The following is a 106,428-nucleotide window of genomic DNA, read 5'->3' as shown; positions in this document are numbered from 1 at the left end:
CTATGTCTCCAGAGGCATCCTAAATCCCTCTGTTCCTGGGAAATCCATTGTCCTTTGATGGCTGAAAGGATATAGGCTGAGATTTATTGTGCCCGTGAAAAAGGGCATGAGTGAAAAGATATTCACTGCCTCTTTCCCCTTAAGGGCGATGGAGGGAATGAGGCTGGGGAGGGACTTGGGAGCATCCACAGCTCCTGTGCCTTGTGCTGCCGTTCAGGGATATCCATTCATTTCTTCGAGGCTCCCAAAGGAACATGTCTTCTGCATCCTTCCAGCCTAACCCATGGGTTGCAGTCAATGTGTCATCTCTCCTAGTCCCAGAGGACCAGCAGATGCAGTGCCTCGCTGCCGAGTTAGCCACCGCGGCCCAGGGACACCCCAGGGACGCCCCAGAAGAGGAGAGCACAAGTTAGTGGGGCCATGCTGAGGCTTCTGGATGCAAACACCGAAGCTCCATGGTGCTGTAGATGCTCTTTGCAGGTGCTGAGACCATGAAAAGCAACTGCCTTCCCTTATGTCAGATCATTTCTGCTGTAATTCCCAGCCAGCTCAACTGCAGCCACACTAGCAAAGCTGCAAGGCTGGACTGACATGCATTTTTATGGGGTCAGCTAAGAGTGGCAGGAAAAGGCATTACCTTTTAGCCATGCTCTTCAGACTGCTATCGATCCACATTATCCATACAGCCCTTTCCATTCATCTCTATACTTCAAAGTGCCTGTGTAGATGAACCACCAGGAAACCAACTCAAGAAATGGGAAGAATTTGCACCTGGCTGCATTTCAGAGTGTACCGGTAAATCAGACCAATAGGAAATTAATACTCCATTTAGAATAAAGGAGGCTTGCAAGATAACAGTAATAATTTTGTCTCTTGTCCAGAGGTTTATTTATGCTATTGAAACCATTGAGCTCTCTTTTACTCAAGGTCTTTGCTGACTCCTGCTACTGTGCCCAAAGGATATGTGACTGTTACGGATGTCATCTCAGTTTACGACTCTCGTATATGTTCCCTCTCTCCCTCAGCACTTCACACACTGAACCTTTGTGATCTTGTGAAGGTCAGTTTATTCTTGACAGAATAAACAAGAAAACCAGAACATCTTTGGGACACCTAGAGAAAATCATCAGGGTGAGCAAGCTGTAAATTACATTTTTGCTGACCCACAGAGAGGTCACAAATTTTCATCACACAACTAAATCATGTTATTTCCCAGAGGAGAAATTCAGGGACCAGATTTCAGCTCTTTTCTAATCATTTGGAGTATCTTGAATGGAAATCTTGATTTTTTTGTGAGCTTTCCCTTTTATTTATAGCTGCCTGTAATATAGTAGAAAACAATGGCTGTAATATAGAAGAAAACAATGGCACTATTGTTGATGATTTTATTATAAATAAGTAAAAATGCAAGCCAAATTTAGACATAAATTTAGCTATTCTGCTTTCATCTCTGCATAAAATTTCTGTCTACTCAAAGGAAAAAAAATACTTTGATGAGGAACATGTATATTTGCACTGAAAGACTGTCACAAATCTTCCCACTACAACAAACCTTCACAGGGACTGCTCCATATATTTCTCTAAAAGATCAGCTAAAAAAAAAAAAAAAGCATACAAGGAATAGAAGGAGCCTTATTTTAAGATTGTTAAAAGACTTAGGCCAATAATTATCTGCTTGTGATTTTTGTCAGCATTCAAATATCAGAGAAATGAAATATGTGCAATATTTGCATTTGTTATATAGTGATCTTTTTATATTTGGATCTTGGTAATATGAGAACTGATAATTTATAATCACCAGAAATTCCCCCTATAAAAATATAACCAGAGAATGTGCCGTTGTTATATATAGTTTAAGTTATATATATATGATATATGACTTACATTGCTGAGACACTGTTGCATGAAGAGATTCAGGATATTCTAGCCTTATTAACAGTGCTCAGATGCCGTAGCGCTGCCTGCCTCTGGCACGGGGTGAGTCAGATCCTGCCTGTACCCATCTCTGCAAAAAGTTCTTACTGAAGTCAGTGGGACATTCACGTGATTCACAGAGGAAGGTCAGGATTTCGATTATCTAGGAATTACACAGACTCAGACTCATTTCCTCCAGGATCCCAACTGCCTGATTAAAAGTATCAGCTGGGAATTTGGAAGTCTGGGCTCTGTTCCCTTATCTATTGCATCCCCTGTGATCAAGGCTTGGAAATACCTATTAGCAGCAGCCTCCGTGCAGCACTCAGAGCAAGGGGCAGTGTATGCAATTCTTCAGCAGGTTTGAAAACCAGGTGTTTAGGTTTCCCGAGGGCAAAGCTGGTGAGAATACTTTTGCACTGGGGTTTCTGCACTTACTCGATAGTTTGCAAGATGGTTTAATGTTGTTGTTATTAAGCTGACTAAAGTGGAGTGCCAAATCTTCCTTTTTCCCAAGCATTTTTCTCCTTCCGATTACTTGAAATGGGGTTGTGAATCTGTGAAAGGAACTGGTATTTTAAGAGCAAACTTCATTAGTCTTAATGAACTTAATGAACTGAGTCTTAACAGTTGAGAACAGCTTTGGCTGACTCAGAACCTTCTGTTTAGCTTTGGTTTTCCACCACCCATGTAGGACAGCGGGAATGCTTGGAAGAGCCGTAGTGCAGCTGTCCTGCCAAAGAGGGAGAAGTGCTGTAAGACGATCAGGTACCAGACATGGGCTCGTCCCAACATGCTGTTTGTGAAATAATATCAAAGCATTCTAGGCTTCTTTTAAAGGGTTGGTCAATGCTGCTAATTTTCCTTCTTTCCTACAGGCAAGTGAACTTCATGGTAGAAGGCTGCATGTGTAGACATACTGAGTCTTTTTAATACTAATTGTACGTGTAAAGCACTGTAGTCCTCCCCACGCTGCCCGCAAATGTGTCCAACACAACAGTGATTATAGTTTATTCTTGTAAGGGAAGGAGAAAAGGTAAAATGGCACAAGGGCTTTTAATAACATCCAATCCATAAAATCACCCAGTAACTCTGGAGAAGAAACTCAACACTGCAAAAGTATAGCCCCGGGCAGTGGCACACCGGGAAGCACTACTGAATGCCTCGAGACATTTACAGCAGCAGGAGGAAAATGAACTTTGTTTTGAAAATCTGCATTCGGTTTGGTTTTCAAGTTTAGAAGCATGCAAGGTGATTAAGGTAAAGAAGATAAAGAATAATCTCGTAAGAGAGTACCCTCTGCCCTGCCATGAAGCAGACCTGCAGAAGGGCACATGGTGGCCATGGGACTGCCACTATCTACAACCCATTTCACACAGTGCAAGAGGAGAAACAACAGCACAGAGTGCTGGCACTTCAGGAATCTGCATTTAGGAGATAAGATTGAAGGTGGGCTGAAAATGACCTAGAAAGGGGAGTTAAAAACCTCTTCAATCACAAGAGAATTCCCCTGTGTGGGCTGCCAGAGCATGCTGAAGAGTGATACAGAAGAAGCCAGGTTTGGATGGGGTGTTCCTATAACTTTCACTCCTGTTGCAGAGAGTACAAAATTGTCTTTAAGAGAGCTCAGCAAAGGGCTGCGTCCAGTGCTGCAGACCTGCAGACAGATCCCATATGAACAATTCAGCTCTAGCTGGAACGGAAGGAGGCATCAGCCCTACATTTTATTTCACATCAATATATCTAAGATGTGTCAACCTTCAGTCTTCTCTTCTTCTGGCCTTTGTGGTATTTAAGCAGAGCAGATTTCCACTGAGGGGTTAACACTGCTTTTCTAAATGAACAGCAAAAGCCCCGTTAGCAGACGAATGCTGTGCAGCAAATGCTGAATCCCTCAATCCACTTAAGTTCACTCAGAGCTACCAGCAGTGGGGTCATAACAAGTACAGGTGACAAGCGAGCAGCTTTGGGGCACCTCCCTTCAAACAGTGCTGAGAACCCCTTACAGGAGGAAGTAAATTTGTATTATCCATGGTAAGCGACTATTCTAGACTCTGATGCACTACGATATGTCTTATATCCTACTCCATAGTGCATAAAAAGAAAAATGGGAGAAGTGGGGTGTTAGAGAATAATCCCACAAACAGCTGTTTTATACCCCGAAACATACTTGTGTAGGAATTAGTACATTTGTCCACATACATTCCTGCAGGCCAGATCAGCTTTCAATGAGAAGATAATTTAGAAACTAACAGACATTTTCTACTATTTATAAAACTTTCCTCTTAAGGATTCATCTGCATTGCAGGTTCAGCTCTTCCCGCATTTCTGTGGTAGCTGGATTTACATAATTATAAATGAACACACATGTACATTAGTACTAGTAGCCCAAATTGTCCATGTTGTTCAGGTGAATTTATTCAAATACAACAACAGCAAAACAACAGGATGACCAGAACAAAATTACCCACTATTCCACAAGATAGAGGAGACAAAAAGTTTAGTAACATAAACTACAAATTTTGGCAAAAAAGTTTGTATTTCATTACTCTTTGAGTTCAGGACAGACTCTTTCTAATAAAAGCCTTTGGTATTCTTCAGAGAGAATTCGGTATTCTCTGGTGAATTCTTTACAGTACTAACTATGCTCAGGGGTCAGGTCAGGTCACAGCCCAGTAATGTGAATCACAGGGCCAGATCCCACCCATCTTCCTTTCTCCGGGTGCTACCATGCCTCACCATACCTTCTGGACAATCCCATTTTTATTAATTCAACAGGTTGCAGACAAGTATTACTGAAACTGATGTTAATTTTCAGTGTTAATACAGCAGTTGTACCATAAATACAGACGACAGTTAAAGATTAACCAAATTAAACTTAAAACTGTCTCATCAAAGGGAAAATATAAAGCACTGCAGAATCATTCTTGACTTTACTCTCCAGGCCTTAGAGAAGTTTACTGCAGCAAGCGTTACACTATGGTCATAAATCAGAATTATTAAAACTCCTAAAGTAATACCTATAAAACTATGTCAAATACCATAAAAATGTCTATTTTGACATTAAAAGGATGTGCTTAAACACACCTCTCCTCAGGAAAGCATATTACCACATGCCTACAGCTGAATGCCCCCATGAGGCAGGTGAAACTCCAGGGGGTTTTGACCTCCCCAGATCTGTATGCAATGTCTCAAAATATAAACAGATCATCAGACTTTTCAAAATGACCTATAAACTCACTCAAGTTACATGGGTTTTCCATTGAATGCACTGACCAAAAAGATAGTATTAAAGAAAACATTTGTTTCTCATTCTATAATATTTCTCTGGATTAATATTTGGTTTAAAAATTACAATCCTTGCAACAACTTTAATTCTTCTTCCCCATCACTGTCAGTTATGTTGATTATTTGGACGCTGGAGGGAGTAGGTGGGGTGTCCAGCAAAATCTCCTCCAGTGCTTTAACGTCCAGATGTGGTAAGGGGCTTACAGATGGCTCCTCATTGCTGCTGTAACAGGGCACTACAAGGCTCTCAGAGCTGAGGCATTCCTCATGTGTACTTTCTTCTGGGTATTCCTTGAAAGGACAGCCTCCACCTGAAGCTGAAAATATCACTCCCTGACTTTGGTATCTGTCTTCATAAAAGCCAATGCGTCCAGATGCTGAGCTGCCAAATGGAGGTTGGCTGAATGGGCACGTGCTGCAGTGAAAGATTGAAAGTTGGCTGTCAGAAATGCAGATAGTCCAGACTTCCATTTAGCAAAGAAAACCAGAATGACACTAATGTTCTGTGCTAGTCAGCTTATGCTGTTGAAATATTAAAAACACACATACTTTAAACCCATGCCTAATTTAAACACTCGGGCCATAACAAGAACCGTGCCCAGGTTCCATATCTGTGCATATGCACCTCTTCGTGCCAGATACATTCATGACGTTGCTTTGAAAACAAACACAAACCCCATTGTTTTTATGAATGAAATAATATCTTGGATAAGCCAGCATCTCATAAGCCTGCAGTACGTTAACTGACGTATCCCAAATAGTAAAACAAAGCATCAAAAGTCAGTTTGTGTTATTCCTGTATGCCAAAATTTGTGACATGGCTGGGGTAAAACACCCTTATTTATTCTTTTGAGTAAATTTTTGCAACTTTTATATTGTTATTAAACAGGAAGACTGATAGAGAATCCTTGTGCCTAATACATAGTTGTTAATATTACTGCTTAAAAACTGTATAGTGATGAATTTTTAAAATGTGACCACATAGTAGACTGCAGGAAGTTCCTCTGTCAAATGTACCTGCATTCCTTCAGTGTCAGAAGGCTCAATGTTTATTCTACAGTGTCAACATTTTAAAGACATTGATACAATGTCTACTGAGGTTTCAAGAAGACTATTTCTCTTTCCAATCTAATATTTACATTTTTAGTGCCTAAATCTGCATACATACATTTGCACTGCCAGTGCTATTCAGAAATTATGATTCTTGTATGCAAGACATGAGTTTATAGGAATATGAACTTATAAAACATTGTATTAGAAAGAACCTGGCATTAGCAAAGCTGGCAGCCTTCAGAATTCCATTGTGTGAACTCAGAACAGTCTTATGGTACAAGAACACTCTTCTCCCTCACAGGCCTCAAAAAGCTAATTTCAGAGACCAAGGGATAAGCAAAGTTAATCTTTCACTATTTTGGGAACATGTGTCCTGTTTTTCTTTAAAGGACCTCAAAATCAGAAATATCTTGTATTGCACTTATCAACTCATAAAGTTCTTTTGAGGTTGATGTGCCATCATCAGCCCTAATGTATCACCAGCTAGTCTTTTTGCCATAGGAACATATTGGTTATTGCTATCAGTAGAAGTGTATAACGGGCAGAATTTAAGTCTAAGTCATAACAATTTGCTATGTTTGATTCTGCACAGTCATCAGAGAAAAATGATGCCCTACAACGAATAAGCATCAGTAGGCCATCAGAGTCTTTGCGTCTGAGCAGCACACCTGCTTCTGGGAGGGCACTGGTGCTTCTTGTGCATGCTTAGCTTAGGAAACACTCATGGGACAGTACATGTATTAGCTTGTAAATTCTTTGATTAGGTGTTCTCTGATTGGCTGCCCAGAGACTAAGAAGGACAAACTATGAATTACTTCTTAAATAAGAATCCTGAAGACATTTCCCACCAGGCTGGATTTCAGAAATATTGGTAGTTATGACAGCTGCAATCACAGTACACAGGAGATATCTCACACATTACTGTAATTTCATACAATCATTTTCAAAATACATTTGCACTATGTCCACCTAATGCTTTTCTGTAGAAAGCAACTGCACTTAGATGCATAAAGTGGACAGAAGATACTTCCTATGTACTGTGGGCTTGAGAGTGCCAATTACTGCAACAGTACTACAGACCCTTCAATAACTGGACACATATTACGAGCAGTCTAGGCCAGCAGGTCCCACCACACGGGAGCAATAGGAAGGAAAAGAGCACCTTTCCTTGTGAATGCTCCATCTTCTTCCTGTAAGTCAAAAGACTCTGCCTTTTAGCATTTGGTTCTTACCGGTATTGAAATGAAGGGTTTAATTACCTTGAGGGGAAAAAGCGAGGTCCAGGTACAAAGTGAGGGCGGTGAAATGAAAATGGAGGAAATACTTCAAACAGATTGAACGGCCGGCAAATGGGAGGAGACTCATAGAGAGGTGTGTGAAGAAAAGGCACAGCTCGGGGAAGAGGTAGTCCTCTACGAAAAATAGAAACCCCTGGGTACACACTTGGGAGCTCACTACTAGGGACAGAAAATATGGTATTAGGAGGTGTTATGTTCTGTGGATTTCTGTTGAAGCTCTCAATGATAACTGGTGTAGGACCCATCAGGGAGCAATTGAAGCCAGATGATATGTTCAGAGCTTCTGTGTGAGCAGGCTCCACAAAGACCTGTGGTGAAATTACATGGCTCAGGGGCAGGGCTGGAGCTGGAACAGCCACTGATGTGTTGCTTGTACTAGAAGTCTGGAAAAGAGTAACTGGACCAGCATGTTGAATGACAGGAGTCGGCAGACAGATGGCAGGAGGAGCTTCACCTTTAGGAAACAGAATCGTTATTTACCAGACATGAACAGTGAAAGAGATTTCATAAACAGCAGTGTAGCAAACCACAGCCAGAGCCAGAACCATCTTCCTCAAAACGCTTTCTAGTATTACCTCCCTGCAACTAACAGTAATATATCACTTGACTTACATGTGTTCTACATATGGGTCTGAAGCCCACACGTTCAAGCTTCCTTCTACAGAAACCCAAGGAAGACAGAAGAAATTGGCTAGCAAGTATTGAGACTGTGAGGGTGGTGAAGACTACGTCTTGTCCTAATATGGCCACAGAATGGGGCTGGAGCACGCATTTAGCACCTGAAGCTCTGAAGACCTCCCAAGTCTACTAGCTGAGTTGGAGTGAGCCAAATTCTTAACAGATCTGTGTGGTGCCAAAGCAGCAGTTATAACACCCTACTCCCCACTAAGTTTTCTCATTTGTTTCACTGAACAAACACACTAGCCAATTTCACTTTGAAATGTTTTGCAGAACACACACTTGAACGTACAGTTTCAAACCACTCTTCATGTCAAAAGAGATGCCTTATACTGAAAGATTTCAAAACACGTTGCATAAGTATTTTAAAACCCAATCACCTAATCTAAGAGTCTAAATTCTGAGACAACAGGACTTAAATGCATGTAGATTTTTTCAGTTTGTATTTAAGACTCATTTCAACCTCAACAGGATGCAAACTCTGGAAAGAAACATAGTAGCATCTGACGACAACATAACATTATAAAATATGCTATGGTAAGAAAACAAAAAATACCTTATTCAGTGAAATTTACAGAAGGATTTGATAAATGATCACATCAGCAACTCAGAACTTCACCAGAACACATCTTAGTGGTCTCTTTTATATCTCTGAGTATTACCACACAGCAGAAACAAGCATTTCATTTTCTTGACTCATTGGAAAGAGAGCAACCCTTATCAATACACTTAAAACAAAAATTCCATTGCCTTGATCTAAGCTACTTGTTGAAATCCACTACCTATGCACTGGCAAAACTCTTTTCAACATAAAATTCACAGGTCAATTATTACAGCTGCCTGTAGGCTCTCATGCTACAACCTATTTCACCGCCCATATTGACTTCTTATCTTTCCAGCTTAGGTGCAACTTTTCAATGCATTCCTTCTGTACCTATATTTTTATTGGTATGGAAACTGAGCTATGTATGCTCAAACTGTGGGCATATGCAAGTTTGTAAGAATTACATACAGAAACTCTTCCAGGTGTGCATTGATACTTAAGGAACTGTTCAAGGAAAATGTGCAAACGAACAATTTGTTTTTCAGATTTCGTGACTGCTTCAATATTGTGACACAGACCTTACTAACACCCTGCTAACTTCCTTTCCGATGACCTTGTTAACAATTCTGTCTGCAGCCTCTTGTAAGCAGTCTAAAGCCGCTGAGCTTTAGAGCAACAGTGCCCTCACTATCAAGGAACACTAACATCTGAATGGAGGTGCCACGCATTAAGCTAATGAGCTTTTCTCGGCTTATTAGAGCAGAGCTGAGCACTAGTACAGTTAGAGCTGGTGAGAAGATATATGTGAGGTGGAGACAGAACAAGAAACAGCTGGAGCTTAACAGGAAGCAAGTGATGAGCACCAGAGACCCAAAAAGACCAAGAAGTAGCAGTAGGTAACCAGAAGCAACAAAGACAATAGCAGGGACCTGTGGACAATGAAGAAGTAACCAGAAGAATTTAAGAGGCTGAAGAAACAGTGTTGAGAAGGACTGACAGAAACAGTGGTGTTAAGAAGGACTGATAAATTGTTTTAACTATATCTACACTACAATGTGTATAACTTTTACTACAATAGGTAAATTAGAAATTTTTAAAACCATTCATTGCTGAAAACTCACAGACTGGAAGTCGATATCCAATACTGTTAAAACTGCAGATGACAAAAGGATAAGCAGGTGACTGGAAGGGAAAAATGCCAGCAGGACTTCTAGTGATGATATTCTGAGAAGCATTAGAAAATACAGGAGAGGCAGGCAGTGGAGAATGCTTCCTTTTGCCTGGTCGCGGCTGATAAACCCAATCTGTCAGAGATAAAAAAGATGCTGACAACCGATTTTTGGTATGGTCTCATTCATTATGTAAAGCTAAGATATCTGTAATTCTGAAGTATCTAAAAAAAGGAGTCCAAAACCTGCTCCCGTAGCCAACAGCAAAACTCCCATTTGCTTCAGGGGGCTAACAAATGGAGCATTTTATCAGTGGTAGAAATAACATGGACATATTTAGGCATTGTTTTTATGTTACCAAATAGGAACTGGTTGTGAGACAAAGGAATATAGAACAGTGTGAGCGACATGGCACAGCTTAGGAACGCAAGTTAAGGAGAGCATGACCCTGTACCACAGGCTTTCAGTTCGGAAGAAAACCATGGCTATATTAAAAATGCAGATCCTTCCCTGATTGTTTCCTTAACCCCTTAGGCTCACAGGTTACAAGAAACAATAGAAAATATGAATTATTAGGAATCCTGGACAGATTTTGAAGGAGTACATTTATCTTTGACTTACAACATTAACCGAACACTAACAGATGGATACACATGTTATGAATTTGTAATAAGCAGCTCAGTTTCTTATACATTCTTAATGCTACTTTAAAGAAGTCTCTGTGTTTGGGTTTGTTTGTCTACCAGGATTAGCCATAATCATGAACTAGCAGCATTACGACAACAGAGACACCTGGTATCTCAACAGCTTTGAAAAAGAGTATTCAAACTATTTACGCTCTGTTTTATGGTATTGCAGGGTTATGGAGAAATGTATTTGTTAAGGGTACAAATTTCTAACCCTTTTGACAAAAGGTGGAGAAAAAAGCACCTTCCACAGCATTATTTGGGAATCCCAAGTCTATATGTTGACGAATCCCAGAGAATACAATGCTGCTTGTGCTTCCTGTGGCATTTCCCTTTCCTGCTTCCAAGGAATGGATGCACGTGTCACCACAGGCCAACTGGGAAACTTATTCAGGAGCCTGTACAAAGATGCAACAGGTCATGTTCACAATAAACTCAGTATCTGGCCACTACACTACTAAAGAATTCAGGAGAGCTGCTGTAGCTGTGGTGGTCTAAGACCATAAGAAACATTAAAGGCTATGAGGGATGAAACATCATTTTGGATGCTTTAAAAATGTATTATAATATACTTTCAGGGACTAGAAAGCTGACAGAAGGACTGCATGCTTGAAATCTTTGTTATTTTTTCTAATTCTATTACTTGCTTTAGTGAAAGAGATCCATTTTTCAAACTATATTGTTCTTCTAAAGCACTCAGCGAAATAACCACGTTTACCAGGAAATTCCTCGCTGTGCTTTTTTTTGATTCTGTAAGCCTCATCATAATAGGGCTGCTTTTGCTCCTCAGTCAGCTTGCTCCACTCCAGTCCAAGCTGAACACTGATGTCTGCATTACTGGCATCTGGGTTAGCTTTTGCTAGGGTGGACCGATGAATCCTAGCCCACACCATAAATGCGTTCATTGGACGCTTTACACGCCCGCTTTTGCTTTTGCTAAATGGAGCGTCTTGCATACCTAGGCAACAAAACAAGGAGAGATGATCATCTTCCAGGCAATATATGCAGTGCAGTTTACATTCAACAGCACATCAAGATGACATTTGGCAACAGTCAAAAGAATCGCTAGAGCTTTGAAACACATGAAGTTCAATGCACATTTGAAGAGTAGTACCTAGAAAAATAACTAAGGCTAAAGGATTATCCTCTACAATCCATCACTAAACCACTGCATAAGGAATCACTGACCTGGCTCCTGCTACGTGTTATTTATTAAAAAACCCTAAACATATGGGACTGCCAACACATTGGTGTGGATTTCATTTGGCTGGATTGTTTTCTTAGGATTTTATAAACTTACAAATTTATAAACTAAACATTGTGAAGCATTGACTGCATCACTGCAAATTTGTCATCACCACCAGAACTATGTATCCAAAGCCGTAACAATGCAGGAAGCAGATCTAATGATAGTATGGCAGTTTAGTGCCACACCTCCAGAGCCCTTGTCTTCTCAGCTGAGGTTGCTGCTGTTCTTGGTGTCTTGCTTGGGTTGGGTTTTTTTTTTTCTCTCTCACTCTTTTCTCAGATTTAGACACTCATTTTGCTGCAAGAACCTGTTACTTCAGGACTGGCTCTTTGTAAGACACAACCACATTTAAATTGAGCTGGTGACATGATGAACCCCTTGATCCCTCATCATTGATCCCTGAGCAAGCAATTTCCTCTCTGGAAAAGGCTTAGAAATGAGCTCTTTCACATTACCATTAAAGGTGAAAGCCTTCTAGATTTTAAGACTTCCAATTAAGTTATTAATTTTTTAAATTTAGTTATTTTTCAAAAAAAAGTTTCTAATTCAGATGTTTAAGTTTCATTTAATGTCTCCTGATTTTCTCAGAGAGGTGTATGGATGCTTCACAGCTTTAAAATTAAAGTAGATTCCTGACCTTAAACTTGCAATCACAATTCAATGCAACTCTGAACACTGTTAAAAGCAGCTTAATGCAGTCAGGGAGCAAGTGGACAAAACTGCATTGATTTTAACAAAGCACTAGAGAAATCTCTGCTCTTGTATGTTTACACCTTAAGCTGAACAAGAGAGTTGTACAAAGTCCAGTCTATCCAAAACAATGGTTCTCTTAATCTGACTTTTCCCCTTGTGTTCTCCTAACTGGCAACCTGTTAGCTTTGTCACACTGAATCCTTGCAAGCCCTCTTAACATAATACCTGAATCGGAGGGCAGTATTGTGAGCGACAGATTTTTAGTTTCAGTATTTACTGAAGGCTTCAGTAAAGACTGTGTTTCAAGCGGCACTGGTTTCACCGTACTAGCCACAGGAATGGGCTCTGGCGGCAGAGGACCTTGGATCTGCATGCAGTTCTGAGGAGGTACAGGCTGAACCACAACTGGGATCTTCTGATCTTGAGGGAGAACCCCAAACCCTTGCGTACTGATCTCAGGAGGTACGGGCTGAAACATAACTGGGATCTTCTGATCTTGAGGGGGAACCCCAAGCCCCCCACCCAGCTGCATGGCGAGGTCACTGGTGCTGGCGGGAGTGGGCTCGTGCTGGCGGCCACCCGGGGCACAATCCTTTTCTGTCTTCAACCAAAAGGTCTCAAAGGCCTCGTCAGGCACCTTAACCTTGATATCACCTCCGCTCCAGGGCTCACTCCCACTCTTGCTCTTCTCCTCCCTCTGGCTTTCTCGGCTGCTCCATTCGAGGTCCTTTACTCTCTTGATGGTCCATTCGAGGTCCTCTTGTCTTTTGATGGGGCCGTGGGTCCCCCACAGCACCGGGAAGCCCCCCGGCTCATCCCGCGGCCCCTGGCTGGCCCCGGCACAGGCCGCAAGGCCTGCCGGCCCCGGCTCGGGCTCCTCCACTTTGATGCACACCGGTCCCAAGGGGCCGCGGCCCTCCGGCGCCGGGGGCGGCGGCTCCGGGGGCGCCCTGGAGCGGCGGGAGCGCCGCTTGGCCGCTCTCTCCATCGCTGCGGCTGTTCGCCGCCCGCGGCCGTTGCGCCAACGGTCCTCGCCGGCCCCGAGGCCCCGTCGCGCCGCGCGAGCCGCTCGCCATGGCCGTTGCGCCCGCGCCGGGCTGCGCCCACCTGCCCCCTGACACCATGGAGGAATCCGCCCGGACGCCTAGAAAGGCCGGCCGACACCATAGAGGAACCCGCCCAGCCGCCTAGAAAGGCCCCACGCCGCGCTATCCGCTCGCTATTGTCGCGGCCGTTCTGCCGTCGCCGCGCTGCGCCCACGTGCCCGCCGACACCATAGAGACACCCGCCCGGCCGCCTAGAAGGGCTCGCAGCTGCGCTCTCGGGGGGCGCCCGCCGCTTCCGGTTCCGCTCCGGCCATGCTGAGGGGTTGGCGGGCCGCCTCAGCCGTGGCGGTGGGGAGCGGGCGCTGGGAGGGTTGGCTGCGCGGCTGCCGGATCCTCGCCATGGCCAAAAGCAAGTTCGAATACGTGCGAGACTTCGAGACTGACGACAGCTGCCTCCCGAACTGCTGGATAGTGGTGCGGCTGGACGGCCGCAACTTCCACAGGTGAGGGCCGGCCGGCTGGTGGCCGGGGCGCTCGTCGCGGGGCGGTCGCTGTGGCGGAAGGACGGAGTTGGGGTACGGCAGGAGCTTCCTCGGCCGAAAGGCGCTGAGGGTGCGAGCTGTGAGTGCTATAAGAGAGAGAGAGGACCCAGGCTGGTCACTGCCCGGCCTGCTTGGGTTCTGCAGGTGCAGGGATTGCAGATCCTCCTTTCCCCTGCGAACCCGTCACTCGGCCTCTTCAGGGCACAGAGTTACCAGGGTTGTTTACCTTGGAGAGCCATGGGCAGCTTCAGAACTCGGCCTTGTGGCAGGGTGGTGAGGAGATGGTGATTGGGTGTGCAGGAGGTGTACAGAGGTATTTTCTTGAGTTTGGAGTTAGTACCCATGTAGTATTTGCCTTTCTTTGAGGTAGAGCACAGTTCCCTGGAGTAGTAGGTGACATGTTCTTGTTGGGGATTTGATCTCTGGCTTGGTCACAGGACGTTCTGGTAAAGTTCTCAAGCCTTGACAGATTCATTGATAAGGTTGCCCTTATTGGACTGAGGATAGAAGGAACCGTAGGAGAAAGTGAGTTTACAGGATGTAATACTTGTCTTTTTTTTTTCCAAGTGAAATACAGAACCCTGTCACTTTAAAGGACTGCCTGGGGTGAGGCGCTGATGGGAGCGAGAATGGGTTATCTGAGGTGCATAAGAAGGCGGGGGGTGTTACTGCTTTTCATACCTGGAGAGAACTCTCTGTCAGTATTGACAGGATACGAGAAATCAATATCCACTGTAAGCGAATACAATGAAAATGAATAGGTTAGCTCTGTAAGGGATTCTTATTTAACTATTTTTGCTTTTAAGGTTTTCAGAGCAGCATGAGTTCAAAAAGCCAAATGACGACCGTGCTCTTCATCTGATGACCAAGTGTGCCCAGACAGTGATGCAAGAATTGGAGGATATTACTATCGCTTATGGACAGAGTGATGAATATAGTTTTGTTTTCAAAAAGAAGAGCAGATGGTTTAAGAGAAGGGCAAGGTAACAGCTGCTTTGATACTTCAGTGTGAACTTGTTTTTATCCTTTCTCTAAATGGTGGTTCTTTAGATTTGTCTCTCCACACAGAGGTGAGGAGTGGGGATGTGTTTGGGTCCTTACACTACAGTTAGTTCAGGTTCTTCTTGTGAACTCTTTGCATGTGGTCTTTCAGGAAAAGAGATGATGCAGGGTTTTTAAAAGAAAGTTTTGATAAAACAAAGATTAGAAACAAACATTGTTAGAACAAGCATTCATTTAACAAAATGTTACCTTTTTCACACCCTTACTTGAGTCCGAGTATTTCCTTTTCTTCAAGAGACTCTGTGCCATAGCTGATATGTTGGGCCACTATTTAAGAAATGCAGAGAATTCTCACTAGTGATACCTCACATAATGATAGATACATAATCATATTGATGTATTTCTTTCTTTTTACCTTTTACTTTGTGTTTGCAAGTAAGTTCATGACTCACGTGGTCTCCCAGTTTGCCTCAAGTTACGTTTTCTATTGGAAGGATTATTTTAAGGACCAGCAACTTCTGTACCCACCGGGGTTTGATGGACGAATTGTGTTGTATCCCAGTGACCAAAATTTAAAGGACTACCTCAGCTGGAGACAAGCAGATTGTAAGCATTTCTAGAAAACAGAGATTTGTGCAGTTGAGTTGTCTTCCTTGAATAGAAATGCCTATATTTCCTTATATATTTTCAGTGAAAGAACAGCAGGTAGGGTGGTAGTTTTAAATAGTATTAGAATTGTTTTGGGCTTTGCATGGATGTAGAAATAATGGCTGAAATTCTGAGTCTGAAGGCTACAACTATGTTTGTTGCATCCTGAGAGTGAGTTCAGCCCAGGAAATATTAGCATTTTTTATGTAACGAGTTAGTTTAGCCAAGGTAATCTTTTATGAAGAGACCTGGATGTTAAAATTCACATTACATAGCAAAATTGTAGCAGTCAAAAGTGCTGTTTATTCCATGCTAGGACAGAGCATTGGATTTACTTTCTAGATTTTCGTTAGTACATAGTCCCTGTTGTTTAAATGAAGATAACGTATGTTGCACATAAACACCCTTCACTCTCTGCTCTCCCTTTTCAGAATTTTGTAATAAATATATCTTCTAATCATTCTTAAGACATGGGGTACCTTAAAAATGAATCCGAAAGGCTGTAGTTTCCCTAGCAACTGGTATTATTAATTCACCTTTATTGATGGCTGTTTGTTGGATATGACTCTGGAAATAAAGGGTTTTTCTTTGCGTAGTCACTCGGATTTGGTAAGTACTCTTTCTCTCACTCTTTTCTGTAGGCCATATTAATAATCTTTATAACACTGTGTTTTGGATGCTTGTGCAGCGAAGTGGTTTGACACCAGTGCAAGCACAGGATAGACTCCGGGTAAGACTCTCTTGACGTCTTCCAGTATTCACCCATCTTCTACCTTAGTGATTCAGTTTGTTTGTGTATTTGTTTGTTTTTTATATAAGTACTTTTTCGCTTCCTCTCAGGGAACTTTGGCTGGAGATAAGAATGAAATCTTGTTTTCTGAATTCAACATCAACTACAACAATGAACCTTTGATGTATAGAAAAGGAACTGTCTTGATATGGCAGAAGGTAAAAGCCTATATTGCCACTTGCTCCATGCTCGTGTTTTAAATAGCTACACTATGGCAGACAAGCTACGCTGTAGGATCAGCAGATGATCCCAAATGTATGTCCATATAGTTTAACCATATTTGCTGTGTAATCGTGTGCAAGATGACTAATTGTTTTGAAGGTGCTTTTGAGAGATCTGTATCTATGAGCATAGTATAAAAACTAGACTCTGATAGAATAAAAACTAGTCTGAAGTCTGGCTTAGATATTCTGCTCTTAGATCTCTGAACGTTGAGATAAAGCTTCTATCAACAGATGATAATGCATATGTAGAATTTCACAAGACTGGTATATTTGCTAGATAAATCTCCCTCATTTAATGAATTATGCAGTTGGTTTTTAATGTTACCAGCTTAGAAAATTGAGGAAGTATTCAGCTTCCTGAAAAATTATGCTTTAATGACTGTTGTCAGTTTGATATGATAATCATTAGGGTTGTGCCAGGGCCTTCACAGGATTAGATCCCAAGTATTTCCACTGCAAAGGAATTATGAACTTTTGTTCAGTAGGGTAGCTCAGCTCATAGTATGCTTAGTCCTCTTGTGTTTCTGTAAAGGAGCATAGTAAGGACTGCAGCTGTTAATGGAGAATTCCTTTTAATGATAACTTGGAAATGTTCATCATTCTAGGATTACATCATTGATCCAGAATTAGTGTAAGAAATTCCTGTCTTGTGTTTTGTATGAGATGAGATCCTAGAAAATCATAAATGTTTATGGTCTTAGTGTCCTTCTGTACTAGGAGATCCTAACTAGAAGAGTTTTGTGTGATCAGAACTTCATCTGTCAGTGCTAGTGTTCTCCGTAAATTGCTTTGCCTTCTGTCTTCTATACATAGAAAAAAATTATAATCCTTTCTTTTTTATTTAAATTGTGGCCAACAATTTCTATTACATCTTTGGAACTAATTGGAACAGATAGAGACTCCCATCTGGAAATACATTCCACTTGTTCCTTATGCTTATTTTTTCTTGGTAATTGTAGAGATTTGCAAGTTTTCCATTCACTTTATATAGATCCAAATTGAATATTATACACTGTTCGAGAATATTTGCAATCAGTTATGTGAATTTCTGGGTAATTTCTTGAAGCCACGTCATGGTGACAGGTGCAGTTCCACCTGCTCCTGTGTTAGTCTTTGAGAATGCACTCTCAAAAGTTGCAGTGTTCAAATTCTGTGATGTGCTATAGGGCTGATAGTTGCTTTTGTCGTAGCTTTGTTTCTTGTCCTTTTGTGAATCCCCTCTAGAGTCTTATGTGTCTGCTAATGTCTTGACTGTATTTTCAGATTAATGAAGTTGTGACTAAGAAAATAAAACTGCCAAAGGAAGCAGAAGAAAAGGAAGTTGAAGTGAGACGGACTAGGACTAAAATTGTTCCCCTGCACTGTGACATCATTGGGGACCAGTTCTGGGAGGAATATCCTGAGATTCTGGCTGAGGATAGTTGATATCTGTGACGAGTATAACTCGTAGCTTACATTTTGCTCTGCTTGGGTTGTTGGCAAGCGAGGAGTATGAACAGTGGTTGACAGAGTTTAGTCTGTAACTTTCTTCAACAACTGCATTGGTTTTAGCACTGCTGTTGCCTGAAAAAAAGACACTGGTATGTTGTCTGACGTACAAGAATCTGCCCATATGGGAAACCTAAAATCATATTATATTTTGAATGTTAAGGACTCATCATAAATTAAGACTGCTCCTTCCTTATGCTTGCAGATTTGTAGAAAAAGTGTATGGAAATCTCATGTACTTTTATAGTATTTAAACCATGAGGCATTTTACTGAGCTGAACTATTAAAAAAAGCTTCTGTATTTAAACAGTTGAAAGCGGAGGAGAAAATAATTATTTTGATTTTTTGTTCCAACTGAGGTGGTCTGGAATAATTCAGTTGACATTTTCTGTTAAACTTCAAGGCCAGTGTGTTCAGTCGATGAGTGGCAAACTGCTCAGCTGCCTCATGTCTCTGATTCTTGCAGAAAGGAAATGGAGTAGCCCAGCACTTTCCTATGACTGTTTCTAAAAGCTTTTGTCAAATGTACAGGATTTTTATACTTTTTAACAATTAAAAACAATAATTTCTTTCTTGCTGTGTTAATTACTTGGCCTTTTTCATCCCTAAGACTTTTACTAGTAATTGGTTCCAAACAGTTACGTTAATAACAAAGATACTGTAGGACTCAAATTCTGTTAGGACATGAGTAGTGTGTGAGCTGGATGCAGGCAGGATGCAGGAACAATAACAAAGCCACGGATAAAATGACCACGGATAACATTACCTCAGTGTGTGGGACAGGACAACATCAAAACAGCACCCGGGCAGAGGAAACGCAAGCAGGAATGCAGGTACTGCAGAGCTTGGTCCTTGCTAAAAAGTGTGAATCCATAAACTTCTGCTTTGCCTGTATTTTATCAAGGAAAGATGGAGTAGTTTTCTACTGTACTTTGATATTTCTTGGAGCAGGGCAGAAATCTCAAGCATGTTTATACCCTGAGTTTGTCACAGCCCTGTGTTATCTGAACGCAAAAGGTTCTGCTTGTTAAGCCCACAAGACTAGGCAATGATGAGCATGATTTATGTCTTCTTCTGCACTCCATCTGCAAGGGTCACTTGAGTGTGTTTACAATTCTTCCTTGTCAATCTTCCATTATATTCCCATGGGTAGACATTGTGCTCTCACCTTCTGTGACCCGGGAGGTCCTTCATGTCCTGCACAGTAGAGTGAAAGGCAGCAATGTAGGAGAACATTCCTGGTTCCTGCACAGAGGGTGCTGACAAGAACTTGCATTGCCATTCTCTAATTTTCCTGGGAATGAGGCGGGCAGTCCTGACAGTATGTGTTAGAGGGAAGTAGGGAGAATGTGTTTTCTGGTCTATGCACAGTTTTGTTCTGGTTTAAGTATTAGTTAAGGCTCTTTGGCAAAACAGTTAAATTGTACCACCTCTTAAAGCAGAAATATTTCCGCTAACACAAAGGGGTTTGTCCTAGTGTAACTGGAATTTGAGGGAAGTTGCCTATTACAGCATAGGAATACAACTATAATGATAGAATAGATATTTATAAGTTTCTTATTACTGCTTTTAACCATACTGGTTTCATAAGCACAGTGCTAGAGCAGGGATCTGACTGGCCAGCTGTTCCCAAGGGATGGAGCGTCAGCAGTTGGGACTGGCCACGAAAATGGAAGGAAGGTCCGAAGACTGAAGGTCAGCACTGAGTTAGTTTCTCATGAATTTGCATAGCAGCCTGCTCTGCGCTTTTACCCTTTTCTTCCCACAGGAAGAAGCTATATGTTTAAGGCAATGTGCATTTTGGTTATTTGAAACAAACCACGGAACAGAACAGGTCATGGTGTAAACTACCACCCAACCTTCTGAGAACAAACAATGAGGCAATGCTTCTGTAGTAGCACAGGGCTTCCTCTCTGCTGCTTTAGGGGAATACTGAGCAGTTCATTGCATGCAATGAGAGGATGTGTATCATTTTTAGTTTGTAGAATGGACTATGTAATTTCTAGAAAGAGGATATGAGGGATTGTGAGGTGATGATTCTAAATGAATCATTGCACTATTTACGGCTAAGAACTTCCCATCTGTCTATCTGGGTTTTTTTGTCTGTAACAGAAACGAAATTGACTTTTAAACACCCTGTGTTACTATCTGGTGCCTGACCTCAGACACTACAGATAAAGCAACTGTTCCAGAGGTGGGAACACTTGGATTTCACAGTATGAGTAAAGAGGGAAAAAAACTTTTGGCAACCATGATTTGGTTTTGTTATATATGTTGTGAATAGCTGCTACATAAATAGATCTATTGTAGAATGTATGTAATTGTGAATCTATATAAAACACGGGTCTGTACTAGATCTTATCCTCAGAGTGTTTTCTGATTAACCTATCCTTACAGTAATATGTATTAACTAAACATACCCATTTACATGTGGATTCAGACTTTGCAACCAAGGTACAGATTGTCTGCACAACCCTGGCCTTTCATTTCTATTAACATACACGCTAGAGAAAGAAACTCCTTGAGGTACCCTTGTGCATAAAGTCATAACGTGAGGACACAGCGATAGGGGAAAATAAACCCCAAGGCTGGAGTGTCGGACAGGTGCCGGAGGCACACGCGGCCCCTCCTGTGTCCTGGGGGTAGCTCTGTCGCTGCAGGAGTCTGTAAAGAGATGTTCCCTCTGAAATTGGGCCAGAGCCCCTGGCTGATGTGTTGCCGTAACGAAGCATTTAATAAACATCCAGGGACCAGTTAGAGAAGTTTAATGGTAGTGGTGGAATCTGTTATAGTAAAACCACTTGAAAATATCGCCACGCGTTGTCTTGCTTTTCTTCCGAGAAATGCTCCCGCACTTATATATAGACACTTACCGATTAAAACGCAATTTATATCTCAAATCCCTCTCGCCCAGGTGCTGTTTCGCTGCCTGGGGCAGGAGCAGCGGTCCCTGCCGGGGACCCACAGCGACCCGGGGGCTCCGGGGCATCAACTGAGGACGCAGCGAGGGAGGAAACCCCTCCGACACCCCCACAGCCGCGACGCGCTCTGCCCGGCGGGGGCGGGTCCGTCCCGGCGCGGGCGGTTCCGGCGGTCTCCCCTCCCCGCGCCGTGCAGCCCGGATCCTGCTTAGCTTGCAGCGCCCCCTACCGCCCCCCCGCCCCGCCCGCAGCCCGCCATGGAGGAGGACGAGGGGCCGGCGGGTGCGCGGCGCCCCCCCCGCCGCTCGCCCAGCCCCGGCCGCCTGGACGTGAGCTCCAGCCGCTTCGACCCGCTGCTGGCGCTGTACTCGGCCGACACGCCGCTGCCCTTCCCCGCCGCGCCCTGCTTCAACAACCTGGCCGAGTACGAGAGCTTCCAGCGCGGCCTGCTCCGCCCGCGGGGCCGCCGCGCCGCCCCGTCCCGCCGCGCCGCCCCGACCCGCCGCGGCCCGCCCGACCCCGAGCGCATCCAGCGCCTCCGCAGCCTCATGGTCAACGCGGGGCCCGAGCGCGGCGCGGCGCGGAGGCGGCGGGCACCGCGCAACGTGCTCACCAGGATGCCCCGTAAGGGACGGGCGCGGGTGCGGGAAACGGAGCGGGAGGGGACGGAGCAGCGGGTGCGGGAAACGGAGCCGGGGGGATGGAGCAGGGGATGCGGGGGATGGAGCTGGGGGGGTGCGGGGGAATGAGAGGTGCGGGTGGGACGGAGCAGGAGGAGACGGAGCTGGGGGGTGCGGGAGGATGGGGGTGCGAAGGACGGAGCAGGAGGGGATGGAGCCCAGGGGGATGAAGTCGGGGATGCGGGGAAGGGAGCTGAGGGTGCGCAAAACGGAGCTGGAGAGACGGAGCTGGGGATGCGGGGGGCACAGGGAGTGCGGGGGTGATGGAGCGGGAGAGTGCAAGGGGGACGGAGCTGGGCAGGCGGGTTACGGGGGCTGCGGGGGGACGGGGGTGCAGGGGGCACAGAGCCAGGGATGCGGGAGGGAAGGGGGATACGGGGGGGATGGAACCAAGGATGCGGGGCAATAGGGATGCGAAGGACGGAGCTGGGAGATGCGGGAGGGACACGGGGTGCAAGGGGGACGGAGCCGAGGGTGCGGACAGACCCGAGCGTGGTGGGAGGTGCGGGGTTGGGATGGAGTTTGGGGGAATTTGGAGGTTTGACCAGAGCTTGAATCAAAAAAATTTCATTTTTTATAATAGTAACTGGTGGAACCGAGAAACTGTGCTTTTCACAAAGCTGCTTGTTCGGGGAGAATAATTTATAGCCAATAAGGCTATACAGAATAATTTATAGAATAATTTATAATAAGAATAATTTATAGCCAAAATTGTGTGCTTTCCTTGTTAGTAGGGGCCTGTCCGCATCATGGGTGGGCCAGCATTTGAGGCTTGGATTATAAGGCAGTAGCTGCCTCTGAAGGTAACTGGTACGTGGTTTGTAGCATCCCACAGTTGTGGTGCTGTGCTCCCAGGTAGCTTTGACAAGGTATGATGTGTCCCTTAAATGTAGTGGGTCAGAAACGTAGTGAAATGAAATGGAGCTGAAACTTTGCTTGTCATGAGAGAAGGTTTCAGGTATAGCCGTGTCTGTTCTGGATCAGTTCAGGAGAAGCTATTTCTAATTCCTTTGCATTTACCAAGGGGCAGAGAACTCATGTGCAGGCACAGATCAGTTAGGAAGGCGTTTGATAGTGTTCTGAGTTATTTCAACTGCGCTAAATTGCTTTGCTCTTGTTTTCTTTCAATCTTGCCTCTTAATAAAGTCTACCCTGAGGACAGCGATTTGAACTTAACCAGTGTTTGGATCTTTATTTTCTCCTTCCCAGGGTACTTGCCCCCTAGCTTATAGTATTTTTCTAGTCATCCTTCAGAATCCTGGTATTAAGCATGTGCTTATTTTATGCAAATAGGGATTGGATTTTGAGTATAGAAATAAACTCTCTGTGGATTGAAAAATTATTAATACTAGCGCTTAACAGCATCAAGAGCTGCAGGCAAATCCACCTGCATGCGGCGCCTGGTCTTTGCAGGGTTGGATACTTGCAGGAGAGACATGTTGCAAAAATAAATTCCTTGCATTGCCGGTTTTATTTTTTTCTGGGAAGTAGATATCAGATTGTAGAAATGGCTTTAGGTGATGTGTTCTGCCCTTGTGGTGAGGTAAAGCTGGAGGTTTGCTCTGGTGGAGCTGGAACCTTCAGCAGTAAGGAAATGTAGGAAGAACATGTATTGTTTAGGTTCGTTAGAGCTGCAAATAGTGTTTTCCGTCAGGCCTCGTGGGGTGCCGACAGGCAAAGGCATAGCTGGAAATAAAGGTTGTACTTGGATTTTTATAAGAAGTTGTAGATAAACCTCCCATATAAAAGGAACATAGGAATCTAAAAAATATCTAAATCTAAAATGATTTGTAAATTCTCAGGGTTGATTAGAAAAAAAATACTGTTACCTGATTAAAAGCATCGGTCCGATGTAGTGATAGTGTTGTCTCTGGTTCTTGTGATGGACCTATGAATTCAGAGCATAGGTTTGTCATCAGTTCAGCCAAAGGAAGCACAGAGACTGATTCAGTTACCCTCCTAAGCAAAGCTGGGAGGTACTGAGACGGCTTATGCTCCGTGTGAAAGCAATTTTCCACAGCTATCCAGCTGGAAAGGGCTGGAAAGAAGACAATGGATCTCAACAAATAATTGTGATTATGTTAATGCAGAGGGAACTGCTTTAGATTTTCCTGCTGTGGCTAAGAGTTACCATGTAGCCAAATACTGCAGATCAGCTGTCATACACTAATATTTTAGTCACTCACAGGATGCATTTTCTAGTGTGCAAATCGAACTTGGAATACGTAGACAAACACAAAGCAAGAGGTCATCTCTGACTCGGATATTTTTGTTAATATGAAGAACTCTGAGAGATTTTTAGACCAGTGATTTTTCCATGACACTCAGTAGGAACTGCACAGCAATCCTGGGGCTGTGTTTGCAGAAGCAAACAGGTAGCTGTAATTTATTGCTGGTATGGCTTCACTGTGGCTTGGTTGGAAGTTGTAAAGTAAATAATATCTACCCTTCTAGATAAAGTACACTTGCAAGGATTATGTCAGTGTGCAGATAAGGTTCTGTGTACGGGTAAGCTGTGTGTTTTAGTGAATTCCTTTAGGGCCTTTGCCCTGACTAAAAGTGTTATTGTGCTGCAGTTTAGCATGGTTTCATTGGTGGCTGCTGCTTTTAGTAATTTTCTTTGCCAAAGAACTGTACATCTTTGAAGGATGTTCAGATGGCTGGTCAAAGTTTTAGCTGAAAAAATACATTTTCATCAACTTAAACTGATCCAGTTTAGTTAGTTGAAGAACTTGGAGTAATCTGCTGCTTCAGAAAGCTCCTTGTAAAGAAAAGCAATGGATCTGCTGCAATACTTCATTAACAGATTGTAGCTAATTGAGGTAGCTTTAACTCGGCATTTGTCTTTTCTGCAAAAACACATTTTGCTTCCTTGAGCTTTCTGTTCCCTCTGAACCATTTCTACTTAAGATTAGCATTACTTAGAATGTATTTGAAATGTAGCAAAAGAATTTTCAACTAAGGATGATTTGGCTTTGGGTTACGTAAAGTGAAACCTTCGTATTTTCTGAAGTCTTTGCTGTCCCCACTGTAAGGAGAGTTTTGGTGGTCTAGTATGTTCGGTCACAGTGTGTTACAGTGCTCTAGGGCTGCTCGTTTGCTTTGCTGGGAAGGCCAGTGTTGCACCAAGATCTGCTGTACTTCTTCATAGAGCAGATTTCTACATATTTGTATGCATTTTGTTGCATACAAATGTTTTTGATGTTTTCTTTCTGTTTCAGTCCATGAAGGCAGCCCATTGGGGGAACTTCATCGCTGTGTCCGAGATGGTGTAAAAATCAATGTCCACATCCGCACCTTCAAAGGGCTTCGTGGAGTCTGCACAGGGTTTTTGGTTGCATTTGACAAGTTCTGGAATATGGTAATTATTGTTCCAGCCCTTGATTTACAACCGCTATATTGAAAACTTGACATTTGCAAGAGGTTTAAGAAAACTATATTTTAAGAAGATTAATGTGGTATTGTGGTTCATAAAGCTAATTTGCTCTGGCACCAAGTGGTAGGTTTCAGATTTAAGTGGTGCTTGTTGTTTGATTGGTATGTCTGAGAGGTGCATAGTCATTTTAGAGGAGGTTCTAGGTGAGACAGAAGCTTTGGAGCATTCCCAACACCTTCAAAGGTTTTGGATAAGAACCCAGGAAGGTGAAATATGAGAATCCCAAAAGCTTCATAAATTTGCTCTGCAAAACAGTCTTGTAGTGTTATTCATTTTTCTTTCACTAAAATGTCACTGGGATGTCAATAGCAAAATTTTTTCCCTGTGTTCTACCACATGAAGATCTTGAAGACAGTGGATGAAAAAGCAGCTATTAAATATTTGTGCCCCTTGGGACTGTGAAAAGTTTGGAAATAGATGGGGGAGGGAGAAGGATTTTGCAGACAAGGCTCACAAGGATTTTGCAAATAATGCAGAATGATTGCTAGGCTTTGGTGTTGCTTTTATACTTCAGTACAACTTAGATGATTAAGAAGCCAACTCCAAAGCACAGCTTGTTCCTAGGATGGATTTTCTCTCAGAGAATAATTTTATAATGCCATGACACAAAGCTGGTCCAAAGCTTCTTCATCTTGTCTTTTGATGTTGACCTTTCTGTTTCTTTTTCCTTCTTCTAGGCCCTGACAGACGTGGATGAGACTTACAGGAAACCAATAACAGGCAAAGCTTTCTATGCAGAGCCTCAGCTCACACTAACCCGGGTAAGTAACCTTCCCCGGTGGCTTTTTCTTCTTTTTCTTTTTTTTTTTTTACTTTTTTCAAAATAGTAATAGAGGAGCATTGATTAGAAAGCTGTATTTACATTTGAAATGTTTTACCTCCTTTTCTTAAAGATGACTCTAAAATGAGGGGGAAAGGGGAACAGTTTTATGACCGTTTTGAAAGTACTTTGGCTGTGGATCAGTGTTACAGAAGTTCCACTTTAGAGTTCCTAGTATCAGATCACAGTTGCTGCCACTGCTTAGTGCAGTCTGCTGACCTGTAAGCTCACTCTCTGTTTTATTTATTTATTTGTTCTGTGAGTTTTTTTGCATCCGTGGCTGATAGGGTCCATATTTGTCCTGCCGGGTGATTTGGCAGTGCATAACTGATAGTAACGTTCATGGAATGTCAGTCTTTGACTCCAGCCAACGAGAAGTCTGTTTGGTCACTGCAACTTCTAGATTCTGTGTGCGGCTGCAAAGCAAGACACTCTAGGATCCAGCTGCAAAAAAAAAAAAGATGTTTATGAAGTTGAGAACTTAAGAAATGATAGATGAACTTCTGAACAATGAAGGGAAAATGTGTGGCAGTGCTGTGCCTGTTGAATGGCATAGCTCTGGGCCTTTCGAACATCAAAGAAGCATCACAAAAACTTTTGAACGGTTTCATTGTGAGGAATTTACTTTCAAATTCCAGTCATTTAATTCTGTTTTCTGATAGAACCCACCCTTCCTTTTTTAAAGATTAGTTCAAAATAATCAAGTTGTCATTGTTCCTTTAGCCCATTCTCACAGGGATTGGCTTTCCATCTTGTTGCTGGGAAGAGACAGGCTAACCAAGAATCCTTTTCATTTGTCAGTATTTCATAAAAGCTTTCCTTCTGCCAGAGTAAAAGCAGTTTCTTTTCCAGTTTCAGCAGCATGTGTTCTTAGATTAGTGAGTTCATACAGTGCTGTGGGGCTGCTGCTTTAGCTTTTATTATTTTTCTATTGTTTTTGGTCTGCTCACCTCCCAGAATGCCCACATGGCCCCTTTTAGTTTGTTTTGGGGAACACAAAAGGTCCATCATTTTTTCAGTATAGACTCTTTGCTGATTGAGGCCCTTTATTTTGGGATTCATGTCCTGCCTGAGGACATGGGGATAGAAATCTCTGGTACTATCTGACGGTATTACAAGAGCACTGGGGAGACTGAACTAATGGAGGAACTTAGTAGCTTTCTGTTGTTCCTAACCAAAGTTAAATGCTGCTGCACTTCAGTATTGCTCCCCAAATTAAAGATGTTCATGTGCATGGAAGAGATCCATTCACCTTATGTCATGATTTGACTTTGGCAAGAGAACATAGTATTTGTTGCTAGTAAAGATTCTTCACTAACTGTGTATTGTGAGCTCTGATTTGGGATTGTATATGCAAATACCAAGTAGAAATGCCAAACAAGCAGCCTCTCTGGTTTTATGAATGTTGCAAATGTTCTTTTGCAGCTGTTTGACAGACTAAAACTGCAGGAGTCCTCAGTGAAGAAGGGAGCTGACTCAAAGACTGTCTCAGAGGAGCTAACCCTGACAAATGACTCTCAGACGCTTGGATGGAAAGTTGGATCAGGACGAGGGAGATCAGAAGATGAGCGCGAGAAGCAGAAATGCTTGGGCAGAGCTGGAGAAAAGAAGATGCCAGGTGATGATTTGCATCTGGCTGCCAGAAGTGAAGCTGATGTGGGTAGCGGGACTGCCCACACAGAGGGTGCCAGTGCTAGCGGTACCCGTGCAAGAAGCCAGTCACGAAGGAAAAAGCGTCCCAAAGTGGATTACCAACAGGTGTTCACACGTCACATAAATCAGATTTTTATTCGAGGAGAGAATGTCTTGCTTGTCCATTTAGCACATTGACTTGGCTGACCTTTGTCAGGGTGTTTATCTGATAGCATGAATTGCCGCTGCAGCTCTCATTGCTATTTAGCATTCTCATTAAGTATGACGGTACTGTGACTGGTTTCCCATGGCCACAACAGGGTAGGGGAAATAATTCTAACTGGAACATCCTGAGCTTGATGCCAAAGCTCTCCTTAGATCTCTGTTGGGGGTCTCGGGACAAGGTCAGCAACTCAGTTGTTTCTGTGAGATGAGGGAGATAAGCACAGATCCTACTGCTCTGTAGAAAGAAGCTAAATGGAGAGAGGGTTGGAAGAACTCAGTTATAGGAGCTAATTGTGGCACACTTAAGAAGCTTAAGATTTCTCCACCTGAAATGAATAACAAATGCTATTTGACATGTTCTGAGTAATCTCTAGAGGAGAGGGCTAATGAAACCAACAGTTTTTCTGCTGTTGTTACATGGATGTCTTCTTTTCCAGACATAATTCTGACAGTCATTTTGAGATAGTCTGTAAGAAGGTGGGGTAACATCTTACTGAGGGCTATCAGCCACTTCTTCATACTTAGCTCTGTAATGCCATGTGTGATAGAAAACTTTTTAGTTGAAAACTACTCCTTTTCTGTGAATGATGGCAAAACTTGATTTCAATATCAAATCTTAGGCTTCTATTTGCAAAGCTGTGCTGTAGCCCTGTGTCACCAGCAAGCAGCTAATGTAGCTGATCCAGGCACTTCCACATTTGGAGTTTACCTGTGAATGTTGTGGATGCAGATGGAAAATTGTACTTTTATATTTCAACATTCGCTACTTAGTGTAATAGTGAAGTTTGCAAAGTTGTAGTTTTTTCTTCTCAGATTTAAGTGTTTGTGCCGAGCACAATTATACGGTATCTAAGCGCCTTTCGAGCTCCCTCTGTTGAAACTAGAGGTGCTGTCTCCAGCAATTCTCATGGAGCAGAAATCTTTCTGTGTCTTCCCTATCCATATGAATGATGCATCGTCTAATTCCAGTTGAACTGAGCTTTGGAGGTGTGCCTAAAAAGTGATTTGAAGTGCAAAAGTCAAACTCAGCTCATGAGTGGTTTTATTTTAGCAAGGCTGTTAAGCTACTGTAGATCAGGCCAGATTTCTGCAGGTATAAACAGCTTTTCAAGAGGTAAATGCAGAAATTTGAGGGTAGATGAATCTGTTACATTATCTGGTCTGTTCCTCTAGCTGTCAAAGCATGCTAGATTTCACACTGCTAGTCCGGTATTCATCTCAACTACCTTGTGCTTTGCAGCAGCTCCGTGTGTTCAAGATGAAGTTGGGAAATTGCCAGGATAATGGTTAGACCTTATGATGGGTAGAACAACTTTTTATTTCTTTATAGCAGGTCTTGTATTGCATATAGAGGCCATAAGTCCTCAGACTGGGTGACTGTACTTTCAGTGACATATATTTCTGTTGCTGCAAATGTGGCATACTGCTGGCTTGTCGTTAGGGGTATGTCTGGTGCTTGAGTGAATTACAGAAATCATTCAGCAGGAGTTCCTGGACACACGAAGCAGCTGTATGCCTCTGGGGGAGCCAGAAACTTTTATGTCAACATTCCAGATGACATGGGATTTGGATGGCTGATCAGCTTAGCCACTGAGCTGCAAACCCAAGTTCAGCCTGGGACAGAAGTGCCTCAGAATAAAAAGTACTGTTGAGGCAAAACAGCTTCATTAAGAGTGGAGAAAAAAAAAAAAAGGGAAAGAATACCGACAGTTTCTTATTATACATTGCTTTATTGCTATAATGTGTTCCTACTATGAACTGAGACTAGTTACTGAAAAGATTCTTCTCTCAGAGATGCTTGTTTCTTCTCCTTTTGTGCTGTTCTTGTTTGCGTGCACGTAGTCTACAGTTCTTCCTCCTCACCCTTGTCAGTACTTCATCTCCTCAAAACGTTCTAAATGCTGGTTTGGGAAGATTGTTCTTGTATTCACCCCTTGTCATCCTAGCTTTCTCGGTTGGCTTTCTGTGTGGTTGCCAGCTAACTAGAACTCTGACAAATTATTAGAAACACGTGAAGCCAGAAACAAGGGCCATATTTTTGCTCCTGACTTCTCGGCGGCTTTTATTGCAAGTGAATATTTTTCTTTATTCTGTTTTTGGTGTTAGATAGTTTTTCCTCTCTGCTTTCTGGATGTTTTGTTTTTATTTCAGTTGGTTGGGTTAACTTACCTCTTCCTTCTCCATTCATGCCAAAGGCTGCTGGTTTTGACGTCTCTTCCTTCCTTTGTACTTGACCAAAGGGTGTCAGATCTCCACTCAGGCCTATGTAGTATGACATCTAATTGAATTCTTGCTTTTCTTTACCTCACATTCTTACATTCCCAGTTCTCTCTGTCTGTCTAGTTTATACTGCCTTGTGCATTAAATAAGATGCAATACCATGAATGTTCTGGTAGCTGTGGTGCCCTCTTTCCTTGTCGTTTGACACTCCACCAAGTTCTCAGTTGCTAATAGAAGTGTCAGTGTTCTCTTTCATCGGAAGTTTTTCTATGAAACCTTGCAGGTGTTCATTGCTTTACAGCTGCAAGTTTCTTTTTTTTTTTCTTACGTTTTATGAAAACTGCTGGTGCTTACACTTGCATTTGTGCCTTGATTTTTATATCATCACTGACGCATACTTCCAAAATCATCACCTCAGTCAACAAACCTGGGTAAGAACTATATGGTTTGTCTACTTTTTTTGCTCTACCTCATTATTAAACTGTTCCTTCTCTATTCTCATTGTTGTCTCCTCTGTGGAGTTCGTTAAAGTTCTCTCTTCCAATTCAGATTTAATGGCTTAGTTGGTGGTTCTTCATTTGTTTCCAGCTTCCCTTCCACCTCCCATGGTTTCCAAGCTGCTTCCTAACTACAGCCTCTTTTACAACTTCAGATCTTCCAAAATGTCTTCCTTTTCCATACTTTTTTCTAACACTGTATCTTTTAAAGCCCATTATCAAACTGCTGTTTTATTAATTTTGTCTCTTTCAAGGTCAGCATTTGTGGTTTTTCTCTTTCAAGCACCATGATTGTGACTAAGCAAGTGATCCTGTGTGTTGTTACTTGCATATTTAGTACTTCAGATGAAATTGTTCTTGAAATAAAATTGAATCTAATGTTCTGAAATGAAGTCTTCTACCTCACTTAAGTATTCATATAAATCTGTTCAAAAACAAAAAACAACCCTCAAAACCAAATGAGCTGCTTTTTTAATTGTTTCTAGTTGTTTCTTTCAATGTTTTTCCTTTTCCAAACAGCATGAAATCCAGGTTCTTTGTTCAAAAAGCTGTCGCTCCTCTGCTGCAGCAGTGTCACAAACATGGTGTGAGTGTAGACACCTGAAGTTACTATGCTAAAGAATGAAGGGTAGGAGCGGGAGGCAATCATAAGAAGCAGCTGCATGAGATTGAAAAAGCCTGAGCCAAATATAAAGAACTCTCTGAAGAGGACCTACATACTGATTGCAACCTGTGCAGTATTTCTAGGACGTTATTCAGCCTGGTGCTCAGCGGTGATTCCTGAAGCGTGTTTATGAGGAGGAACTGAATTACTACAAGGCGAGTGTTCTGAACTACCTTTGAGGAAATGTGATAATTTGAGAATTTTTTAGAATAATTCCTAAAATAGCAGGCAAATCTGAAACTTGTGAAATGTTATGCCGGCTGCAGAAACAATGTAATGCAATAGTTTTGGAATGTGATATCACAGATATGTCTCATGATGCCATCGCATGTCTTTTCTTTAACAACGAAGTTCAGTAGGAAGCCAAGTCTTATGGTTGCTTTAAGAGTGGTGGTTTTATTTGTAGAGTGATGACCTTTACAGATAGTCTGAATGAGGTTTTCATGGAACCGCAGTATAAAACCTTGCCATGATGTTGGGATACAAGGAGACTAGCAGGAAGAATCAGGCTGAGAGCTGCTGTGTTACCCTGCAGTTCTGGGTATCATGTCTGAGAGTGTTTCTTGGAAAAAATTCTTTTACATGGCTGCTTGATTTCTATTGAACACTTCTTAAACAGGGCTGTGGTGGTAGAGTAGGAAAGGCCAAAGGAAAATAAGGATCTTATAAAAAGTGTGGGTTTAGTTCATTCTCTCAGCTGGCTTGTCCAATGTGTTATTGCCCAGAAATGTTTTTTCTGATCTGCAGACAGGTATTTAGCATGTCCTCACCAGGTGATTACTGAAGTAGTCACTGAGTAATGTTTTCCATCTGCTGCTTGTCCTTCAATTTCTGGATTTCTTATTTCTGATGCGGTTTTCCCATCTGTATCATTTGGAAGCAGGGCAAGGTCTCTCAGCAGGAGTAGGCTTCACTGCACACTGGTTTTTTTACCCCCTCCCTAAGGAATGTTTCCCCATCTAGTTATGCATCCAGGTAGCTTTTGGCTATTCTTGATATTCTCTGCAGACTTTTGGAAGTGTTTATCTTGGAACAGTTGGAGTAAACTGATTTTTTAAACTTTTTTTTCACTCGCTTTCCTCCCCACAGTGCTAGGGTTTCCTAATCTGCTGTTGCAGTGACCCACTTACACCTATGAATCACCATGGGTGAAGCAGTGTCCAGGAAAAAAAGAAGCAGAGAAAAAAAATGTCCGATTTTTGTTGAGTTTGACATTCTGTCCAACACGCTGCCCACACTTACCATTTCTGTTGCTTATTGGCACTGACCTAAATGAAACGGGTGGAAAAGATGATTTCATCCGGCATCTTGAAAGACAATGAAAAGGCATCAGGGACAGCAAAGTGGAATGACTCTGAGTTTCTGAAGATGTGTGTCTCCCATTAAACTTCCTGCCTTTGATTAAACAGATCAGAATTATAACCACCATCTCAAACTGCAAGCTCTGCAGCTGGGTAAAATTGGAAGGCCCGGTACCACATCCTTAGAGGCAAAGCAGCAGCGATGATGCAGTGATTCCTTCAGCCAGGCAAACTCTTTCCTGAGAAGCTGTTACGTGTTAGTGCCTGCCTCAAAGCAAAAATGCAAAATAGTCTGAGTTAGTATGGAGATGTTTCCTCTTCTGCCTGCATTGTGAAGTGTAAATGCTGCAGCATACATAGCAGTGAGGTCTGATGAGGTGGACAGGAAGACAGGGATTGCCTGTTGCAACAGGAGCTCAAGGGGGGAAACGTAAAATCTTAGTAATATCCTTCTAGCTGATGAGAATGAAGTCTAGCAAAGGAGGATAGAGTCCAAGCTGAGCTTCAATTTTTGATTTACCAAAAATATTAATATCATGGTAGGGTGTGCTTGGACCAAAACATAAGAATGCATTCAGGTTTTCATTTAAAAACTCTTAAATTGGTCAGACTCTTTTTCCAGCAGTGCCTGTGTCTCATCTTCAGGTAAGCGTTATTACAACTTTTTCTCAAAAGTACTGCTGTTCATGTAGCCAGGAATGTTTTATTTCGTACCTAAAAGGTGCTTTTAAGAGCTGCTGTCATTAGAAGGAAACACCCGTTTTCAGGAGGTTACATTTATTTTCTGACTTAAAAACCTAAGATGAAACCGGCAACAGTTGGATGTAAGTAGAGCAGTTTATATCTGCTTGGAAAAAAAAAATCTTTTAAAAAATCATGGCTTTTTCTGTTGGGTGTTGCCCACGTATCAGCAGGAAAAAGGATCAATTGAAGCATGATAGGAATGTGGAGAAAATCCTTACTATTTAAAAGCATCTTTTGCTGACATCTTTACCCAGTAGCAGCCTGGGCAGAAAAAAAAACGCAACCACTTGGAAAGAGATAAGGAGGGTGGTCTGGGGGTTCCCCTCCAGGTGGGCGCTGCGGGATCAAGTGCACTTGATGAAGACTGTCTTGATGCAAAAAGAAAATGCATGCAATCTACTGTAAGTATGACATGTACCTCTCTGTGCATTTTCCCAACTATAGACTTCCGTGGCATGCTGAAAGTGAGAAGGCAGGCAGAGAAAAAAATGGTGACCCCTTGAAATGGGAGATTGCTTTCTAACCTGGCATAATATATCCAGCATTGGGTAGCTGTGCTGAATAGGGGAAGGGGGAATATGCAGAGACAGTTCTTGAGTGCAGCCTCTGTTATGTTGTGAGCATTTTCACAGCACGCAAACTGTGCCTCTGGAGTCTGCCAGACTCCATGCTTAATAACTGACACATTTGATCCTGCCTCTAAAATTTTGCAGTGGAAACCCAGTGGGAGAAAAACAAGTAAGCAAATTTCTGCTTTTGAGGCAGGGGTGGTAGGAGGCTTGGTTATCCTTGTTAGCTTCCTGGGGTTGCCGGAGAAAGGACTGCTTTAGTGGAGGAATATCAGAGATGGCTTGTCTCATGATATTTACAAGTCCTTTTAGATGTCACTGTAAGTGCTCTTGCTCTTAGCAGGTAGAAGTGAAGGCCTGTCAGGGAAGGAAAATGCCTTCTGATGTTCCTGGGTAACTATTTTATTAGCTGCTAGCTTCATAGTGTACACTTGGATGACTTAGCTGAAGAAAATTAGTACACCTGAGACTTTCAGTCAGTCTTGTATTCGTTTAGAATGAAAAGTAGTTTGATCAATTTGTGTAAAAACATATCTATCCTTTTTCCTCTCAAAAGATCAGTGCTCTCCCTCAGGAAAGAAACGAAAGCTGCTCTTGCTGCTCTAGCGATTGCTTCTGATTTCCACTGCTTCAGAGCAAAGTGCAGCTGCGTCATTGTATCTTCAGTGTTACAGATCATTCCAAGATGAGAAAATGAGAAAAGTGTTCAGATTCTTTAAAACGAAAATGGGCATTTTGAGGGGAGTAGTTGTGTTAACTTCCTTTCAGATGGTGCATGCATCCTGCGTAGTAGCATGGACTGGGACTAGTTAACCAAGGAGTGAGTCATCCATAAGACTTTCTTAATGAACCACAGAGGAGCAGCATGACCTACCCTGCTGATGTGGGATTGGAAGTCAGGTGCTGACAAATTCTGATCTCTACTGCCACTTGCTCACTGAATGGCCTTGGCAAGTCACATCCCTCCCTTTCCCATGTGCTCCACAGCTGTAATACATCTGAGAGCAATCCTTGCCTGCCTTGCAAGGATTTGGGAAGTGGCGAGTGCTATACAAGTGCCAAGTATTGTTATTAAAGCTATAATATGTCAGGTACATAGATCATCTGCCCTCTTTAGGCACTTGACTGTTAACCTTTTCTCTTGGTACACTGAAAATGTGCAGATATTGGGTACAATGACGCACTTCAGTCCTGAAATTCCTTATGTCTTCGAGATCAGATTTGGTGACTTCAGTATCTGTTTCCCAGCTGCAATACCGTGTTTTGGTCAAATGCTGATAAATGAGAGTGTAACTCCTTTGTAGTTCCTTCTTTGTCTTCCTAAATATTTTGTTTCTTAAGCTGATGCTGCTATGAACATGTTAAACAATACTGAATTTGCAATATTCTGCTTTCCAGATATAAATGTTTATATTTAAAAGTGCTAAGACTGCAATGCAATAAATATATCCATGTAACAGTTTGCTTGAAAGCATGGTTATTTGTGCTTGTGGCAGTGATGAAGCTGCTATGGCAGTGGTTAGGACAGGTGCCTGGATGTAGAGACCACAAGGTTCTGACTGCTTGCGTTGCAGGCAGACCAGGTGTCTCTATGTGTTCTAAAGTATATTCATCTATAAAATAATATTATTATTCCTGGTTTGTAGAAGTGTGGAAAGGAAGTGAACTTCACCATGAAGAAGGTAAGAGCTACTGGCATTATCACTCCAAGATTTGTTACCTTGCTGTGTGGTCATCCACCATGCCGTCAGGAGATGGTTTTCCAGGAATCGTGGAGGTCCAGAGCTAGCAGCCAAGCATCTAGTCCAGTGTGTGCTTAGTTAGTCTGGGAACCTGACTTCCAGGAACATGTTTATTCCCATGGTGAATAACAGAAGTATTTGTCAGATATGCTAACTATATGGATGCAGCTTGCTGGAGATGTTAGCATAGCTGTGCTCTGGAATTCAGATGTTTGCTAAAAGGTGTAATTTCCATTGTGACCTGGGAGTTGTTCAAAGAGAACAAAATAAGCAGATTAAAGCTACAAGTGGCTGTATGGGGATGTACGTAATTAGAAGGATCAGACAGAATTCACGGAAGAGGTCTGCAACCCATTGACTTCCATTTGCATTTTAAAGTGCGTTTTACACTGTGACTCTCCCCTGTCTTCCAGTGTCAGATGTTCCCTGATGTCTTACAAGATGATTTACAGTTAATGTAGCAGTAAACTTTTGCTCTTTTGGATTGCAGTTCTGTCCATTTAATTCACAAGTGCAAAGGACATGAGTTCTACTTTGATGTTCATACAGGTGCTTAAGGGTAAGCCTGTACTCAAGTACCTTCTTAAAGTGGAGTCAAGCCAGTTGGTTAAACTGCAACGGTTGTATTCCCATGCTACTGGGGAAACAGGTCCCTGTATTGCCACACAACCTTACGGAGCTTTGCTCATTGTGTTTTACTGCTCCAAATTATTGAAAAATAAACCCTGTAACTTTTCTGGTGTGCAAAAGCTGGTTGAAAGGTGGTGCCACCTGAACTAGAAAGTTCAGTTTCTTCTGCTGATGTAGCAGGTTGGAGCATTTGAGCACTTTCTATGGTGCTGTAAGTGAAGTTGGATGGCAAGGGTAGCTCCTGACTGGAGGTGAAGAACTCACCCAGTCCTCTCCATCTGCCCTGCACTGAGGTCAATAAACATCCTGCATTGCTCCAGCTCCTTGTAAAGCAGATAACTCTGCTCTGTCACTTGGCTTCACGCAATTTGTGGTGTGGTGTGTTATTTTGTGTGCAGGCGCCATACATCTGAGAGTATTTAAGCAAACATTCATCTTGTATCCAGTGAGACTATTGCTCAAATTACGGGAAAGTGATAGTTGGAGTGGTAAGGAAGAGTCGCAAATTCCCATTCTGATTTTACCTGCTCTCCTGGAGTTCTATAAAGTATTTACCTTCTCTTTCTGGCGTTCCTTTGTTCCTATCTTGAGAAGAGAGTTGATATTTTAAAAGGAAGTATCGGGGGAATGAGACATCCTTGCTGGCTACAAGAAGCTAGGGCATTTCTGGCAATACTGAGGGTTTCTTTTTTTTTTTCCTAATCAAGTGCTGTCTGAATTCTCTGAACGGTTCTTCTCAACTCCAAGCTGTGTCTTCTTGCTGTGAAAGATTTATTACGCCAAACAACTAGCTTATTCCCCACAGTTCTTATGAGCCTTGAAGCCTCCCTCATCTTGGTGGTTATGAGTCTGTCAAGTCATCATTTGTAACACAGACAAGTTTCTTAGGTTTGGTTATTAGTTTTCTGCAGCCTTGCAGTTGCAGTCCTCGGTTCCTTAAATGATCTGAGTGATGAAGGGTATATAAAAAATGAAGTTTTAATAATGCAGATAAGAGTGTTGCTGATTGACGTGTTCAGTTTATGGGTCGGTCTGGGTGATGCTCATAGCCTGACTGAAATCTGAGCAAGTATTTGAATATCTAAAATAGGTATCATTAGGTTTCTCAGTTAATGGGCAGTGGATATAACCTGAAGAGTACTTAACAGCATCAGCTGGACTGGATATTCTGCTAACACAGGTCTGCCTTGGTTCTGCTGAATGCAGGTGCAGTTTTTGTGAAGCTCTGGCAAGATAATTATATCTCACAAGATTGGTTTCCTTCGCAACCCTTGGGATGTGGGTGCAGCTTTCAATAGGAGAAGGTAATGTCTGGATCCTGATGGTTTCTTTGGGAATCTTGTTCCACCTGCCCCTGGAAGCATCTTGGCAGTTCTCTTCCTCACCTCTCCTTTCACATTTTGCTGTATTTGACAAATTTTAAACCAAGTGATTTTTATTACAGCCACTCTCAAATCTCTTTCATGTGCTGGCTGTCTCTGCCAGTCTCTGACCATGTAAAGTGTTGGAGTTTGGGACTGCATTTAATTTGCTGCCCTCAGTTTCACTGTTATCCAGCTCTGCTGTTGCTTGTTGTTGGTTGTGTTGTTACAATCTGCAACCTCTGCTCAGGTGGTTTTACCAGCAAGGTGGCTCACTCTGCGCAGCTCCACAGCATTGCTGCCTTGTACTTAGGAAACACTGAATACAGAGGGTTTGTTTCCCGTAACACAAGACGTGCGCAGGTCTCACGGTGAAGAAATTGCACTGGGATACTGCTATTTATGCAGATCCTTCTTAAAGAGTGCTTTGGGAGAGTGAATAGTTCATATCCTATAGTTAATAAATCCAGATTGTATGTGTAAAGAGTGATCTGTGCCAGTCGCCCTGAGGCTTTTACAGCTAAATTTTGACAGTATGGACTCCCCTGGGATGTAGTTTTTAAACCCAGGGATGCCGTTTCTGCAATTGCCACTCTGAATGGGCAAAAATGAGGGAGAACCCAGCACAGCGGTGTGGGGAAACCCCCCACGGGTAGAGGAGGGACGGGCACTCCCAAATGGGGGTCCTTTTCTCCAGGAGAGGGCTAGAGACATGTTCAGGGCTCTGGATTTCTCTCTTCTATGGGCACTAAATGCTCTAAAATGATTATTCAATGCATCGTCTACATGTTACAGCCCTCCAGGTTGCTCTTTCTACACCTGGGAGCCTGTTGGCCGGATCATCCCTTCAGGTAGGTGATGCCGGGGGGGCTCTGCCAAGCCCTGTGGCTGCTCCAAGGAGCAGAAAACCTGCGGATAAATCCCTTCAGAAAAAAGACGGGTGATTTAAAATGAACCGGAGGTGACTTCAGCTGTGCGGGTTGGAGGCGGCAGTTCCCAAACTCCCGCCCGTTGCCCCCTTCCCTCGGGGAGGAGCTGCAGCCGCTGCTCCCGCTGCCCACGAGGTGGCACTCGGGTGACGGGAAACCCCTGGCGGGCAGAGGGGGCAGAGAGCAGAGTGGCTCGGCTGGGAAGGGGCCGTAAAGATCACCCAGTTCCAACCCCCCTGCCATGGGCAGGGACACCTTCCACCAGACCAGGCTGCCCAAGGCCCATCCAGGGCCATCCAGGCTGGCCTTGAATCCCTCCAGGGATGGGGCAGCCACAGCTTCCCTGGGCAACCTGTGCCAGTGTCTCACCGCTCTCATGGTGAAGAAATTCTTCCTAACGTCCAGTCTAAATCTGCCCCTCTCCAGTTTATACCCATTGCCCCTCATCCAATCACCACAAGCCTTTGTAAGCAGTCCCTTCCCAGCTTTCTCGCAGCCCCTTTCAGGTACTGGAAGGTCCCCTTGTGTTGGAGGCATAGCCCATGGAGGACAGTTTGCTGTGTCAGACTAATCCCAGCTGCCACAGGGCCCTGGGAGCCTGTCAGCAGCCAGAATAAACTGAGGTGGGTCTGACTCATGCCAAATCCCAAGCCACAAGTGTGGAAGTGGCATAAGACCACGTGTCTTTCTTCAACGCACTGATATGCACCAGGCACAGCTCAGTGTAGCAGAGGACAGGGCCAGGCAGCACAACGCCATGAGGAGACAGACGACTCCTATGGTTGCGTCGCGGGTGCCTGCCCCACAGAAGACAGGACTTTAGGGACCCAAGGCTGTCCGAATGATTTGTGCATGCCAGCACAATTATGTTTGCTCCTTGTTTATTCCACTGTGTTTTCTAGTCTTAAGATGTGTTTTAATTTAAGCTGCTCTCACCTCAGCACCCAGCTCCAGGCAGCCCCAGCAGAACCCAGGAAGAGATAAGGCAACGGCGCGTAGAGCCGGGAATAAACATGCCATGGTTCTCTAAGGTCTCCTCGGAGCCTTCTCTTTTCCAGGCTGAACAACACCAACTCTCAGCCTGTCCTCGTAGCAGAGGTGCTCCAGCTCTCTGATCATCTTTGTAGCCCTCCTCTGGACCTGTTCCAACAGCTCTATATCGCTCTTATGTTAAGGATACCAGAATTGGACACAATTCCCCTAAAAATGCCTCCTTGCGAGGTTGCTCGGCCATAGGAGCCCATGCTGGGCTCTCCACCTGTCTTCTCCCTAATGGCTGAGGGTGTAAAGGGTGGCGGAGCTCCTCACTGTGCGTCCTCTAGGTCCCACCTGTGTCCCTGGGAACAGGTGGAGGGGGAGACCTGGGCATCCAAAAATCCCAACTAGATCAGTGGAGTGCATGTGGGCTATTAGCCAGCTCAAGGCCTGGAGTTTGTATACACATCAGACCCTGTATTGCTGCTTTGTGGTGCCTGGGTCAGGCCCCGAGTGCTGCAGCCCTGGTGTGAATGGCTGAATGTTAGAGCAGCACTGCTCAACGGGCTAAATCAAATTCTCCTTGACAGGACTACAGGCAATGGCTATAAACTGGAGAGGGGCAGATTTAAACTAGACAGAAGGGGGAATTTCTTCACCATGAGGGTGGTGAGACACTCACACAGGTTGCCCAGGGAAGCTGTGGCTGCCCCATCCCTGGAGGTGTTCAAGGTCTGGTTGGATGGGGCCTTGGGCAGCCTGATTTAGTGGAACATCCCTGCCCATGGCAGGGTGTTGGAACTAAATCATCTTTAAGGTCCCTTCCAACCCAAATTATTCTATGATTCTCCCCTAAAAATAGTTGTCCTGGAGCGATTGCGTGGCTGAAGTCACTGAGAAAGAGCCCCCAGCTCCAGGCCAGGGGCTGGAAATGGGATGTGAATGGGAGGAACTGGCCAAAACTTTGTCACTGTGTTTTGTCTTAAAGGCATTTTCTGCAAACTGGTTTCTGGATCTGGCACCAGAGCCTGCAAAGGAAACACTAGGATACGCAAAATATCACTGGATTTGTTGCAGGGAATGTACAGACAAATCTGAAGACCTCGCTGGGAGGCAGCCTACTTAGCAGAGGGGACCATCGCTGAGTCAAGATGCAGGAGCAGCAGCACTGCCCTCACAGGTCACCATTGTGTGTGATTCGGGGTATAAGAGTAGCAGGAGTCCTATAGATGTTCGATGTGTATGATGACCCTGGTTGTGGGAGGAGAGCAGGAGCTGGTGCTGCGTGGTGGTGGGCATAGTAAAACACAGCTGGAAACAGCAACTGCTAGGAGATGTCACCCAGGCTGTGAAACAGGCAGGGCTGGTGCTCATGTGTATCCATGTCTTGTCATATACAGACAGGCTGAAATTATGTATCATTTATGCACAGTGATGCAGTGGAGTAAATCCTGTAAAATAATATGCTTTGAGAGTATGGATGCTCTTACAGAGCTCACTGCAAACCCACCAGCACAGGCCTGAAAAAGGAAACCAGTCCCTTTCTGTCCTGCCCTTCTAGGGGACAAAGCTCAAGCACAATAAGATTTTCCCATCAGTGTGGTCGATGGAACAATCATATGATGTGCTGATCAGGAAAAGGATGTGGGAGTTTGAGTGGAAAAACTGATACTATTGTGCTAATGGCATAGAGCAGCAGGAAGGATGGCAAACAGGATACTCCGCCGTGCTCAGCGGAAAGAGCACAAAATGATGCTGTGGCTGCAGAGGTTGGGCTCAGCCATGGTCTGGATTGTGGGCATGGGAACAGCTGGACTTGAAAGAACAGGGTTACTCATCTTACACTTCTCTGCTGGGAAGAAGGGCTCTTTGCTGACTCTTTTGGAGAAAAGCAAGTCAATGTAGGGCAATATCCCAAAGTTATCAAAATGCTGGAAGAACCAAATAGAGGAAACCTTATTTTTATTTGCTAGGAGGCTCCAAAATGAGAGCAGTGGGAAGCTGGAAAAAGCAGGGAGAAATACTCTTGGCAGGACCTCCTTGCATCAAGGGCTTTGCTGGGAGGCAGTCTCAAACCCAGGGATAAAAAGGTTCAAAACAATGCTCAAGGAAATACATGTATGCCTATCATGCAATGGGGAGATACTCTCACAGTGACTCTTCTTCCAGTGTTGCTTGGCTTTGTCTTTGAGGTGAATCAGTATTTTGGCAGGCTTGAAAAACTTTTTGTGAGATGACAGCGCTTCCTGACCTACACTTAGATTTTTGATCAGGGGTGTGAGCTTCATGGCTAAAAAACGCCTACCAAACTGGCACAGGCACATCTGAAAGCCAGACGGCAGCACTCGCAGCCCAGCTGCTCCTGAAGGTTTTCAGCTGAGCTGGCTGTTTCTGCAGCCAAGCCGTGAGCTGCAGGAGGAGGTAAGGGAGAAAGTCCTAACTTGCCGCCTTGTGATCACCATAAAAATAGAAGTGTTTAGATCTGAGAGCAAGAAATGTCTTTTATTTGTCCTCCTTTAGAGGACTCTCGCAGGGAAGGGGTCCTGTGTAGAACGGTCTTTGTTCATAACAAGTTGGTAGGGTCAGCTGTGGTATATGAGAAAGGGTTATCTAGTGAGAAGTGCTGGCTGTGTTTGCTTCTCAAATTGCATGTTTGCAGTGTTTCATAAACCAGATGTTTATGAATTAAATATCTGTAATTGTATAGAATACGCTCATTGAAATGTGCACCTGCAGGGCCCTCCTGAGCGTGAGCTCCCAGCCCCTTCTCCTGTTGATGTTGTGAGCATCGGTGGGTGATGTTGCAATGTCACAGTGAAACTGAGTGGAGGAGTCAAGGTGCACTGAAACAGGTCATTGACGTCACTTGCTCCCAAATCAGCCTGACGGTGTGGATCACTCAACTCCAGTCTCTATCAGCTCACCTTTGGCTCTCAGGGTGTTGCTTGTATCAGAGTAACGTTTGCGTGCATGGGGCCTAGTTTACAACACTGCCTTGTGTTGAGGCTTGTCCTCACATGCTGACAGTTTTATACTGGTAAGATTATTTTAAAAGCAGCCATGTGCTTGTCATTTCTTGTTGGGTCAAAATGTTCTGAATCCACCCCTTCCTCAGCTTGCTGTTTTAATTAAAACCATGATCCTTAAAAGAGGATTGTACTGTCTCCAAGTATTTAAGAGATGGCAAATGTTAGTGCAGCAGTGTGAATTGCTTGCCGAGAGCCATCCTCTATCCTGGCCTCACATCTATTACCAAGTGTAAACTAATGAACAAAGAGCTGGCGTTTGTCACAATATCCAGTGTAAGGGCTTTCGAAAAATGCTGCAGGCTGACATGAAAAGATTGCAAGAGGCTGCAGCCCCTGACCTCGATAAAGGCTTCAAAGGAGGCTCCTGAAAAGTTTTTTGCAGCACAAAAAAGAAATTCTCCTGGTAATGTAGCAACCAGTGCACTTTAAAACTACATCAAGGCTTCTGCTGACTTGGTGGAAACATCATCTTTGTTTAGCATGTAAATGCTGCTCTGTGATGTCTTTTTTTCCTCCATTAAAAAAAAAAAAAAAAAGCACTTGAGACTTAGAAGATGAGGGTACCAGCTTACACATCAGCCCACCTGCAGCGCCTGAGCTGGGCAGTGTGCGAGGGAAGGAGGAGCTGCAAGAGCCACGCGGGATCCAGTTCCCAGGATGGTCTGGGATGCTGAAGTCCTAGCTCCCAGAGGGAGGAAAGACCCTGCCTTTCTCAAAGAAAAAGGTGGGGAAATTGGGAACTGCGTGGGTACCCTCCTTTGCTGGGAGTCTGTCCCTGTGTGGGAGCAAACAAAGAAGCCTGGGGCGGCTGAGGGAGCCCAGGGGCTGTGCAGTGCAAGGAGGTGGCAACAACGCAATGCACAACTCTGCTTTGTGGGGGAGAGGCTGCTGAGCTCACGCAGTAGTCATGCTGGTTGCTTGGCCATAGCTGTAGCTTTGTCTGTTTTCCCTCTCGCCCGCTTTTGGCTGCTCCAGCTGCTGAGCTGCCTGATGTTGGGGTTATGCTCTGTCGCACACCAGGTCATTTGCTTTGCCTGCAGCACCATCGTTTCTCTTGTCAGGCTGCAAGTCCTAAAGCCACAGACAGATCCGCGTTCTGCCTGTGTTCTGGACTGTACCCTGCTGGACAGTATTCCTGAGGCCAGGAGCCATTGCTGCAGACAGGCTGGCTGCTGGCAAGAACAGAGACGGGGGCAGCTCATCTGGCCAAAGCAGTTAGTCTTTAATTAAGTTAAAAACTTTCACCCTGCCTCCTGCCACCCCAGGGCCTGAAACATGGGCTGTAGGCGCTGACCCTCCCTGCCACAGCTGCGCTGGCCAGTGGGCCATAGCCAGGGGCATGGGCAGAACCGGGAGCTCCCAGCAGGGAAGTTTTTCCAATCCTTTTTTTTTCTGCCATACTTAAAGTTTCTCATGAGCTGCAAGCCCCAGCGTGTAGGGAGTAGAAGGAGATGAGCACCTGGTTTGGCTCTTCCCCACAGCCCAAAGACAACGGCCAGGGGACAAAGATCAAGCACGACCGTCTGCCATCAGCAGCTCCCGCTGCGCTCAGTCCCCCTGGTGCTGTTCTGGACTGAGTCCAGCTGACGGGAGAGGAAAAGGCACCGTGACAGTCATGTATGAGACAAAACTGGAGGATGTCCCAGCACCAGGTTGGGAGATTCATCCACGTGGGACCAGGAAGCTGAAGGCAGATGCTTTCTCCTCTCCTTTTCACAGCTTGGAGGAACTTGGGAGGATGTGGTCCCCTGGCAGGAATGGCTAGGGACAGGGGTGAGCAGTGGCTAGGGTAGAGAGGCATGTGAAAGAACAGCATTTCCTGGCTTTTAGGAATTTAACCCTTAGTGTTCTTTCATCAGAATTTTGTTTGCAAATCAAAAAATGGGGAAAGGTTTTGGTAACCTCATAGTATCACCAACAGTTTGTTAAAAGACTAATTGCCAAGTAGCTTATGCATGTGGGACCATTAGTAATTCTGTAGCTATGCAAATTAAAACAGTGATGTATGATTTATAGCTTTAATAATGTTCTGAAGGCTCTTAAATTTTAATCACTTGCAACATCCTTTTTAATATTCAATTACTTTATTAACTAATTAGGTCACTTGCTGAAAAAGCACATAAGGTTGGCGCTATTTTAATATCGGCTGAACATCACAAAATACCTTTGAAATGGTGTAAATGGTTTATTTATTTTAAATAGATCATTAAGATGCTATAATTAATAAATCAATTACAGAAAAAAAAAGACAAGAAAGTGATAGATGCCAAACCACAATAGTCCTGGCTTCTCTGCTTGCTTTATAGGTGTTCACGGGGATGCTGAACTCTGTGAACGTGGCCACTGAAGCACCTTCCTAGGTAATTCGTATTCAGCTGAAAGGATGAAGATTTGAGATGTGCTTGGTTCATTATAGATGCTTTTCATATGAATTTAGCTTTCTGATTGATAAAAGCTCCACAAATGACCTTGAAAAGTTAAAGTATTTAAAAGGACAGCCCTCCTTCACAGCTTGCTCTTTTGTCTGTCTCAAAAAAGATAAAAACCCTAACATCTTAGTTCTGCTAATGCTGGGATGAAAAGCAGGTTGCTAATCAGTGACCTACCTGCTATACTCAAAATGGATGAGGACTTGCTCCTGCCCAGGGATACCGGCTGCAGCAGCACTTTTACTTGAAGCAATAATAGAAAATCGTGTCCCTGCAACCCCCCTCGAGATGCTCTCCTGTAGTGCAGAGGTTTACACCTCCAGTTTAGACCAACCCTTGGTGTAAAACCTTAAGTCTGAGAAATTAGAATTTGTCACCAGTGTGGCTGCATCTCCGAAACAGACTTTGAATAATTTTTGTTTTAAAACTCAGGTAAGAAAAATACTATTCAAGGAATTAAGTCAACCTTTCTAACAGATTTTGCCTTAGATTACATCGATGGGTTGATACAGAGTGCAATAGTTTTCTCTCTTCAGAAGTTGCTAGAAAAGATCTGCAATAATCCCAGAGTTAATTCTTCCTATTTTAACTTTTATTGCTTCTGTTTTCTCATAACTAAAAAACATAGATCAGGGTGCAAAAAGCTTAATGCCAAATGATCTTTCCAAGACTGCTCTTCAAAACTGACTTGCAGAAACCCCAATTCCAAATCTCATTTTATAGAGTTTGCTGAGAAATAACACTCTTACTGTCTAAATCTGGCTTTAAGGCAGAGTCCAGGCGAAGTACAAGACTGCTACCCTAGTTTCCCAGAACCAAAAATAAAGCTACCCCTGTCTCTGTCCCAGAGGAGCCTGCAGACCAGTTATTCAACAGTTGACAGGAATTTGTAACATCACTGTGGCTTAAGATGAAATTACAGTTTTTCTCTTAGGAAAATTCTACTGAGTTAACATTTTGCATCAAAATAATTATCGCAGCTCCAAGAGGCTCAGTGTGTTGAGCGTGACCGTCCTCTGAAAGGAAGGAGTTGCTAAACTGACCTGGGCTGGATTAGCCAGCTGTGCAGAAGGGATAGGATGCCTAAAATAATGCGAAATCCACTTCACGTTTTATGGGAGCTGCCACAGGAAATAAAGTTGTAGAGTAATACAAGATACCAAACGTTGCTGCAGGCTGGGACACCGTACGATGCTACACAGCTTGAAACACATGCAGATACAGCTCTTAAAGGGGTCAGAGATATTTATACAGTCAAATGAGGTCATTGTCACTGTTTTTAAGAGTGTTTATTTCACCCTACACCAATCCTGTTGTACAACATGGCTTGTGGGGCGTCCTTAGTCCCCTTACGAAGCCCCAGGTCCCCATCAAATCGGTGCATTTTTATCACATTCCTGTAACTTCTCCCCAGTCATTTATTCACATGATCGATTCCTGTGTTCCTCAGATCGTTTGTGTAGGAAAACCCACATCCTTGTATGTCAAACCAAAAGACAGACTAGCTACAGCTGCAAATCAAAGGTCACCAGTGCCTCATACACAACTGGTACCAGGAGAAATAAAGAGGCAAAATGCAGCAGGAGCCACCCGCAAAGCTGTGCGAGCCCAGCCCTCTCCCTCAGCCGCCTTCTCCTCCACGGAGCCAGTGGTACCAAGGAGTGACTGTTAACCTCCCCCACTCGATTCAATGTGACAGTGACACTTCACAGCACATTGCATCCAATCTCATTTGAAGCTGACAAAGATTGTTTCTGTTTTATATCTATTGGTTTATTAATGGCCTACAGCCTCTTAAGCAGATGCATATTCATTAGATAGCCAGCTGTTAGGAGGTTCCCAGATGTCGAAAGTAGCTCTGTCTTGGAATGCATTCTTTTTTTTTTCCCTCTTATCATGAAACAAAGTAATTGTAGGTGTATTAAAGAACCAGTTAATTACTGAACCAGTACTTTATGGCATGATTTAAAAAAACAAATATCTGCAAATGTGTGAGGAATAAAGACATTTTTGAAAACTGAGACAAGCGGAGCCTTCACTGTGCTGTACACATCCAAAACTTACACTGATGTAGAGACCTGGATTACTCCATGTAAAGATCTCCCAGCTGCAGAGATCCAGGGATACACTCAGTTCTGCAAAGGCACCTTCCTTCATTTCCACATTCTGCAAAATTTCTCTCTTGCTTCTTATCCTGCTTTATCTGAATGGTGGATTCAGAAGCACATAAAAAATGAAAATGAGACACATCTCCATTTCTAAAGGTCATTTTACATGGAGAAGCAAATTTCCACAGCATCCCAGCTGGATAAAACTGTAACCAGATCATTGAACAAGCTGTACAGATTGACTTACAAATTCCACAGGTCATTCTTTTCAGTCTCACAACATTAACTGGGCTCACCCAGTTGTCCCTGCATCTTACTTTTTTTTTCCTTTCTTCTTCCTTTCTTCACAGCCCTAAAAGCGCTCTCAAAGGCAGTCCTGGCAGCATGGCTAGAAGAACGACCATCCTCCTGCCACGACCCCTGCGAAGACCTTTGCCCACTGAAATGTTTAAAAGATTCAAGTTGGCCCCAAATCGAAGTGATTTAGGGAAAGAGTTTCACATTCATTCTTTGCTTCTGGCTGATGGGAATGCAGTGCATGGCTGTTTGCTCCATCTCATCCCACTGCACGTGCCTCCAAGGAGCAGCAGCACAGTGCTGCTTTGTCCCAAAGAAGGGGCTGCGCTTCAATGACCAATAGAGGAAGAAGAGGGCAACTACTGTTCCCATGCTGCAGGCAGAGCTCCTGGGGGAATAATGGGAAGCATACAGGTATTCAGTACTTAGCTTCCAGTTCTGTCAGTCAATTCCGTCAGCAAGTACCTGGAGCGGCACAATAAGCAATTTTTCACTGTGCTGGCAGTTCTAACAAAACAAAAAGTTTCCATTGCAATCAAATATTTTACTTCAAACAAAGTTTCAATAAGTGTGCAAATCCAGTGGGTTTGCCTGAAACAATTCTGAATTTCAGCCAGTGATGAATAAAACTTGAGGGGAAGGAAAAAAAAAAAAAAAAGAAAAAAAAATTCGCATCTCCATTAAAAGGTTTAATCAGAACCAAGCGATGGTACTATAAAATGTCATGTGCTATAAAAGTGTTTACAGTCATGCACAGAGGAACATGGAGGCAATTTTGTAGAGTGACTCCTGGAGCAAAGGCCTCTGGGAATAAAAGTGTCTTTAGATATTTGTTATCCTGTTATAGTTGATATCACCTTGAGTATACAATGCCTGCCTGCATTATGTAAACACTTCATTGATAAATCCCTCCCCCACCTCCCTTAAGCTGTGTCAGACCGTTCTTAGCTGACAGATATAGCTGAAACAGATGCTGCTATAAATACCCTTGTTTAGCTGCTTTGAATATAAAATTTCTTTTGTAGAACATGGTGGATGCTCCACTTATCACTGAACTTGCACCTGTGCTGGAGTTTATTGCTCCTTTGTACACATTAACATGCGTTTTTTGAATGATTCAGTAGAAAATACATACAGGGTTAGCTTCTGATGCCCCTTTCTCCTCAAGTAGAGACATCCTTTACGAAGGATTTCACGAATTTTAACTGAACTCTTTCCGAGTTTAGAAGACGCACAACCCAGAGGTGGGAAAAGTTTACCTCTTACAGCCAGTTAATTCCCTCTATTTACTCACTGTAGGCTATAAACTCCCATCACCATTGCTGCTTTTCAGCTTAGTGTGAAGAGATCACGCAGCTACGCTGGCAATGCTCAGAAAGCTTGCTGTCTGGGATTTTTAAGCCTCATGCACTTTTGCACACTACCAGAGTAACATAAGCACTCTTTAAATAAAAACAACTAAACAACAAGCTGTAGAGTACAACCTGTGAACAGTCTGGGAGGAGAGCAAGGGAATCAGATTTTTGCCAAGGGGCAGCAGGGAAAAAACAAACACGTGCCAGTAGGACAGCACAGCATGCAGTCAAGCGCTAGGTAGCACACAGGCAGCCAAACCTAAGCTTCTGGACAGTTCAATGACACAGGACCTGGCTTTAAAAATGAAAGGAGTTGCACTAACAAACGTAGCATGAGTTAGGCTATATAAGGCAGCAGACAATAAATGACTGTCACCATTCACACAGTAGCTCATTTGTATTTTCACCTGGAAAGATAACTTCTGTATTTAATATATTAATCTGCTTGTACCTGAAATATCGAGATGGAAATATTTTATGATATCCATCTTAAGTTCAATATTGTGTTAAGCAAATACAACCCATTTTATATTTGGTCTTTATCTAAAGGTAACATTCTGCTCAGCGCCGCTACCTGTGATCCATGTCTTTTAACTGGGGGAGCAAATGCGATAACAATTCTGTGCAGCAGGCTTTCATCACTGGAGGCCAAAGGTGCCTGAGGATGCACCTGCCCACGTTCTGGAGGAATCCTTCTGGGTTTTCTTTATGTTTATTTGTTTCAAAGGACTTCCTTCTCACCCACCTGCAGACAATCTGGCTGGCCGAAAAATCTTCTTTTCACACTCCATACAACCTTCTTCATAATTTAGATATTGATCCGTAAGATGAACAACATAAGGTGGGGACTGCGAATCAGTTCAGTGCTACAACTGCTCCATAAGCCTGTGCACTCTTTACCAAGAGATAATGGACACAACCACAAAGATCCACTAAACTCTAAAATGTTTTCTACTGGAGTTATTCTAACCCATGACAAATGTGCTTCATTATAATTCATCTCTTGATTAGAAGGCTCAATTACTGGTTCCTCTGAAAGGACATGAGCAAGGAACAAGGACACGATCTTTCAACTCAAAGCTGACTATTTCACCAGCTGAACTTACCTTAAATGGACAGCATTATGAATAGACTCACCCTACTCATCAGAAAACCTCCTAAAGACTATTGAGGAGCACACCAACCCTTCAGCACAACGAAGACAGCAACACTGACTATAGGTTTACTTTTCCTTGCCACCCATCCACTGCCCCAGGAACCAGCTTTCTTCCCACCACTATTTTGCATATATTGAACCAGTTTGAGTCTTCCTATCTGTTAGAACTAGAGGTTTTGAAGATGATTATTCCAAATAAGTTTAAAGGTTTCAGAACAGGAACCAGAGCGATCTCTCCTACTCAGCCGTTAAAGCCTGCCTTGATTACTTTGATGTAACAACACTTGAAAGCTCCTATTCTTTGAAACTAATTTAAACACATTGAATTGTTGAAAGATTAAAAACCGCAGTCAGCTAATTACACTCACTCTCATCTCTTATTCAGCAAATGAATCACTTTTCATTACCACTTAGCTGAAGTACATGAATTTCTGCCTAATTAGAAATGTTGTAGATGGAGCATTAGCAAGGCTGGAGCGGGTCAGGATATCTTGCCTGCTTCATTTTTAATTCCTAACAGTAGAGCCAGATAGGAAAGGCTTCAGATAAGAAGTCATTAAACAATTTTAAATTATTTATAAAAATTACTTTGCCCAAATTATAATTATTTTTTTTTCCCAAATGCTCTCATAAACGTCAAATGGAATGAAAGGAAAAGCAGCCCAACATTGATTTTAATGAACATTTTAATGTTATGTATAACAGAACATTATGAATACAATGGAAACAAAGTTTTATCAATTTAATAATAAAAAAGAAATCCAACATAAGAAAAGGGAGGCAATAAATTTCATACCTATAGTATAGTGCTTATTCTTAACAGTATTCCCAGCTTGTGAATATAACAATGTCCTTATATTCCAGATTCTAGAATCATGCTTCATGTGAACTTAAACACAGAATTACAGAAGGAAAAACAAAACCCCCAAAAACCTTAATCGAATCTTTTGTTTTCAGTAAATCAGTAAAATCTTTGACTGCTACAGGTTTCCTTTATTAATATATATATATTTTACTCCTCTATTGGATTCCACAGCTGCTAATGCCATATTTACACAAAAGAATCACCAAATGTCATATAAAAGCTAAGATCGAATGCTGTTTGATTAGGTAGGGTTATAGATTTACATAACTTCACTGTAATTCATTGTGTTATTTTTTTGTAATGATGCAAAAAATAAATATTTTTGTCATTTGAACGCTCCTGATGCCTTAACCCAGTGGCTTCACAGGGATATTGGTGATACAAAGGACGCTAAGTGCCACTGCAAAAGAACTGCAAGAAAGTGCATTTTCTGGAGTTTTCTGAAAGGAAACCTTCCAGCAGTCTTGGATAAAGCTTCTCCCAGACCTGCACTGGATATCAATTATAACAACAGAAGCATGTTAAGACCCCAAAAATCTGTTGATCACCAAATTGCTGAGAGAGGATTTTTACAATAAAAATTTGGGTAATATAGCAGTGTGGCTGGAACAATAGCAAAAGTATATATACATTCCAGGTCCCTTTGAATTAGCCATAATCACATATGTAAGCTATTTTTGGACAAAAATATATATTCTTATAAAAAACTGATCATAGTACTTGGATGACATCAATTGTGGCGTCAGTGGTAGTAAAAGGAATGATCTAATTATGACAAAGCGATCAGGGAAAGGGGAAAAGAAAAATCAAGCTTTTCAAGAAAAAAAGAAAAGTATAAAATTAGATCCAAAGATTTTTACCCAACCCCCAATTCCAGTCTTCTATCATGTCTCAAGTTAAAATTGGTTCTACATAGGAAAAGTTTTTTGATGGTCTCAATACAAATTATTTTGCAAAATCATCTAACACGTTCCTTAGAAGAACCTTTCACCTCTCCAGAATTTGAACACTAGTTATTTAAACACTTAGAAAATAGCTTTTGGTTCTTTATGTAGACACTTTAACTGATAAAGGAAAAAAAAAAAGGTACTGATCAGTGTTTTCCATCCCTTCCCCAGTTATAGTTGTGCAGCTAAAAATCCTTCATTCAGTCTGCCCATTTATTTTCATTTTATTTCATTTCATTTATTTAATTTACAATCTTTATTTGCTAAAATTGGCAAAATTTGCAAAGGCATCTTGTTTGGGTTGTACAGTCCCAGGAGTGAGAGAAGTCATAGCGATATTGGGTACTCCCATTCCTATTGTGCCCATCAAACCCATTCCCGTAGCTGGTACTCCCATGTTCATGTTTATTCCCATCATTCCCTGGTTCATCATAGGCGTGGGTCCCATGGAGGTCATTCCCATCGTACCTGACATCACATTGGGCATTCCCATCCCCACAGGAATGGGTCCTCCCATCAATGGGCTTGTCTGGGGTCGAACAGGCATCGCGTTAGGCTGAGGATTGAGGTTCACGGCTGCAAAGTTTTGAGTCATAACATTCATAGGTTGTTGCATATCTGCAAAAAAGAACATGATGCAAAAAAATCATTAATCAGAATCTGATGCTGAAGGTGCTCATGAATTTTAAGAAACTTATGTGGTAACTACTGTGAACAAAGATATGATGGCCAAAAAAATATAGCTATTTCACTTATTTTCCTATTTCTATGCAAAGATTCAGAAAACTTCTATAAAGATTTAAATAGCACTTTATGTCCATACATACACCTCTGCATATTCTAGAGAAGTTCCAGAGATTAGGAAGCCTGAAATCAAGACACAGCAGTGGTGCAAATTCTTTATATACACACAGAGATACCAGCCTCCCTGCACATCAGCCTCCATTCAGAAAATGCCACTTGTGTCAGAAGCATCACCATAGCTTGAAAAAGTTATGACTAAATATAGGAAAATAGTAATTGGCAGAATACTCCGTCTCAAGAACAACCTACTAAACACATACTGGGCTCAGCGTGCATGCAAAACAGTGCAATAATCACTTACTTTGTTGCTGCATCATGGTATTAAGTGATGGCTGCTGGGGTTTGGAAGGCTGCATCCCAGGTACCAAATTGTCCAAACTGATATTTACACTGGGATCTGACCAAGTTGAGGGTAGAGTTTTGCTTGTGTTCTTCTGCACCATCTCTGTGCTTGCATTATAAAGAGGGTTAGGCTTCGGCATCATCGTGTTCACACTTTGCAGAGGCTGAAAAAAAGTTTGTTCGGATCCAATTGAAACAATTTACCAATAGGATTTAGGATTAAACAGCAAGTCAGCAAGTGTTAATTTCTCCACAGAAGACAATATAAAGCCAATGAGATTTTTAGCCACTAACTGCTCTTCCAAAGCAGTGCCTGCCACATGCTCTTACGCCTTTTGAATAGGTTAAAAGAGTATTTTGTAAGCTAGGACAATTTTTGTAAGCTAGCTATGTAAGCTCCCATATCAGTATACAGAATGACAGTGATCAACTGCAGTCAAGTTTTGAACTCAAACATACTGTTCTTTTCCCCCCCTAACACCAAGCTGACCTGTTGTTTCAGTCACCTTCCACTGAAGCAGACATTTCTGTGTTTTGGAGAACAGATGAGTCCTCACATTCATCTAGTTGAGGCTGGAAACCTGTAACATTTTGTGGAGGATGGCTTTATGGTTTAAAATGCCATCAACCTTCTCTTCCTCAAAGCAGAAGTATCTCATAGAATGTTGAAGACCATCTCAGAGAAGACTAGTTTACAAATGGAAGCTTTTCAAGAACATTTGACACCCTTTCTTTTCAGAAGGCTCCTCAACCATTGTCAGACAAAACTCTCACAAAACGCTGATCACATCTGAGTGACTACGTGTGGACTCCAGGAGCAAAATGGATTCAATTTCAAAGTTGTGATTAAGGAGAAGGCAAAAGATTCACTGAGGAAAGTGTCATTGGCAAACTGTACAGGAAGCAGCATACCTGTGACCTTGACATGGGTAAACCAACACCCACAGCGCTGGAGCTCATCATGGAGAAATTCATACTCTGTGAAACGGTCATGCTTGTTTGAGAGGGGCCCATCAAATCAAAAAGGTCAGTAGAATTGGAAGCGGTTGGAGGCTGGCCAGAAGCTGGCTGTGAGCTACTGAAGAGGTCTAAAGCTGGCTGCTGTGTTGTGGTGCTGAAGAGCTCTCCAGAAGCAGCACTAGGACAAGGAGAAGCTTGATTGAAGGCACTCCAGTCACCAAAGTCTCCATTTCCACTTGTTGCTGTACCTGAAGGAAAGGCAACAGCGTGGGAGGAAGGAAGACAGAAGACTTAGAGAAAGGCACTAAGCAAATGCCATATTCCATGAACTGAAACAAATGAGAGCTGATCTGTGTCCGTCCACATTAACATCTGCAGGTAGAACCTCCATCTGGACCCTCATGCATATTCCAACAATTTTAACAAGGTAGCAAAGGAAAATATGAAACACCCATGCACAGAAAGTAGGATGTTTCAGAACATGTCACCTGTAGATGCCAGACAAGTAGGGACAGGTTTTCTTTAGCTGAAATATGACTGAAAGGTAACTTAGGGGTAAATTGGAGGATCTACGCAAAGCTACACCTACAACTTTGATAATACTTAACAACTTTTTATCTCAGTGCTCCAATATTTGCCGAGAGAACCATTGTAAGGAATGAATCACTTCATAAAACAAATTCCATCACAATAAACCAAAGAGAACTAGTTCAAAATTTGGTTATATGCAATTAGTAGCTCTCTGTAGAAAACAACGTTGAGGGGAATAAAAACCAGAACTCTGAAAGCAGGTTGACGGGGAATTCTTATGTGAGGTGAGAAGGAATAATTTCTTCCCATCCCATAAGGTGCTCATATAAAAAATAATGAGTTTTCTAACTTTGATTCTTGAATTAAATACGTTGGCTTGAAGCAGAAATTCAGTCTTGGATCTAAGCAATCCTCTCAAGAGAAGCTTTGCTGAATCCTCAGTTTATCACTTGAACTTTGTTTCATTTCAATGTATTGGGGTTTTGGTAGACAAGCATTTAAATCAAAACACAGTAACTTACAGCTCACGCTGCATCTTACTGTGAAAAGCCTAACAGTATAATCTGTTTGTGTGCAACTGCAAGGGTACCTATGTCTGGATCACAGATGTCCAGAGGCACAAAGCAGTGAACTGAGAATGTGTCATAACCTTTGAGTCGAACAGGAGGAGATGTTACCTCCCCTAAAAACACATGTTTTTCTATTAACAAGAAAAAGGTTACTTCACAGAAATGATAGAAGAAGAAAAGCTTACAAAAACATCTACAGGAGATGCAAAAAATAAAGGAACGCCATTTAAACAGCTCTCACTACTAAACAGTGAGCCTTGTTCCAAGTTTAGGCCATGGTACAGGTAAGCTTTTTGATTACATCACTGATAAGCTCAGTCACTGATAAGCTCAGTGCTTCAGCTAAATCACAAGCAATGCCATTGCCAGACAGACTTTGAATTCTAATGAACAGTTAAATCATTCCTTGAATTTCTTCAGATGAACAAACGAAGACTCAAACAAAACTTAAGGCAGGTGAATCCAGTGCTGGTTTCCAAATCCTAACCTATACAGTGACTAGGTCCATAATGGCCATGCATAACAATTTTCTGCAACTGTATTCTACCCACTCAGAAGGTAACGGCAGTAATCTCTTACACTCCATGTGAATATTTATTACCTTCAACTTTTAGCCACCTTCACCTTTATCAATACATTAGAATTTAAAGAATGGTAGGAGAGTAAATCTGTTCACAAAATTCAAGTATTGCCAACAACTTCAGTGCACAAAGTGGACAAATATTCATTAGCTTAGGGCCTTACTAGAACATTTGCTTTGATCTCCCTCATAAAGAGGGACTATACTAGAATGTTTCAATTAGTATTACATATTAAATATTAAAACCTACTTTAAATATTCCTGATAGATAAGTAAATGCTGAGTGTGCTCCTTCTATGTTCAGACCCGTGCACTGAGCACCAATAATGGAAGTGGGGGGTAAAAGGAATAAGGTTTTGCCCCTTCAGTAGAACTTCAAAGATGATTAATCAAGAAAGAAAAGATTTCTAGAGGGGCTTATGCTGTTCAGGAATGATTAATCATTTCACAAGACTCCTTGTCCCTTGCATAATGGTGATTGGAATAGATTAATCATGTTAATGCAGATAGTACAGGCTAAATTGATACAATCCTTTAACGCACAAATTATTTGCATAGTAGGCGGCTTTGTGTTTGCAAAACAACTTGGTTTTGACTAAGAAAGCCTGTAAAAAAATTTAGAGCAGCTATTTCCTGCCAAGCAAATTAAAGGTGTATTAACTAATCCAGGACCAGCAAAAGTTTTCCTAACACTTTTCCTTCCAAAAATAAAGGAAGAAATATAAACATGATGACTAAAAGCTGGCTCACAGGTAGGTTTGCTGATCAACCTCTTCTTTTCTCCTTCTCTTAATCCTACACCCTTGCTGAGAACCCCCAGCCAAACATCACTACTGCCCAAATTAACTTAAAAGAAAAAAAAAAAAAAAAAAAAGGCCAGTCACCTCTCTCCACTCCATGTTTGTTTGCAGCACTGTCCTGTCTGGGTAGCACTGTAGACTTCCAAAACCACTCCACCAGAAGGAAGCTGATCACTTAGGCAACTTCCCAGTATATTTTTTTCAGTCCAATTTCACGGGAAAATTTTTTTCAGTCAGTGGCCGTGTCTACATCATAGCTTTTATTTTTGCATGCAAAATGATGGCATGTGCGCTGAGCCAATTGTATGGACACGACAGCTCTAAACTGCATGCCATGCAACCCAGGCAAAACTGACTGCTATCCCAAGCGTTACTAAAGTCTTGCTCTTGTGATTTGCAGGGATCTGATCACGCTTGCCTTAAGTAAAATCTAGGTATCTTTTATTTAGTAGGCTCCTCCTAAAAGGGAAGAGACTGTAACAAATCATTATTTAGTCAAGCTAAAATAAAGCACTGGTCAGCTCCATTCCACAAATGCATATATGCAACTTCCAAAGCCACTGACAAGGCTGCACTGGATATGGAAGATATGATTAAATTCCCCTCCAGCATATGAGGTCTGCCAGTAGTAACCTAGACATCACTGGAAGCATTGGAAATAGCCGTCTCAGGTTCCTCTCATGTCATCTGAAAAGGCCAACATCACTGTCTCTAAAAAAGTTTGTCATTGCTTAATCTTATCAGATGTGTGGGAGCTAAGAACATCTTTAGGGACTCATTTTTTTTTTTCACAGGTGGGCCACTATTTTCCATTGAACACGGGTTTGTCCAGCTTATACCAATCTGAACCCTAAATTACCAACTGCATAATCAAATCGTCCTGAAAACTTTTCAGTTCGCAGCATTATCACAAGCAAGCACAGCAGACCATCAGCCACTTCATGCCAGTCTTTTTAACCCACCAGAGCAATTCACTTTTTTTTTCAATTATACCTACCTGTCTCCAAAAGGCTTACAAACTGTTATTTGAAGTATTTGAAAAATGATTGCTTTTAATTGAAAATAATAGTTGAATAATCTTACATAAAACACAGGAATGCTATGATTATTAATTATTTGAATGATCCTATCACTACAGCCAATTTTCCAGTAATTTTGGAAACATAAATACTGTTGTCTTGAAGCATTCATCACTGTAGAATTCCAACTAAAATTGCTCCTTGCCCACAACTGCAGAAGTAGGATGCGCTGGGCTCTTTTTAATTGTATAGCGAGCACTCTTCAGCTAGTGTTTAGACCCACACTTGTTTATTTTGGATTTAACTTTTCCACTCCAGAAGTCACATCTTATTTCAGCACATTTCAAAAGTAGATTTGGATCTGGTATATTTTATCATTAGATTAACAGGGATCTTTTTATAACTCCAATAACATTTTTCTGAAATAAAGTTCACAAAAAAGTGTAAGGTCCAATGAGACACGTGCTGCACCAGAGAGCAAACACCTTTCTTACTCAGTATAGCACTTGTGGTTCAGTTGCATAAACACAGTTTGCCCTGGAAAGGGAAGTGACTTTCAATAATACCATGTGGCATCTCTTCACCTCTTCCTGCCCTTAAGCAGCATTTCAATCTGTGAATTAATCCTACCTTGCGATGATGGGAAACTTGCTGAAGCAGCAGCTGAATTAAAATCAGCAAATCCTCCAAATGGGTCAGCTGATCCACCTAGAAACAAAAGGAAGCCAAATGCTGTTACAGGATTGCGCAAAGATCTATGGCAACAACTGCATGTGGGATTTATGAAGAAAAGCTGTTCTGTGTTTGGCAAGATGGATTTATTGATACTGCTCCCTAAGTCGGTACTGTTTTCCCTATTCATCACCATACTAGAGTTATACAAGCCTGAGCAACAATAAACTGGATTATTTCCAACTGCCTTGCAGAGCTTGCAGTTTCATTTTCCTAGGGAAGAACTAAAAGACACAAGATTTTGCTATCTCTAAAAATACTTTAGAGAGAATAAAAAAGTTAACAAGGTTTTAACTAATGAGGGACTCTACTAGTTTGACAATTTGTAAACTTAAAACTTCAGAAGTGTAATATATAGAAGCCAAACATTGTTATTGTGAAAAAGTTAATTTATTATGCTTACTATGAAAAATTACATGTCATCTTATATTTAGTTTTTGTGCGACTTAAAGCATGAATGGTTCTGCAATGATCTTGAATTGGGATTTCAAGGACAGCTCTCACATTTGTGTTAATTTTTTTATAAGTTTGTTTCCTTTCCACAGCAGGAACACTGAGTTTTCCAACAAGACATTTGTATAAAGCACAGAAATGAACAGCTTCTGAATGCAGCATAGAAACAAAAATACAGCCAAAATACAAAAAACAGAAGAAAGATTTAAGAAACATACTGGAAAGCTGCCTGTTTTTAATACACGCACACAAAAAAATAGTTTACAAAAACGAAATCATATTATCCTTGCTATTGCTTTTAAGTATATATTCCACTGACCTGAGGAAACTAATAAAGTTGACCTTATTTGTTTGTCCTCAAAGATTTCACCTCCAAGCAGTCCCACCCTTAGAAGAAGCTGCAGCAGTTCAATTATTTTGCTTTTAGTGTTATGCGTACATTATATAGGTTACATCACAGCTGCTTAGCCTGCAGTGCTTAGAAACTAGCCAGGTGGGACTGGAACATCTGTGCTGCACTCAAACACCACCAGGGACAGCTTCCAACATCTGGTGCCATTTCTGAATTGTCTTATCGCTGCAAGACATTCTGCCCCATCTGCTACTCTCAACTGGGTTAATTAAACTAGAACCATCTCCTTTTTAATAAATGGCTAGCAGTAATAAAAGGAACCATTCACTTTCTAATACATGTGTACTTGTATTTCTTTTTAATGTTATTTTACTGTAGACATTGCCAGGAAGGCAAATGTTCTTCCAAGGGGAAATGTCTTTTCTTTCCGAGCATGTGGCATATGATATGAAACGTAGAAAGGAGTCTTTGAATTCTGAGAAATGCAAGACTTGAAAAATCCTTTACCACCTTTTCAAGAAGGAAAAAATTTCAGACAAAGTTAAGAATTTTCTTCAACTCAAATTTTGAAGTGATGTACTAGGCATCTTACATATGTTTATATACAAGTTTTATACTCACTGCAATGTGCGAATGAAAAAGGGTTAAGATAAGCCAGTGAAATATCAAGCTAAAAAACTGTTCTGATCATGTATCCTCTGCTTGCTGCAATGAACATTTCCAAATAATTTTTTTCATCACATGTCCTTACAGTGTTCAGAAGTAGTTAATGGTTTGAGGGTTTACATGCGGAATGAGCAACACAGATGACATACTCTCTACCATATCCTCAAAGAAAAAAATAAGAAGAAAAAAAAAAATCAATGCTCTCATGCTATGCCTCTGAGCCCTAGGCTCTTTGACAAAGTATCTAGGGATTAATTTAATTTTAAAAGCAGAACTAGGTTCAAACCCAAAATAACCCCTTTGCATTTTCAGTCAAGTAACTTTTCCTCCACCTCTATTGCCTGTTTTCAAATGAAAGAGTTCCAGAGAGGTGGCAGAGCTTAAGCTGAATACAGTGACTCTTCTAAAGAAAGGTATCACCAGCTAAGATTAAAGAGCCTCATCTCCAGTAATACCAAAAAATTACTTCCAGCAGGTCTAACCACAGATTCTACGTCTTCTCAAACAGATTGCTCCTATATGGCAACCAGCCACCCCCCTCGTATACTAATGGTGTTGCTTTAGTAACATGTAATCCCTAAGCTTCACTAACCTTCTTCAACATCTCTGCACCTGAAAATACACAGATAAGCAAATCCTGAGTTCCCTGAATTACACATGACTTCCCTGGCAGTTCCTTCACAGGATAGATCAAAGGCTGCATTTGACCCTTTCCCTGTGTCTTGCCTGACACTGGGAACGTTCCCACACCCTGTGTTGCAAGGAACAGTGGTCATAACAAGTGACCTGCACATGGAGGACAGCGCTAATCTTCTCAACATGATCTATCCTCAAAGATTCCCATGCAAGATCTGTCACTACAAATGAACCCTTTCCATCTGCCTTCCCAGGTCAGCAAAGAGGTTATTTAGCAGGACCAGCTAGTAAGACGCCTTTTCTCAACACCATTTCTAAATGCTGCTTTGGAAAAGGAAAGAAAAAAAAGCTTACTATAGCAAAACCCCAAACTGATTAAAGACTCAAATATACTGTTGTAGTTCTGTTTGAAATATGGGAAGGCTCAATTTGAAGTGGAAACATCTATTCTCAATGCAATTTTATATTTATACATAAAAACAAAAACATGCACATACGTATATAAATAAAACCAAAAAATTCTCTAATCTCTTTTCCCATAAGAATTGGGTAGGAGATTTTTTCAGTATTGATTTGGGATAGTAATACTGACCCACAATGTTACCATGGGACTGTGGTTAACTCCAATACACATGAACACTTTTGCATATGAAGTTAACTAAACAAAGAAGAAAGCAAAAAAAAAAAAAGTTGTTCCTAAAATTTGGTGGCATTTGTGCCTAAAAGAACAGATGCATGAAATTAATGTTATTTCTTTACTCTTAAGAATTAACACATATTTCAGAACAGACATAAGCTTAATGTACTTTCCTAAAATAGACGTGCACAAAGTTTTAAAGATCTATCAGAAATAAGAAACAAAAGATTAAGACAGATCTATGATTCTGAGACGTAAATTACAATAGTTTCTCTCCTCTCCAATAGAGTGTTGGTGTACTTTATATCATATTGAATACTTAAAGATATCATTTTGGTTTGCAAAATGCGTTCTGTAGAGCGTTCATTATACTGCCTTTGCTAATACGTTATAATAAACATACCTAGTGTGACATATAGTGCTACAATACACCCAAATAACTTTGGACAGAACTGATTAAGAGTAGTCTTTATATATACACGAATGCAACCACCTTGCCGCACATCTGGGTCTCCATCCACTGGATTGCCATTTTGCGGTATGGTCTTGTGATTTTACATTGTCTTTAAAACAAAGACTGGAGCCAAGCATCTGTTGTCCCCAAGATGCACGCACACACTTCTACAAATAATGTGAATGTGATCCCATATATAGTAAGAGAAGGTGCTTATTTTTTAATGGAGAAAAAAGTTACAGGAAAGGTTTCCATCTATGAAAATGCACATGGTTGTTTTTATTTGCTATCCAAATTGATTAAAAAAAAAAAAATTCTGCCCACAGCAAACTCTCTCCCAATTGTGCCGTTAGACCACAAGTGCATGGAAGCCCTTTTTCTACTCCAGGTTAGCCACAACCAAAACCCTTGATATTAAGAACCTGTAAGCACAATAACAAGTCTTCAAAGTTTTAGGTTTCAGAAAAGCAAAGCACCAAGCTGCTGAACTCCCCTATCAACCTTGTGTGCAATGCACTGAATACTAACACACTCCTAAAAATCCCTGCCGTTCATCAGGTGTAAGAGTAAGTCCATATGAAGGTTAACAGACGTAAAACTGAACTGCACATTTACACAGTGAAGAGACATGTTCTATAATGAATAGTTTTACTTTTAGGCAGCTATTTCTTTTATTAAGGTTGGGATCAACCAAGTGCCAAGATTAAACGAGATACAGAAACAAGTTTGCCATATGCTTTAGATGAAAGCTTATGTGAAGATCATCTAGCTGTCTAGCCTTTGAATTGCACTGTAAGAAATGTTTAAATGTGAATGGATTGCACTTGCTTTCAGAGTTAATTATAAATAACTGCATTACAAACGCATATTTTGACAGTTTGATCTAGCAGTTAATCCTTGTGCTGCTAACATTTATTAGTCCCATGCAATAGCACATACAATACATTGCAACAAAAGGTTCTAGGCAGCTCTAAATTGTTTTGAGCATTCATTTTATCTACTACTCTCTATCTGTGTAACACCAAGGACTGGTTCAACATATGCATTAACAAAATAAATCCAAAATGTGCCTACCTGTGGAGACTGGCTGGCTAGCTCCATCAAACAATAGATCAACCAGGTCATTAGACGACTTGCTGCCAGAGGGCACGGAAGCCTGGAGAAGAAATCACATAACAGATCTCATCTCATGATGTCATCACTAATCTTAAATGACTTTGAGAAGTTTTTGGGGGTCATTTTCTTTTGCTTTGGAGAGATGGCAGATTTGTCTTTGAAGTCAACAGTCACTGGAATGTGGCTATGTAAATTTGTAATCAAACACTGACTAGCCAGTGGCTCAGGCTTTTTTCCTGATAACTGAAGAATTTGGTAACTTGTCAGTAAGTGTACAGGTTCAGAGAAACCTTTACAACTTCAGGCCAAGGTTTTATCTTTGCTTTAGAAATGACTATATTTAAAAACTTCTAAATCTTAAAACAATCACACAATTAGTTATAATTACACTGTTCCACAGCCTTAGAAAACCCCAACTAAACATTTCTGATAGAATAGCTCCCTTGAAGGCTGCATAACAAAAATTATACCTTAAACTGGAAATTTTCTCAGAGATTCAAAGAGAACAGTTTCCAAAATCGTGTTTCATTGTGCTCTCCTACTGTCTCACCTTTGCTGTAGGCTGTGCAGCAACATTCTGTTCTGGGCTTGCTTTATCCCCTGTATAATGTGCTGCTGCTCCCAAGTCAATAGTTTTTGAAGGATTTGCTGTGCGTTTGTGTCTGGTGGTGGTAGTTTCTGTAGCTTGTGTAATATGAATGTGTTTTGTCGTCACAGTTTCCTCTTCATCTTTAAATTCAGCTTTGGGAGATTTACCTCTTCTTGATTTTTCCTCATCACTGTCACTAGAAAAAGAAAAGCAATAGAATACTGTTCATGATAGACTTCTCAGTTAATTAAGTGGACATTAGGCTTAAATCTCAAGAGTTTCAATAATGGTAGTTCCTTGTAGCGATGATCCATAATAAAAATACTGCTTGTTCCTACAGTTGAGAAAGGAAATGTTTTACCCTTACATAATGCATCTACATAACACAGCAGTGCACCTATTGTACAAAGGCATTGAAGAAAAGCAAGTTATTTTGTTAAACACTAACTGCAAGTCCACGGCAGAGGATAATAGGAAATCAGTGTTGAAATCCAGTACATTTAATTACCTTCTGACAGAAACTCCCCCACACCTTATGTAACACATCATCACCAAGAAGTGAAGTTGGCAAGTCTGCTCAGTGCTTGCATCAAGAGACAGAATACAGGGAACCAAACACAGGTACTACCTTTCAGATTTCAAGAACTCTGTTCCTATTTCAACTCATTTACCTTTCTAGATAAACAGGCTTTTATTTTCTTTAGAATGTTTGTGGAAAAAGAATATTTACAGAATTATGCAATGCAATGATACTATTCATTTTCTATCAGAGAACAAGCAATTATTCTTAAAATGTAAAAGAACAAAAATGTCACCATTATAGGCAAAAAATTTCAGACGTCACTGTGTAATACTTGTTTAATCTGTTACAATTTCTACTTCTATATTTTAAGTCTTTCACAAACAAAACAATTGCCACCCACCAACAGTCACGTTGCATGTAATCAAGACAAGATTTGCACGTAACAGTGAAAATTGCTGTAGAGAAAGCTGAAATATATCAAAAAGTATTTTGAAATACTAATTCCCTTAGCAACATAGTTGAAAGCGGAAGGTTTTTATATTTTAATAATGCATTACAATACTAAAACTGCAAAATTTAAGAAAGGCTGTCCCTTTGTGAGTGGGAATACGACAGTAACTGCAATATACTCTGGAGGGTAGCCTTTGTTCTCTGTTAACAATAGTGAGCTTTTTGGAGTACATTGCATGTGTCTCATTTCCTCTATGCATATTAGCTACTCGCCACAGGGGATGGCTCAATTCATTAAAATTGGTGAATATAAATACTCACTCCCTTTTAAATTTTTCTGTTTTAAAAAGAAACAGATCATAACTGCTGACCAACCTACTGATGAATGGCATTTGCTGGAGCCTGCCTTACACGGACAAGTAAGCTTGGGCATCCGCTTAGGCATCACCTAACATCCTTCCAAGGAACTTCAACCCAGGCTTGCAAAACCCAGCCACCATTCCAGTTCTGGATTTCTGCAGACTGCTTACGTACATGCACAGGTACCTCAAAGGGGACCACTAACCACTTTTCACTTGTGACATCAGGATTTTAACACAAGCCCTCGGAGAAGACTGATCTGCACATTAGCATGTTGCACATGGTGCATCCATCCTGGAAGCCTCAGAGGAAGGTGGATTATGTTGCCTTTTCAAGGCGTGCTGAAAGTATCTAAGACCAGGACAATCACAGCTAAGACTCAGTCCCTTGAAACCTTCTGCAGGGTATTTCTTGTCTACAGAGTCCACCCAGTGTATATCCGCATTCTGTGGGCAGAAGAAGTGACTGACAACCATCGAAGTTTGTATCAATGAAGCTATTGCCACAGCACCGATAGAGATCAATCTTCATTCATGCGAGAATGAAAAAAATGCAGTCTTTGGTGATCTACAACAAAACAAATGTCTAAAAGCTTTTAAAAGAAATTAAACATATATGCCAGAAAGCAGGAGAAATATTACAATACTCAATTTTCTATGACAACCTGAACTGCTTCCAAACTGTCTCAGGAGATCTGGTTTTTAGTTTTCTTTAATGGTCACATTAACCAAGAGGAAAAAAAAGAAATATTATAGATTAATGTTTCCTTCAAGTGTGTTTACTGTGCTTAGAATAGTAAAATTGCAGTGCTTCATCTGAGAATTGCAAAATGAACTTAAAAATTATAGCTAGCATTGTAATAAGTAATTATAAAAACTGCAACTTTCAGAAATCAAAGTATGAATACATGCTGCTTTTTTCTTTGCCTTAAGGGTTTTGTGGTGTGAGGTTTGGGGTTGTTTTTAACATTCTTGAAGGCAATAAAAAGTTTAATGACACTTTAAGACTACTTGAGTTATACCTCACTACAAGATTCCTTTACATGGAAGTTGCCCGTAAACATAACTGTTGCATCCTTTGATAGGTATACTAAAAGTTTTGCTTCCTTTCTCTGTATATCTGCAGATAATTCAGAAAACAGAACTTCAGCATACAAGGCTCAACTCAGGGCAGCAACTGGTTTATTCACTTAAGACCTAACAAGCACTATGAAAGAAAACCAGAGGTTTTCCCACTCCATGGGGTATTGTTTCTGGTCTTCTCTACTTCCAAGGGGGATATATTGATGAAAAAAAGAACCCAATTTCCCTACAGTAGTAAAAACATTTTTCCTCTAAAGGAAAAAAAGAAAAAAGCAGACTGGGCTTCTCCAGAATTAGCTGCTTGAACCACAGTTTCGCTGAAATCTACCCTAAGCTCAAGCCAGCTTCTATGCAAACTACAGGCTTTGGAAGCAGAGCCAGAAATCCAGGAGTCTGGCCAAGTTCTTGTGGTGTGTATACTGGAGGTAAAGATTGTGTCATCCAAATTCCATTGACGACTGTGAAGATGTGCAAGTCACATTTATTCTTTATGCCTCAAGGCCTTTATTGGCTTTACAGTACTAAAGTAATAATGATTCATAAAGCTATTAAGATGAAAACAATAGAACATACAACAGCAGATTTGCCAGCTGAGTGAGTATCATCATTTAGTCACTTTTCTAAGTGAAATCGCAGCTTAATTCAATGTTATTATATAGCATCAAGCTACAAATAAACTAGTAAAGTTTTGGAGGTTTCTTTTTTGTTATTTAAAAAAAAAATGCTGAAGCGTGAAAACACAGAAATGCATGGATTTCATCAAGCATTTACAAGAGAGTTATATTGTTGTGATCTTAAGTCACACAATAATTAAAATTTCATGTTTCTATTCTGTTTCAATATTTAACTTCATTCAAAATATAGTATTCTGTTAATATAACATGAATTATAAGGGCTGTATTTACAGTATCTTTAAGTATAAACAGCCAGACATTCTATAACCTACAGTTCAACCTTATATCCTTTGATGCCTTCTGCAGAAACAAATCCCTTCATTTCAACACTCTGATAAAATACCTTCCAAAAGGAAATTTCAGGCTGATAGGTGAAGCTATGTTAGAGAAGCCACACTGCTGCAACCTGGATTCCTTCTTAAGAGTGGGATAACCAGCAACTAGCAAATTGTTTTGCTCATGTACATCTCAAAAAATTCTCTTTTTATTTCCAGTTCTGAGTTTATTAGTTTTATATATAAAGGCAAATGGTGCACCTGATATCTACCAAAAAATGGAAGAAAAATAAAAAACAAGGAAAAAGGGTTACCAGGCCAAAACAAAAAATGAAAAATGTAATATTAGCCAGAGAAAAAGATCAGAGTAACTTGGGATAGAGATGTACAGTGAAGTCCTCAAGGTAAGCTGCTTTTTCTAAACATGAGACTGCAGAAATGACTGCCTAAAACACTGGAAGGTACAAGACTTTGTATCAGCATAAGTAAGAGAAGAAGAGCCATTCAGAAATAAAGCAAGGGAAAGGAGATAAAAAATGTTTACTGTACATCCTCTACATGAAATGCAGGCAGTGAGCTTTACAGATGTCATGTGACAAGTTGCTTTTGAAAGGTAAGTACAGAAAAGCACACAGCAATACACCATTGTTAAATTTGAAATTGTTTACTTTTCTTCTGATCCCTCTCTTTGTAGTCTATTGATAGCAAGTTCTAAGGGGGAACCCTGATGTGTGCAAAGAATACCAGTTTTATGATTTATTAATGCCTTAGCAAGAGGACCATACTGCCTTCTCAGAAATGCTACCATTCTATTTTTTTTTTGTTTCTGTGGAAAATTGCTTGAATTTTGTAATATATATATATGTGTACGTGCATTTTTATACACACATATATAAAAGTGTGTGTGTGGATATATCTGAAGATATTTCTGTAAAAAATATTAATCAAATCTCAGTGCAAATTTGAATTTTAAGTTGTTTCCCAAAAGGGAATTATTTCAGTATACTTGAGCACTTTCTCCACGGCAATTTCAGGTTCTGTTAAGTACAAATTTGATCTCCAGACAATAGAATTCAATGCACCTGTTGAAGTGTGATGTATTTAAAGTTCTTTCTACAGGCAAAACAGGGTAGGTTTTCTTCTTTACTGGAAAAATATAAAATACAAAAAGTTTCTTGAGAGCATTCAACTGAAATTGAAAGGGTTTTTCTGGGGGTTGGGTCTTTTTGGTTTTGTTTTTTTTTTTTAATTTTTTTTCTTGCAGGTGAAAAAGAAATGGAATAAGCCACCTCCAGTTTGTTCATCTGGAGATCAGCTCAAAGATGCACTACTGTCAAAGCTACAGGATTCTCCACGGCCAGTAAGAGCTGCCTAAGAAGTCCCAAAAGCAGGGACTGAACCCAAACATGCCTCCATATGGACAAAATGAAGACAAAGTATTGTAACTAATAATCAGAAATGTCAAAGACCTTTATAAGAGCATTTTCAGAGAATAAATTCATGTTGAAGTAAGTCTAGTACCTGCACCTTTCTGGAGAGTCTTCTCTATCTTTCCTTCGGAACTTGCTGATAGTATCATCAATCGTGCTTCCGATTTTGTCACTTAGTTCACCTAACTTATCGCTGAACGGAAAAGCTGGTTTTTTATCCCATTCTTCATCCCACTTTGACTTGGGCTCAGGATCGTATCTTTCACCTGCGTAAGGCATTAAGATAACAAATACTAAAGATAACAGAAAAAAAGTAAATACCTATGGTCTTTTTGGAATTACTGTCAAGCCCCCCCGCCATCCATCCATAAACCTTATAAGTTTTCAAAGCAAACAGAAAGCTCCCTCAGTGCTGAATCAACACTATTACAAGCAAGGCACAGCATGTAGTGCCAATCATTAGAGTGGCAGGAATGCAGATCCAAAGACTTTTGTTTATGACAATGACACAATCTTAATGCGCTGCACAGCACAGCACATCAGGACACTGTGGGACATTGCTGGAGAAGCACAAGAGGCGTAATCAACGCTGTCTGCATAAGCAGCTCATAAGAAATGGGATGTGCCAGTCTTCTAACAGTCGCTTAACACACTGCATTTCATTCTTGGTCAGACTGTGTGCTCAGAGGTAAATCCGTGGGTTTTTCATACGCTGACATTCATTAACACATTAAAGTGTAGTACCAAAATACTGAAAGACACAGTATGCGATGGATGATTAAAAAATCTCTTAAAGAGATGAAAAAAGAATGGGCAGTAAAGCAACTCACCTTTTCAGGAGCCACTGAGTACTCTGAACATGTTGACTAAATGCTATTATCAAGATATCAAAAATGATTTTTCTAATCAAGTACTCAAGTCTGCCATACTGGTATCCTAACTCACCAACAGCTGGCAGTTTTACTTGAAATAAGTACATTTGCCATACAATCTCAATACGAAAGTTTAAAAAACCTTAAGCCTGGGTTTATTTATGTACACCCAGCCAATCAGAATTTAATTTAGAAGAAAAAACAATTACATTTTAACAAAGACATAACTCTGAGAAGCACAGCACACGTTACTAACTTGTTTTGTGATCTTATATCAGACCTTCTGCTAAAAATATAGGTATATAAAACACATCAGCATAGCTCAGTTTCTAGACAATTCTTTTAGACAAACATTTTCTATCTTGGACCATCACACAAAAAAACCAAGGCATTTTTTGTACTATTGAAAAGTGTGAAGCATTAGTTAATTTTTTTTTTTTTTTTAAGCTGAGTAGAATTGAGTAGCAGAAAAGAATACAGGTGAAAACTACTTTGTTACACACAAATTATACTGTAGCTCAGGTAACGTTCAAGATGCATTCAATTAAGCCATTTTTAATAAAAAGAAAATAATGAATTCCAGCACAAGGTGCAAAACCTAAGTTATATCTGCCCAATAATACCATATACCAGAGGATATATTTTCTTACTGAAGAGATAAATGCAAGTCTCCAAAGATATTTGTTTATATCCATAAAGGACAGACAAACTTTTTCAAAGTAGAGAACCTGTAATAAATCAGTGAGATCTTTATCACAGAAAAGGAGAAATTGCTAAGCAATGTTCTACTGTTAAATTTTGCAAGAGACTAAAATGGCCTTATTTCAGTTTATGTCAGGGTATCAAGCATATTAATGTAGATTCCATTAGAAGGTTTCCTTGTGCAATAAGAATTTTAAAATAAATTTAAAAACTGAGACTGTAGTATTTTTAGGACAAAAAGAACTAAGGAAAACTCTGAAAATGAAGAATTGTTTATTCAAACAAGAGTCTTTTAGATTGGAAGTCTGACCTGGAAAAAGGTTTGTTTTGTGCTGCTAGGACGATTTTTTTTGCTTTTTACTCTGCTCAAATGAAGGGATAGCTGAAAATTCTTTACCACAAAAAAAAAGAAATACAAGACAAAGGATACAGTCCTTTAATTAAAAAAAAAAAAGGAATGATAACTAAAGAGCATATGAAGAAAGACTTCTACCCAGCATACAGGGATAGATCATGATTCTGTAGAGAGCAAGTCAAAAGATAAGCTCAGTAAAAGAACAGAGGGACATGTACTTCAAGTACAAATGCAGTGACTCATATGTATTTCCTAAAAAGAGAATCAGCAGCACCCCAAGCAGGTAGCAAAAGCCTAAAAGAATATAATAAAACAAGACAGATCCTGTCACGGAGATAGAGATTTTCAACTACTCTGCACATAAAGAAAAAGGAGAACAGAGGAATGCTGAGAAGTAACCCGTCAAAACCAGAAGACAGCAAACCTAACTTTAAGGCTCACAGTGAGGAAGAGGAAATAAAACATACCTAGAGCAGAGAGGGACACATGAAGTCCTACACAGTCAGTACTCAGATGTTTTATCAAACCCTTCTCCCATAGAAGTCACTGACTCTAGCAAACCAGAGCCATGTGTCATTGCAACTCAGGGACTCATCCCTTAATAAAAGCAGCCAAGGATTTACTCAGGCCAAACAAAACACAGAAAAACATCTCAAGACTGACACCTAGATCACAGATGACACGCTGGGATACATCAGACATAAAAGCTAGTTCAAGCTCAGATCCCTGCTACACATTATGGCAGGGACTGGGGAGCAAGGAGGATGCTGCACACTTGGACTTGCTAAGCACAGCACCGCGCTGGCTGCGTGCCTTTACCTAACCAAGGCTGTCAGACAAACCTGTGGCCTCTCCAACACAGACAAGCAGATGGCATTACATCCTCTAAGGCCAAGATCTTACACACACACACAATGCTGAAGATGCAAATAGTCTGACAGAACTCATTGCACGTACAAACACTGGTCGCCTCCGCAGAATGGGTGCGTTTATTTCCAGAAGCCAGGACATATCAGACTACCAGTCAACGGCATTTGTATGGGATTCTTTTCCTCTGTGTTTTCATTTGCGTTGTGTGTATTTTTTATTAAATAAAGGACCTCACCAATGAAGGTCCTATTGCAAGAACCAGACCCAAGCTGGATATTGGACTGGCACCTTGTGCAGCGATAGCTGAAGTTCACGATGGCTGGATGCTTTGAATTCTTGGAATTTTGATTTCTGAAAATCTGATGGCAGGTTTTCTGATTTTTTAACAAGGGAGGCAGATGACCAAATGACCCTTCATGCACTTTTTAGAATATTTAATACACATATTTAAAATATTTTTTTTATATATATAATTTTTAAATGAAAAGTTTCAACTTCCTTTCTGCTCTTAACTATGACCTTTCATTGGCAGCTGCAATTTGGGATTTAGGGATGAGCACTGGTGCACTGAATTTCCATCCTGTACATGGGTCTGCTCTGCTGTGCAACCAACATCCAGCTGTAGGCTCAGTATATCTACACAAAGCAAATTTGGTATTACCTCTGGGAGCCCTCCTTCAAAAAGCACATAGGACCTGCAGCACTAATCAAACAAGATTAAACAGAGAGTAGCAATTGCACTGGTAAACTCCTGACACATAAGTTTCATCACTTACAAGGTATTCGGTGCACATATTTAAAGTCAGATCTCACAGACATCAGAATATACAGAAAATCCAGATATCTCTCAAGTGTCCAGACAGCATTGCTTAGGAAACCAAGAAGTTTAATGGCATATAATATCTACCTGGTATCACCCAAACAGTATTATTGCCCTAAGAGCCCTAAACCAAATTAATTGTTCTGAAAAGGCTGGCAGGAGTAAGTGAAGCAATTCTTGTGCTACAGTGGGAGGAAAGTATCACCACTTTTTATTTTTTTAATTAAAGACTGAGAAAACTCTGACTTACAAGGGCATTTATTTCTCCTACAGCAACATCCATTGCATAGTCAGACTCTGCCCATGAATGAAAACAAGACAGGCAAATTTGTGCTAAGCCAATGCATTACCATCATTTGTATAATTCTGTAGCTAGTTTGTTATCTAAAGAAGATTAAAGTTTTTTTTAAGTTATATAAATTTGTATGTGTGAGAAAATGTGCAAGATTACTTTTAAAATAGTAACACACGCAGTTACAGAAATATAAATAAAAAGAATCTAAAGGAGCATCTTAGAAATTCCTTAAGTTATCTGTGTTATCTAAGCCAAGTTAAAAGTTGAGGTTGTCAATGCTTGACCGAGAAAGCCTAGTACTCACTGTATCTGAAACCTCCAACACTGTCCGAAGAAACCCCAATATATTTGTCTTTGTTCTTCTTTGCCTTCTTCCTCTCTTCTCGAAGTCGATCATCATCCTGAGCAAATTCAACCATTTCTTTTACCTTCTGGCGTATGTTTATACCTTGGTCTTTGCCATTTTCATCTGTATAAGTAATGCAGGACAGAGACGATAGATGGAAGAAGCAGGGGAAAAGGAAGAAAAAATAAATCAGAAGCAGCAACACTGAACATCAAACTAATATGAAAATTTCAATTATGAACATAGTGGTGGGAGACTACTAAGGTCCACTGCATTTGTTTAAAAGGGACCAAATATTTTGTTTCAACACAAGTTTTCATGCTTAAATAAAAGATAGTTTTCACTGAATGGTGCATTTAGAAACATCTAACTGCTGCTGAAACATTGAAAAGATTAACAAAGACTGAAACAGAAATTACATTCTCCACTTGAACAATTTTAACCCTTCAAAATACAACCCCTTTTCTTTTTAGCACAGCTTTTGTAAGTTTAATTGCAAGAATTCAATCTTATTGCAAAATTGAATTTTTAAAAATTGCTTTCAGTTGGGATGTACAAGCTAAACGTGCTTCTTTCCCAGCCTTTTTCACATTCAAAACACACATCGGCCTTGCTGCCTTTGCACTGTAAATATTATTTGGTGGGAGGAAAAAAACCCAGCTTCAAACAGATGTGTGTGTTTTGGAGCTCTAACCTTTTCTTCCCATATGATTAAAGCTATTCCTTTACGGACACCACAGGGGACCAGTCTCTAGTGCATATTTTAATATAAACCCGAACACTCATGTTGTGTTGGTTCTGTTGTTATTAGCCAGTCTTTTCTGCAAGTTCTTGTCTTCACTAATTAATACTCTAGGGTCCCACACGTCTTGGATTCTGCACTCTTCACACAACTGGCAACAGTCACATTCTAATTAGACTGGGGAAGCTTCTAAGCTGGTTCAGGTGACTGACAACTCCAACTACTGTTTTAATTTGCTTATAAGATTTTTCTATTGCTCACCTACAAAGTGGTAATTTTCCAGGGATCGCAAATCATAAATGTGTTCTCTGGCACTTGTAACAACACGCTCTGATCCATTCCTTATGAGGTAAGCTAGGAGCAGCAAAGACTATAAAAATACAAAGCACTGAATGATTGCATGAACAAAAGCTCTATCAATTTTTTTTTCTTTAAAAAAAAGTAATAGAAAACCAAACCACTCCCTTCCCCAAATTAGTAAGATTTTCCACTTTTAAATAAATGCTTATTATATTGGTTCATAAAGAAAAACACAATATTTTCCTCACATGCACTTTTTGCTCTTTAGAATATGAAAACTGTATTTGTCAAACTCTAATTTGTTATTAACAAATCACAAATAGTTACCTTAATCACCCACTGCTTATTTTCAAAGACAGCAGTAGCAGTTTAAGACAAAAAGTTAACCCTGCTAAAGAAAGCGTTTTCTTTTGCGTCTTTTGTTTGCAATTTTCCAATGGTTTGCCCTGAAAACTAACTCCTACAGAAATTTAGGAAGCCTTCTGCAGGATGCAATGTTACAAAACAAATGAAGTTTAAATAGTGCTTTAATTGTAATCTTTTATGCTAAGGGGTTTTACCTAGGAAAAAAAAAAAAAGCACTTTCATCAAGGCAGTGTCTTAATCAGCTAAAACTATCATTATATTTCAACCTATCCAAACCCGATAAGCAATTCCAAGCAGACTTTATAACATTAAGTAGTTATGTGTGATAGCATTAAATATTAATTTATATTGTACTTCAGGGAAAACAATTACTATGAATACAAAACATCAAGCACCTGTGAAAAGCAGAAACCATGCCTTAGAATTAATTACCTTGTTACAATCTCAGCACCAAGAAAAACAAAATATAAGCTAGTCTAATACGCCACTTCTAAAAAATGAGGTTATATTTGCATAATTCAGTGAACACTGAACATCACTTTAAGCGCAGCATGACATAATCTCAAGCAAAAAGTTTCTGTACCATGCTAATTAGCCACAGACAAGAAAAATGCAAATGATTCAGTTCTTTGCCAAAATGCAGGTAGGACATAAAAGCATTATTTGATAAAAATTTAGTCCAATCAAAACTGAACTATAACTTTCAGAGTATTATGAATTGGCAGAAAATTAATATTAGTTTCCATTTTATTTCAGGTATTCCTGAATTCCTTCAAAACCATTTTACTGATAGCACAATAGCTTCCCTACTTCTCATGGAGCACTGTAACAACTCCTTTGGGTAGATTAAAAATGTTAATGTTACTCCAGTACTTGAATATCAGCAAAATGCAACTGCTCTACTACTTTAGGCAGCATTTTGGATACACTTCTAAACCCAGAAATTTTGGTTTTCCATATACAGAATTTAAAAGACATCTTTGGCTTCCGTAACAGAATTATAAAGCATATACTTAGGAAAGAAATTAGAAGTTCTAATGAAGTAAGTGATATAGCAGTATCTAAACAAGACACTATATCACAACATTATGCTAGCAACAAGCATTACGTCCTTCCTTGACCACCACAAAGTCTTGAATACTTCCAGGTCATGCACATACACACCTTATAAACTCTCCGCCAGTTCTTCTTATTGTCTTTCAGCATTCTAGTCCAAAGCATGTTCATAAGTTCTGGAAATTGTTCATACATAAATGTAGCCCTAAAGAATTAAACAACAGGGGTTAAGAGATGTTATCTATCCTCTATGGTTTGCCCACAACGGCTTGTTACGACTCAGGACTGACAGTAGATGGCAGGCTTGATCTGAGCCCATTCACATTTGATGACATTGCAAAGGAAAAAAAAACCTATTTCTTGCTCTTATAGAAGAAATTTACATACTGTCTGAGACATTAGAAGAGCCTTCATTAATTTAAAAGAAAAGTGTTTAACATGAATACCCTGATAACTACTGCAACTGGTCAAACATGCAACTTCCGAACTCATTTTAACAGAAGAAAGTTCAAGGAGGAATTTGACATGTTTTACTCTGTTTGGAAAAGTCACGAGAAAACAGTAGAAAACAAATATTTAAAAAAAGTCAGATATATTGTAAGAATAAAGCTACATAAATAAAAATAACAAATTTAAAAAATACATTGCAATATATTACAAGATCATTCATTAAAAATTTGAGACTTGATTTACAGCAACTTCTGAGCAGTATTGGTTAGCACAACACAGTTTATTTAGCAGCAAATTTCACATTCCTGTATAAAATGCACCTTTCTTTTCTTCATCACTGAGCCAAATTATCACTTACTTGGCAATCTCTCCCATGAGTTGCCCTGAAGGTCCCCATGGATCATCATTGGTTGCTTCTCGAACCTTAGACTCTATTTCTGAATAATTCATAACCACATTGGTGCTGCAAAGAAAAAAATTAACACACATGAAGATTAGCATCAAAACTGAGAAACACATGAAAACTTAATAATGACACTAGCCCGTATCTCATTTAATGAGATACCTCTACAGGGTAGGAAAGAAAACATCTTTAGTGCAGAAGTTACCCTGAGGACACTAAACAATACACTTAAGTTATCCTTAAGAAGGTTTTACTATTCTATTAGTCTTCAAGAATACAGATGAGAAACTAGCGATTACATTGTAGCTGGATTCAGTCCAATAAAAATGGCTTTTGGTCATATGAAAATCAAACCAAAACATTAGAGCTAAAGCTGATAGCTTCGCCAACATGATATGGTTTGCTTCCAGCTTTGTACAGTGCACAGTTATTTGCAAGAAGCTTTATAATTTTTTTTGAATGAGTGTTACAAGAGAACATAAAGAATATCTGTATCAAACAGGCTTTAGTTTAAAAAAAAAAAAAAGGAAATCACACACAGAAGACTAAAGTAAAGGAGATAAGATTCACTAAGAAGTCTGTTTCCTAACTTGAATTTATTTAATTAAGGGAAAACAGCAAAAGAAGAAAAGCTGCAGAGCACTCTGTATTACGATTAAAGCAATGCAAATACTGTAAGGAGCGCAGGCTGTCTCTACCAGAGTTCACAGAAAAATGTTACAGAAAAAACAGTTACATTAAAGTAGTTACATTAAATCAGTTACATTAGTCAATATGTGACTGTGTTTTAAAGGAATCTCTCAAACCAGTACCCTTCAGCTCTAAGCCCAGCAACACCCTCTGTGCCCCTGAAAGTACCCAGATATATTTGATAACACAATGCTTTTCCCTATATTTTAAGGTGAGCAAGCAGGTCCAAATAATCATTCATACAGAGAACGTTTGAAAAACAGCTCTCTAGTTATGAAGCAACACCAGTGTAATGAAATGTCAGTAAAAGGAGACCTAGTGGCTTCTGCTTTCCTTACATACTTTGCAGTGTATTTGAAATAACTTAGAAATCATATGTTTACACATATTGTATCAAAAGTTTGAAAGTTTACTTAACTGTTAGAAGTGCATTGTACAACTGGTTTCAGAAGCCAAAAAACCCCTGTAAGATGACTGTGTTCAACATGAAAAACCATACCATAAAGTCATATTGATTACATTGTGAGAGAGATCTAACGATCTTGGAGTACAATGTGGAGAAGGCGTTGCTGCTTAAAAACCTCCCTTGAACCTTAAAGAACTATGAGAAAAGTCAAGACGCTTAATAGTCATGCCTCTGTCCACGAAGGAGTTGGCACAAGGCAGCATTTAAGCAATACCTGTTCAAATCTACTTGGCATAAGGATAGCAAAGATCTTGGAACTGGGAGTTATAAACAGCAGAAACAAGAATGAGATCTCCTGAAGTCTGAAAGGGGACACAGAGGTAATTGTTAAAACAGAATAAAATTCCTGGACTTAATCTTGTACTCTCAGCATGAGAATTCCTGCTGTCAGATTCTGAGTACGATTTTTTTCAACTTTGTGTCTATAAGCTACATGACTGAATAAATAATCAACAAGCTAACAGAACCTGTCTATATATAAAAAAGAAATGTAGGAAGACAGCAGTAGTTATGGACAACAGCAATTAAAGTTTTACAAATCCATTCACATGAAAAGCACCCCAAGCTTCTGTTTCTGACATTTTCTTCACCATCCACACAAACATGAACTAATACTATCTTTATTTCCCATAAGCATGGAACATTACAAATAAAAATGAACCCCAAAGCTACAGGCTTTAGCGCTTTGCAGCTTTGAGCACACTGGTTCCCTTGTCCAAAGCAAGGAAAGGCAGGGAGTTGAATGGAAAGGTTCTGTTTGTTTTTATAACCCCTCCTCAAACGCTTGTTTGAGAGACTTGATGGGGAGTTGGGGAGAAGCATAAAATGAAGCATTTCCTTCATTTCTCAGAGTGAAGAATTTAAGATTGGAAAATGCATGAAAAGATGAAAACTTACTGAAAGAAAAAGATGCCAGCATTAACTATGGAAGAGCTCAGAGTGTATGGACTCAAAGCATTGGGGTTAAAAGGGAGAAAGAGAAGAAAAACAAGGGAAATTACAGAATGCTAAAAGCAAGAAGGTGCAGTTAAACCCCTCAAAGTACAGAAACATGCTCTATTTCTAAAACCCTCCCGCAGTAAAGTTATTGTTCCTAGCAACCTTATAAATGCCAAGATGAGATCTAATGGCACAAAGCGTTCCAAAACAAAGTATCTTTAAGCCATATTTAATTCAGCAACAAATGTAAACTTCAAGGGAAAAAAAACCCCAAAACCCTTGTATAGCTTGGCATCATTCCAGGTCACTTAAAAATAACCATTTCTAAGAAGGTGGAAATACAGTTTTATTCTTCCTTTCCCATGTTTTCTATGGCCCTCATTCCATGCCCTACCCATGATTCCTGTGACCTCTGCAACAAAAAAATAATTTACGTCCAGATGTGAAGGGAAAAAGTGACTGGCTTGATTGCCAAGACTTCCTGTGATTGATATAAATTTCATATTCGAGGATACTTTCAGACACCAGAGGGGGCTCTTTGATTGGTTTATCCTGGGCAGCTTCCAGGGAATCGTGCTGGATTGCATGGACAAGGTCTGCTTTGCAAACAAATGGACACACAACAGTCAAGACTGACAGAAAGCATCTTTGCAGTCAGTGCTTAAAACACCCATTAACCGTGACACTGCACTTGGATTTACCCCAAATCTTAAACTGAAACCCTGTACAACTGGAATCTTGTGACAAGCACATTTACAGGAACTTCTGACATGGACAAAGACATTAAACACAAGCAGTGTACGTTTTGAAAGTTACGTCCGAAATAAAGGCACAGAAAATAAATGGGCTGACATTAACATTACAAACTGTTGCATTCTTTTCTGTTTGTCTGACATTTCTTTTAAGACTATTAAATCAGACCAGTGTCAACAGACGAGTTTTTCTCTTTAGCGTACCCCTTAAAAATTATTTCAATATTGTTTCTTTTTAAAAAAATGAAAACTGTTCAGAAAAGCCAAGAGAGGGCACTGTCACATCTCTATGAAGCAGCATGCTGATGGTGAGCAAAATGTTAGCTTTTAGTTCCTCACAAGAGCACATTCAGCTTTAAATGTTTGCATCTACAATTTATAGCAACACTGAATAGGTAGCAAGTCAGACTAAATTCCTCCGCATGAATAAATAGACACTGCTAGTGAAAAGCCAATGGGTAATAGTTATAATTATCTGAGCCTCTCCAACTGCATCAGAAAATAAGACACACTTCCTCTTAAAAAAATTTAGAAGTTCTACGTGCATTTTATAAACTGTATTTTAATAAATTTTGAAGGTGAATAGATATTCCATAGATTACCATAACTTATGAAATATTACACAACTGTAACTATACTGCTTCTAGTAACAGCTTCCAATCAGTAACATTGCCACCAGCTCTGTTATGTCTGAACTAATTATCAAACATCAATCACTGCAGGTTCCTCACTGAAAAAAAATCCAAACAACCTAGATCTCCTATAGAACATATCCCTTGAAATGGGAACACTTTGGAAACACAAGACGTTGAACATAGTCGGCAACAGAAATGGAGAGAACCTATTTTCTCAGTTGATCTCTAAAATTAACCACCAGACTCTAAGGTTAACCCTCAAACAACATTTCCTAACAATGATTTACATGCACAACCAGCAAACCCACTAAAGAAAAAGGTGTAACTATTTTTGTCTTTGCCCACTTGATTCAATGCTTCAGTTAGAATCATGGATGCAGAGTACAGTACTAGTAATAGTTCAATGGCCACAGTTTTCCCAAAAGAAGGTCGCACAGTTATTTATTTCCCAGTTATTTAGATGCTCCCCAGCATCTCCTGTATCTTCCAGACTTTTTCTATGGTCAGTGGTGATCTTTCCCTGATCATCCTGACAATACATTCAAGTTCATGAAATCACAACTCCTACAAGAAGCTTACAGTTCATTGCCAGATGAACTCCTTTGAAGGAAGTATTCATAAGACAAGTGTTCATCAGGAAAGGAATCGAGAGCTGTATCTTACAAAGTTTCAGATCTTCAAACAACATATAAACTTAGCATTTCATATTAATGCTCAAATAGCAGCAGAGTCTTAAACATGCAAAAACCTTTAAATAGCATGTGCACAGGAAACCTGCAATAGAGAAAACAAGCGCCATGAGAAATGAAGGTATTTGTGCACTACAGGTAATGAAAGAATAATAAATATCTATCCATCCATCCACTCAATGAAACTTATTTTAAAAACATATTAAGGAATCAGAAAGCCTAACAGATCTTAGTCAATGTTTCTGCACAGACTTAAAAGCCTTGAATATGCCCCGGGGCAAGAGTCAGACCACTGCATTAAAAGCACCATTAGGATTAGAGTTGCTATTGATGTGGGTGGTGTTACTGAGGACACCAGTACAATTCTGGACAGTAGATCCACAGAAGATTTGTGAAATGCCATGTCTAATCTTGTGAAAACTAAAATAAACAGAAGTCACAGAGAGGGTACATTACAACAGTTTCTTTATAGTGATGATAAAGGTATTGGATTGGACAGGGTAAGCCTAATTAGAAACACTTCTCAAACCTCTGGGAAGCTGCCCACTGTGCTGAGGGACTGAGCAGCAGGAACAAGAAACCTGGCTACACAGTTAAAAATTTTTTTCAATGTATATTTCAAACCAATTACAATATCATGTATACATGGGACTCCTATGAGCATAATATTACGCCTTTAACTATTTCTCCAAGGACATCACTGGATTATGCACCTTCTGTTTTCCTTTTTTAATTTTACAACTGGGAACACTAAAATACTAAAAGCTGAGATGAGAAACTTTCTACATTTTAGCACCATTAACAGTTTCCAATGAGACACCATTCTGCAGATACCTGTTCAAAGACTAAATGCTGAAGAAAAAATTCAAGCGTTACACACATGTATGTCTATCATACACCTAGTGTGCACATTAACGCTATTCAAACAAAGAGCAACACTGAAGATCAAATTATATTTTTTAAAGAAAAAGCGAGGCTGTTAGGTCTGGATGAACAGAGGACAACAGCAGCTCTGCTACCATACAGCACTGTGCAGCACAGTACCAAAGTCTCGAAAGTAACAAGTGTTTTAACCTTTTGGTATTTAAGGTGCCAAACAGGCATAAAGTAATTTCATCTTTTAAATATTTAGGTGTTTAGCATTACCCTTTCAATAAGCAGTCTCATAAACGAATACCTTAATCTTTGTCTTTCTGTAATTTTGTTAGCAGCTTAATTTTAGAAAGTCTTCTCTACACTTCCTATGACTTTCACAGTGAATAAAGGTAAAGCAAACTTTAAATTTGGTCCATAACAGAACAGATGTTACCAACTCAGAATAAAATTTCATCACCTCACTGGGTAACACAGCAATGGAGATTGTTAAGTAACAGTCTCTAAAGTCCACGTGGACAAAACCCAGTAAGAATACACTTGCATGGGTCTGTGCCATGCTTCTTGGACTTAAAAATGAATAGATTGCATTGCCTAACCAGAGGGACCACAAATGGCACCTGAAAAATAAATATTTAGGAAACCATTAAATTACAGCATAAGGAAAGCTTGCTGAACTCTGAGCAAGAAAGAATGTACACAGCTGGTTCATTTATTTATCTTGCATATCTCCACCTAAACATCACTATGATTTTTATGCAAAGACACATAGATAGGAACACTTTCTCATATAAATGGTTCCTTACGAACATTGGCGGTAGCTTCAATTTAAACCTCTGAACAAAGGCAGCAGTAACTTACATCTGGAGGCTGAGCTAATGCTCTGCTCCTACAGTTAAAGAGCTGGCTTTGTCTTCCAGCAGCTTATTTTCTCCTAACAGTTGGGTTGTCTGCTCCACTTCAGCTGAGAAGCCAGCAGTCGTCCACCATAAAATAAGACAGGGACCTTCTAGATATTGTCCATCTGATCCACTGTACTTGTTTTAGGACTACTATCCAAACACAACAGCAACAGTTTATTTTCAGATTTCTACAAAATCAGTACAGGGGCCGACAAGGCAAAAAAATGTATAATGTAGCTTTGCTTTTAGATGTTTCAGACTGTATCCATATTTGTTTCTTAAAAAAAAAGAATTAATGAATGCACAATAAAATAATATAAACTAAGTGAATATTCAACATCTGGAAAAGGGATAAGTCAGACGCTGGTAACATTTTGACAATACAGTTATCTAAAAGCCCCCCACCCACAAGCGCACATGCGTTTGAGATGAAGCTTTTAGAGGGGAGGGAACACATCATCTTGTCCCCACCATTCATCTTCTATGAGTCATACATCTAAAGCATTAGATTAAAAGGTTCCTGTAAAGCAGGAGTGAAAAAGAAAGCTTTCTGAGAATGCTAAAAAATATTTTAATATTAAAAGATTCATTTTTAAACTGTGTGCAGACGTTAGTTTCAACTAATGAGAGTACACAACAAATAAAAAAGCTACGCAACTCGTCTGAGTACAGGATGCATCTCCCCCACTCCCAGGTGTGGGAATCTTGGCATCTATTAAATTGTTAATTAGTTTCCAGAAACATTTTTGCCAATTAAAAAAATCACTTAATACTTATCCATCTGGGCATGAAATACTTTTCAACAGAGCATTTGAACTGGTGAGCTGAAAAAGCAATGATCCTGATCTGCACAGCACTACCTCCCAAAGCACTAGGGGCCAACACACCATGCAAGAAGCCCCGAAAAAGGGGCGCTGTGTATTAACTCTAGTTATCTCCGCTAGCATTGCCTCCTTCAAGCTCTGAGGGATTAAAGCTGATCACTGGTCCAAACTAGTGTTTCAAGAAACTGAACAGATTTAAGATAAAGTCAAACTGAAAGATGCATTTCAGCACTGGATTTCATCATGCTGTGACAGTCCATCACTGCCTTAGAAAGCTCACCATACAGACTGATTCACAGAGGACAGAAAGACAAGACATCATTTACCATCTTCTCCCCAAACAACATAATGGACATTCAGTAATGGATGTACCTAATGTTACTAACAATAACTCAGAGAAAAATACATTAATTGCCTTCAAAATAAAAATGGTGATGCTCTTCCCTTCAGCGAACTCGACAGGCAACCTCAGCCAGCCTCTCTCCTTGCTTGGTGAAGACAAACTCACTAAAAAACATGTAACAAACTTAATGCATTTTCATTTTGCTCCTGTCAGTAATGTCACTTTTGTTATAAAACATGCAGCTTAGATTTAGAGCCTTATAGATGAAACATATGGATACCAAATACGAAGCCAGCAGTCCACATTCAACGAAGAAACAGATGGGTACCCATCTGCTAAAACGCCTGGTGAAATACCTCAGGTTACGCAGAGGTAACAGCACAACATTAACTGATACTTGATGGTTTGAAGTTACTTGTTTTCAAGCCACTCCTCAGAAGCATCACACATGACAGCACTCAATTTAGTACAGGAATGCCAGGTATTATTACAGATCTTCTACACAAATTGTCATTATGCTCTTTCTGACCAACACTACATCTTCATTATAGTACAGTAGGATCTGAAGCATTTTCAGCTTTTCAAGTTAACAGTTTCATAATTTATGTGGCAGATGTGCAAGGCAAACTGCACAGAAAGAGATAAGCCAAGAAAAACATCCTGATGGCTACAAATGAATTACAACTTGCGGGAGGAAGAAACTATAAAGCTATTTCCTGTGCCTTACAACCTCTAATCACAAAAAACCTACCAAGTAAACAAGATAACCCCAAATCCACCACACACACACACTTTCAAAAAGGACAGTGACTTTAAGAATGAAGCTTATTAGAGAACTCAGAAGATTTCTCGCTTACAGAAACCACCCCTGCACATGGCTGAAGTCTTCTCTTTCAAAGTTTTCCTCCCTCAAAAGTTACCCAGCTGAAGCTTGCTATATTCTTCATGTTTTTGTAATTGCTGTGCTGCAACTGAAGTAGTTTTTACAGACACTGGGAATGTAAGGCAAATAATTACACAGCAGTTTTAAAGCATATTTGTGCAAGGAACAAATGCTTCCCTCCCCAGGTTGATTTAAGACTGATTTCAACTCTTCTACTGCAGATTTAAAACGATCCTTGTGGTTTACACCAACAGATACATGGCTGCTTTACGCACCTTACTTTGCCAACAACTGATATGTAGTGGTAAAAACCTCCAGCTTCAGTGAGGATTTGCCAAGTTAATCAACTGGGGTGTTGTACCACAGTTGGGGTACAGTATTTCTTCATGTAAAGCCCAGGCTTGTGTCTTTATTTCCCCATTCTTTAGGGGATGTTTTGGTTCCAAATACCCACCCTACTATTATTCAGTCAGCATCCTCTAATCTTCCATGATTATACTATCTTCACTTTAAATACACATCTCCACAGTTCTGTTTTTAAAGGCTTAGTAAATGTTGTCATTTTGCTTATTACACTTCACTCAAAAAAACCTTCTTTAAAAGACTGAAAAAAATAGATGTTATACTCCAGCAAATAGAAGGAATCAAAATACTTCCTTTTAACTTACAATGTAAGAACATCACAATAGTATTTCCATTGTTTTTCAGTATTAGTTTTTAGGTTACTTTTTTAGTTCAAATATTAATTGAAATTAGAATATAATTACATCTAAACCATTCTTACAACATCTTATGAATCTTAAGTGTGAAAACCAATTTCACTAACAAGTGCTAAAAAGCTCCCTTTCCGGCAACATTTGACACTTTGGTGGGTAGTTACCTGCTAAAACAGTAACTCTGCTTTTGATTCAGACAGAAAGGTAACACTACTACTGCTGTTTGCAAGTCTGAAGTCTCTTTGCACTCACGTGAGCACACAAGTGGCTTATCAGATTGAAGTCACTGCTTCATAGCTCCTATCCCTGTGGATTTAATTCCTGTCAAAGCTCAATACACTATGTTTGAATAACAGCAGCCATATAGATAAAAAAGAAGTGGAATTACAAAACTTCGATAACTTTTGTAATTACAGAACTACAGAGATTTTCATATGTATGTTCTAATCATATAACTGTTGTAATCATATTACTGTGCTACTCTTCTCTGTACACTTCAGGGTTTTTTTCTTCTGTAACAAACAAGCTGCAACAATTTATTTTTTTATTTTTTTTTTAAGAGTTACCTGCATTTCTTTACAGGATTCAGTCAGATCGCACTTCCTCCTACAGGACACCGCAACAACCACTACGTATCTTCTGTCAAGTGCTGCATATTTAATTTATCCATGCTTGTGATCCAATTAAGTAACATGATTTATACTGAAAATGAATGTTGAACCAAGTAGGACAAAGACCAAGAGACATCTAATTAAAAACACACTTTCTGTAGGGTGCATTTTATACAAATAAAATACCAGCACACAAAAGTCAATCCCAACAACACGGCTACACAATTACAACATAAAGTTAAATTTAAATACATCATTTTGAGAAAGAGAAATTGAAGCATTGTTGAACACAGCTTAAGCCCTCCAATCCACTGTGTTTCCTTCTACTTTGTTCCATTCGTATAACTGCAAGAGTAACTTTCCCCAAAAATAAAAAGCTCCTTTCAGGTGCTCCTAATGTATTGTGTGTTGCACAAGCTGCCCTCTCAGTAAAGAATCCAGCGCTACTTCCCTTCTTTGTACGCAAAAAGCACTAAGATCCCACATTCAAGCTCACAGCTTAAGTATTTTAACTGTGTACAGAAGCCTTCAACAGGTAAAGAGACTCACAAGTACTCCTAGTCACAGTGTGCTTTCAGGATTGGGGCAAAATATTTTAATGTTGAGAGAGAAGTATTTACAAGAACAATGAGGTCTTATCCTTCTTTCAAAACAAGAAATAAGAGGAGCAAAAGTTTTCAGAGATAGTTACACTCAATGTGAGGCAACAATAAGTTTTGAAGCTGCGTAACTTCACCCCACTCGTGTACTTTAGACTTCTTATTTTTAACCATAAAAAAATATGAGAATGACCTTGGATGGAGGAGTAAAATAGGGAGGAAAAAAAAAAAGAAACCAAAATCCAATCTCACAGTAAAAAGAATAAAAAGCAGTAGCTATGACACTCCAAACCCTCCAGAATGTTGTGCCATGCTCTGTACTTAAGGTAATGTCTCCTACTACCAAAACAAACCTGAAGTTGTCAGAGCTGTGCCATTAGTGCTGTAACACATTCCTCCAAAGGCACCATTCCTCTGATAAGCCCCCCCTCAAAGGCTTCTGCAATTCTGAGCTATTTTAACTGTTCACTCACTATTCATGTATAATGTGCTCACCAAAAAACTTCATACTAGTGTTTTGTGACATGAAGAGCATGTAAAAGTTGTCAGACTAAAGCAACGCAGCAACCGGTCAAGGAAATCTCCTGATGCCATACACACTTGATATATACTAGCTGAACAGGTACAGATAAGAGATATTACTCCGAAAAGCAGGAACACTGCCTGGTAGTTACCACATCTATGAATGGCACAGACCTATACACCATTACTAATCACATTACATTCTAAATAATCCAAACTTTCCTTTCATAAAGAATTACTTCAAATATTTGTAAACTGACAGAGTATTTGGTGTGGACAGAGGAATGCACATGAAATAACACAGAGTTTAATATTGTCAAAAACCAGCCCCCCGCCCCCCATTAATGGGACCACACTTAATGACCCTTGTAGTTTCAGCTATCCCTTCACTGCAAGCCGAGTGCCATTAAAGCATTGTCCTAATTCCAAATTTATTACGAATTAAGCCTTACTCTAAACACGTGCTAGCTGTTCCACTAAGGAGGGCTGATTAAAGTTTAAACAATGCAAGCGCTGAAGCTTTTAACACACAAATGGATCATTCTCTGCTGCTATAGAATCACTTTGGCACTACGACATCACATGCACCCTGTACTTTGCAATATCAATCGTCTGCAGTTATTCTGAGAGGAATAAACCTGAGCACAGATAACCCCCCTAAGCCAACAGTAAGCACATATTACAAGCTCTTCTCCTATCAGATCCACAGGCAAAGTACAGGTAAGGTTACCAGATCTGTCTGAAGTCCTACTCTGAAAGTGCTATGCTTGTTGCCTCCAGCCTGTCCAAGAGCTCCAATTCCTGCCAGCTCCACTCCCTGCTCCTTCAGGCTCAAGGCAACCAGAGTCAGACAAGAGCATCACCACTGCATGTAAACTATGCACGTAAAAGACATTCTCCATTCCCAACACCAAGACTAGCTTTGATGAGCTCCCATTTTCCTTCTACTTTTAACTCTGTAGTTGACTCTGAACAGCTTCACATGGTGATGTAGCAGAGTATTAACACTGTATTACCTAAGAAAGCCTTTAGATGTACATCTCATCAACAGAATCCACAAGTATGGTCCAAGTAGCACAGTGAAGGAACTAAAGAAGAAAACCTTCAGCTGCTGTTTTAATACAGACTTGTGTCCTGGGAAATGAGTTAAGACTGAGGCAGAAGCTGGACTGCACTTTTCAGAGTCTGAGAAGAGGAAGCAACAGTTTACACAAAGTTATCGAATTGCAAAGTTATCAAATAGCAATTGTTTTCCTTCATTTACTGACAGTGTCTTTCAGTGGAATCACTACGCAGGGGGTATTCAGTAGGAGAAAGACACTTGAGACTACAGTCCCCATCTCTGTTTTTCTGCATTATCACTGATCTTATTTCTAAACACATGGGAGTTAATTCTGTAGTTGCTGTTGTTTGCAAACCCCTCAACCCTGACAACATACTTCAGCCTTTTAATTTCCTGGAAATAATTAAAATAAAAATCAGAAAATGAATACTGATGTCACTACAGAGAAGCTGATCAGCTTCTTTTCTCGAAATCAGTTCCTTACTCCACTACACACAGCAATAACAGGAATACCATCAAGGCTGTTCAAACTAGTGTTTCAACATCTTCAAGAGTATCTGCCTTTTCCTAGGAAGGAAGCTATTCTGAAATGAAGCCTTTTCCTGCACCTCACTTTGCTAACAAGTAAGAAGAAGAAATTTAACATCTTAAAAATTAAAGTGCGATTAAGACTTCACAGTCTCCCAGTGACTACTTTGTAGTTCTTTAGCACAAGTAGGGCTGTGCAAGTCCATAGCTGTTTGGCATCATAACTTCTGACAGCGTCAAAGGAGCCCTGTTATACTGTATAAAAAAGGAAAGGCAAGTATGCAGTGATAATTCTGCAGAATAAGCTGTGAGCATCCAACAGTTTACAGCTAGGGACAAAGAATTCAGGGGGATTTCCTGCTACGTTGTCACCTTTTGTCAGTGCCCCTCCCTAAAGGCACGCTCTGACTTCTTGCTCCAATGTGTTGTGACCTAGGTTTTATGCCCTTCACAACTTGTCCTTCAAACTTGCTCACCTGTTGCGGGTTATTTTTTTACATGTGAATGACCAGTATGTTCGTTTTCTTCAAATGCACATTTTAGCTTTCTGAAACATGTTTTTGCTTTGCATTATTTCCTTAACCCTCCTTATCACAAATTATGTTTCTCACTGTCTTTGAGAAGTGGTAACAGTTCTGTTGTGAGCCACCAATATAGCATTTCTGTTATCTCCACATCACCTGCGAGGATTCTATTCTTCAGCACGCCCCTGAAAGCTTTTTTTTTTTATGACCACTGTTACAGGGTGGCTCTGAAAGCAATATGCTGAACCAGAATCAATGCACAGCTCAGGATCAAATCCAAGCTTACCACTTCTATCTTTTTCCCTAGCTCTTTGTTGAGCCAATCTCTGATTATCTAAATGTGTGCTGTTCCCAGAACAAGATGCTGACGCAATGTGTATCTAACCTACATAGGAAATGGCTCTCCCCACTGCTATCACATTTCTTGCCCACACTGCCTCTCCACCATCCACACGGGTGGGAGGATATCAAGCAATACAGTCCCCTTCCTGTCCTTGCTCTGCCCTCACACCTTTAGTCCTGGATTTTCAGTTCTCTGGGTCTGACTGGTCGATATAGTCTGCGTGTTAATTTGGTATGAAAAAGTTTTGAGCGTGTTGCTCACTCATTCAGCTGTGCCTGTATTGTTTTGTGCTTGGCCTATAACAGACTCCTGCTAACTATACTATTTAAAAATAGAACATTGACAGATTTATCCAAAATTTTCTAAAAGAAAAATATTTCATGTTCCACCTTATTCTTCAGTCTTCTAAAATCTGTCTTATACCACAGATACCCTTTGTAAGAGATGTACTTCTTGTACAATAAACCTATAAGAATTATTTTTCCCATTACGAACTAAAGGTCTTCCTCTTGTTAGATTAGTTGGCATCTCCTGATCAAGTTAATTTAGATAAATCATAATAAAGTTATGCTGATGACCAGTTCTGACAATCAGCCGTTTCACCACTATTTCTTCTATAACATCTTATTACATGGGACAAATACACCACATATAATCAAAAGCACATCAAAACAGCTCAACTGATACAAGAACTATAGACTCGTAGCATGTGAAACAATAATGAGATACTATAGGAGGGCTGCACTATGCACTTCGTGTCACGCATAGTATTTCTACTGGTACAAACAGTAATGTGGTTTTTTCGCCCAAAAGTGAGTGTTAGGAAATACAGGGCTGCTGTACCTTTCTCAGTCCACTTGCATTGGATAGATTCTAGCTGATCTTCATTTCAGTATCTTGTAAAGAACTCTTATGGTTCCAGATAGTTGAGTCAGAACCAGAGAACAGCTGAGGCTGGGAGGGAGCTCTTGCAACCCCCCAGCCCACCCACTCTGCTCAAGCGGGCTCAGGAGGAGCAGGTTTCCCAGGACCATGTCTAGACAGGTTCTGAATATGACCAAGGACGGCACCCCCACAGTGTTTCCAGGCAACCTGCCCTGGTGTTTGACCACGTGCACAGTAAAAACATTTCATCTTCCATCCACTTGCAATTTGATGTGTTGTAAGTTGGGCCCACTGCCTCTTGTCCTGTCAAGTTTTATTAGTATTTACTATGTCTTCTAGGACTATAACTGGCATACGATGATTTAAGGATTTTTGCCATAAACATGTCTTTGACTTCAGGTGGTTCTTTAGAAAGACAAAACTGAAGTTTCTCACTAAACCATGGCAGAATAATTTACTATAAAGGGAAAGGTGCATGAGGAAACCAAACATCACTGTTCCAACAACACTTTGGGGAAAAAAAATGCCTGCACAGAATTTAAATCAACTCAACTACAGTTTCTGGGAATGGCACAATTACTCAGGTTTCAGCTTATGATATTGCAGCCAGTAAATCAACAAAAAAAAAAATCTTTTTATAAAATCTAATCTTTTCCGCCTTCAGATTATTCATCCTTTAATAACCCTGAATTATCATGCTTCTTTCTTTCTACAAGTGTTATCTAAGTATAGAAAGCAGTCACCATAATCCTAAATAGACTAAATTAGCTTAATACCTATTTTGTTTTGCTATTCAATTTTCTACAAAGGCAGGTCACAATCCTTCTACCACTATATTAAGCAGCTGGACGAAGTAACATTAACTTAACAGTTAATGGCAGTGTCCTCCTGCAACTATTTACAGCAGAATACCCAAACATGGGCGCAAGCAGTAAGACACCATTCAGAAGAAGTGAAGTATGAAGATACCAACGTTATGATATTAATATTCATTATTTCATTAACATTTTCAGATCGCTATCTCACATTAAATGAAAAGGGTAGTTTGGCAAACTAAAAGCACACAAGTTCATGAACATGCCATTTTACTCAAAGCAAGTGTTCTTTTGTGGAATGAGCAAACTACATACCAATTAACTTTCAAAATGCCAAACCATGCTTCTTGGTTAAGGATAATGATGTTTCCTCTCCTTTCATAGGTATCATTTGTTAAACTGGTTCCTCCGGGAGATCAAGTAACTCTTACGTCCTAAAAGGGTAATAAGAGCTGTTTCACTTGCCTCCGAGCCCCAGTTTCTAGTTCCTGTCCACATGCAGATGATAATTTCAAATTACACTGTCTCTTTACAACAAACCAACTTTGCCATAGTTCCATACAGGAACCATTTATTTACTCTCTAATGGCAAGATAACCGGATTTTTGTTACCCAATGTCTGCAGCTACAGAAGGAAGTTACAGTTACCATCTAATTAACAAAAACCTGACCCTGGCAGTTTAAAAGCTAACAGACTCCACTTCCCAATTAGAAGTCTAATAGCACTAAGTTCTCAAGAAGTTTCAAGAAATGCAATCATCTGTTTAGTAGCAAGGAGAGATAAAGCACTGTGACAGAAGTTGACTCATTCAGACAATAAACATCCTTGAACAGAGGGGTTTCCCTACCTCTCTTTGCATCATCATATGGAGGAATAGTGAAAATTAAATAATCATTAAAACAACAAATAATTAAGAGACAGCAATCATTAAGGTATCAGCTTAATTTGCAAGAATGCAATTTAGTTTTCAGAAGATGGACCCACCCGATGCAACTGCAATAAAATTACCTATGGCTATCAAAAGACTTTTTTTTTCCTTTACATTTAAAATTGACTTGGAGAAACCTTCAACTGACAGTCTCATAGAACACAAAACGCACACCTCCCAAGAACCACATAGTGATGTATTTGTTTACTAAATACAAAGTCATGTCTTGAGAGCAAACATCAAATAGTCTGTGACGTAGGTTAGGATGCTTCTAAACAGCTTGACAAGAGGGGAAGTGCAACCAACAAGAAAAACATTTATTGTTATGAGTCAGAATGGAACACAGAAAACAGGCATACTCCCTAACTCCCAGTAGGTCTCATTATTATTACAACAGATTGAAAAAAAATGCAGGTCAGTCTCATTAAACCAGTTGAATATACACTAATATTTCTAATTGTATCTCAAACAAACCAGTTAATATCTATTAAGCATGCAGTCAATATTTGACTGGTTAGGATAGGATACACTATTTGGATAAGGCCATGGAAGAGTACAATACCTTTGAGGTAGTTTCTTTGAAACACACACCAGGATACTGGTGGTGTTGCATTAGTTTCATTTTTAGTGCCAAACCCAATATAACCAAAACGATTTAATCTATTTAAAATAACAGTCTACACAGAACACCACTCTCACCGGTCTGAAATAACTGAAACAGATACCAACAGTACTTCCAATGTAATTCCCTGCACTTTTAAATTAAATTGAAAACATCTCATACAAAGACCTGTTAGATCCAAGATCACTTTCAGCCCGAATCAAAGTAGCACCATACAAGACACGCAATTTTCTACTTCAATCTATATCCTGTCTCCCACATTTGGGACCCAAGAGTGGAACCAGCCCATAGACCCCAACAGAACAACAATACAGAGAAAGGTTAGCTCAGGAGCTTGAAGTAGTGATATGCAAAATTGGAGAGCAAGCTTAAGGAACTTAGAACTTAAATCTGCAGTCTTTTAGATCAGTTCTGCAGCTAACAAGCCACTAACAGCGCACTTTCAAATAGTAAAGTTATGTAAAATTGTATCATCATCGAAAAAGGGTCCCAGCCTCTTCCTGTCCTTTCCCCTATCAACACAAGTGCTGTGGTGCCATGAGCAGCTGCTTATGCAGCAAGCTGCAAAAACAGCTATGAACCCTAAAAGCTTGTTTTTTTTAGTCTTATCAGCAAGACAACACAAGCAAATGCAGAACTACACAGCACCAGCATAAGGAAGACCAAGACCGTAAATGGCCAGGTATAAAAGTGGGACGCCCTTATACTAGAAAAATAATCTAATGGCTCCCCAATCTGCTTGTGAAACCACACACACCCTGCTAAGGGTGTACTTCAAGCACTAAACCTGTACCTTGCCCTCCTTTGCCCCCAGCCACTTATTCTTATCCAAATACTATTCCTTCCTTTATGCCAGTACAAATATTTGTGTGACCATGGAGTTAACTATACCAGGGAACCGATCCAGTGGAGAATTAAATTGGCAAAAACAACTGGTTAGTCAGAGTGAGATATTCTCTCATCAAGCAGAAAGTCTGCCAGTGCCAGCAAAAGGGAGAGAGAAGTGTGCAGTGTGGCAGACGGAAGGCTGTGAAACCTCTTCTACCATCAGCCTACGCTTACACTGACTGTGAAACTACAAACTGAGATTTCATGGCTTAGGCTATGTTTTCATAGTTGTGATAGTGCTGATGGCATTTGAGACTTCAGGGCAACTACTAGGGAAGACTCAGCCACATGTTCCTGTGTTCTCTGCTCAAGCTAGTTTCAAGCGTCTCTCTTCTCTCCCCTTTCCTTCCCTCCCCTCCCGTCTCAACAGTACTTCCTCATATATGCAACACAAACACTTCTGCAGTTGAATGCAAAACAAGTCTAGGGAACTAGTCTAACTTAAAACCAAATAATTTAAAGTCCTTTTGGGAGGGAGACAAAGGAAGAGAGAAAGTTTCCAATTCGATCTATTCCTCTAACCAGTTCACTGCACAGCAAGCCAAACCACCATACTTACACAGAATATAACACAGGAATAAGTAATGAATGCTTCTTCTAACACTTATTGCAAAAAAAAAAAACAGAGAACCACAGCTTACACAGCTTTCTGGAAAGAGGTCAACTTCCAACTTGTAATGCTTTCACGTGATCTTAACAGACACTTGTACCTTAAAAAATAAAGTGCACCCCAGATAGAATCAGATATTATTTTTCAGAGAGGCAGAGTAGAGGGACTCTTTTGTCACGAAAGAGTTATGTTCTTTCTAAAGAGACTATGGAGGATCCTGAAAAGGAAGTTTTAGATATACTACAGCTATTCACTCCAAATGGAACAGGTAAATAAATATTATGCTCAAAACCGAAAAACAACATCACTTGACAATACTCGAGCTATGCCAATGAGGTCCAGCATGTTGGAGATGAGTTTCCCAGCTTCAAATGGGACTTCTTGTATTATGACTTGTGGACAAGCCGTATCCCAAACTTTGGAATACACCGATAAAAGTTCCAAAATGTAGCATACAACTCTCAAGATCAACATATTTTAGTGTTCTAACCCTTCCACCCTACCAGACAATGCTTCACTCATTCTCCAACATCTCATCTTTCTGTTTTGCCAACAGCTTATCATTTTAACATAAATACAGAAATGCATTTCAAACTTCAAATGAATGGAGGCAGATATGAGATATAAGAATCAGATTAGAACTTCAAGACTGCATTTTATGACCACTGCAATGCTTAGAGCTGCACCTTGAAACAGGCAAGCCTGGGGAAAGAAAGCAGTAGTGTGTTCCACATTTGCACAATACTTTGAAAGTAACTATACCCTGCACATGAAATAATTATGCAAATCAGCTAATGTTTTATAATGCACTAGCTGGCAACACAACCAAGAGGAATTAGCGCAGAACTGAGTTAAGCACCTTGATCCCTTTTGACCACAGTTGCACACAGTGCTGTAGGTAAGGCTCTTATCTTTGACAGCTTCATTTACCTCCCAAGCAGAAGACTGGTCTTATTTCTGGCAAATCGATGCAAAGCTATGTTTTAAAAACACTTCAAGGATGTAAAAGTTGTCAGACAGACACAAATCATTTAGATTCCCTGAAAATACATAAGGCCAACACCTTAGCTAGGCTTATGTAAGGTACTACAAACTGCTGTTAGTTGCCGTAGGCTGCAAAGTGGCAATAACACATTTAAAAGAGTGCTAACAATAGCACCACTTGGAGTGTGTTCATGCAACTTGTATGTTCAGTCACAACTACCTTATGTTATCTCTTAATATATACTTCAGCTTGTAGTAGCTGCCTAATTTTGATTATCCCACTAGTTGAATATTCAAACAGCAGAATGACATATCTATGTGCATGAGATAACAGAGCATAATACAATCAAAGATGCTTATCACCATTACTAAATTACAGGGACCAGAGACTATCACCATTTGTATTCCTTATTAAACACAGCAACTTTTTTGAAGTTTTATAGGAGGACAAAAGCACCAAGAAATAAGCGCTGTGGCAAGTGTTCGGCAGACACAGTCCCACACTGCTGCACAGCCAAGTGATATGTTTAAATAGTGTTCCTTTCTCTCTCTCTCACACACACTCCCTGGTAACCAGGCAGAAGACAAGTCCTTATGGGGCTAGAGATAATAATCATCACCTTGCTGGTAATAATGATACAAAATGCTGTTCTTAAAGCAGTTATCAGCAGGACATCTCTTAAGCAGCAATAGGAGGATAACTCATGCAGTGAAGGTTAACTGTCCCTTACATAAAACAATGGAACTGTTCACTGCTCTGAAGATCTTGCTTATGCAAACCAAAATAAATCTATAATATAAGGAAAATTAAATGATCCTGGAACTGGAGCAAGAGAGTTTATGGGAAGGTCAGACAGCAATGGACTAGTGTTAAACAGATATTTACCCTTTCGCTGGATACATCATATGATGGATCATTTACTGTAACACCTGCTATTACTACACCAGCAAACAGCACTTTGTTACAGAAGAGCTCAATAGTTTGGGTGGACAAATCCATGAACCATAAGAAAATGACCCATAAATAAGAACAATTACAGGTACATTAAAAAAAAGAAAGTAGTTAGACAAGAGGATTTAAACCCTCCAGCTGAGTATACATAGGATCCTGCTTAGATATTTGTCAAATGTGAGCACATTGCAGGCAATAAGCAACTGAAAGTTAACTGTAAGCAGTGTAATTGTAAGTTACTGGTATGCATTTACCATGCTAATAAGTACAGTAGCATGAGCTAGCAGACAACATGAAACTAGAAGTCAGGAAATCTAGAGTTTTAACTGTTACCAACTCACTGTCACTCTGTTTACTTGACACAATTATCTTTCTAGTTTTTCTCATCTGTGAAATGAGGGGTAACCCAGAAACCTCTACTCCTCAGCTGAGGTGCAAGGTCTAATTTATGTGCCATGCCTCAGGCTACAACAGCTAGGAACTGCAGTGACAATCGAAGCACTAATTCACTCTACCAATAATTTACCCTTCTCTTTACAGCTTGTATAATTAGAAGTACTAAAGAAAACATGCTGTTTATTAACTAGGAGAATTTCTTCCCTACCTAGTTGCACTGAGCTGATGACAGCAGCTCCTTTATTCCTTCCTTTTCCACTAACTCTAACAATCCTTCCTCTTTGCATAGACGTAACATTAGCACAAATAACAGAGGACACTAGTGCCTAACTCTACAAATAATTTCTTAAGTGTTATAAATGCTTCCCGTGTTTACTATTCATACAAGCGCTACAATAAGTTCTACACAAGATAATCTGCTCTTCATTTAAAAACTTAAAATACTACGTACTTGGGTGATTCATCAGCTTGCAAAACCAATGAAAACATAGCTCTGTAATCATAGCTTCAATTCCTACCCTACAACATGAGGGACTGAAAATACATTCCTGCCAGGTCACTAGAAAGGTGTGGCTAAGAGCAATACTAGCAGAGCATTAGCACTCAGCTAGGTGGACAAACAACTGAACTGGACGGGTGATGGAAGAAACAGGAGTATCACGGTTGTCAAATTTCTATTACTGGCTAGAAATTCACAGGCTTTGTCCTCTTCATTTAAAGTACACATCCAAGCAGCTCAAAAAGTCAGTGACAACTACCCCGTCCACCTCAACTCACTCAAATGAACACCGGATTATATTGTCCTTGCTATACACAGATTTGTCACCTTCACCAAATTTTAATTAGACTGTTTCTTACCCTTTGATGTGTGGAAGGTGCTTAAAATGAGCTTGCTCACATTCTGGCCATGCATGTAAATGACCACAAAAGCTAGGAATGGTTAAGAAATTCTAAAGAAAGCAGTGGTAAAGTCTCATCACACTGTGACACAGGCAACAATCTAATCTCAATGGGTCCAAAGGTCTTTCATCTGGCTTACTGCATGTCCTACATGTCTGTGACAGAAACTAGCTAGCAAAAACATTATGTTACAATGACGCATTAAGAGAGGAATTATTGCTATGAGGAGTCAAAATAGCCTTGACAACTATATCCACAAATGCTGTCTTCTGCTTTAAGCAGAAGAACTGTATCCACAACTATATCCACAAATGCTGTCTTCTGCTTTAAGCAGAAGAACCTTGTGCTAGGTTAACAACAAGCAACACTGTTTCAGGAAAGTAAGAATCAGATGTTCTACTTCAAGAAAAGAGAATTCAACTAAACTAGAGAGATGATGGCTTGGCTTTTGAACTTGGCCACAAGGCCAAGCTAGTTATCTCCCTGCTTCTGCCAAGCTACAAGTCATTTTAATAGGGTTTCCTAAAATTCCTTGTTTTCTTTTGAAAAAGCCATGGGGTTCTCTCAGTGGAACTCCCCTAGAAATTTCACAGGGAACAGAAAACGCAACACAGACTTGTCTAATACGATTGAAAAAAGGAAGTTACCAAGTTGTATAATACTCTAGATTTCTATAGCCGTGACTCCAGAACCGTATCTCAGGGACTACAATATTGTTTGCTAATTCTGTTATCAAATAGAAGGGACACATTTGGTTGCTGTCTTTGATTATTTGATTATCAAAGTACAGATGCACCCGTACCAGTAAAAAAATGACATTTTTCAAATAAGCTGCAGTACTGGCCAGCCTGCAAATCCCTACTCTCATGCAGCTCACAAGCAGTTTGAATGCAACACTTACCCTGAAGTTGCATCACAACTATAGGGTTTTTTTTGAGCAGACCTGAACACCCACTGTAAGAGCCACAGAACATCTGGAACTACTGTCACCATGTCATCCAGAGACAAACCTGCAACACCCACCATGCAGCAGAGCAGTGGGATGGCTGGTGACCAGGCTACTTCCCTCCTGACAAATGTTCTTAAAGTTCACACCTCCACCAGCTATCTAAAGCACGCAATGTGTGCCTCTGCACTCTGTCATGTCAAGATGTTGGTATGCAGCTCCTTAGGTCAGAAAAATTGGCCAGCTCTTGCACATAATGCTTAGGCTACGTATTTCTGCCACAGACCTAACCTAACTCTACAACAAAACAGAATCTTACAAAAAGTCTACTCACATTACCTCAGGAGTGACTCAGAACTGCCACCTGACTCACTTTGCATCATGCACCACCCTGGACTGGAGTCATTATAAACCTCTGCCATTTAAACTAAGTTTACTGTTAGAGAGCAAACAAGTTGAGCACAGAGGCCTGCATTTACTTTCCAATTCAGTTTTGATCAACTGGGAGAAACAACTCATACAAGTGAATTTCTAAAAGAAAGGGAACAGCTGCCTTCTGAAGTTAGTTTATTCACATAATAAAATAATGTGAAATAAAATTTATTCCAGAATAAATTAGCAAAGGTAGACCCACACTCTGTAAATTACAAGATAGCCAGAAACTCAACAGAAAATCAGTATAATACCACACATTTGAAGAACTCTTGCACACATTGCAGCACCAGGGAAGAAACTGGAGGGTGGAGGAAGCCTGACATTTATTTAGAAACTGCAAGGATAAAGCTTAGGACAAGCAAATTTTACTAGGCACACAAAGGCTCTATTAGTTATTTGGTTTAAGCCTTAAACTTACTCACAACGCCCAGTTAGAAACAAGGTCTCACTGTTCGACTTTAACTAATGGAGGCACTTAAAATTTAAGGGGGTGGAGTTATATTAGCAACTAAGAACAATGAGGTTAGCAAAAGGGAGAACAAATCATGTAACAAAGTAGCTTGTCACAACTTAGAACAGTCTCAATCCAATAGTCTATCACATAGTCTTCCCATATACATAATAGGGCAATTCAGTACCAAAAATAATATTGTCTTATGCACAAAATATGCAGATCCATACTTCTGAGTTACTAGAAAGTGCTACAATACAAATAACAGAAGCGATGCTAGTGTGAAGAGAAATACAAAGCAGAACTGACCTAATGAACTTCATTGCTCAATTTCTGCTACACTGAAGAACACAAACACCAAACACTTCAGTAATACCAAATATAAACTTGAATTTTTTCCCTTGTATGTGCAATTGTAAACTTACTTTCAGGTTCTAAAGCTTCCAAGAATTTTAATAGGTTACCATTTTTACCTAGGGATCTTTGCTGTTAAAAGTAGCCCACAGACACTGAAAAAAATAACAGGAGCAAAACTATGTATCATCGCTTACAGAACTTCTCAGGTACTGAAAATTCTGAACATTGTTTAATACAAGTCCTCCACCTTGAAACATCTCTGACCTAACCAAGCTCTCAGCAACCTAAAGCCCAAATAAGGATAAAAACCCCCAGATGACTAAGTTGCAATTCTAAGATAAGTATCAGCTGAATATGGAATCAAGATGCAGAGGGAACAACCTCTACAAATCTGTCAAAGTTTGAACAAGGAAAATTTCAAGCTATGTGCACATTTTCAAAATCCCCATATAATCATATTCCTCTTTTAAGGAAAGAGTTTCTAGTTAAAGTTTGATATGCTCCTGCCACAGCATCAATGGTTATTTATGAGGCAGATAACATCACTTAGCCTCTTATGCAGAGAATTTTTTAAGTCACGGTCTTAAGACAGAGGACTACATGACAAATCCACACCACACACAGTGCGACTATTGATTTTATGTCTTTAAATACTATTTACTCTACAGGGTCCACTTCTACCCCCCCTCCTTTTTTTTTAAAATACACAACCTGCTTTATTTGGATAATGTTATTCCCAGAAACTGAAGTCTATTCAAAAAACATTTTTTATTATTTGAAATGTCAACTTCTTGCACCTGTTTTGGAAACCAAATGCCTTTTCCAAACCAGATTTTGATGTACTGTTTGGATTAAAAAGTTACAAAATACCCTTAAAAGTAAACATTTTAAAAGCAGTGACAGTGTTATAATGCTGTAATGATCATTAATCCCACACAAATTCCTACACAAGCAAAATTTAGAAAAAAAATCATTTGCCTGAAAGTGGTCCTAGAACTCAAGACCTATTGGGATTGTCCTACATTCATCAACTGATTTAAAACTACTTTAGCAAGGGCTTACTTTGTATGGAAGAAACTGTAAAAAGTAAACAACCTCGTCAGGAGAAATCTTATTCACAGTGTTTTTTAAATGTCAGACAGTTCTTGGCCTAGAAAAGTCTTAGTCTGTCATACAGCACCATGAGCAAAATACTTGATTATCATTAATAAGTTCCTGTCTCTCTTCAGTTTGCCATCTATAAGCCTATATACATAAAGCAGGCTGGTTTAAGAACTATTTAGAGAAACTAAGGTAAAAAATGTTCAAAATGGAACCTTCATTTTCATAAGACTCGCCCTTTGACTCCTAAGGCCAGACACAACTATGAGTCCATGCAATCTCATTTGGCATACGCTAATCTGCAGACTTTCAGCCAGTTATTCCTCTAAACAGTCCACAACTCATGGAAAAGTGCTCCAAGTCTGCTCCTAAAGATTTATTTTTTAAGGAGGCAAAACATACTCTCTATTAAGTCCTCCACCATATCAAATCTTTCTCATGCCAAAAATAAAGGAGTGGCTGAGAAAGGTAATAATGAATGCCATGTTCTGAAGCAGCAACACAGTGATCACAATAACCAAGACCATAGACCAAGTTTGCAGTGGGAAGAGGTTCCAGTCAAGGAAATAAACTTGCAGATACCTGAGCTATTCAAATGTTTAAGGGTGGGATAGAGCATTTCATTCTTCTACCCTGCTGCACCTCTGAAAGGCCCAGTGGTGGTTAAGTCAACAGCCACTGCAGTGGCAACGTGTCCTTATGGAGAAAGAGAACACTTGGAGAGCATGTGGTGACTCTGGAAGCATTCTGAATATGTACTGCTGTACAGGTGGTTCTTTACCCCCTTCCTCCTTTCCCAGTGACTTGCCTGTTTCTCCCTAAGGGCCATGGCAGGAGCCAATCCGTAAGAGACAGATTTTTAAGGGCTCATGTATCCAAACGGACACACTCCTGCCGGGACCCCGGCAGGGCAGGAGGTACCCAAAGAAGCAGCACAGCTCGCTAAGAGCTGAAAGGCCCCAAACGAGCCCAAGAGGATCGGAAAAGCAACCAGCCATAATGCAAAGGCCACAGACTACCCGGAAAGCGGCCCCTGAATGGCGGAGGGGCCCAAGCCGGGCCCGGAGGACGGGCAGGGTCCGCACCGGCAGCACTCGGGGACGGGGGAGGGAGAAGAGGAGCGGGGAAAGAGGCCAACTGGACACGGAGGAGTGCGAGACGGCCACCTCAGCAGGAGGAGGGGCAGCGGCCTTGTCGGGGGGGCGGGGGGAGCACCGACCCGGCTCGGGGGCCACGACAGAACCCCCTCCCCGCCCCGCCCGCCCGCGCCCCGCCGTACTCACGCCTTGTCCACCAGCTCCCGCACTTTCCACATATTGAGCATGGCGCCGACCGCCTGGAGACCTCCCGGCCTCGCTGCCCTCCGCCGCCGGCCCCAGGAGGCCCCGCTCGCCGCGCTCCGGGGAGCCGCCGCCGCGCCAGGCCCGCTCCGACTCGGCTCTGCCCAGCCGGGGACGCGGCGCCGCTACCGGAAGTGGAGGGGCTCGCGGCCACACGGCCTGATGGGAGGTGTAGTCTTCCGGCCAGCGGGGCGAGGACGGGAGGCAAAGTCTGCTGGGAGCCGAGCGCCTGACGGTCGCGCGGCCTGCTGGGAATGTTAGTTCCGGTGGAGGGCCTCCGCGCGCAATGCCTGCTGGGAGTTGTAGTCCTGCGGCTGTTCCTAAGGAGGGGGCGGGCGGCTGTGGCGGCGCTCTCGCGTGAGCGCTCAGTAAACGCTGTGACACAGTGGGGCTTTGTGCCCGCCTTGTCTTGGGGGCAGGTGCAGCCCGGCTGTCACCCACCCTCACACCTGCAGTGAACGTGACTCACGGCCAGGCGAGGCACGGGAGGGAGAAAAGTGTGTGCAAAGAGCTGGTTACAGCACAAAGCACAGCTGTAAAAGTCACGGCTGAGTAGAATATGGTGTAAAATACCCTGCTTTTATTGCAAGGAGCTCATTCAACAGCGATATTCTGTCTTTATGGATGCCTGCTTGCAGATCACAGAATCACTGAGGTAGGAAAAGACCTCTAAGATGATCCAGTCCAACTGTCAGCCCAACCCCACTGCGTCTGCTAAACCATGTCCTGAGTTGCCACGTCCACACACTGCTTGAACCCCTCCAGATATGGTGACTCCACCACTGCCCTGGGCAGACTGTCCCAATGCTTCACCACTCTTTCTGTAAAGAATTTTTTCCTAATATGCTGTCTAAACTTCCCCTGGCACAACTTGAGGCCATTTCTTCTCATGCTACTGCTGGTTACTTGGGAAAAGAGACTGACACGCACCTTGCTACAACCTTCTTTCAGGGAGTTGTAGAGAGCAATGAGGTCTCCCCTTAGCCTCCCCTGCTCCAGACTAAACAATGCCAGATCCCTTAGCTGCTCTCCATCACTCCTGTGCTCCAGACCCTACACCAGCTTCGTTGCTCTTCTCTGAACATGCTCCAGCCCCTTAATGTCTTTCTTATAGTGAGTGGCCCCAAACCGAACACAGTATTTGAGGTGCAGCCTCACCAGCAGGGACACAATCACTTCTCAGTCCTGCTGGCCATACCGTTTCTGATCAAAGCCAGGATGCTGTTGGCTTTCTTGGCCCTGGGCACACTGTGCTGGCTCATATTCCTCTGGCTATTGACCAACACATGCAGGTCCTTTTTTGCTGGGCAGTTTTCCATCCACGCTTCCCCCAGCTGATAGTGTTGCATGGGGTTGTTATGACCAAAGTGCAGGGCTCAGCACTTGGCTTTGTTGAATCTCATGCAACTAACTTCAGCCAATCAATCCAGCCCGTCCAGATCCCTCTGCAGAGCAGATTGACACTCATGGTGTACAAACTGCAGAGTACTTTGGGTGGACTTTTGAGATTCCTCCTGTGGGCCAAGTCTGGGATTTCTCCAAGAAATTTAACATAGGAAAGTGGATGAAAGGGTGCAATATATGTGGTGAGGTACCACAATCCACCAGGGCTCAGCATAGACAGGAACATTGTCTCTACTCCTTGTGAAAGACCAAATAACAATGAAGTCAGTGAAGTGATTATATGACCAGGATTGTCAGTTTCGTTCCATGTATTTACATGGAATACATTCCATGTATTTACTTTTGTTCTCTATCAACTTGCTTTCAGTGTGTATTTTGAATGACCAGTCACAATGCGGGGGGATTTTCTTCTCAAGAGTGCCAGTCTGTTGACTATTTCTTTGCAAGTCACAGGACATCAACAGTGTGTCTGGATATTATAGTCAATAATATAATAATAATATATTCTTTAAGTATTTTTCTTGTTTGTGTTCTATGTCAAAAATAAACATATTTTGCTTGAAGGCAATATACATCTGCCAATGGCAACATATATCTGTAAACCTTTTGCCTTTTAATTGTTTAGTCAGAGCAAGCAAAAAAAGGATGAGAAACACTGGTTATAACTGCTCAAATAATAGTCATCTCTGTTAAAAGTTTGTTCTCTGAATTATCCATGAAAGCTAAAGAGCTGATAACGTCTGTTTTCTGACATCCCATTATATCTTGCTATACAGAATACTTTCATGGCTTCTGTCTACTGAACATCTCAGTGCAATCTGTTTGAATATAACATCCTGAACAGATCATCAAATCCAGCGTCCTCTCACTAAGAACAGTAAGTATTAGATGTTCATATTAAGAATATAAGAACTGGTAAATATGGATGGATCAGTCCCAGATACATCTTTCCAATTTTCATTTTTTTTTGTGACTTAGGGACTTGGTTATAGAGTGTTTGTACTAAATCTTTCTGTTTAGGAGCAGTGGGTGGACTTTTATGAATTTAATGGAATTCTTTTAAATTAGCTTGCACAACACTTTGTGGCAATGAATTCTGTGTTATAACTGTTGTGTGAAAAAATAGTTCCTTTTGTATGTTTTAAATAGTCTGTGTAATAGTATTACCAGTTTGAGTACTATGGGAATAAGTATATAACAATTCCCTATTGCTCTTCTTGTCAGTTGCGAATTTAGAAATCTGTGGATTTCTTACTTCACTGTTTTCTTCACTGTGCCTAAGACTTGCACGATACTCAGTTTCTCCTTATTCAGAAGTTGTGCCATACCTTTTCAATTCTACTGCATTGTTTCTGAAAATGAAGGGGAAGAATCAGCACTGCATGCAGTAGTGAAGACACTGTTTTATGTTTTTTTCTCAGTTCCCTTCACAAGAGTTCTTAACACCGTTTGCCTTTTTGAACTGCTGAACACCGAGATGATATTTTTTTCTCCAGCAACATCTGTGATAACTGACTGTAGTTGATATTTACTGAACTCAGCACCAATTTTGTTCTCCCCACAAATGTGGGGTACATTGCCATGTGCCTTTCCATTGTGGACAGGAGGAGGGAGATCCTTAATTTCATATTGCAGCACCTAGCAAAGCAAGCTGGGTGAGAACGCTTGCTTTTTGATATCTGCCCTTCATTTTTTATGTGAATAAACTGAGGACGTTGGTCTTCAGGAGTAAGGGAAGACACGTATGATCACTGTTTAAAGAAGAAATAATATAAACTATTGTAATTAGAGCTCAGAGGTACACATATTTTCTGATTTCCTAGAAATGCTGTTATTTTTAAGTTTGGCTTCAGTCCATATTGGATCAAAATCAAATTTCTAAATACATTCTGATGAACTGTAAGTTCCCTGGATTCTTCTGTTGTGCAACGAAATTGATGTTCCTCCTAGTGCTAATTTCCTTCAGCAGCTGCAAGCAGCTCACAGGGTCCGGAGTGCTGGAACAGACCTGCCAACTCATGATGGGCTGCAAGAGGCAGTTTCCAGGGTCCAGACCCCAGCCACACCTGAAGGTGCACATACCTCCAAAGCCAAGTCCACGCATACCTCCCTGTTTTCCCACTTGGGATGACATTTGAACTGAAACAGCTAGGGGTCAATAAGCCATCAGGTTTTGGTTTATTTGATTGATGATTTTTACAAATCTTTGTTTCCATGTGAAACAAAATCATGACCCACTGTAATTATACACTTCAGAAAAAGGGAGTATTCAAGACAGAGTATTTTAGATGCAGGCACAGAAGATTAACAGCATGTGCAGAAGAAAGAGAGAATGAAGCTGGAATTTAAAAGCAGTTAAGATGAAGGTGTGTATCTTCTAAGCATTACTAGCTATGTCTGGATGCAGTAATGGGGCAAGCAAAGATGACTGGCATTTATTGTCAATTTTAAGGTATAGTAAAAAGCAGGTCTTTATGTGAGATTGAATGCAACATGACTGACAGTAATTTTGCCATCCCCATTCTGTCAGCTACTGATAAAGTGCATGAGCATATGTATAATTTCTGAATGACGTGAAGACACTTTCTGGTTCATAAGTAGTTCCTTTAAAAGAAAGATCTCATTGGTGTAGGTAGAGGGTAATGCAGTTTCAAAGCAATGCAATATTCAGCATAACAGGTAGTAGTCGTAACATATATCATGTAGAGGAACCGTACTTTATTATAATTTAAGCCATCAATTACAGGAGAAGCAGTTAGAGAAATTGAACTAATTTGAACACTGCAATAGAGTTTGCACCTGGCTATTCCATAAGTTAATATGGGCCATTTGGTGCACAAAAAAATCTTGCACATTCCAAATGTCTGGAGAGCAATATTGTTGTTAATATCAACTATATTAATGTGTGGCAGAGATGTGTCCAAGTCAGTGATTAATTTACAATTAAAATGTAGGCAAAAAAAGGAATATCAAGGCAAATGACATTTTGGCAGGGAAGGAAGGCAGTGGCGCAGACTAAGACAAACTTTTCATTTAAAGTAGTATTTGTTTTCATGATTTCATAAAGCTAAACTTTTTACCCACTTGCACAGCTGAAGTGTGAGTTTCGTAAGTCTGTTTGCTATAAGGATTAGTCAATAGGGCAGAAATAACACTGAAATAATGTTCCCTGTGTGTAGGCTGGTTAGTGTCCCAGGCTTTTCTGAACAATTGCAGCTTCACCAAATCCAAATCCATCTTTCTGTAACATCCCATGCACACAAACATATCATGTTACGAAGAGAAGGTCACTAGGTGGGCTGTTTCTTCCTGCTCTGCCACAGACTGTTTCTGCCCCTAGTAAAAATGTCAAAATCCCTTAGTTGCTTCCATGGTTGTAAAACTGTCTATAATGCTTCCAGTGCTGAGCACCTGAGCCCACATCACACTCTTATCAGAAGGAGAATTTTGGGGTGCAGGCAGTAACAAGGAATATTGGCAGTGAATACCCCCTGTGGAAACTGCGGGGAGAGTGAAAAGGAGACTCTGACAGTGATGTATGATGTTCCAACTTTATGTGTCCTAACACGGCCTTCTTTCCCCCTACAGTGAGGTGTTACACCCATTTCCCAACAGTATTTGCATATTCAGGAACTGTCTGATTCACTATAAAGGAATGCAGGTAGCAAACTTCAGAGTTTCATAAGAAGTGAAAATGATCCTATTTTAAGCTTTAGAGGCGAGACTTCAACTGCCCGTGTTACACTTGTGGAAGACTGGGAGTGCTGGGCAGAGGTGCTGACTTCTTTCAGCAGTTGGGGAGACATCTCTGCCACTCAGACAACTCTTCTGCCAAGATAACACTAGCAGTTTTTTTTTTTCAGGAAGTCATCGCAGGGAGGCTGTATTGAATGTTAATATCAGTCTGCATTTGACCCTAGTGCTAATTTATTTTCCAGCCTGAAGAAATGGAAAGATGATTCCATACTGTATACTGTGGATTTCACTCTGTCTCCTCACAATCTTTTGAAACAGTCAAACCATTTCATGTAGATGAGACAGAGGTGCTTAATTCTA

General features: G+C 40.7%; 4 protein-coding genes across 9 annotated transcripts; 2 read left to right on the top strand and 2 right to left on the bottom strand.

Annotated features, from left to right (window-relative positions):
• Nucleotides 1-4,350: 4,350 nt before the first annotated feature.
• SOX30 (SRY-box transcription factor 30) lies at nt 4,351-13,816 on the bottom strand. 2 transcript variants are annotated; one of them, XM_009565247.2, is made up of 5 exons: nt 12,798-13,816; nt 11,349-11,588; nt 9,897-10,079; nt 7,515-8,007; nt 4,351-5,617 (listed from the first exon to the last, which is right to left on the bottom strand). In XM_009565247.2, the coding sequence occupies exons 1-5, from the start codon at nt 13,558-13,560 to the stop codon at nt 5,266-5,268; spliced, it is 2,031 nt and encodes a 676-aa protein (XP_009563542.2). In that variant the 5' UTR covers nt 13,561-13,816; the 3' UTR covers nt 4,351-5,265. The 2 variants fall into 2 exon arrangements, with proteins under 2 accessions (XP_009563542.2, XP_053935354.1); XM_054079379.1 differs by lacking the exon at nt 11,349-11,588.
• An 89-nt stretch (nt 13,817-13,905) lies between these two features.
• Nucleotides 13,906-18,884, top strand: THG1L (tRNA-histidine guanylyltransferase 1 like). 3 transcript variants are annotated; one of them, XM_054079381.1, is made up of 6 exons: nt 13,906-14,121; nt 14,967-15,143; nt 15,599-15,768; nt 16,452-16,540; nt 16,651-16,758; nt 18,088-18,884. In XM_054079381.1, the coding sequence occupies exons 1-6, from the start codon at nt 13,931-13,933 to the stop codon at nt 18,247-18,249; spliced, it is 897 nt and encodes a 298-aa protein (XP_053935356.1). In that variant the 5' UTR covers nt 13,906-13,930; the 3' UTR covers nt 18,250-18,884. The 3 variants fall into 3 exon arrangements, with proteins under 3 accessions (XP_053935356.1, XP_053935357.1, XP_053935358.1); XM_054079382.1 differs by lacking the exon at nt 13,906-14,121 and having other exon boundaries at nt 15,008-15,143; nt 15,603-15,768; XM_054079383.1 differs by lacking the exon at nt 13,906-14,121 and having other exon boundaries at nt 15,077-15,136; nt 15,687-15,768.
• Nucleotides 18,885-21,461: 2,577 nt separating this feature from the next.
• Nucleotides 21,462-35,487, top strand: LSM11 (LSM11, U7 small nuclear RNA associated). The gene is made up of 4 exons (XM_054079380.1): nt 21,462-21,857; nt 25,135-25,274; nt 26,027-26,110; nt 27,595-35,487. Exons 1-4 carry the CDS (start codon nt 21,491-21,493, stop codon nt 27,997-27,999), a joined length of 996 nt encoding a protein of 331 aa, XP_053935355.1. The 5' UTR covers nt 21,462-21,490; the 3' UTR covers nt 28,000-35,487.
• A 15,264-nt stretch (nt 35,488-50,751) lies between these two features.
• Nucleotides 50,752-101,115, bottom strand: CLINT1 (clathrin interactor 1). 3 transcript variants are annotated; one of them, XM_054079616.1, is made up of 12 exons: nt 100,912-101,115; nt 75,411-75,515; nt 74,711-74,807; nt 73,142-73,250; nt 72,097-72,261; nt 67,976-68,144; nt 63,046-63,280; nt 62,454-62,535; nt 58,080-58,157; nt 53,903-54,198; nt 52,950-53,154; nt 50,752-52,462 (listed from the first exon to the last, which is right to left on the bottom strand). In XM_054079616.1, the coding sequence occupies exons 1-12, from the start codon at nt 100,950-100,952 to the stop codon at nt 52,101-52,103; spliced, it is 1,944 nt and encodes a 647-aa protein (XP_053935591.1). In that variant the 5' UTR covers nt 100,953-101,115; the 3' UTR covers nt 50,752-52,100. The 3 variants fall into 3 exon arrangements, with proteins under 3 accessions (XP_053935591.1, XP_053935590.1, XP_053935592.1); XM_054079615.1 differs by having other exon boundaries at nt 50,755-52,462; nt 67,970-68,144; nt 100,912-101,114; XM_054079617.1 differs by lacking the exon at nt 100,912-101,115 and adding an exon at nt 79,517-79,637 and having other exon boundaries at nt 50,755-52,462; nt 67,970-68,144.
• Nucleotides 101,116-106,428: the final 5,313 nt, after the last annotated feature.

The sequence above is a fragment of the Cuculus canorus genome, chromosome 14 (genome assembly GCF_017976375.1).
Source record: "Cuculus canorus isolate bCucCan1 chromosome 14, bCucCan1.pri, whole genome shotgun sequence".
Lineage (NCBI taxonomy): Eukaryota > Metazoa > Chordata > Aves > Cuculiformes > Cuculidae > Cuculus > Cuculus canorus.
Note: the sequence above shows the minus strand (reverse complement) of the source record. Positions and strands in the feature narration are given on the sequence as shown.

Coding starts and splice junctions, on each gene's coding strand:
- SOX30 (XM_009565247.2), bottom strand. CDS start 13,560: ATGGAGAGAGCGGCCAAGCGGCGCTCCCGCCGCTCCAGGGCGCCCCCG. Junction 11,589..12,797: donor AATACTGCCCTCCGATTCAG/GTATTATGTTAA, acceptor TTTGTTGCCTAG/GTATGCAAGACGCTCCATTT. Junction 5,618..7,514: donor CCTCGCTTTTTCCCCTCAAG/GTAATTAAACCC, acceptor CTTTCACTGCAG/CACGTGCCCATTCAGCCAAC.
- THG1L (XM_054079381.1), top strand. CDS start 13,931: ATGCTGAGGGGTTGGCGGGCCGCCTCAGCCGTGGCGGTGGGGAGCGGG. Junction 14,122..14,966: donor GACGGCCGCAACTTCCACAG/GTGAGGGCCGGC, acceptor TTTGCTTTTAAG/GTTTTCAGAGCAGCATGAGT. Junction 16,541..16,650: donor AAGCACAGGATAGACTCCGG/GTAAGACTCTCT, acceptor GCTTCCTCTCAG/GGAACTTTGGCTGGAGATAA.
- LSM11 (XM_054079380.1), top strand. CDS start 21,491: ATGGAGGAGGACGAGGGGCCGGCGGGTGCGCGGCGCCCCCCCCGCCGC. Junction 25,275..26,026: donor TTGACAAGTTCTGGAATATG/GTAATTATTGTT, acceptor TCCTTCTTCTAG/GCCCTGACAGACGTGGATGA. Junction 26,111..27,594: donor CTCAGCTCACACTAACCCGG/GTAAGTAACCTT, acceptor GTTCTTTTGCAG/CTGTTTGACAGACTAAAACT.
- CLINT1 (XM_054079615.1), bottom strand. CDS start 100,952: ATGCTCAATATGTGGAAAGTGCGGGAGCTGGTGGACAAGGC. Junction 75,516..100,911: donor CGGGAGCTGGTGGACAAGGC/GTGAGTACGGCG, acceptor TTTTCTTTGCAG/CACCAATGTGGTTATGAATT. Junction 54,199..58,079: donor AAGTTTCCCATCATCGCAAG/GTAGGATTAATT, acceptor CCTTTCCTTCAG/GTACAGCAACAAGTGGAAAT.